Source organism: Cuculus canorus, chromosome 14 (genome assembly GCF_017976375.1).
Source record: "Cuculus canorus isolate bCucCan1 chromosome 14, bCucCan1.pri, whole genome shotgun sequence".
Taxonomy (NCBI): domain Eukaryota; kingdom Metazoa; phylum Chordata; class Aves; order Cuculiformes; family Cuculidae; genus Cuculus; species Cuculus canorus.
Window position 1 is genome coordinate 14,670,050 of NC_071414.1, and position 137,654 is coordinate 14,807,703.

The 137,654-nt window shown below is 54.1% G+C and overlaps 6 protein-coding genes across 12 annotated transcripts in view; 4 read left to right on the top strand and 2 right to left on the bottom strand.

Annotated features, from left to right (window-relative positions):
• Positions 1-7,581: 7,581 nt before the first annotated feature.
• ARSI (arylsulfatase family member I) lies at positions 7,582-13,253 on the top strand. The gene is made up of 2 exons (XM_009561200.2): positions 7,582-8,508; positions 9,635-13,253. Exons 1-2 carry the CDS (start codon positions 8,189-8,191, stop codon positions 11,037-11,039), a joined length of 1,725 nt encoding a protein of 574 aa, XP_009559495.1. The 5' UTR covers positions 7,582-8,188; the 3' UTR covers positions 11,040-13,253.
• Positions 13,254-17,625: 4,372 nt separating this feature from the next.
• On the top strand, positions 17,626-53,354 carry CAMK2A (calcium/calmodulin dependent protein kinase II alpha). 3 transcript variants are annotated; one of them, XM_009561182.2, is made up of 19 exons: positions 17,626-17,884; positions 23,384-23,478; positions 27,808-27,867; positions 31,761-31,815; positions 32,149-32,214; positions 33,668-33,740; positions 34,076-34,178; positions 34,729-34,812; positions 35,413-35,507; positions 35,923-36,045; positions 36,805-36,888; positions 38,207-38,249; positions 40,017-40,057; positions 44,197-44,229; positions 45,317-45,365; positions 46,659-46,734; positions 47,533-47,627; positions 48,003-48,240; positions 48,402-53,354. In XM_009561182.2, exons 1-18 carry the CDS (start codon positions 17,823-17,825, stop codon positions 48,233-48,235), a joined length of 1,470 nt encoding a protein of 489 aa, XP_009559477.1. In that variant the 5' UTR covers positions 17,626-17,822; the 3' UTR covers positions 48,236-48,240; positions 48,402-53,354. The 3 variants fall into 3 exon arrangements, with proteins under 3 accessions (XP_009559477.1, XP_053935388.1, XP_009559484.1); XM_054079413.1 differs by having other exon boundaries at positions 48,003-48,231; XM_009561189.2 differs by lacking the exon at positions 44,197-44,229 and having other exon boundaries at positions 17,628-17,884.
• A 3,168-nt stretch (positions 53,355-56,522) lies between these two features.
• Positions 56,523-70,502, bottom strand: SLC6A7 (solute carrier family 6 member 7). Of its 4 annotated transcripts, XM_009561171.2 has the most exons (14): positions 70,237-70,498; positions 64,383-64,563; positions 63,591-63,722; positions 62,804-63,038; positions 62,163-62,301; positions 61,737-61,871; positions 61,402-61,505; positions 60,695-60,819; positions 60,223-60,335; positions 60,009-60,140; positions 59,548-59,647; positions 59,082-59,182; positions 58,700-58,867; positions 56,523-57,791 (listed from the first exon to the last, which is right to left on the bottom strand). In XM_009561171.2, exons 1-14 carry the CDS (start codon positions 70,267-70,269, stop codon positions 57,582-57,584), a joined length of 1,908 nt encoding a protein of 635 aa, XP_009559466.1. In that variant the 5' UTR covers positions 70,270-70,498; the 3' UTR covers positions 56,523-57,581. The 4 variants fall into 4 exon arrangements, 2 of the variants coding, with proteins under 2 accessions (XP_009559466.1, XP_053935996.1); XM_054080021.1 differs by having other exon boundaries at positions 61,737-62,301; positions 70,237-70,500; XR_008452348.1 differs by lacking the exon at positions 59,082-59,182 and having other exon boundaries at positions 57,654-57,791; positions 61,737-62,301; positions 70,237-70,501.
• Positions 70,503-76,286: 5,784 nt separating this feature from the next.
• On the bottom strand, positions 76,287-89,091 carry CDX1 (caudal type homeobox 1). The gene is made up of 3 exons (XM_009561160.2): positions 88,665-89,091; positions 76,810-76,955; positions 76,287-76,584 (listed from the first exon to the last, which is right to left on the bottom strand). Exons 1-3 carry the CDS (start codon positions 89,089-89,091, stop codon positions 76,378-76,380), a joined length of 780 nt encoding a protein of 259 aa, XP_009559455.1. The 3' UTR covers positions 76,287-76,377.
• An 8,290-nt stretch (positions 89,092-97,381) lies between these two features.
• On the top strand, positions 97,382-129,149 carry PDGFRB (platelet derived growth factor receptor beta). 2 transcript variants are annotated; one of them, XM_054079512.1, is made up of 23 exons: positions 97,382-97,847; positions 110,891-110,968; positions 112,439-112,735; positions 113,183-113,452; positions 113,734-113,861; positions 114,201-114,375; positions 114,961-115,153; positions 115,366-115,481; positions 116,005-116,131; positions 116,278-116,489; positions 117,235-117,329; positions 117,622-117,754; positions 117,839-117,943; positions 118,053-118,163; positions 118,554-118,707; positions 119,515-119,681; positions 119,812-119,930; positions 120,599-120,721; positions 122,124-122,235; positions 122,523-122,622; positions 122,740-122,845; positions 123,359-123,597; positions 124,104-129,149. In XM_054079512.1, exons 2-23 carry the CDS (start codon positions 110,908-110,910, stop codon positions 124,252-124,254), a joined length of 3,294 nt encoding a protein of 1,097 aa, XP_053935487.1. In that variant the 5' UTR covers positions 97,382-97,847; positions 110,891-110,907; the 3' UTR covers positions 124,255-129,149. The 2 variants fall into 2 exon arrangements, with proteins under 2 accessions (XP_053935487.1, XP_053935488.1); XM_054079513.1 differs by lacking the exon at positions 97,382-97,847 and adding an exon at positions 109,716-109,836.
• Positions 129,150-133,295: 4,146 nt separating this feature from the next.
• The window catches only part of CSF1R (colony stimulating factor 1 receptor), a 21,625-nt gene continuing 17,266 nt past the window's right edge, over positions 133,296-137,654 (top strand). The window contains exon 1 of the mRNA XM_054079461.1: positions 133,296-133,505. Within this exon, the coding sequence (XP_053935436.1) occupies positions 133,439-133,505 (67 nt within the window). The 5' untranslated portion in view covers positions 133,296-133,438. The remainder of the gene's footprint in view (positions 133,506-137,654) is intronic.

Sequence of the window (137,654 nt, forward strand, 5' to 3'; positions counted from 1 at the left end):
GTGGACTTGAAATACAGGGACAGTGCTCCAGATCCAGCATCTGCGAAGCACATTTATCTACCACCCTTGCGTGCGACAGGAATTCTGGTGCACGTGCCGTGGCGCAGCTCCAGGTCCCAGCACCAGCTTCAGATTTGCTTCCAGCCCCTTCCAACCCCCTCCCCACATTTTCTCCTGCTGAGTGCCCACGTTTCCTTGCAAGATCCTCCAGCACTGGGCTTGGTGCTTAATGTTTGGGTAACCACCCTTTCTTTGCTCGACCTGGTCGTTTTACTGGTGCCTGACTGGCAGCTGCCTGTGTTGGAGCATATTCAGCTCACTCGGACCCACAGCTCTGGGAGGAGGCTGCTCAATAACCCTCTGCTTTGAAATAAAGGTATTTCCTCCTATCAATCTCACCCTGCAGAGTTGAGCTGCAAACACAATGTCCTGCCCCAAAGAGTCACTCCTTGAGCTTTCTGTTCCACTAAAGTACTCTAGTGTGATCCTCAGTCAATTCAGCTGATGTAAACTGTTTTTCCCTCTGTTCCCCATTTGGAGGAAAGAATCCAAGATCCCAAGTTTAATCCTAGATTTCTCCCCTGGCAGAGCCCATTGCACAGCTTGGGAGGGAAGTTCAGGTAGGCACCACTGATGCAGCAGTACCATCATCCTGGACATCTTCACCCCTGGTTTAGATCCAGAAGTCAGACAGGTCTCTAGGTTTAAACAAGGACCTTCTGGCTTGGGTCATCTCAGGAAGCAATAGCAGCAACAAAGCTGGTGCGTTACAAACCCAAAGCGAGGGGGAATGTGAGTGCTGAGCATTCAAAGCTCCATCCCTTCGTGTCTTGCTTTCCACCCTGATAAAATGTCTGTGGGCACCCTGGGCCTTCGAAGAAACTTCAAAGCAGGCAGCATACCCTCTCCTCTTAGCAGTGAAAGCTGATGAATAATAGAGTGGACCCACCCACTTATGCTTTTATCTGTCATGTTCTATGGAAATTAAGCCTTTCTCTTACAAGAAGGCAATTTGTACTCTTGGCATCCTTGGTGAGAAAGAGCTGTCATCTCTCCTGCTGGATTATTGATACCTTTTGTATTAAGTAAGGCAATGTCCAATTGGGCTCTCTGCCTGTTCTGAACTGCTCCCCCAGACAGCCCTCAACAGAACAGAGACCTTTTGAGGTGGCAGGAGTGGGTGCTGCCAGCACCCATGCCCAGGGCTCAGAGCTGCCCGTGCAGACGGGGTTGGCAGGGCAGAGTGGCGGGCGCCTGGGGTCTGCCTGGCCATGCTACCTGCCCTCTTCCAGCTCCAGCGGCTCAGTTGTGGACAGCCTGGATGCAAAACCCTTTGAAATGCCCCTCCCGAGCTTTCCACCTTCCTCTCCTGCCAGGATGGAAAACAACCCTCGGTGCTGAGGGAGAAGCAGCCCCTCCACACCAGCCCTGCTAAGGGATGCTAAGGAAACACATCCTGGGTAAACAGTTTGCCCTAATGGGTTACAGGTGTGAGCCCGGCTGGCGCGGGCAGGTGTGTTTTCCTTGCACTGAACTGGGGTTCAAAACAAGCAGGGTGCTCGGGCCATCCTGCCCTGCCCTGCGGTGAGTTCTCTGGTGAGAAAGGGCTCCTTGTCTGGGGCAAGCGCCCGAGCCAAACCGGGGAGCGCAGGGCTTCATCCACCTCTTTCTCCATGCCTTGGCTTGGGGCGGTGGGCAGAGCTCAGGGCAGGCATCCTGCCCACCAGCCGTTGCATCTCCTGCCAGCCAAAACCCACCGGCTGCCTTTGAAGAGGTTGCACCTGAAAGGGGAGATGGAAGCTAAGGGCAGGCAGGAGCCAGGAGGCTGCCCAGCCCTGGGGAGCTGGTGGCCAGTCCCCAACTTTGCTGTGGCTTGGGAGAGGAGCTGGCAACCCAGGCGAGGGTTAGGAAGAGGTGGAAGGGCTGGGGCTGCTCCCCTGGACCCAGGAGCAGTCCGGGTCCCTGGGTACCTGCCTGGTGTGGCTGCTGCGAGGAGGAGAGCAGCCTTGCCGGGGGCAGTGATGGTGCTTGTCTCATAGGAACAGCCCTTTCCCATCGAGGGGCTCTACCCAAGGTGTGGGCGTACAGCCTGGTGTGGCTGTGGGATGGAGGGATGTTTGCCAGGTGGGTGCTGGGAAGAATTGCTCTTTCTTTCCCGGGTGAGGCTGGAGGTGATGCCAGCATCTTGCATACTTTGAGGATTGAGAAGTTTCTGTTTATCCCATGATAAATCGTGTCAGGAATGAAAGTGGGGGAGTCCAAAATCAATAGGCTGGTGAAGCCAATGTCAGGGTCACACGGCAGCACTGCCAGAAACCAGCTATGCTAAATGCTTAAATCCTTCCTTCCACTGCCTTGGGACCTTTTCTGCTTCAAAGAGAGCCCTTGGAGGTCAGAGAACCACCAATTTATTTATTTATTTATTTTTTTAAAGCAAAGGTCCGTTCTTCTGGAAGGTGTGGGGGCAGAGCAGTGTCCACCCCAGCAGCTCGTGCTGTGAGAGCCTCATGGGATCAAGCACAAACTCAACCGCCCAGCATACTTTCTAGCTTTCCATCACAGGCTGCTGCACGCAGGCAGGTTCCTCGCCTCCAGCCCATCCTGCCTGTGAAGCCAGACTCAAATTTTTTCCCCTGACATCCTCCCTGAATCCCACGGGGATCCACATCCCAGTGCATCCCTGGTTCACATCAACTGGGAACTCACCAGCCAGACTATCAGCCATCACATGAGCCCCAGAGCTCTGCCGGGAAGCTGCAGCGGGAAGTGCCTCGCTTCCAGGGGAGGCTGGATTTCAGGATTGGAAAGCGGGGGCAGGATGAGGAGGGAGAGCACCCAGGCGATGTGGAAAGCTTGCCATAAGGCATGGGAAGAAAGGAGCAGTGCCAAACTCATGGGCTCCTATCCAGCTCCTCAAAGCAAGCACGCCAGTCGTTAGAGAGAGGACAGGAGAAGGCGGTGAGCTGCAGTTTCCCAGGAGGTGGGGAAAGGCAAGGGGAGGAATATTGTATCAAGGAAAGGGAGCCGATGGACTGAAGTCTCCTGAATGAAGGGGAAGGAAGAAAACAAATGTGAGCAAAAAGGCACAGAAATAATTTCATGGGAGAATTTGCAGCATCATTGAGATGTATGATCAGTGATGAAAACCAGAAGAGAAATTACTTAGCCTAAGAGGCAAACTGACTCATATTTAAGGCTTTTATTTCATATTTTGCTAGTGCTGGGTGACCACGAGAGGAGGAAGGGAAGCAGCAGTGTTTTGATCAGGAACAAATCCTGGCCAAGCCCAACATGTGTTGTTCGAGGCTATGGTTTACATTAGAAAAGGCTCCAATATTGTGCTATGGCTTCTAAGTGCATTTTTATGATGATGATGATTGTTTTCAACTGTGCAAATGGCAGAAAACACAGGCAGCCTATTGAAAAAAAAAAAGGCCATTTGGCTCCAAGAACAATATCCACTAGTGCTGCCGAGCCCTTGTCAGAGGACAGCTGATGCTCTCCCCTCTGCCCTCATAACGTGCTACCCCTGTGGCTTCAGCATCCAACGTCATGGCTACTGCTGCAATGATCCTCATTCCTTCAATGATGATGAGGGTTGCATAAGCAGGAACTGTTGCAGATTTGCTGTTCTCCTCTTCTGGCTTTAGCTTCCAGAGACCAAATTATGGTATTTCTGAAAACCTCCAAGTTCTCCTAAAACAATCTTCAACTCTGTAATCTGGTCAAGGTCTCACCACTTTGGTTGCTGCTAGAAAATTGGCTTCTACCCACAGCATCCGTGCAGCTGAAGTGAGGGAAAGCATGGGCTCATCATGTGGAAAATGAGGTTCTGGAGTGAGGAACTGTGATTTTGGGGGCTGGTTGGGAGGAGGCCGTTCCTGGCGCTGCCTGGCAGAAGTGCTACCTGGAAGCTGTGCACAAGGGAGGGGAGATGGTCCCTGGGGATATTCCGGAAGGATGAGACACCAGGAGAGCAAAGAGCACTTATGGCAGGGAGAAGACCAGGATAGGACAATATCTGACCCCAGGCCAAAAACATGATAGCTGCGACGTCTTAGAGGCTCCCCAAGTCAGTGAAGAGGTGTTCACCTCCAACCTCATCCTCTATCGAGCTCAGGACAGGCAATGCCTCCAGCCTCCAACCTTCCCTGTGGATTGTCTGGGCACACCCTCCTTTCAGCCTTTTTTCCCTGCCTTGTAGACAAAATACCAAGCTCTCTCCATCCCCAGGACTGCTCCCTTCTTTTCCAGACTTGCTTAGACTCTTTCATCGTGCCAATAAAAAAGTAAATGCATCACATATTGGCCAGGGAGAGCGGAAACCCTTAAACATCTAAGAGGCGAGAGCGATGCGCCGTGTTTTCTTGAGGCTGGGCTCGGCTCCCCAATGCCCTGTTAGGTCAAATGTCTTGCTCTGAAGAAGGAGAGAAGGGACTTATTAAAACCCTTTCATATTTCTTATTTTTAAGGTCCTGTTTCGGCAGGCCGGAGGTCGAGGCGTGAGTGGGGCTGCTGAGGGGGAAGGGCACCGAGCCGGCAGTGTGCAAACAGATTGTGCAATATTTGCCTTGCACAGAGCTCCCATTGTAAAGCCTTGGAGTTCTGCTTTCAATAATTCCCCTGCCATAATGCCCCATTGATGGCAAGAGAAAGGCGGTATTGAGGGCTGGTGGGGCTCCGGCCCCGGGAAGGGTTAAAAAATAAAGAAAAGGGATAAAAAAAAAAATAAAAAAAGATTTCAGGCTTAGTTTTAAACTTTGCTGTGTGGCCCTCGTGGCAGATCGCAGGCGCTGAGAAATATGTGGAGCCTGTTTGCATAACCCCGTTTGCAGCGAGCGCTTTCGGAGCCAAAACACAAGTGCGGCTGGAGCTGGGGGGCGGTGGGGAGAAAAAAAGCAGGAAGGACTGTGATTATTTTCATTCTTGCCCCAGGCCACATAAAATTAATAATAAAAAAAAGGAGGTAATATTCAAATATTTGGTTAGAGAAACAGCTGTGCAAACGCGAGGAGCCGTGCCAGCTGCAGGGACATGGAGGGACCTCATCCAGGCAATGGTCAGGGTTTGCTGCCTTGCAGGTCATGCCGCTGGGCTCAAAAATGCATGAAAAACACCAAAAAGGAGCATATTGGACTTCAGCTCATGGCTTTACCCTGGCTGCTGTGTGATTTCTCAGCACAGGGCACTTGGTCCCAGCTGGGAAGAGTCCTCCGATGTGTGGAATTGCTGCACTGGTGATGCTCTGCGTTGGGGTGCAGTGGGTGATGCTCTTGCCCACGGGGTGGTTGCTGGCCCCACAGCCAGCACTCAGCCCACCCAGTGGGGCTCCCCGTCACCTCGGATTCACTCACGGATCAGGCTGGGAGGGGGATCCAGCATCTCTCTGTGACGGTGAGGAGCGGGGCTGTCCTCGCCTGGGCAGATGCAGGACCAAGGCAGGCAGGGTCCGCTGGCTGGCTCAGCATCCACCGCCAGGCTGGCTGCCAGGGGAAACCTCCCTGTTGTGTAACGTGCTGGAGCTCTCTAAGGAAGCTCCTGGCTCTTGAGACATCTTTGAGCAAGGCTGAACGAGTGACTGCCTTGAATTAAAAGCAGTCGGGGGAGGTGGCTGCAGGCCCTGAGTACTTTTTCCATCCCTAGACCTTGTGATGCATTAATCACCCCCAGAGCAGCCTCCCAGGCAGTTGAAATCATCCTGAACCTGAAACTCCAGCTCTGTTCATTTCTTCTTCCTCCTCCTCCGTCCCAGTAGCTCCTGCCTCCCATTCAGATGATTTCAGCAGGACTGGTTTTGAGTCCCGTTTCACCTGGCTTCTCCTGGGACCCAGAGCGGTTTACCCATACCCCTTGCTGCTTTTCACCTTTTTATTGTTTCCTGGAGAACCCAGGCTGTGCATTCCCCTTCCCCAGGAGATGTCCATGTGCTGCTGGACCCAGCCGTCTGTCCCAAACCATCAGAGCAGGATCACTGCCAACAAATTCACTATTTACTCACCCTTTGGCTCTTGGAAAAGCTCCCTGAGCTGAGTTAACCCCACTATTTTCCCCCCAAGACCTGGGGCCAGCTCAGACCCAAAACTGATTTCCCTGAGCCAGTGGCCCTGGTTGGGCACAGAGGTCTCCTCCCCATGCCAGTGTGTGCCCGTGTTCTTGCTGTTGGCTCCTTCCCCTCTTTTCAGCCCTCTGAGCTCTGGCCACCACCAGCAGCTTAAATTCAGGGCAACCCTCCCAGCCTGTTCCTCCTTATCTGAAGGCATGAGGAGGATGTGACCCACTACGTGGCCTCAGAAGAAGCCTCTGTAGCAGCAAATCCACACACCTGGGAAGTGCTCAGCTCTGCTCTTGCTCCTTGGAAATGGAGTCCAGCCCCACTCTTGTAGCTGGGACATCCCTTTTGCTGCCCCTCTCCTGCACTTCTCTGCTCAACCTTCCAGCCCCAACCAAGACGCAGCTCATCAGCCATCTGTGCCACCTTAAACACACTTTCTCTAACACATCTCGGCCCAGACATCTCCAATTTCCTGGCTAATCTGCAATATTCACCCAAAGCGACTATTATTTGTAAAAAGAGCTGTGATTATAACCCCCAGCAATAACTTTGCCTACAATTTGAGGTGTGCAGGGAGCCACAGGTCAGGATGCTCAGGAGGAACTGCAGCCCTGTGTAGCTCAAGGAAGGCACAGAGTGGTCTCCCCAGGCTGAAGGGGTCCATCAAGGACAGTGGAAGAACACACGAGACTCAAGAGTTGAGGGTCCTGAACCACCCCACCCCACTATTCCTCTTCAGCCAGGTCCAGATTTTTCCAAGAGGAGGGAATTGTTCAAAACTAAAGACATCAGGGGAAAAGGGAGAATGTAGATGAGGTTGTTCTCCCAAAATCCCCCCTTTTTGGGATAAGTCCTGCCCTAGGGTAAGTTGAAGGGATAAGAAGCGTGCCAGGCGTGATGGCTTCCTGATGTCTAACAGATGCTGGCCCCACAAAAGGACTCACACAGGAGTGTCTCTCATCTCTCCCAAAAGCTCCACTGCAGCATCAAGGCACGAACCTGGCCACACGTCCCAGTACCTCGAGGTCAGCCCAGTACCCCTACACTGGCAGAGGTCTCTAATTCACACTAAACCTTGCCCCTGCCTGGCTCTTGCCTCTGCCTGGCTGTTGCCTTGGCCACTACGAATGGCTCCTCTCTGCCTCATTTTCCCCAGCTGGAAAATGGGTGCAGCGGCACCCACCCCACTCTCTGGCGCTCTGCATGACCCCAAACTGTTTTATTCAACGCTGAGGGTGTCCCAACAAGATTTTGCAGTTTCTCCTTGCCCAGTATTTATTTAGGTGGTGATTCTGGCAGTATCTTCCCTGCTGGATGCTGTGTGAGCTCCAGCTGAGAGTCCCAACAGGGGTCCTGGTCCACACGTCACACATCTCAGGGCAAGAGGGGAGGGAAGTGTAGACAGCTTGGGGAACGCCACGCTTAGGACCCTGCACGTTCCGGGGCTTCCCGGCTTTTTCCTGGAGCTGTTGAGCTGGGAGGGGCTGAGCCTGCGGCTCCCCATAAACCTGGCGGCTTAGCCCACGTCCCAGGCAGATGTTGGGACTCTCTGCCTTGGAGCAGAGGGTGGGAAAAGGAGAGGACGGCTCTTCTTTGGAGGATGAAGAGCAGAGATCGGCAACTCTGGGCTTGAACTTTAGCACCCTCTTCCGCAGGAGTTTACAGCAAAAGATCATCGTATGAGCGAGCCGTCCAGACAGGCGCACGGCTGGGGTGGAGGAGAAGCCTGCTACTTTCTCCAGTGAGGTTTTTATGGGGTTCTTTGTAAAGAAATAACACCAGCGAGAAAACACCAAGAAGTCAGGGAGCGTTTCAAGTGCTCGGGACACTCAGTGAGCGGCTCTGGAGCTGCTGTTAATCACTGTGAGGAGCCCGTCCTGCCGTGCAGATGTGTTTGATTGGAGCGGCGCGAGGGTTATTTTCTTTTGACTGAAGGCAACCCAGCCCCGGCGGATTAAGCTCTTTGTGTGTGCCTGAGAGTGCCTTCATGGGAGCTGCTCCTGCAAAACAGGCTGCAGGGGTTTTGGGGACCATCCTCTAGGCCAGGGGGCTCTCCAAGAGGAGGGGGAGATTTCCTGATTCGTGGCTCTGAGACAATGCCGGGACAGTAGCTCCCTTTGCGCAGCGTTCTCCAGGATGGCAGTCTATGCCCTCACGGGCTTCTCGCTCGTCAGCCTGCTCAGCTTTGGCTATTTATCTTGGGACTGGATGAAGCCCAGTTTGGTGGCTGACGTGGCCACAGACCCCATGGAGAAATCGCTGCCTCCAGCCTTCACCAGGCCACCCCACATCATCTTCATTCTGACTGACGACCAGGGCTACCACGACGTTGGGTATCATGGCTCAGATATCCACACACCAACGCTGGACAGGCTGGCAGCTGAGGGCGTTAAGCTGGAGAACTACTACATCCAGCCCATCTGCACCCCATCGCGGAGCCAGCTGATTACCGGCAGGTAAGCCAACGCCTGCTCACACCCTGCTCGTGTCCCCCTCTTTCTTAGCTGTATGGGGCTTAACCCCAGCTCTGTGTTGATGCCCTGGAGTATTGGCAGGTGATGGAGACCCTCCAGAGAAGCCTCTCTTGTTGGCTTTCTCTAGAAGGCTCCCTGGGCAAACGGTTCATTTTTCACATGGGATAAATAGCGGCACGTGGCAAGGCCAAAAAAGCAAATGTCATTGAGTAACAGACGTCACTTTGGGAGAGGGTGGTTTCTGGCCAGGCAAGGATCTGTGTCCCCAGGCTGTGCTGCTGTCACACTGGCCCTTGTGGGTTTACTGCTGGGCTGTGTGGTCAAAGGTTCTTTGTCCACTGGATCTAAGAGTCCCTTGGACCGTGCTTTTCCTGCTTCTGCATTCGATGCTGCTCTGGCAAGGCAGACTGGATGCTGGCCCATCGCCTTCTCCCATGGCAGCACAGTCAGGTCTCCCCTTATCCTGATCCCTCCTGCCTCCTGGGACAGATGGGGATGGGGCTTTCCCTGGAGAAGCACAGGGAGGTAAGCATTCACCATAAGAGGCAGATCTCATCAGATCTCCCGCTGAGGAGTGGGCCCTAGGAAGGTGCCTATGGATGTGGTCACCTGCTGCCTGGAGGTGGTGGAGCTCACTGAGGTCCAGGAAGAGACCTCTCTTGTCTCCTGATGGCTCTAGAGAGGTCCCAGGAACCAATGGGATGTGCAAAGCAGGGGAGGATGGGGATGTGTAGGCACCCATGTGGGGTACTGCAAACCCACAGGGATTGCTGTGCAATTCTTGCTTGTGCCACCTGTCCTTGACAAAGCCCAGCCACGTCCTCTTGGCTGGCAGCAGCAGGATGACTGCTGGTGGCATCCTGGGACAGCAGCCCAGTGTGCTTTTGAGATATCTGCTGAACCTTCTCTTTTTATTTGCATCTGCTTTTAGTACTTTGAAATGGATGAGGAGCTCCCTGCCTCTGGCGTGGAGCTTGGTCCATGGGGTTGGGCTGGGTGACATGGAGGTCTGCATGCGTTTGGGTTCTCCAGCACATGAAAGTCCCATCACATCCCTAGCTAGCGCTGCTCCCCATCACCATGGATTCTTCCTGTCTCTTTCTGACAGGTATCAGATCCACACAGGGCTGCAGCACTCTATCATCCGACCTCGGCAGCCCAACTGCCTACCCCTCGACCAGGTCACCCTGCCCCAGAAGCTGCAGGAAGCTGGCTACTCCACACACATGGTGGGCAAGTGGCACCTTGGCTTCTACAAGAAGGAGTGCCTGCCCACCCGTCGAGGCTTTGACACCTTCCTGGGCTCCCTGACGGGCAATGTGGACTACTACACCTATGACAACTGTGATGGGCCAGGTGTCTGTGGCTATGACCTGCACGAAGGAGAGGATGTGGCTTGGGACAAGAGTGGGAAGTACTCCACCTTCCTCTATGCCCAACGTGTCAACAAGATCCTAGCATCCCACAGCCCCAAGGAGCCCATCTTTATCTACGTGGCCTTCCAAGCGGTCCACACACCTCTGCAGTCACCCAAGGAGTACATCTACCGCTACCGCTCCATGGGCAATGTTGCGCGCCGCAAGTACGCTGCCATGGTGACGTGCATGGATGAGGCGGTGAAGAACATCACCTGGGCCCTCAAGAAGTATGGTTATTATGACAACAGCGTGATTGTGTTTTCCACTGACAATGGCGGGCAGACGTTCTCTGGGGGAAGCAACTGGCCACTACGTGGCCGCAAAGGGACATACTGGGAAGGGGGAGTCCGTGGTATTGGTTTTGTCCATAGTCCCCTCATCAAGCACAAGCGGCGGACCAGCTGGGCACTGGTTCACATCACAGACTGGTACCCCACTCTGGTCAGCCTGGCTAGGGGCAACCTGAGCAACGTTCCAGGCTTGGATGGCTACAATGTCTGGCCTGCCATCAGCGAGGGCAAGGAATCGCCACGAACCGAAATCCTGCACAATATTGACCCCCTCTACAACCATGCCAAGTATGGCTCCTTGGAGGATGGCTTTGGCATCTGGAACACAGCTGTGCAAGCCTCCATCCGGGTTGGGGAGTGGAAGCTCCTCACTGGTGACCCAGGGTACAGCGACTGGATTCCCCCTCAGACCCTGACTAACTTCCCAGGGAGCTGGTGGAACTTGGAGCGTCTCACCGATGGCCTGAGGAAGTCCATGTGGCTCTTTAACATCACCGCTGACCCCTACGAGCGCTATGACCTCTCAGACCAGCGCCCAGATGTGGTCAGGGCCCTCCTGATGAGGTTGGTGCACTACAACCGGACGGCTATCCCGGTGCGGTACCCTGCGGAAAACCCTCGGGCTCATCCAGATTTCAATGGTGGTGCCTGGGGACCTTGGGCCAGCGAGGATGACGCAGAGGAGTGGGAAGGTGGTGGGGAGCCCCTGAAGAGTAGAAACAAGAAGAAGAAGAAGTGCAAGATTTGCAAGCTGCGATCCTTCTTCCGCAAGCTGAACACCAGGCTCATGTCCAATCGCATCTGATGGGAGACTTGCCCATTGACCCAGTCTGACCAGGGTGGAGCTCCATGTGGCAGTACAGCAGGGGTGGGAATGAGGCAGAGGGATGGATGGGGAGGAGGTCAGCACCCTCTTGCTTTCTCTTGCTCCAAGGTTCACCCCAAAACTGGCTTGACTGGTGGCCACACAGAGATGGGCAAGAAAGGGCGGTGTGAGCTCAGCTGCACTGCTCAGTGGTGATGTATAAGTCCGCTGAGCTAGGCTGGATGTTGCACAGCCCCTTCCAAAGTGAGTCCTTTTCTCAAGGACTCTGTAGGCAATCACAAGCTTTAAGTGTTGGCCATTGCAATGGCAGGAGGAAGCACTGGACTTGGCATTGCAGAGGGGCTGACCAGCATCAGTGACTCTGTCTGCAGGTTGTCCCTTGTCATTTCTCCATGTATACATGCTCCTGGCTGCCAGGCAGCTGCCTTCTCCGCTCTTGCTCTGGGAACTCAAGAATCTCCCACAAACCCAAGACCATGGAGTTTTCCTGTTATACTTCTTTGTGGAAGGATGGATTCCTCACCATGGATATCAGCCACGAGAATGCCATGGTTGGACTCAGCATTGCTGCTACAAGGACCTCATGTGGGGCCACGACTTCTCCTCTCTACTGGCTTGGGGGCCAGGAGCAGTGCCGATGAGGTGCTATGGCTTACGGAGAAGCGGTTGGATGCAGTCAGAGGACCGATGGCTCTGCACAGCCCCACATTCGGGAAATAGGCTTGCCCCAAGCTCTGGTGGACTTCACATGGGTCAGCCATGCAGCAGATCATTTCATCCACAGTTCTGCCTGGCCAGACCGCCCACGTGCATGGCTGCAGGCACAAATCCTAAGCATCCAACCAGTCAACAGCCTACGGCTGCCCCTTCCCAGTGCTGGGACTGTCCCCATCCCCACATCCTCACTGCTGAACCTGAGGCAGAAGGAAGATCTCAAGAAGGTCTCTGCAGAGGCTGATGCGCTGCTCTGTAGCTGCAGGACTTTGAAGCTATGGAAGGGAGGACTGTGACGGCTCCTGCCTGCCAGCGCCGCAACACTTCCCTCACTGCAGATGAGCACCGCTCTCCCAGCAGTGCACGCGTTAGGGGGGAAACCACGTCCCCACCCTCGTGCCGTGGGGAGCCAGCCCAAGCGATTGCCGGAGCCCAGGCGGCTTGGGAGCTGGGACAGCCAGCAAAGCGCTGTGCCCCCGCGCCTTGGCAGGGTGTGAGTGTGCGTATGTGCGCTCCGAGGAGAGCTGGCGAGGATGAAAGAGGGTAAATAGCTTTAAAAGCACTTTGGATGCATGGTGCACTTCCATTTACACAATGTGTTTTACATTTCTCCCCACAGGTTTCTCTTGGTGCAGCGTGTGTAGGCGAGGGCCCTGCTGTGAATTTTGAAAATAGTTATTTTTGTCTCTGGAAAATGAGGCCTGTTAGGACTTGTCAGCTTTTGGATGAGCAGTGTGGGCTTTCTTTTTTTCCCCCCTCTCTCTCTCCCTTGGAAAATAACATTCATTTAAAACCTGTCATTGAAAGATATGACAATTGGCAGCGTGCACGCTGAATACCTTTCAGTGCGCTTTCAAGCCCTGTGTGTGAGAAAGGGACGGGGGGACGGGAAGAGAATGCAGTGACACGTTTGTATTTTTTTTTTTCTTACTCTTAGCTGGATTATTTGGGGGAATTGGGATTTTCTATAGAAACAAAGAGAAAAAAAAAAAATGAAGCTCACAGCAAGGCAGAATCGAGGAGGCCTCTTGTAGAGATGGGAAGGAGTTTGCAAAGCCAGAGAGTGGCAGTGTGCAAACCCATCCCTGCTGCTCTGTGCATGCCCATCCCCGTGTCATTCCAGCAGCCCCCCATATCCCTCTGGGGGCAGTGGCATCAAGGACAAATTTCAGAGGGGGACTTAGCTCTTCCATCAGCCCCATCTCCATCATCCCCAGCTCCCTTAGCGCATTGTTCCATGGGGACTGGTTCCCATGGCATCACCTCAGTCCAGGTGAGCTCCAGGAGGGTGCTGCACATCCTTGAACTACCTCAACCAGCCAGTGCGGCCCCCCAGGACATGAACTGCCGGAGTGCCCACCGGCAGCGGGGCTGCGGCACTAGCTGCTATTTGGCAAAGCCAACCAGTTGCTGAATATAAAGCAACACTTTGCTGAAGAAGAGGAGGCTGCTGCAGGCTGAGCTGGAGGAAGGTGGAGAGTGATGACTGGGGGGGGGGGGGCACGAGTCACAGTGAAGGGGGACCCAGTGCCGGAGGGAGCAGGAGCACGGGGCTGGCCATGGGGCGGCGACAATGCTCGGGAAGCAGCTTTCATTTCCATATTTATGTAAACGCATCCAAGTTTAGTCTTTCTTTTATTTTTTTTTTTCTTTCAAAAATGGAAATTTCCATGAAAACATGTTCAGTTTTTTTGCCCTTCAGTTTTACTAATATCTCCATGAAAAGGTTCGTCTGGTCTTGGTTCATTCCCAGTTTGGGCTCTGCTGGGCTGATGCTGGGTTTGTGCAGTCAGCCTGGCCGTAGAGTTGGGTCTGTGTTCTTTTTCTATTAAAAAAAATTACATTCTGAATTTGAGTAAAAAGAAATACTTAAAGGAAAGTCTTAGTTCCCCAAAAGAAAGAGGAAAAGTAGGCAAGAACATCTCTGGGTGCTTCGAGAGTGTAGAGCCTCCACCCGAGGACAGCAGTTGTCCTTCACCACGTTTCCGGTCTCCCTGTATCTGAGCATTGGGCTGGGAAGGGGCAGGCAATGGCCACCACATGGGTTGCCCATCCCTGCTCATTAATGATCTCTATGGAGAAAAATGCAGCAATGTGTCAAAATCCCATGTTTTCAGACAGTTCAAGCCCCTTGGGAGTGCCTGTGTGCTGTGGCTGCCAAGGGGTTAACGGAGCTGGTGAGATGCTCAGGCAGCGGAGCTCCCTTCCAGACCTTGATACGGCACACAGGAGATGTGTCTGCACAGACAGGTTGAGATCCTCTCCTTCCCAACTGCTCTCCAAAGAGCCGTGCAAGCCTCAGAGTGCTCCGAACCCCAGGCAGGAACTGGATGCAGGGTGGGACCCTGCGGAGAATTGGGGCGGGGGATGCATGTAGGGCTGTCGGGACTCTGGGCTGAAAGGAGGAGAGAATGAGGTGGGATGGAGGGATATCATCTGCCTCTCCTCCAGCGATGTACGGCTGCCTCCACACTGCTGGCTAGAGGGAGCTGGGATGGGATGAGGGTGGACGGAGTTGGGGTAGGATGGAGATGGGGAGAGAGTAAGGATAAGAATGAGGATGGAGATGAGGATGGGACGGGGATGGGATGGAACGAGATGGGTGGGATAGAAATGGGAAGAGGGTTAGAAAGGCATGGAACAGGACACACAGGATTGGGAGGGGGGTGGTACATGGGAGCCTCTCCAGCTACAGAACCAGCACATGATGACCCCAAGGAGCCACATGGTGCCTGCCACGGGGGGGTCACCACAGTTCATGGCCATGTCCACAGGAGAGTCCCTGCCCATGGACCCTGGTGTCAGGGATAGGGTGGCCTTGGGGACACCATGTCTCAGACAAAAGCAGTTCCATGTGGCTGCAGGACTGAGCGCTGGGGCCTGCAGGGACAGGGCACGTTTGCAAACACAACTCTAAATGTAAATCAGCTCTCCTTACCGTGGTATTTATAATCTTCATCTAAAAATAACCCCAAATTTAGCTTCCCAGAGGACAGCAACTGAGCATCCCCCAGACCCCAGCTTGAGTGTGAAACTGTCCCAGTAATTTTGGGATCTCTGCAATATGTAATCCACAGCCCCACTGGTTCTGCGTGCGAGGCACTGCTGCCGTCTCGCTGGGGCCCAGGCATGCCCCATCCCATGGAGAAGGAGAAGGACCTGCTGCATCCCCACCAGGGACACGCTGGTCCTCCCTGAGCCCCACAGCGCAGCTGCCTCTCCGGTGTATTTAGGGTTTGGCATCAGACAGAAGAGGCCATCCCGAGGCAGCCCTGTGCTGGGATGCAGGAGCTGAGTATCAGCAGGTAGAGCTGGAACAGGTGTAGGGAGAGCAGGAGGTGTTTCTGGAGGGGCAGCTCAGTGATGGAGAGGAGCAGCTTGGGATGGAGGTCTCCATCAGGCACCCAGAGTCCAGCATGGCAGCAGGAGAGCAGCTTGGCTCTCCAAAACCCTGCAGGAACAAATCTTGGGGTGTCTGGGAACAGAGATGTCAGATAAGGAGAGACACCCAGAAGATCCTGAGGCTTCTGGGAGAGGATTGGGATGGCTCCTTTCTCCTGGGAGCTGGTGGGAGAACCCCATCCCGCAGGGGGAAGGTCCCACTCAGAGCTCCTGGGTTGTCCCCAGACACAGAGGAGCTGAGCCACAGAGATTCCCGCTTAGGAAAACATCATCGGCAAAGCAGAGCATTTTCTGCACCCAGAAGCCTGACACTCCCCCACCCTCAGAAAGGGAAAAATGCTGAGAAAAAGGGGAAAAAAACTGAACAGAGAGGAGGTCAGGAAGGAAGATACTTTCCTGCCAGGCAGGCAGAACCTGGGTGGAAGGCAGGGACCCCATGGAAGGCTTTGCCATTGCCCCCTGCACTGAGTGAGCGGTTCAGGGAGTGGGGGTCAGGGGATCAGCAGGAACCCTGGGGGGAAGGAAGCAATGCATCCCTCTTCCCGGCTGCAGGAGCATGCAGAGTCATGCGTGTGTGGGGCTGAGCACACACGCTGGCGTGGGAGTGGGAAGAGGGGGCAGGTCGCATTGTGGCACCCACGAGGCCACATATGTTAACGTGGGCAGGAGTGTCTGTGGGTCTCCAGTGTGGGGGGCTCTTCCTCTTGCCCTGCGGCTCTGAGGGGGCTTCCTGGAGGATGGCAGCAAAAAGCTGGAGGAGGGGAGCACTCCTCAGGCATCCGAACACATGGGCCCCTGCAGCAGCTCCCCACCTCCTGACACAGCCCTGGGATGGCAAATGAAGTCCACTTTCGTGTGGGAGTAAGATGGGGAGGAGATATGTGTGAGCAGGGAGAGGTTTGGGGGACCATAGCATCCCCAGGGCACAGATCATACGCTTGCATAGCCCTCACCTCAAGTGAGGGTGCAGTAGCATGGCCAGAATGGGTCTGAAGGCCACCAGCCCCTGGGGACCCTTGCTCTGTCCCCATGCCCATGGGTGGGAATTGGAACTCTGCACCGCCGTGGGGGCTGCAGGGCCCCCTCCAGCTGGGACACAAGGAAGCGGGATGCTGGATGCTGGCATGCAAGGTGAGGAGGAAGGTGGGTAATGGTGCAATTAATGGAAAAGCCATTAGACCTTTCTCCTCCTCCCCCTCTTCTTCCTCACTCCGCCACTCGCTGTCCTCCTCCACTTCCACCTCCTTTCTTCTCTCCCTCTCTCTGCTCCTCCTTCTTTCTCTCCTCTTGAATATTTCTCCCTATTTTTGTCTGGTTAGAGCCTTTTCTTTTCCTTTTAACCCTTCTATGGCAGCTTGAAAGAGAACTCAATTCATCTCAGCTGCCAAAGTCGATGCCCTCCTGGCCGGTGGTGGGAGCCCCTTTTCCTGGGGTAGTGGGGGCTCCTTCTGCAGCAAAATCATCCAGAAATGGGACAAAAGCTTAAAAGAAAGCTCTGCTGGGGTGTCAGAAGGTGGGAAGGTGCAAGGGGTAGTGTAGATATAGGAGGGGGCGCTGGGAGCCTCGGGGTGCTGCCAGGGTGCCAGCAGCAAGGTGGGCTCAGAGAGAAACTGCTCCCCTATGGTTTTGGATCTCGTTACTCCACTTTTATTGCCTTTTTTTGTGGTTTTTTTTTTAATGTTAAATGCAGCAGAGGGGTGGCAAAAAAAAGAGAAAGCGGGACAGACCTTTCTCCTCCCTGCACTCTGAATTCCCCCCCTTTCTGCCCCAGCTCAGGCACCACAGGGGAGTTTCAGTCCAGGACGCAGCCTTTTTGCTCCCTCTCTTGCTGTGCTTTAGGCCAAACCACTTGACCCACGGCGTGGAAGACCCGGCAGCTCCAGTGCCCGTGGGGAGAGCTGGTGGGCAAAGGGAGGAGCAGGGAGCAGCTCCCTGGCACAGGCAGCCCTCCCTGCAGAGCAATCAGGGTCACCTCCCTCTGGGGAGCCCAGATGATGGCAGCCTGCTTTGGGGACCTGGGGACCTGCCATGGTTTCTCTGGCTTCTCCTGACACACTTCTGCTCCATCTGCTCCCGCCTCAGCGCGTCCCACATCCCGCAGCCCCCCAGGCCACAGAGGGATGCTGCTGCGGGCACCAGCAGGGCCTGTATTTTGAGGGGGGAAGAAGTTGCCGGGGCGACAGCATCCTCCTGCAGCATGGAAACCATGGTTTCCATGGAAACTCTTTTTGCCCCAATTATTCTACCACTACCACGTCCATTAATTTGCCGTTAATATTGGCATTTCAGGCTGCCCCCCACCCTGCAGCAGCCGAGTGACCCCGAGCAGCCCCCTGGGCCCGATCCCCAGCAGGGCCCTGGTCCCCACGGGCAGGCGGCGGGGTTGGGAAGCAGTTGCCCCGGCAACAGAAACAGGGCGTTTCTGGCAGCGGTGGTCGCCATGGGGACGGGGATGCTGACGAAGGCTTGTGAGGCTGAGAAGACAAATTACCCTCATCATTATCTCCGGGCTTGTCAATCAAACATATACCCTTATTTACCTCGGCGAGTAGAGAGCCCTGGGAGCACACGGAGAGGGAGGGAACGAGAGGAGAGCAGCTTGCCCTAAACTCCGCACAGGGGAGGGAGCATTTCCAGCCCCTCGGGATGGCCACCATCACCTGCAATCGCTTCACTGAGGAGTACCAGCTCTTTGAGGAACTGGGCAAGTAAGTTGGAGATGGGGTGGGATGCTCAGAGTGGGGCTGTGCCCCGGCTGGGGAAGAGCCTTAGAGGCACTGGGAACCACCGGAGATGGGGGGGAAAGAGGCAGGCATGGAGAAAGGCACTGGGGAAAGGCTGGAGGGGACTCAGGTTAGGATGGGGGCTGCCGGCTCTCGCCCTGCATGCTCCATCCCCTCCTGAGTTCAGGTGGCTGCTGGTGGGTTCTGGGATGGGGGCTCGGGTCACCCCAGGGGGCTGGAGCTGCCTGGGGAGGGGGGAGTTGCCCCTTTAATGGAAAAGCCGCTCCCGAAAGAGGATGCTGCTGGCTCCCCTGGGAACTTCTCCAGCCGGGAAGAGGGATGGGACAGCCGAGGAGGAAAGCTGAAGCAGAGAGCACCCTTTACGTTTCTTTAAGGAATGTCTCTGTGTGGATTCTCCGCGGTTTGGCTCATCCTGGGGGAGACCCAGCCTGCCTGGCAGCCCCTGGAGAATCCTGGTGGCTCTTGGGCAGAGCCGGGGTGTCTCCCACCCTTGTCCCAGCATGAGCAGGGTGAGACACAGCCATGCCAGACCCGGCTCTCCTGCCGGGGACAGCTTAGCTTGGCGGGTCTGGGTGTCATCGCGTGTGCCTGGATCGGGGTGCACGTACATGAGTGTGAAAACAGAGCCCGTGCACAGCGGGGTGAGCCTGGGGGGCACCGAGCACCCTGGGGTGGAGCAGAGGAGTTCAGGTCCTTCGTGCGAGGCAGAGTCGTGATCGGTGTCTCACAGCGTGTGTGGCTGTAAAACAGGTGCAAAAGCGAGCAGGCGTGTGCCTGTGTTTTGGTTTCTGTGCCTTTTTTTTTATAGAGCTGGTGTGTAAATCTGCTTCAGATGGGCAGCTGTGCCCACCCATGGGTGTCAGCCCTCGCTCCAGCCCCGCATTCGCTGGGCACAGGGCAGGCTGCACCTCAATGTGCACTCACACGCGTGTAGGCGTACGAAACGGGGGCGAGGGAGAAAGGAGAGGACAAAAATGGTGAAATCAAGAGGCTGAAACAGGGAAGGACTTTGTGCCAGGCTGAACACTGCTAATATTCCCCACCCAAGCTGGAGAGATCAGGTTTCCCCTACAAAGTGCAGCTCCTTGGAGGCGAGCAGACCTCCGGTGCCAGGACATGCACATCCATGCCCTCAGCATCAGGGATGCTGCGAGGGGCTGGCAGTGAAAGCGGGTCCGGAGCAGGTCCCTGCAGTGCAGAGAGTCCCAGCTGGTGTTGTGGGTGGGGCGACAGGCACCCACCCGGGAATTTGTGGCAAAGCAGGGCTAGGGACCTGCTTTTTCCAAAGGTTTCTGGCTTTTCTGGGCTCTGAAGCTCTGCGGTGGTGGCAGGGGGTGGGCAGGGGGTGGGTGGAGAGGCAGCAGCTGCTGGGCCTTTGGCTGGGCAGACGTGGCTGCGGGGATGTGGTGGTGAGCTCGCAGGCCAGGCGCAACGGGGGAGGACCAGGAGGGCTCCTGGAGGCATTAGGGGTGCGATGCTTTGCTAGGTGGGTGCCAACACAGCAGACTGAGCACCCAGACACAGAGCTGCCTGCACTGCCTGGCACCACGGTGTAAAACCACCTTGACAGATGCATTTTAACTGCACCCTGGCCAGCCTGGCTCATCCGACCTCCCGGGGTGACGCAGGGGCCATGTGGCTCAGCCAGGGGCTCCGGGCATCATCCCCAACTCAGAGCATCCCACTGCTTTCCCCTTCACCCCATGGGGGCAGGTGTCTCTGCAGCTTGAGGCTTGTTCCTGAGTTTAGAGCTTCACTGGGCTGCTCAAGGCACCATAGAGCTAGTCAGGGATTTTTCACAGGGATGGCTTCTAGTACACTAAATAATCAGCGGTTTCCCATGGGGAAATTTCTGCTTCGTGGGCTTAGAGAGGGAAACCAGGATGAAGCACCACACCTCTGCTCTTCTGCTGCAGCCACTTGTGGTGGAAAACGGCATTCCTCTTCCATGAGATGCTCCCAGTGCCAGGCAGAGTCGGGGCATCCCAGCAGGGGCGAGGCAGGGCAGGGAGTATGGCTCTTCCTAACCCATACCCTGAAGGGGAGCAACATCCTGTGGGGGCTTAGAACACAAAGGCTCTGTCTTGAGTTTGCTGTCACCAACGAACTGGTTTGATCTGTTGGGAACACACAGGGTGTCCCCGAGTGTGGCTAGCAGGAGGGGAGGTGGTGGGTGCCAATCTGCTGTGCTCACCGTTCTCCTTTGCTGTCTCCTTAGCTGTTCCCATCCCGATACCCAGGCAAGCCAAGGAGTTTGAGGTGCTACACACCCAATGACAGCCCTACAATAAGGCTTTGTTGGGGGGCAGAGATGGGGAGGAGAGTCTGCAGAGCCTGCCTTGTGGGGCACCAGGTCTTGGTGCATCCCTGCACCTTCCAGGCATGGAGAGGGTCCCTGTCCTGAGCAGGACACATGGAGCTGGGGAAAACCAGCTCCCACGGCAGCCCCAGCAAAGCCAAGCAAGAGGCGCACTGCTCCAACCCCTCCAGCTGCCCCATCCTTGCAGGAGGGGGTTGGCAAGGGCAGGGGGCAACCAGGGGGCAGTAAGGGAGAGGATCCTGCCCACGGCTCCTCAGAGTAGGACAAACATGAAGTGCAGCTCCATAGCAGCTCCAAATCCGCCCCCGTAGCAGGTTCAGGGAGAGGCTGGAGACAATTACCGTGCTGAGCGCTGCAATCAGCCCCTCCACTCCTGGAGCTGCAGGAGAGGGGTTTTATTAAAAAGGGGGGGGAAAAAATAAATATATATATGGAGGAACAAAAAATCCCCAGCCCACACACTTCTCTCTAGAAAGGAGATAAAACGCCTTGGAGGAGGAGGAGGTGTTGAAGAGAGGGAGGGCTGCAGCAGCGCAGCCCAGTGCTGGCAGGGAAGGTGTGAAAAAGGGAGAAGCAGAGCATCCTGGTGGCAGAGCTGCTGCTCGGGTTGCCAGGGGGAGGCCATGGGGACAAGGCATGGGGTCACGCCTGGCCCAGGGGACCAAGGGACAGGGGCTGTAGGGCTGGGACCCAGAGTGGCAGGGTTTGGAGCTGGAGGGACAGGGCTGGCTGCTTGGCTGCAGGTCCAGCATCACCCTGAAATGCAGCCAAGGCAGGGGAAACGCAGGCATGATCTCTACCCTGGGTGACATATTTGTCCAGTGCTAAAACTAGGACACGCTGTTACCTCTGGGATGAACGCCCCATCTCTGAGCCTGCAGAGAAGAGGGCTCCTAGCTGCCACCAGAGATGGGGTTGGCCCCATCTAAAGAGCCAGCACCTCAGCAGGGAAGGGACCCACACTGCTACCCATGGCCACAGAACAGGGCATTGTCTCCTTCCAAAGGGATTTCTTGCACCAAAATGGGGCTGAACTCCCTGCCTGGCGTCGCCTGCACTGCCCTGTGAGCTCCTGGCGCAGGGTGGGTGCCAGCATTTGCAGGGAAGGAGACCCTGGATGTATATGGATCCAAGGGGGTTATTTCTTCCATGCTGAGAAGGTCCGCGTGGGGCATGGGAGCAGCTTGGCACAGGGAGTTTCACTGCTGTGAAACACTCAGTGGAGTCAAACACCCAGTCGGGGGGGGCTGTTCCTGGCCACTACAGCTGCCCTGAAGGACCCAGCTGGGACTGGGATGGGGCTATGGAGAACATTTTGTATCCCTGGGTGTCCTGTAGTGGCACCCAGCACCTCATGCCCTCACCATCCTCCAGGCTCATAAGAGTCTCGCTTGTGCTTCACGGAGCATGAGTAGGCATTTGGTTTCTGTTAAAAAGACTCCGAGGAGTGAAACCCTGTGCTCTGCCACTGCAGAGCATCCCACCCCCCGCATCCTGCTTCCCATGGCTGTCCCTTCCCTGCCGTCCAGTTTAGTTCAAATAAATGGATAAATGAGCAGCTGTCGGCACTGGGACCAGGAACGGCTGGGTGTACCCAGCCTCCAGGGGCTCCAGGACACTTATGTCCCTCCAACCCCACATTGTGTCCTCCAGAGAAAACCTGTGACTCAGGCAGAAACCCCTCTCTGGGGCAGTGGGCATGGGGACTTCCCTACTGGCTGTACTCACTCTTGCAGGCTTTCCTGGCACTGCAAAAGCAGAATTTAGGAAAAAAAATAGGGAATTCAGGTGGCAGAGAGCACAAAAGACCCCCAACCCCGGGCAGCGCAGCATTCCTGGCGAGATGGGGAGCACAACGCCATGGGGCTGGCAATAGATTCTGTCTCTCCTACTCAGGGCAAGCCGGATACAAAGCGTTTCTCCCCCTCTTTCCTATTAATCCGTACAGGGATTGTTCATAGCTGAGCTCTTCCAGCAGCCAGGATTAAATGGCAGGATGAGGAGGCTGGGAAGCACCAGGATGCTGTTCCCACGGCTCCTGCCCAGCACGTGCCATGAGCGATGCTCGGCGCTGGGCGCGTGGGCTGCTGGCTCCGCCGGGGCTCCAGCCCCATCCCTCCGCACCCTGCCGCTCGCCTGTTCTCCTCAAGATCACATGCAAACCCAAATTGCCCGTCTCCACCCGCCTCCACCGGTAAAATCAATTATCCACCGCCGCTCACTAGCCTGAGGCCTTTTATTCCTCAGCAGGGAGCAGGAGCGGGGCGACAGGGAGCAGGGGGAAGGTGGGGCAGGAGGTGGGATTTCTTTTGATAGTTGTTATTTTAGTGATTGGAGAGTTTGGCAGGAGAAGGAACCTGGTACAAAAGGTTGTGCTCAGCAGGGCTGGAGCGCGTGTATGTGCAATGCCGCAGCTCCCAGCATAGCATCAGCGCTCTGTTGGTGCAATGTGCTGGCAGAGTTCAGGGTACAGGGGCAGAATGGCTTCTTTGGAGCATCCCAAGCACCCTGCGCATTTGTCTGCCAGGCCTCAGGAGACACCTGCACGTTGGCTTACGCGTGTGCAAGCCACAGAATCATCCTTCTTGGCCCCAGTGGTCCTTGCTCACAGGGTCCCTCACCTGTCCCTGCCTATGTGGCAGTCCTGAAGAGGACCTTGCACCCATGGCTGATGCTTGCACCTGCTTCTGCAAAGTGCTGCTATGGTCGCAAGATCTAATGCAAACAACAGCAGTCACCTGGACTTCAGTGGAGTAGCCGAGTGCTTCGTGGCAGCTGCAGCCACCCTGGTGTCCCTCAGAAACCAACAGCCCTGGTGAAGCACTGACCCTTCTCTCCTGGGGGACAGGTAGGGCAGAGCCTGGGAAGGAGGGGAGGAAATGTGAACGATGCTAGGAGTGTCCCAGGGGAGCACAGAAGGATGAATCCTACATCGATTCCCAGTTCTACCTGTGCCTGCCCCCATCATCCCCAAGGGTGCAGGGAAGCCAACTGAAAGTCCTCCGTGTTTTCTCTGGGCTCCTTTCCCAGCCAGCACCAATCCCCATCCCCGTGGCTGCCCCTCAACCTGCAGGCGTGTCAGAGCTGAGCTGTGCCCTTGCCCATGCCAAGTCCTTCACCTCTCCCGTTTCTTGTCTTCCCAGGGGTGCTTTCTCCATCGTTCGGAGATGTGTAAAGGTGTTGGCAGGACAAGAGTATGCGGCCAAGATCATCAACACCAAGAAGTTGTCTGCTCGAGGTAGGTGCTGGGGGCCTTTCTGGGGAGGTGAGAGGCGAGCAGGGTTTGCAGAGCAGGGAATCTGTGTCTGCCGCCTGGCACTGGGATGATGCCTTTGATGTGCAGCAAGCAGGCAGTGTTTGATGTGCGGTGGGGAAAGACACTTATCCTACCCCTCTCCACTGTGGTGCACACTGAGCTCCTTGATGGATGCGGCGAACCCCAAGGAGATGTCTTGGTGGCTGCTCACCGCATCCCATCCGATCACAGGGATGCATCCGAAGCTTGATTGTCAGGGCTGTGGGGAGATTCTGGACCCCAGCCTGCCCAGGGAGGTGTAGGACCCTGTTTCTCTCCTTGGGGCCCCACCACCACCCTACACACCATGTTACCGCACGGCATTGCAGCAAGCCAAGCTGCTGTTGGCCTCGAGTGCTGGGTAGCACAGTTGTTTTGGGAGCATCACCTCGCCAGCAGGGTTACTGCTGTCCCTCACATTCCCACTTTCAGGGGCTGTGGGTTTCCTTACTCAGAGCAGTGAAATTGGAAGATCCTTTGGATGAGGGACTGTTTATTTCTGCCTGGATATTGACCCTCACCCCTCACTGCCATCTAATTAACCGCACTGGTGGAGCACGCTGGCTGCTTTGCTGCTGGAAGAGATACTGGTGGGTCTGTCCTGGCTGCTCCTCGGGACAAGGCTGAGCTGAGCTGGCACAGGAAAGCTTCAGCCAGCCCTTGCCCTGAGGCAGGGACTCTTCTGCCCCCAGGCATCTAGCAGAGGAGCTGTAATGAGGAGGAGATGGGACAGCAGCTGCCAGCTGAACAGCTCCAGCTCCTCCTGGCCTGGTGCATTGTGGAGTGCAGGATGGGTGCCAGGAGTGAGCGCCCTGCCGCAAGGGTTTAATTAATTCTCTCCCTTGGTTTCTCTCCCTGACGCCACTGCTTACCTCCGAAGGCAAAAATGAAACACAGAAAACAGTGGCAAACTCCGTTCTGACCTCAAATTAAACCAGTGCTTTGCAATCTCCCTCCCTCGGTGCTACCAAAGTGGCACAGCACCGATGCTGAGCCCCTCCGTGTGGCGCCCAACACCAGCTCCTGCCCCTTCTCAAAGATGCCAACTCTTCCCTTCCTCTAAGGCTGAAGGCTCCCACTCGGGGGCAGCTGCCTGGGCTCCGGGCAGCGTGTGTGGCATTGGCCGTGGCGTTCAGCTCCTGCCCGCACACCCTAGCTGGCAGCAGGGTGGGCAGTAAACGCCTCCCAGTTTGAGCTGCCTTCCCTCTCTTCCCTTCCCTGCTTGCCTGCTCAACAATTTGCCCCCCTCCATCCTCTTCTGGGGTTTGTGCTGCCCTTGCAGCAGCTCTGCGTCCGTCTGTCCCCCTGAAGGACCTCACCAGGGTTATCTTCCCTGCTTTGCTGGATGAAATGCTGCTTTTGCTAATTTGAAACCCCTGTTTCAGCAGTGCTAGCACGTGGGATGGCAATTCCCCAGGCTGGGAGCAATCCCCAAAGGAACACATCCCCCCAGGGCTGTGTCACCGGCTGTGTCACATGGAAAAGGCAGGAGGGAAGGTGTGCAGGGAGGAGAGGGATCAGGGGGAAGGTGAGTGCACCTGCGAAATATCCCCATGGCCTCTTCAGATGTTCTCCTGGCTGCCAATGCAGGGAGCCGGCAGGAGAAAAACTGGAGGTTTTAGAAGGAGAAATGGATTTTGGGTCCAGGCAGCAGCTGGATTTGTTGAGCAGGACAGAGGCTGCTGTGGTGGCTCAATGCCCCCAGTAGCACTTCATCGCGTGGTGGACGTGCCACGCCGCAAGGGCAGGAGGATGCTCTGACCTACAGCAGCTGCTCCACAAGCTCAGCAGGTTCTCTCTGCCTGAGGGACACCTCCCTGTCCCCCTGTCCCTCTGTTCCACAGCTCTGGCACAGCCATCCCATCCACGTGCAAAGTCCCTGCAAGCTGTGAGGTTTGCACAGCCAAGGGGTTCTTTACCAGCGTGTGTCTCTGTGCAGGGATTGCACCCACACAATGCTCGGACAAAATCACAGACGGGGTGACCCAGCCCTGAGCACTGCCTCCGCGCCCAGCCTGTTCTTGCTGTGCCCTGATGGCAGAGAAGCTCTGCCAGAGCAGGACCCAGGCAGCCGTGGAAAGAGCAAAGTCCCCAGATGACATGCTGCCTTCCCTCCCTGGGTGATGGTTAGCTCATTTCAGCTCTCCACCTTGCATTTTGCACCGAGCCTGTGGCACCGAGAGATGCGATAACTGCGCTCCCCCAGGACCTTCCTACCAGGTGCTCGCACTCTGGGGCGTGCTGAAGGGATGAGCCGGGAATACCCAGGGCTGCATTCCTGGGCGCTGCAGCCTTGCAGGAATGGCAGCCTCCTACGCACCCACATGCCGTCATCCTTCAATGGATGTGCTGGTGTTCTCCCTGCCAGAGCATCGCTGCTGGAGACTGCTCAGGCGTCCCTCGGCAGAGGTCCCAACACCCATAGGGATAAGCACCTTTCCCAGCCGTTCCTGGGTACCACTTGGTCCCCACTGCTGTCCCCTTCCCTTTCAGATGGACCCCATCTCTGCCTCTCTTTAAACTCCCTGATCCATTTTCCATTTCACCTGGTTTTCACCTGTCTCCCACCCTCTCCTCGTGGTTTATTGAATCCCATCAAGCTGTCTGGGCTGGGCTTTGCCTTCGCAAACGTTTGGATGAAATAGATTGCAAGGGTACAGAGAGCAGAACAGCGGCTGAGGGGCTGCAGGGCATTGGTGGGGAAGGGATGGGGCAGCCTTCTGCCCCTGCCAGCAGCTCACACTCACCCCTGTGCAGCCGAAAGCTCGGCTCACAGCAGCATGCAGGCACGTGGAGCAGAGTCAGGGCTCACTCCATACTTTGGGTCACATTTGCCTCCCTTTCCCATGATCTCTGGCTTCTGGTAAGCAAGCAAATGAGTTTTACGAGACACCAGAAATGCTGGGCTTCCCCACGGGCTATTTGGCACCAGTCTCCATGCTGCAGATGGGGAAACTGAGGCACAGCAGTGATCAGTGACTCACCTAAGATACCTGTCAGGCAGGAGTAGAAAAGGGGGCAGAAGGCAGTTTCCTCATTCCCCAGAGAATGTTTGCCCCCTGGTCATGCTATCCCTCCATCTTCTCCCTGTCCTCCACCCTACAATGGATTTTGGTTGAGAAAAGCAACGGCATAAACCACGACCTCTCCCTGTCACCCCATCCCACCCTGGGGCGGTTGGATGTTGTGGGGAGCTGAATGAGGCCACCGAGGCCGTCCCTGCCTTTGGCTTGTGGACCCCAGCACAGGCTGCAAAACATACCCCAAGCCCTGGTGGCACTTGCCTGTGCCAAGCCCCGCTGTCGCTGGATGGGGGACGCTGAGCCCTGGGGAGGCTCCAGTCCCCACAGGGAAGGGGCTGTGTCACCTTCATGTCTCAACAGTTGGAGACACCCAGGTTTGGTTTGATGCAGAGCGAGACTCCAGGGTGTGAACCTGCAAGGTAACAGCAATAGCGCTGAGAGACAAGAAGCCCTAATTATGTCCTCACTTCTCCCGGCTGCTGGGTTCCTGCTAGTACAAAATGCCTCCAAACAAGGCACCTCCGCGCAGAGTGGCTGGGTCAGGTATAAGGAGGGAGAAAAGTGCAGAGGCAGGGAAAACCAAACAAAATTATTTGAACATTCATTCTGGGCTGCCCCAGGGAGGAGGCTTTTTTGGCTCAGCTCAGCTTCCTTTGCCCAGAGCTCTGTTGTCTCACATCCCAGAGCCTGGTGAAAGCTGGGGAGGAGGAACGTGTGCTGCCTTTATGGAGACAGGCACCAGAGTGAAGGACATTTTCAGAGCCAGGGGTTTGCAATTTAGGAGAGCAAAGACCTCATGTGAAATGGCTGTGGATGGTGAGCAGGAGCGAAGCAGATAGGGTGCCCTGTTTCATCTCGACATCTCTCCCTGGTTGGCTCTATTTTCAATTGTTCAAATTGTATGGTGTGGGGCCAGAAATGTCCTTGCTTATTGCATTTGGGAGATGACTGGGGTTGTTTAACAAAGAGAAAGAAGAGAGGAGGATGACAGATCACCCAAAGCCCAGGACAGCCCACGGCATCAGTGCCTGGAGGCTGCATCTATGCTGAGATACTGTCCATCAAGCCCTGATGCGGAACATGTCCTCAAATCCTTTAGCAAAAAAATAAAGGATGGGTTTGCTCCTTGCCAGCTGCTCTGTACCCCCAGGTTCCCGTCCTGGCAGCTCCTCAGAGAGAGCATGGCAGGAGCTGAAAGTGGTTTCTTCCCTTTCCCCAGACCCTAATTTAGGGCCATTGCCTCTTTCAGATCACCAGAAGCTGGAACGAGAAGCCCGGATCTGCCGACTCCTGAAGCACCCCAACATCGGTAAGCATGTCCCGCTCCCCCTCTACATGCCACGCAAGGAGCCGAGGAAGGCTTCCTGTGCTCCATGCCCAGCTCTGCTGCCCACCTGCCCTCCCATGCCCACAGTGGGGCTGGAATGTCCCCATCAATGATTCAGCCTTGTCTTCAGCAGAATGGGCTGTTTGTCCTTCCCTCACGCTCCAGCCACCGCCCCAGAGATGGAGGCTTTCAGGGGCTTGGTGGCAGCCTGCGCTGCTGATCCCCAGAGCTGTCCCCCCTCTTCCTCACGGACACACTCCACATGGGGTCACAGGAAGAAAGGCTTTCACTGGGAACGAGGGGATTGAAGTAGGTCCTAACTTGGCCATAGCTCCCTCAGGGAGCAGCAGGGCCCCAGTAGGCTGCAAGCGACTATTTTTACTCCTCTTGCGCCCTTCGGGTGCTGTATTCCTCTGCACGCTCCAAAAAGCGGTTGCAGCTCCGAGCAGCAGCAGCAGCACAGGGCGTGTAGGAGGAGCGATGGCGGGGGGGAAGCGAAGACTTTCCCACCGACCGTCCATCTGAAAGTAGCCTCCTTCGGAAAAGCTGTTTCAGGAAAACTCCTGAGCCCCTGCAAAAGACAAAAATAGGCCAGAAGGAGAGAGAGAGAGAGAGGAGGGGAAAAAAAACTGCAGTAAAAAAAAAAAAATCCCCAGCCTCAATCATCAAGAGTGATGTTGATGCAGGCTGTTGGTCCCTGGGGATGGTCTGGCAGCCGGAGCGCAGTGCCCAGTGCTGTGGCTCGGTGGATGAACCTTCTCTCCCCTCCACAGCACCCTGGGATGTGCTGGTCCTGGTGGGATCTCACAGCTTTTGGGAAATCATTTGGGGTTAGGACAGGAGCTCTGCAGCTCTCGCCTCCCACAGCTGTGAGCTGGGAGGTTTTCCCTTTGGCTGAGCTTCTCCCTGACCCCCTCACTGCACCCAGCAGCCTGGATCCATCCTTTCCCAGTAGCTGCTGCAGCAGGTTGAGGGAGCCAGACCAGGGGCCACTGGGACCAGCCACGGCGGCTCACACCCCATGAATATTTCAGCTCAGAAAACGCTTGTCAGCTTCCATCTGTCTCAGGCACATGGCAGTGTGGCAGGTCTCTGCAATGCCAGGGCACTGGACCCCACAGATTCCAGCCATCATCCTGCCCCTGCTCCTCCAGGACCAATGCCCAGCCCAGGAGCTGCCCTGCCGGGCTCCCAGCGGGGAATCCAGCCTTCCCGGTCAGAGCAGCAGCCGAGGCCCTTCCTCTGCACCAAATGACACGTGCAGATTGCTGAGATCTGAAGGAAATGGGCTGCAAAGTGCCTGAATAGCGAGAAATGCTGAAAGCGGAGGAACCCACCCCAGGAAGACTTGCAGGATGATAGCTGGGGCCATGCAGCTGGACTCACAGCCTGGCCCTAGCTTTCCCTGCTCCTGTCTTCCTCCTTTCGCTCTTCATCACCTATCTGTGGGGTCTCTGGGAACAGAAACACCTTCTCCTGTGGTTCAACCCCCTTGTGCCGTCTCCCCCATCCCTGCACCACACCTGGTTGTTTGGTCATCACCTGCAGTGAGAGATGGCTTCAAGCAACTCTGATGCACAGGGCTGGAAGGGGTTAATGGCATGAGATCCTAACCAGCCCAATCTTGCTGCTATTTATACCCAGGAGGCACTTCTCCACCCCACAATCTCACCCCCCCCACACTGCTCCTGCTGCCTGGAAACTTGGGCTCACAGTTTCCCTTGCATGAAGTACAAGCTGGCTAATTACCCACCCAGGAGCTGGAACGAGCTGTGCTGCTGCAGACCGAGAGGAAGAGAAGCCTCCACCGCCAGGGGCTTAGGGAAGGCAAGGCAAGGCAGAAAACCCCTCTTCATCCCTCCCTGGGAGAAGAACCGAGCCACTGAGGGGCTTTGCTGGCTCCTCACTCGTTCCCTGCAGTGGGGTGGGGGTCCCTCTGTTTCCTGTGGGAATGCTGTGCTGCAGCCGTCAGCTTGGAGAAACGAGCCTGTGCTTTCCACCGTGGTTGTAGGAGAGCCTTGCATAGAAAACCACGCTTGGGTAGCTGAGGGCAGATCTGGGTCTCCGGGGACTCCACAGCGCATCCTCAACACTGGGCAGTGTCTCAGGGAGAGCTGCTGTTTCCCAGAGTTGCATATCCTTGCAGGACAGTCTGCCTTTATCAGAGAAACTTTGGTTACACCTCGCCCTGGAGTTTTTAACTCCAGGTACCTGTTGTCTTCTGACCCCCAGTCCTGAAGCTCTGTCCCACTCCTGTCTTTGCTCTTGGCACTGAGCTGGAGTGGTTTGGCCGTTGTGGCTCTTCCAGACAATGGCCAGTAACAGATACTTGCAGGACCCGGCTATATTTAGAGCAGCTGCTCCTTATACCTTCTGGGCTCCTGGCAGCCACAGGCATTGGGATTTCCCCAAGCAGAGGACGTATCCGGACCATCTGCTTATAGTTACGCTGGCCCTATCCACACCAAACTCACCTAATCCCACTTTGAACGCTCTGGCTTCTGCAGGACCCCAGGCACAACACCTCCAGTCCCTCTCGGGAGAGATGAAACAGAAGGAAAAATGTTTCTTCCAGCAGAGGAAGGCAGGGAAGCTGGGATTATGTGTCAGAGAAAAACATGGAGCAGATCTGGTGCCAGAGTGCAAGGGATATTGATGGAGACTAGCAGTGCAGAAGGATATCCAGGGAATAAGATGGGAAAATTGTGTGAATAGGCAAGACCAGGAGAGAGACCCAGAGGAAAGATGCCATGCCTTGCTTTTAGCATCAGCTGGATTTGCCCACTGAGCTTGAAGGGAGGAGCAGGACCAGCAAAGTAGCATTTGCTTGTCTGGGAGATAAGAGCGATGCAGCATAGCGTCTGCAGCTGATGTTGGGGCTTGTTATCTGCCCCCGGCTTAGGCTGGAGTCTGGAGGATGTTTCCATACAGGGCTCAGCTGATTTAGCTGCAGTAAAATGGGCTGGAAGGAAAAATTCCAATGAAATCAATCACCTGAATGTTTCCTTTTCCTCTCTGGTCTCCAAAGATCTCAAAGGTGTTGAAAGTTATATGGGGCTGAAACCAGGTGAGCAGAGAGAAAGGGTTAAATACAACCTCAAAGAAACCAGGACAAAAAGTGTTGTGGGGGCCAGAGGATGCTGGACCACTCTTTCTTTATACGCCCTACCTCTTTCTGTGCCTTTCCCCTCCCTGCACATCCTCGTGCTAAGCTGCGAGCAAGGCTCTGAGCCTGAATAACCAGAACCCAGCTGCAGGGTGGCAGGTTTGCACCCAGCTGTACCAGGCGAGACCTGCCCAAGGGGAGAGGGTGCATGATCAGCAGGATGAGACGCCAGCCCTGCCGGAGGAGATGGGGAGAGCACTTCCTCTGAAGGAAACTCATCCCGCAGTGATTCCTGGATATCCCTGAGCTTAGACTTCCCAAGGAGAAACAGAAGGTCATGAGCAGAAAATAAATAAGAGCCCTGCTGGTGCCAAGGCTGGCAGCCCAGCGCCCTGGCTGAGCTCTCCTGCGCCCGGGCACCTCTGCTGATGGGGCAGAGGGCTGGGCTGGGAGCACCCGTGGCCGCAGTCTGTCCAGCACCCAAGATAGCCCAGCAGCTGCCCGGGACCTCGGCCAGACACCAGCCCCGGGCAGTCCCTGATTTGGATGTGACCTTTGAGCCTTGCACCACTGCCCAAGGCTGGGGCCACGGCTGGGGTTTCCCCCCTGAGGGACCCCCAACCCAGGCAGCAGCAGTAGCAAGAGGAAGAGAAATAGCCCTGCTCTGCCCTTCCCCAGCTCCTGCTTGTGCCCAAAGGGGAGCAAAGGTGTTTCAAGGGATTGGGGTGGAAGCCAAACATACCCATTAACCCTTCTGTCTCTGCCGCAGTGAGGCTCCACGACAGCATCTCTGAAGAAGGCCACCACTACCTGATATTTGACCTGTGAGTAATGGTGAAATGAGTCTCTTAATCCACCGCCAGCTGCATGCTTCCACCCCACAGCAACGTGCCCTGTACCCTCACAGGTCCCCATCATGAGCTTTACCCCATTCTCTGCTTCACCCAAGACTTTCTTGAGCAGGGTTTTAACTGGGCTTGGGTCCCCCAGGCTGGGCAAAGGGTAGGTCCCTGTCCTGCCCCCTCCTGCTGTTTGCCCCTGTACATCAGAGAGGCATTTCAGGGGGTTGCCAGGGCTGAGCATGCTGCCAATCATCCCAGCTCCCTTGTGCACTGCACTGAGATGGCCAAGTGTGACCACCCCCTCTTTTCTTGCAGGGTCACCGGTGGGGAGCTTTTTGAGGACATTGTGGCCAGGGAGTACTACAGCGAGGCGGATGCCAGGTAAGCACAGACACATGCTGGGCCACAGAGGGGATGCAGTTGTCCCCTTCTCCCGCGAGCTGCTCCCTCCCAAGATCCTACGCATCTGGCTTTCTGCAGCATAAGCTCCTTCCATGCTGGGAGGTGTTTTACAGCTCCACAGCATGAACTCATAAACTAGATGCGTAGTGTGAAAAACCCCAAACCATAGCTTTCTTTAACTCACTCGGCTCCTGTGCCAAGAAGTGTGTGTGTTCGCAGAGGGCTGCTCCTCCCTCGAACTGAGCATTCCTTACAGCGTTCTCCTTCCCCATCTTCTGACCTCCCTGTAAAGAAGCAAGGCATCGAGGGTCCCTGTGCTGGGGCCATCGGGGCTGGCAGGGGGGAAGCCCAGCCTCAGGCTGCTGTCCCAGCCTGGAGTGTGATACTGCAGACACCACACAGTCCCCTTGCAGCTGCCTTACAGTCATTTCAAGCGTTACTCTAGCTTTAACCACTTCAAAGCACTAAGAAGGAATAGTCAAGACAGTCTGGGTGGGAGGATGTGCTGGAGCTCTGCTCCCTCCCATGCTCCCGCTGGCACTTTCCAGGTACCCTGCTGCAGAGGCAGGGGGCTGGGGGGCCATTTCACCCACCTCTTTGGTCCTTGAAGCCTTCCAGGGGATGGCAATAGCCTCATTTTCTTTGAGGGGACACGATTTGATGCTCTCCAGTCTCCAGATATCACTGCACCTCTTGGCGTTGACCCCAGGACAAGCATAGCCAGTACAAATGTCCACGGGGGTGGTAAATTCTATGTTCCCTCTGTCTGCATGGAAACACCCCTTATTTCTAGGCAGAAGGTAATCTCATTTAATGGACTGCCTGGACTGAATCCACTTACAACCCGTTCTCTTATTAGTGTCATACAAATAAAATAATATACATGTAAATAAAGACCTTCTGCCTTGCACACAACCGTTTTGGAGCAGAAGCAATCATTGCCTCAGTCTTTTTCCCTTCCTTTCTCCTGCATGCAGCAGAGCTGGAGTTTAATGAGATAGATATAAAGTGAACAAACACAGCAAGAGCCACCCGCTGTAGAGGAGGCCAGGAAAATGGGGCTGAAGAGCACATCTGCTCTGCCTGGCTTTGGAGACCAACTCTGGGCTGGCATTGTGACTCCACCACTGATCTCCAGCTCCTCACTGGTGTTGCTTCTCAAGGGACCCTATGGGTTCTGCCATAGTCCCCACACTCCTTCTCGCAAGGGCTGGGTGTCCAGCAGCTCTGGTTGGGTCTTACTGGCTTACAATAGCTCTTCACGGATGTGTGGCTTCAGGTGGATAGGGATGCTGAGCTGTGCTGCAAGGCTGCTGGTGGGAAGCATGATGAGGAGAAAAATGGTGGGGTGAAATGCAACCAAGTAGAAGTGTCTTAAGGAAACTGCCTTGGTGGACACTTACTTCCATGAGCTTTCTCCTCCCTCCCACAGCCACTGCATCCAGCAGATCCTGGAGGCCGTCCTGCACTGCCACCAGATGGGGGTGGTCCACCGGGACCTGAAGGTAGGCACTGCAAGGGAGAGATCTGGAGGAGATGGGGACCCTACCTGATGCAAAACCCTGTGGAGCAATGCCCCGTGCCCTCTAGGGCAGCTGAAACAGTGGGCAGGAATGCCATGTAGGAGGTCGTGGGAAGCCACAGAACAAAGATCAGCTCCAGAGTGATTACAGACTCCTTGTAGTCCGTAATCCTCTAAGGAGGTGTGTAGCAGGACAGAGCAATTGCGGAGCACATCCAGAGCCCTGATCTTCCTGCATGCTGTGCTGCGGAGCCTCCCTGCAATAGCAGAGCCCCTAGAGTGCTTTGGCTCCTATCTAAGCCCCATCTCCTCCTGCAGCCTGAGAACCTGCTGCTGGCGTCCAAGCTGAAGGGGGCCGCTGTCAAGCTGGCAGACTTTGGCCTTGCCATCGAGGTGGAGGGGGACCAGCAAGCATGGTTTGGTGAGTAGGACTGGACTGAGGTGGGGCACCCTTCGGTCATCATTGGCATGTTTGGCTAGTGGGGACTCCAGGAGGGACACACATCCCCAGGAACTGAACCTTGGGTCATGGGAGCACCTCAGCAGCATGAGCCTGGGAGGCACAGTGGCTGAGGAAGTGTTCAATGGCTCCAGCTGTGCCATGGGAGAAAGTTTGGTGTCGATCCAAGACACAGTCAAACACCTCTGCAGGGACTCGGTGAGTCACTGAGATGCCATGGTGAGCTGGACAAGCCAGTGGCAGAAGCAGACCTGGGGGAGGAAAGCCACTTCCAGGTGCTGAAGGTGCACATCAGAGCACTCCAGCCTGCTGCATCCCCCTGGGGCTGGGCTGCTGCTGGCTGTTGGTGTTTGCTCTGCTCTCAGCAGACATTGTGGTTTGTGGAGGGAGGGTGCTTGTCCCACCAGCTCAGCATGTGCCAGGGCTCTTGCAGCAGCTGACCGGGCACCTGCTGAGCTATGTGGAGATAGGGGCTGCCTGGTGGCGGTGAGTGATGGGCTGTCTGTCCCAGGTTTCGCTGGCACCCCAGGATATCTCTCCCCTGAGGTGCTCCGGAAGGACCCCTATGGCAAAGCCGTGGACCTGTGGGCTTGCGGTAAGTCAGGCTGGGGCTGAAATGCCAGGAACAGCCTGGGCTGCGTGGGATGAGGCAGGCTGTTGATCCAGCATGTCTTAAGTCACAGTGACTAGAAAACTTCTTGGAGAGGTCAGGGCAGGGGATTTACCTGGGAGGTGGTGTGTTACTCTGGGCTGTCCCCAATGTAGCATCCTCCTTCCCAGCCCAGTGGCACTCTCCTTGGAAGGATCAACCCTCTTGTTGAACACCCAAAGGCCCCAAGCGTGGGAAATGCCAGCTCTTTTGCCCTGCAGTGGCAGTGGATTCAGGCAATGCCTCCACACAGCTGCAGCCGCAGGAGAGACTTCTTCCACCTGTGATGGGGAGGAGGCGTCACCCAGCCCTGATGGGACACCTGGCTTGAGGCTATGCATGGTGGCTGCCAGAGCCACAGTATTTCCCCAGCTGCTGAGAATGTCAGTGTGGAGCTGGGCCCAAGAGCAAGCCTTTCGCTCTTCAATCAGGGAGCAAATTCTTCTGTTTCCCTAATTTCTCTATGTCTCTGCTTGAGCTGGGCTGGTCCCATTCCTCCAGCAATAAATTCTCTCCCACTGATCCTATGTCTCCTCTTCTGGGCAGGTGTCATCCTCTACATCCTGCTGGTCGGGTACCCACCCTTTTGGGATGAAGACCAGCACCGACTCTACCAGCAGATCAAGGCTGGTGCTTATGATGTGAGTGGGTTTATCTTGTTGTTCTCTTTCACTATCTCCCCTCCTCCTGCTGTCCCCACATTGCACTCTGCTGCTCCAGAAGAGCAACCAGCACAAATTCAGTCAGACATGAGCAAATTTCTTTGCTCTGGCCACAGAGGGTTGGCCAAGCTGCTGTGCCCAGGTGCACACACTGAAACGTTTCAGGTCTGCTTTGCAGGACAGATGGTTCTCGTCCTGGGCCTTCCACCTTTCTCCCTCCATCCCTGCTCTCCACTTTCCCAGCCAGCAGCTCTTTCCCGTTGCAGCTGTCTCTCCGACCTGTCCCATGGGCAGGAGCAAAGCGTTGCAGGAGAACCAACCCACGTACAAAAGGGCCTTCTGCTTCTTCCATTGCTCCCTGCCATGTCTCACCCTGGACCCTTTGCTTTGGCAGTTCCCCTCACCTGAGTGGGACACAGTCACTCCCGAAGCGAAAGATCTCATCAACAAGATGTTGACCATAAATCCATCCAAACGTATCACAGCAGCAGAGGCTCTGAAGCACCCCTGGATATCGGTGAGTTTGGTAGCAGTCAGTGGTTGGAGTCAAAGGTCTAGAGAAGTTGGGGTTTGCAATGGGGGAACATCTCAGTGGGGAACACAACAAACATGCTGTCCAGCCTTTTTTTTTTTTCCATGATTCCCTCGCGTGGTTCCTCACAGTGCTGTCAGAGCAGCCTTTCCCTCAAGGCTTTACAGCAGAGAAAAACCCAGAATCTGAATGCAAACAGTGTGTCCCAGGGGGGGACATGGTGACGGGAGGGACATGCATGTTCCCAGCCCTGGAGGGGACAAGTGTGTCACACTGCGCTGGGGGGGCTTTTCCTTGGAGTGGATGGGAGCGGTCGTGTGTTTATCCATCCATCCCAGCAACAAACCCCTCCTGCCCCTCACTGCACTCCACTGCTCTGGTTGCCAGTTCTCACTCTGAATCCGCTCCTAAAAGCAGGAAGAGTCCATGGGCTTAACCCTGGGACCATATTTGCAAACCCTGAGCACGCTGCTAAACATGTCCAGTCATTTGAGGGGTTAACTCAGGGGGCAGCCAGCTCTCCCTGCAACACCCCCTCCCCAACCAGAGCAGATCCTGCTGACTCCAGAGCTGTGATCTCCCGCTGCCTATTAAAGTTTCATCTGCTGCTGCTGCTGCTGCAGGCAGCTCTGGCCCCAGCCTTGGCCTCGAGAGACCACACACGTGTGCGTGCGTGTGAGAGCAGGGTTGGGGGAGCCCCTTCCCCCTCAGCACCTGCTCTGAGCTGAGTCTGTCTCCTCCCAGCACCGTGCCACCGTGGCGTCATGCATGCACAGGCAGGAGACAGTGGACTGTCTGAAGAAGTTCAATGCCCGGAGGAAGTTGAAGGTAAAACTTGCATTCCCTAAGCTGCAAAATGCACGATAAAGTCAATTCGAGGTTTGTTCTCCAAGTGGAAAAGAGCAGGGTGCTGTCTCTGGGTGAGGGGCATGGGGGTGATGGGCATTTGGGGTTCCCCATTGTGAAGAAGGGGAAAAAAGACCAAATGGGGTGGTGGTTGCATCTGCCTGGGGTTCCCAACTGCTTAGAAGAAAGCCAAGGTGGAAGAAAGCACCGAGTCACACAGCTGCCCCAACCACTGGGTGTGAGGACTTTCCCACTATAAAGAAAGCTCCTCTTTGGGGCAGGATATGGATCTGAGAGGCATAGTGAGAACCCTTTGCCTGATGACCAAGCCACGTTGCAGCCAAGGAACAAAATCATCCCTAGACAAGCAAAAAGATCTGGCTCATCCACACCAGTGGCCCCCCAGGCTTTCCCTGCTCGGATGCTACCACGTGCCGCAGCCTGTACCCCCTGTGAAATCACCATCTCCCCAGGCCAGCTGGAGCACCTCTCTGCAGTGCCCATCTCCTGGGAAATGGGCTCTGGAAATCACAATGCCTCTTCCAGAGCCGGAGACACAGCTTGGGATGGTGCTGATCTGTACCACAGTCAGAGCCATCAGTGCTCCAGGCCAGCACGCGATGTGGCACCGAGTGGTACAGCTGCAGGCTTCTAACAAGATTATCAAGAAAAAAAACCCTGGCTATAAACTATTATTACTTTTCAGCTAGACAAGTAATCAAATTAGTTCAGGCATGCACTTTAAAATAGTAATCCATTACTGTAAGCAATTAGTAAAGTAATCTCATTATACGCTGAGCAACTAGTTAGTAGAGTCAGCTGGAAAAGGGGAGACAGTTTTATGAATGTTGTTTTGCAATGGTGATCTTTGCGTGGCTCCCATGAAAAATCCCTGCCCTGCTGCTCTTAGCTGGCACGGCTTTAATTGCAATTAAATCCGGTTCCGGTCCTGGTGGCTCCCCTTGCCGCCAGCTGCTGGCTCTGGGTCAGAGGAGTCAGGATACATCTAGGGCAGGGCAGAAAGACACATAAATGTGCCCAAGGATATTTAATATCCCTTTAATTGGCAGTTTCAGAGAATGCAACCCAATGCCCTGACGCTGGGGATATGGAGTCGGGCACCGAGGGTTGCTTTGATGGCAGAAGGAGGATATCAGCCTGTGGGCCAGTTTCCTTCCAATGAGGTGGCCAGGGGACAGGCGCTGAGCAGGGCTTTCCTCCCCCAGGGCTGGGGGAAGTGGGAGAGTGTGGGGGGCTGGGGCCCAGCACACTCTTTCCTTCTGCCTTCTGTGTCTTTCAGGGAGCCATCCTCACCACCATGCTGGCTACCAGGAACTTCTCCGGTAGGTGCTGTCTCTGGGGCTCATCTCCTTGTCTTACAGGGTGCCCAGGGCACACACGTAGAGTATCTGGAGAGTTCGGGTGTTGCAGCAGCGCTGAGGTTGCAACCTGGTGCCTCTGGAGATGCGTGGCATGGGCGGGTGGTCTCCAGGCCAGGTCTCCTGGCACCTCCATGGTGGCTGCTGGCTTGGGATGCGAAAGAAAAGATGTCTGGCTGAGGCACAGCAATCCCTGGAGTTTTGGGGGGGGTTGTACGCACCCTGTGCTGGCATGGGTGTGCAGGGGCAGCCAAGCTCAAGGCAGCTGGTTTTGTGTCCTCCTGGACATGTTGGTGGCTTGGGGAGAGCATCCTCTGCACTGGAAAAGTATCAGAAAAGCCCCTAGGTGCCACCGTGGGCTGTCTCTTCAGGCAGCAGGGTGCTGATCCTGCAGGACCTCCCACTCTCCTCCTGCCTCCCTATATCCCAAGGTCTGCATGGAGACACAGAAGCAGGCACAGAAGCCCACTCAATGCATGGAAAGAGGTCTTGGTGCAACCACAAAGCCCTCTGCCCCAGTGCCCTTGCCGAAAGCTGTCCCCTGTGGGGACACCCTGCTGCCTCCGGACAAGCCGCGCAGCTGGGATTTCCCAGGCTGGGATCAGCAGGTCCCGGCGATCCCCAGGCACGGAACCAAAAGGGAGCTGGGTGACAGCAGAGCTCATGCACTCGCTGTCACATCCAGCGCTTCCCAGTGCTGAGAGTGGCCTTGGCGGAGGTGCTGCAGTGGTGGCACAAGCTAGCCAAGCCAGGCACACCGGCTGAGCGGGCTGGTGGAACCTGTTTGGTGTTTTGGGGTGCTTCGCCAAGGCGTCCCAGGAGTCGGGTGTAGCAGACAGACAGGGAGGAGATGGGGGCTGCTGGCCCAGCCGGGTGCTGGGGGAGAGAGCCACGGCCAGGACTGGTATCTGCATTTGTCGAGGGGAGATTGTGCTGACACATTTAGCACTTGTGGGCAGAGTGCGGCAGCTGGAGAAGTCCAACAGCTGGGGGGATCCGGTCGCGCCGGGAGAGGTGGTGGACATGGGGCATCAAAGGGCAGGAAATTCAAAAGCATCTCTCGTAGCGCTGCTCATCCCACGCACAGCCCAGGGGATCACTGATCCCCTTGTCCTGGAGCATGGCAGGGCTGGCAGGCAATGGGATCCCGTGTGGGGCTGAACTGCACTGATCCCACCCTGCTCTGGGGATGCAGGCGGCGCAATGTGGGTTGTGCAGCCCGGGGGGCTGGGGCAGTGCTGGCAGCAGGAGGTGGGCACCAGGGATGGCGTCTGCTTTTCATCATTGTCAAAATGGGGGCTGCAGCTGTCGGGCCGACGGGCCGGCAGCACATGATCCCGGCAGCATGGGGCTAAAATTAGAGGGCGGCAGGCGGGTAGCCCATTCCACCACGCTGCACAGCAATCGGTCACCAGCACTGTGCGGCCGGAGCCCGCCTGCCACCGGACAGTCCCGCCGGCCACCTCTGAGCCACCCCAAGGACTCGTCGTGACGTTAGGAGACGGGTCATGCCCCTGGCTGAGAGCCACCAGGGTCAGGCGGGACAGTGCTGGCAAGGTTGCCCCTGAGCTCCCAGGGACTGCTCCGCGGATCACTGGAGAGAGGACAAAACCCAGCGGCTGGTCCCGTGGGGTCCTGCTGCTCTGCCACCCGGCACCATGCTGCTGATCCTCGGCCTCCTGGTCTTGGTGCCCTGCCTCGCTCTCCTAACCTCCTTCCTCCTCTCTCCAGGAGGCAAAAGCGGTGGCAACAAGAAGAATGACGGCGTGAAGGTAAGCCCGCTCCCCGCTGCCCTCTCCTGCCTGCCCCTCTGCCATCCGGGCGGCGGCGGGGGTCTCTGTGCTGGCAGCCCCCACGACACCCTGCGCTTTGAAGGGCAGCTGTTGGCCCGGCTGTCCCGGTGTGTCCTCATGCCACCCGCTCAGCTCCTGCCACGACAGGCAGTGCACGGGGGGCTTGGCAGAGTGGTGAGCAAGGGGAAAAGGCTGGCACTGGAGGAGTACGCGGGGGCAATCCACTGCTATTTCATTGCCTGCAAAATGCACTGCCCCTTGCTGCCCCCAAGGATGGGGAGAGGCAGAGGCTGGATGAGGACAGGGAACGTGGAGAGGCAGCTTTGCAGCCCAGAGCCACAGCGTCAGCCTGGGAGCAGCCGCCGAGTGAGATAGGCAGCTGCATCCCCTGCTCGCCCTAGCACGCATCCCACTGCGGCTGTTGGGGCTTGGCTCACCCCCCAGCTCCCGTCCCATCCTGTTCCCAAGGGCTGGTGTGTTGCTGGGTGAAACATGGTAGCACTCTCTTGGTAGCACTGCTGGCCCCCTGTGCCCAGTGCAGACAGAGCAGAGGAATTTGGTGATGCTTGACAGAGCAAATGGCTTGGTGTTGCTCTAAAAACAAGACTGTGCTTGCTGGACCTTGTTTCTTGGGCTGTAAAGACCTCAGGTCTGCTCCTTTGAGATGGGGCCACAGCTCTTCTTCAGGTCAAGGTGGCTCCTGGAAGCAAAATTGCGCTGCTGAGCTGCTTCTTCGGATGATACAGAGATGTGGTGATTAGTGAGCTCTGTCAAATTCCTCCTGCAGGAAGGGGTGGTCCATGTAGGGATCTTTCTCTCTGTACCTGTTACCTTCATGAATAAAAGTGATCACTTAGCAGGGGAGAGCTGGTGTGATCACATCCCCCATTGCAAAACAGGGGTGCAAGGTGTCAGGCAGAGCTTTGGGAGGCCTTCCTCCAGCCCTTTCATATAGACCCAGCTGTTGGGCTGTGAGGGGTGCAGGGTTTTCGAAGAGCAGAACCTTCAGCTGGCTTCTTCTCTCCTTAGTCCAAATGGTCAGAGAAGCCAGAGGTCTAGGGATGGCTTGTCTTTTTCCCACTCCTTCTAGACCCAGCGGCTGGGATAAGACATGCCTGCAAGGCTTGAGACTGTGCATGACCCTCCAAACCTGGGCTCAGGTCCACAACAGATCATTCTGGCCATGCAGCGTTGCTCTGCAACATGAAGCTGATGGCCTGCATTGCTATGAGAGGACACTGCTTTGGGCCATGGTGTCAGGATATCATGTGGCTTCCAGGACAGGATTGCTGGGTTTGGACAACAGTGCTGGCACAGAGGGGCTAAGTCCCATGGGAGTCACGGCAATCCATCTGCCAGCCACTGTTGGCCTGTCTTCTGCTCCTCTGAGGTCCTGGCTGCTTCTAGGAGTCACCTGAGAAGTGACACCACAGGATAAGCTGACTTGGTACAAGTTGCTGGAGAACAGGTGAGAACAATCAGGAGATGCATTTTTAAACTGGAAAATAAGAGACTGGTGGATGAAGAGGCTTCACAGGCATGGTCCTGAATCTATTTTTCTGGCAGAAAAGGGACAGCCTTAAATTTCTTCTCTAGCACTGCTGGGATGGTGTGTAGAAGACCATTTGCCAGTCCAAGATGCTAAAGATGCTCCCTCCTGGTCTCCAAAGTAGCTTTGAGGATAGATGTTATCCCGAGAAGAGGGGCACTTGTGGTCATAGCAAAATAGCTAGTTTGGATAAACAACCTTCTGGCCCCTCGCTGAAATTCAGCAAGGAGGGTCTGGTTTTAGAGCGGAATCGGAGAGGCTGGTTTGTATCCCAGGTCCTCAGCCCTTTGCAGGTGAGCAGGAAGCAATGAGTGAGGCTGCATCCTGAGTGCAGTTTACCAGCTGACGCTTGGCTCAAGAGGATGTACAAGCTCCGGAGAAGGAGTTTGTTTTCTTATTACTCCTTTTCCAACAAGCGGAGGGGAGACAGCCTGGCTCAATGGCCAGGAAGGTAGAGGAAGGGAAGACAAAGTAGAGGCAAGCTCATTCCCAAGAGATTGCTTGTGCTGGCCACCTTCAATGTTACCATTCCCACCTTGCATTCCCATGCTCAGCCTCAGGGGACTCACAACGTAACCCACTTGTGGGGGCACAGGGAAGCTGGTTGCTCTGGGTGAAGTTTTATTGGCCCACCATGGGCAGCTGGCAGATATCAGGGCATCACTGGGACGTGTGCATTTCTTCCCATTGTGCTAGAAAAGCGAGGCAGGATGATCCTGCCTGGTCAGAACCAGACTCTAAGTCAGGCCACATGGTACGGTTCATTGTCAGAAGACATGTGTCCCCATTTCGAGAAACTTGCTGTGCTTGCTGCTGGAAACTTGTCCCCAGGAGCAGCCACCCCTGCTGTTCTTGCCCAGAGCTATGCAGGTGGGCAGTAGGTGCTGGTGCTGCGCTCCAGCCTGTCTGTACAGCCCTCCAGCACTTTGACAATGCTAGCCCAGGCCCCGAAGGCACGAAACTCACCCTCCCGAGGACTTTCCTCCCCTACTAAAAGCATTCACGGGACCAAAAATCCCCTTCAAGCGCTCTTCTGGGTCTGTCAGAGGTCTTCAGGTCCCAGCAGTAAAGATACCTTAATGATACCTTCACTGCCCTGTGTAGTGTCACATCTTGTCATATTGTAAACTAATGAAATCACTGCCCCATGTTGCATCCTGTCCCGTCCTAAATTAATGAGCTCACTGCCCCGTGTTGCATCCTGTTACTGTATGTCCAGACTTGATGCGGTCACTGCTTTGTGTTGCATTCTGTTGCGTCTAAAATTTCTGCAGTTTACTGCCCCGTTTCATGTCCTTGGGTGGCAGAAGCTGTCAGCCCTTTTCTGCAGACAGCCCAGCTCCGGTGGCTCTGTTTCTCATGAAGTTCCTTCTGAAATACCACAGCTCACTCTGCCCTTTAGGACATCTGTTTAGTGAAGAAGGGACGAGGATTAACATAGGACCTGGCGAGGAAGGGGAGAGCTGCACTGGCAGAGGGGGAAATGCAGTGACGGTGCTGGTGGGAGCCAGTTAGGACATGAAAGGAGCAATGAGGGGAATGGATATCAGCAATTTCTACACTGCAACCCACCCGTGCACCCTAATGGGTCGCTCTTCCAAGAGTTTTGCATATTGTGTGCTGCTTTTGCCTGTGCAGTGCAGGTAGAGCTGGTGCCGCATTAAAGATGCTGGTAAAAGACTTGTTATAGGCACTGTAGCTTCTGATTCCTGCACGCTGATGTTTCCTGTTGCCTGCTGTGATTCATCCCCTGGGAGCTGGAGATGAAGAAAGAGCACGAGGCCAGCGTGTACATGCCCCTGTCTCCTGGCTAAATCCGAAATGGAGACAAGAAGCAGAGCACGGAATTAGTTTGGGATTGCAAGCAGAGACGTGGCTATGAGGTCATCCAGCCCAGAAGCCTTCAAGCCTAGTGGTAGTTGTGAAGGATGAAGATAAATATGTGCATGTGTCAAGTGTTCTCTTAGGGGGAGACTTCCCACATGGTGCGCCTGCCTTGCAGGGTTCAGTAGCAATAGCCATGCTGGCTTTAAACCAGTCAGCTCAGTACTGGTCCAGGTCCAAAGCTAATTGAGTGCCTCCACACTAGTCAGCAGCTTGGGCAGATGCACCCAGAACAGCTCCAGAGTCTGTAAATGTCAGTATGGCATTCACACCGGCCACAGGGCTTTGCAGATGGTGGAGCTGCCTTAGCTTGTCAGCATCCCACTCCTGTTCCTGTGAGCTTGCTGGCCTGGTCACAAGGCCACCAGAGTAGTCATTGACTCCCAAAGGACTCCCTTTTGGACTATGCAGGTCCTTAGGCTGAACAACACCAGAGATTTTGGCAGGTCAGGAGAGAAAGGTGCCAGCAGGAGTGTGGGGAGGGAGCTGGCATGGCACTAGCAGCACTGCAGCAAGTGGCACATCCCTACAGGAGCACCAGGTTGTCCCCTGCCCCGTGCCTTCCATTTGCCCCTCCATGAGGACCATGAAGGGTGGCTCAGGAGCTGCTGCCTCTCACGTGCTGCTCTCTGCCTTTCTCACTCTGTGTCTCTTCCTGTTCCATCTCTTCTCCTTGTTTTTCCAGAAAAGAAAGTCCAGTTCCAGCGTTCAGTTAATGGTGAGTGTCCTTCGTCTTCCTCAATGCCGATATTGCTGGGCCTCTCCACATGTTCCAGCTTCCCCCATTTTTGGAAGTTATCTCGGGGTAGGGAAGAAGGGACACCGGGGTTGGAGGGAACATCCTCAAAGCCGTATCACCCACAAACCCCATTAACAGGGTTGGTGCAGGCACTTGCTGGCCACCAGCTGGTGGGAAGCCAGCCCTTGTTCTTGCTGATGGGTTCTCATGCCGTTTCTCCCAGTTCTCCTGACTCAGGTCTGCAGGCTGCATCGGTCCAAGGAGCCTTGGAGAAACACCTTCCATGCCTCTGCGGGGACTGTATGGTCATGGGACACCTTGCCAACCTACATCGGGGTATTATGGGTAATACATAAGCAAGGCTCTGCTGGGAAGAGCTAGCAGAGCCATTGCTCTAGCTCCGCTAGCAGAGTCTCCTTGATGGGACTCCTGGAGAGAGACAGGGTGTCAGTACCCCCTTCCCCACAAATCTGTGTAGTGCTCAGCTGTTTCTGGAAAGAGCTGTGTCTCAGCCTTCGGTGGTCCATGTGGGTCTTGGAAGCACTCTGTTTTATTGTACATTTCTCTCCCTACTCTGCGGTCAGTGTGGTCTCTCTCACTCCTGCACAGTCCCCTCTTTCTCATCCCAGCTCCTCTTCGCTGTTAATTTGTACATCTCTCTCTTTATCGTACAGTCAACATGGTGTCTTCCACCCCTGCACAGCCCCTCTCCCTGCCCCTCTGGCAATGCTTCTAGGAACCCACCAACCTGCCCTGGACCTGCCCCCGTCTCTGTCCCCACAGGCATCGGTAGGAAAGGCAGCACCGTTCCTATGAGACCCTCCACAGCCCAGCTCTTGTGCCCTTGGCTACAAGAAGTGGAGGTCAGGGAGGGCTCTGCCAGTGCTGCCCCTGAGCTTTGGTTGAGGACAGGTTGGACCTGCTGGTGTTTTACTTGGTTTCTGTCCATTGGCACAGTCGAAGCTGTGGGTTCGGACTCGGGGGGCTGTCAAACACACGAGCTCCATCTGGTGTGGGGAGAAGACGCCTCTCACCATCCCATCTCTCCTTTCTGTTCTTTGCTCAGGAATCGTCGGAAAGCACCAACACCACCATCGAGGACGAAGACACCAAAGGTACCGGCAGGGAGCACATGAGGATGTGGGGTGGCTGTTTCAGAGGGGTGCACCAGGGTTGTTAGTCCAGCCATCCTCAATGAGATATTAGCTATGACAAAACCCACCACTGGCAAGCTGTCTCGGGGCTGTTCAGGAATGGCTTTCACTCCTAAGGGGTGAAATGCCAACAGGGACATGGCCAGTCCAGGTGGTTTCACTGCTGGGTTGCCACCACAAGTGGTTGGGACACTTCTAGCGGGGACATGGGGCTCCCAAAAGCAGGGATGTTCCCTGAAGGCAGGCATGGAAAGAACAGAAAACTGTAGGGACAGCAGCCCAGCCACCCGCTCCTCTGAAATAAATGACCCTTTGAGTAAAGCCTCCAGGGGAAATCCCTGCCTCCCGCTTGCCAGAGCCAGCTTTCTAAGAATAACCCAGGGAATAATTTATTGGTGATAATTTGTAAAGTCTTTCAAAGAAGTGATCTGAGCACAAAGCAAGATGGACTTTGGCCTGACGTGAAAGTTAATGGGACATTTGTCCTGCTGGGGAGCGGCTCCCTGAGTGTGGATGCAGAGGGAAGCGCTTCTCGGGAAAGCGATTGAGGTCCCTGTAGTCCTTTCTCCGTGACTCTCTGGAACACGCTCCCTCTCCTTTCGTTAGCCACAGTACAAAGGAAAATTAAGTCAGGCATGACACTGATTTGCATTTGATGAGGAGCCTCATCAATAAGCCTAGGGTTACTTCTGGCAGCTCCTGCACAACCCTGGGAGCTTGACCTGCTTTTGCCACCCAGCCGCATCTCGGTGGAGCTGGCAGTGCCCAGGGTCCCTGGCAGCAGCTGCATGGTGCCATGCCCTTCGTGGGGTCCCTCCTTGTGTCTCTCGAGGTGGACGGTCACATCACCCACCTGTCCTCCCCTCAAGATGAGACCCTCTCCTCCCATCTCAGAGGGAAGAGAGAGCATCCTTTGTTCAGCTTGCTCTGAGTTCATGGAGTAGAAAGTCCTGGCTGTGCCACCTTTTTGGGCTGAGGGCAGCTACCACTTGGTGATTAACCCTTCTGCTCTTTAGGAAAATGCAGGGCTTTTCAGTTTTGCCCCAACTTTGGAAGACTTTCCTCTCCGGGAATGAAGAGCCGTTCTCTACCTCTCTATCTCCCAAGCCCCCCTTTTCCCCTGGATGGTTTCTAATGGCCCCAAATGTCCCACCATCTGTTTCTAATGAGAAAAAGATCCCTCACTGATACTGCAATGCCAGCACTTTTAGTTTGTTTTCTCCTTTTATTTCCTTTTTCTCTTTAAACCAACAGTACGGAAGCAAGAAATCATTAAAGTCACAGAGCAGCTGATCGAAGCAATAAGCAATGGAGACTTTGAGTCCTACACGTGAGTGTGCCCAGCAGATGTTTGGGTTGGGGCTGGGGCTCAGCCTCCCAGAGCCGGTTCTCTCACTGTGACAACACAGCCCGGGAGGTTTTACTGCTGCCCAGGGCAGGGTGACCTGGTTGATGTGGTGGTGGGGTGTGGAGACCACCTAAGTGAAACAGGGGACATAATTTTCCAAACTTGGTGTTTCTCCCACCCTAATCTGATCATATCTCTCTGCTCTCATTATCATGAATGAGCCCATTTTCTGGTTTGCAGAAAGATTAATAACTGTAAACGTGATTTATGGTGGAAGAAGGAACATTGCATCTGTGGTATCCGTTATATCCAGACTGCCACAGGCTGCTTGGAAGTGTAACTGCTTTCTACTCACTGAGCTGATGCTCCTCACAGTACGTTTCTTCTGTGTCCAAGGCCTATTTAATTAGTGATTTCTGAGCAAGTGCAGGTCTTCATCCCTGCCTCAGAGAATTGCAGCAGGGATATTTTGATACAGAGCAGAGAATATGAGTTTTTCCCTGCTGTTTTCCTTTATTACAAAGAAGATGACAGTGTTTTGGGAGGTTTAGTTGGAAATGGTGGATAGTCAAAGGGCTGGAGGTGAAGTGGGGGTGGGCTTTATGCAGAGAGCAGGGAAGAGGTTAGACTTCTGCTTAAATTATTCACTGATGTGGAGGCATCTTGGTCTCAGGCTGAGGGAGTGTTACCCTAAGCACGAGCCATTTGGGTTTTGCAGGCTCTCAAGTCAGAAGCAGTGAGGTAACCTCTTATTTTTCTCTCCCTTTCCTGCCTCCCCAGGAAGATGTGTGACCCTGGGATGACTGCTTTTGAGCCCGAGGCTCTGGGCAACCTTGTGGAAGGCCTGGATTTCCACCGATTCTACTTTGAAAACCGTAAGCAGCCCCCTTGCCTCCCAAGGGACCCTTCCCACCTCCCATGGGCTCAGCTGTGTACTGATCTCCATCAGCTTGCTGGAGAGAGGCGAGTAAGGGTGGCTTTGGGAGCATCTCTGGCTGATCTGGAAGATCTCAGTGGGAGATGAATCAAGTCTGTTAGGCCAGCTAGGGCTGATCTGTATGCAGAGGAGTTGTGTGGTTAGCTGTTTTCTAATGGACCCATCCTGAACACACCCGTGTAGCATTTACTCAGCCCCTCAAAGTAGAGAGCTTAACGCAAGCATCTTCCCTTCCCACGCTGCTGCCTCCTGGGCAAGATCCACCCAAACTCCTGCCCCTGCCCAAAGCTGTCTGTACTCATCCCCTTTCCAGTGTGGTCCCGGAACAGCAAGCCCGTGCACACGACAATCCTGAACCCCCACATCCACCTGATGGGAGACGAGTCTGCCTGCATTGCCTACATCCGCATCACACAGTATGTGGACGCAGGAGGAATCCCCCGCACTGCCCAGTCCGAGGAAACCCGTATCTGGCACCGTCGGGATGGCAAATGGCAAATCGTCCACTTCCACAGATCCGGCGCACCCTCTGTCCTACCGCAGTAAGCCCTGTGAGGCTCCGGGGATGGGGCAAGGGGGGGAATGGAAGGGATGGTGTGGGCTTCTTGTGGCACTGAGGCTGCAGAGCAGGTGGGATCTGATGGGGAGAGGGATGCTCTGTCGAAGGGTTGATTGAAGCAACCTCCCTCTCTGCCTGGTTTGTGTTTTGCAGCTGAAGCGTGGTCCTGCCCATGTGGGGTTTGTCACTGACTGACTATCAAGGGGAGACCTCCTCCAACATCTTTACCTATGGGACTTTGGCTGTTGACTCTGCTGCTTGGTTCGTGCTGGAATAACCCCCCGCTTCTCACCGCACACACGCAACAGCTCTGCTGGCGCCACGCAAGCATCCCATTGAACCCTCCCACTTCACTGAGGCCGTGGCACTGGGTCCCCTTCCTCTGCATGAACCACAAAAAGAGAAACCATAAACCTAAACCCAAGCATCTGTCCAGCGAGATGATGTGTGCCAGGGTAAAGGCCTTCATCCCCATTTGCATGGAGTTACTGCGACCCTCCACTGCCTGGCACGTCTCCTGAATTGGGCTTGGACTCATCATCCACCTCCATCTCAACCTCTGCTGGGAGGCCCCTGAGGAAGAGGAAGCAAGGGGGCAGTTTTGAGCCACTCTGTGCCACAACCTCCCTGTGCACCGGTGGAGTTTGCTTTGCTGCTATTGAGGTCCCCATGTGCCACCGTGGCTCCCACTTGCTCCTGAGTCAAGCTCTCCTGCATCCCAGCAGCCTTGGCCAGGGAACCGCAGTTTAAACCCTTTGCAAAGTCCAGCTTCTTTGTGCCCCTGGACGAGGAGGGCAGTGTGCAGATGGGTGAGTAAAGGCAATCTTTATTTTCCCTTCCCAGGAGCGCAGGCTGGCTCTTTCTCAGAAGGGTGAATAGGTTTACGCCCTGGCTCCAAGTGGCTGTCATGCCAAGAGGGATGCTCTCCCTCTTTCCTCCCTTCTCCCCTCGGAGTAGGGACCAGTGAAGCTGGGAGAAGAGAGGAGTAGAAAGGCGGCTGCTTCCTGGCACCACATTGGCAGGGCTGGGAGCTGGGGCTCTCTCAGCCGTGCTGTGGTGGTAGAATCACTCCCACACCCTCCTCCTCACCCACTATCCAGCCTGGATCTCTTATCCCAGTACCCAGCCCCGCTGAGCACCCAGTCCTGCTCTTCGCATGCAGCACCCAGCACTCCTCCATGGCCGACTCCCAGGCTGGGACAGGGGCAGCTGAGCTGGCCACCAATTTGGGGCGCAAACCTCCATCGCCCATACAACTCCTTCCAGCGATGACGAGGAATGCAAGCTTTATGAAGTGTAATAACAAAACTCTGCAGAATCTGATCGTGCTTCGAAGAAAACAAACAAGCCTTTAGCTGTCTTCTACTTTGAGCGCATGCCTTTTTATAGGGAAAAGAAAACAACCTACCGTGTATTTCGTAACTTGATTTTGAGTATTTGCTGAAATGGATCTTTATGTAATAACTAGAAACATTCAACTGTTTAGGGAAAGGGGGAAATCTTGGGCGTTGCTGTTTTTCTGTTGCGTTTACATTTGGAGAGGGGTTGTGCTGCCACGATGCCCCTGCCAGAGCGGCATGGCTGCTGGCCCCACCTCGTCCTGCGGCACTGGGTGGGTGAAGACACCCACTTGCCCAGAGCACCCACCTCTAGGGGCACCCCTCTCCCCAGGGCACCTTCCTGCACCCCACGGGTCTTCCTCCAGGGCAAACCCCAGCAGTGGCTCTTGGGGAGCCACTGGGACATGGCTTTCAGGACAGAAGATGTGGCTGGGAAGGAGAATTTTGGTCTCACCTCTTTGTTGTCAGGAAGAGGTCTGAGGATGGGTGTTTTCCCGGCAGTTCTTCCGTTTCTTGTTCTCTTTTTTCCTACTGGAACCTCTGCTCGTTGATGTGAGACTCCTGCAGCGCTGCTGCCCTGGGGGACTTTCTAGCTGCACTCTCTTCATCTGCATGGCGTTTAACTTTCTAGATGGTGCGTGTGTTGAAAAACAAAGAAATGAACAAAAAAACCTTGTTTTGGTCATAAAAAAGAGGAAAAAAAAAAGAAAAAAAAAAGGAAATGTTTTCTCCATGTAAATTCTGAGCGTGTATTTTGCCTTTTCTGTGGTTTTGAATGCTTTTCTCACTGTCGAGGCAGGGATGGCTGCCATGCAAAATGCAGCCGCATCCTTGCAGACTGCAAAAATATTTTCCCACTGGATCGAGGGGTAGAAATCCAAACCATTGGGGCATGAACAGGCCCCGAGAGGTGTTCCGGTGTGTCCTGCTGTGCCAGCAGTGCAATGGTTGCTGGAAATGTGTGTAGGAGATGCCTTTTTGGGGCAAATCACAGGTTCTCCACAGGTGTAAATGGGCATCCCTCTGCCCTCGGTGGACCTGTGCTGTTTGACTGTGGAGCTGCATTGGCCCACAAGAGATGGTCCCCAAAGCAGGGAAATCCATGCAGGGAGAGGATTAGCTTTTAAAATAGAGTCTGGCTGTTTTTACAGATCTGTTTTTCTTCCTGTAGTCATGTAGTGCTGAAGTGTTTTTTATTTTTTAAAGGAAGGGCTCAGCTCTTTCACAGTTCTCTCTCTCCCTCTCCAGAGCTGTGTCTGAAATGCCTCATCCACCTCCTGATGCTCAGGCTCTCTGGGCGTCAGGAGTATTTCTGGGGATCAGTATGAGATGGATGATGAAGGAGGAGGTCAGAGCATGGCTCTGCATGGGGGCTTAAGGCAGAAATGCTATCAGCCTGGTTCTGGAGCTGCTGATAGCGTGGACCTGAGGTGGGCTGTGAGGGTGAAGCTGCTCCAGCAGCTGTTAGTGGAGGAAGGTCTGGGACAGAGGGTGCACAGAGGTTTTCTGAGGATGATGGATGAGATGCTGGAGTAGGAACAATTTCCTTTCATGGAGAGCACACTTTGGGCAATCGCTGCTAGGAAGGAACATCTTGGTTTCCAGGGAGGCTTTGAGTTGTCTTCTCGGAGGTGGTTTGTCCTTGAGGCTTCCCTATAGCCATCTCCCCAAGGACAGGTTCCTCTGGAGGCAGCTGGATATCCTTGCACCACTTAAAATACTCCTGATCCTTTCCAAGGGAAGCAGAGTCTGGGGTTTCAACTCCTTTCTAGTCTTCCTGTCAATCTGAAGCCCGACCAAGGAAGACCCGACTTCCTGACCTGCCCACGCCGGCAGCATTAAGCACCTGCACTTTAGGGGTCTGTTCTGCCTGGTTCCTCTTCCCCAACTTTCCCTCCTTTTCCAGAGCATCTCTGAGCAAGCACTGATACGTCAGCACCCTTTCTTTCAGTAGACGTGGTGGACAGCTTCTATATCTGTCTTCCTTCACATTTCCTGATTTCTCCTAAACTTGCAGTAAAACTAAACAAATAATCAGCTGCCACCACCTTTCTTGTTCTCACACAACCAGGGATGCTCGCATTAAGTCTGTACTTTTAAGCTGTTGGCACAGTCCCTGGTATGTGCTCACTGGCATCACCCCAATAATTCCACCATGGTTCAAGTGATGACAAGGTCCAGAGCATGTTCCAATAAGCAATATGGACAAGGTCACCTTGTTGGGATGGAGTTTACCACCACAGATTTCCTGTCCTCATTGGCTTCAAGGCTGGAGATCAGGGTGTGGCACATTTCACTTTCTGATACAGACAGAACCTGGCTCATCTGGTCACTTCGCCATCTGGGTCAAACCAATCTCAGCAGTTCCCCAACCTGATCATCTCTTTCACCTTTCTCAGACCACAGGGGATATCTGAGCGGAAGCACTTGCTGTGGTGGTTTTGGGCTCCCAGCTCCACAGGTGGGCTTGGGATTCACATGTTTTCCATTCTTGGCTGCCAGGGTCCAGCTGCAACATCATCATTTCTCAGGTCTTGCTGATGCATCCACTCTGGAAGAAGAGGGCACTCCTGTGCCTCTGCTTTTTGCGGAGGAGCAGGCATTCTGCTCCTTACCCCAAACAGGCACAGCCAGGAGAGCTGTCTTTCTCCCACTACCTGGAGTAAATGCCCCTTCTGCCAGGCACTGAACCCCCACCTGACCCCAAACCTGCCTCCCCTCCCTTTGCCCTCCACAAGTTGATGTCCCCATGGAGCCCCAGAGGTTGGAGCAGGCAGAAGCACCCATCTGCTCCTGCTTTGAGCTCATGGTCTGCTCTGCAGCCATGGCAGGATTGCTGGAGAGGACCAGCAAACAGCAGTGCTGTGCTTAAGAGGGCAGCCACATAGCCCCAAGGACCAAGAGGTTTCTGTCAGCAAAAGATCCCATAACCATCTCCTCTGATCATCCCAGGAACTGCGTTAACCCTTCTTCTCCACCGCAGGGCACATTTCATGGCATACACCACTCTCTTGATGCAACAACCATCCTCCTCCTAGCACGGTAGGGACCTTGCCATTACCCATTTCCAAAGGTGCAGGTTACAGCCCATCCGTACCAGACAAGGAAACCTAGATGTGAACAGGCTGTGGGAATGTCAGAGGAGGGGCTGGTGTCCCTCTGTCCCCTGAAGATGTCCCACCGGCTCCCTTCCCTTTGGCTGAATGTCCTTCCCACGTGCAGATTGACAAGGAGTGGAAGAGGGGGTGGTGGAGGGGTTTGTATTGAGCGGCTCTTTCCTTCTTTGGGTTGTTGTCCCTTTTTTCTAACTGTTGCACAACTTTAGGGCTTTTGTAACATTTTATGGACAAGCAGGGAAAATAACAGTGGTTTAAGAAAAAAATGAAATATCTCTCTCTCTCTTATATATTATATATATAAAAATATATACTTACAGGAAATCTCTATGGAAATATTTATTTAAGATGATTGCAAAAAATATATTATAATTAAGAGTATACCAAGCTTTGTCACGTAACAAAACAATCAGGCCCCGGGGAGGGGTAACTGCCTGTCCCCTCGTGTCTGTCAGTCCGTACGGTTGCAGCTGAAGCCTTTCTCTGATCTTTTTGTACATGCACTCGAACTGTCGAGCAGTGTGACCGTGTTGGATTCAGCGGGAGCTTGATGTGGGGGGGAGGGATTGATTTTGTTTCCTTTTCCTTTGTTTCTTCGGAACCTGTGGCTGTGAACAGAATGATCACTGCTCAAATCGGATGCTCTGTTTGGGGAGGGTGGCAGGGAGGGGTGGGGGGTGCGGGAGGGAGGGCGAGTGTCTGTTTTATTCTTGGTGTTCAAGTGCAATAAATAGCTACCAACTTCTGAGCATGGAAACGGGTGATTCTCCGTCACTGTAGTGACTCAGACTGTCTGCCACCGCCTTGTCCCTCCGTCACCGCACTCCTGTCCTCGAAAGCATCAAGGCTGGGATAGAGTCTGCGGGATGCTGGTACCCTGGGCACTGCCTGCTCCTCTCTGTGGCATCACTGGGGTTGTGGGAGAGCTCGGGGCTTGATTTCATCCCCCAATTTGCCTCACCCCAACCTGGTCCTCTCCCCAGGAAGAGCGATCTGGGTCTGTAGGTGTCTGGGAGACCCCATGAGCTGCCTGGGCCTGGCTGGGGGTGGGGGCCAAGCTGTCACCCTTGCTCAAACAAGAGTTTCTGGGAGCTGGTGCTGCAGTGTGTGGGACACAGGAAGCCTCAGTCAAGCCCAGGGTGGGTTGGAGAGGCTCTTGGGGGCACCTGCTGGGCTTTGCCCATGTAGACAGGCTGGTACCCGGGGGGGACCAAGGTGCCACAGTCCCAGCTGTGGTCCCTCTGCTTGCCAGGTGTGCCCAAGTTGGGGCGCTGCCCTCCCCCCTACCATACTGTGCTCAGTTTGGGGCCTCTCACTACAAGAAGGACACTGAGGTGCTGGAGAGTGTCCAGAGAAGGGGAGTGAGGCTGGGAAAGGAGCTGGAGAACAAGGGTTATGGGGAGCGGCTGAGGGAATTGGGGATGTTTAGCCTGGAGAAAAGGAGGCTGAGGGGAGACCTTACCACTGTCTACAACTGCGCACAAGAAGATTGTAGCAGGGTGGGTGCTGGTCTGTTCTCTCAAGTGACAGGTCCTCAAGTTGCAACAGGGCTCCAGGGCAGGTTCAGATTCGACAGGCTGGGGGTGCTCACCCTGGAGAAAAGAAGGCTCCAGAGAGACCTTAGAGCAGCTTCCAGTGCCTGAAGGGGGCTACAAAAAAACTGGGGAGAGGTGTTTTACAAGAGCATGGTGATAGAACAAGGGGGAACGGCTTTAAATTGGAAGAGGGAAGATTTAGGCTAGACATTAGGAAGAACTTCTTCACAATGAGGGCGGTGAGGCCCTGTCACAGGCTGCTCAGGGGAGTGGTGGCATCTCCATCCCTGGAGGTGTTTAAAAGACGGGTAGATGAGGTGCTCGGGGGGTCCGGTGGCGGCCGAGGTCCCGCTGCGCGGGGTGAGGAAGTCTGTGGCTGCCCGTGTCCCCAGCAGGGGGCAGCACCACCCCGCGGCCCCCGCGGCCCCAGCGGCCGAGGTCCTGCTGGGAGCCTGGGGGAGGGCCCGGGGCATCCCCGGGGGGCGGTGGAGGGGACGGAGTGTGGGCACATTGCGTTGCACCGCAGGCCAGAGAGTCATAGAATGTCCTGGAGCTGGAAGGGACCCACAGAGATTCTCGAGTCACAGGACAGGACAACCCAATGCTCACATCGCGTGTCTGACGGCGTCGTCCAAGCCCTTCGGGAATACTGTCAGGCTTGGAGCTGTGACTGCTTCCCTGGGAGCTGTTCCAGTGCTCCACCACCCTCTGGGAGAAGAATCTTTCCCTAATCATAGAATCACTAGGTTGGAAAAGACCTCTTGGATCACCGAGTCCAACTATCCCTGTCTGCCACTTAACCACGTCCCTGAGCACCTCGTCTACCTGTCTTTTAAATCCCTCCAGGATGGTGACTCCAGCCCCTCCCTGGGCAGCCTCTGCCAGGGCCTGATAACCCTTTCTGTGAAAAAAATTTTTCATGTCCATCCTAGCCCTCCCCTGGCACATCTTCCTAATGATCTGAGGCCACACTTAGGGATATGGATACACCACTGTTCCTGAGAGCAGGGTGTGCTGCCATGAGCAAGTCCCACATCTGCCTGTGCGCAGGGACATGTCCTCTGGCTGTGCCACTGCCCTGGTGCCCTTGGCCCTCAGTTTCCCCTCTGACAGTTTTGATCCCCACCACATCCTCAGCATAGTCTCTGCTCAGGCCTTCCCACCGCTCTGCAACACAACAGTGACTGATAGCTGCTGTCAACTGAGAGATCAGAGGATCCCGGGATTTCAGGAGTGATTGAAGGAATGCGGCAGGACCTCACACAGGTAGGAAACACGCAGAGACTGGAGCAGCTTGCTCAGCCCAAGGCACCTCCATCTTTGTCCTGGGAGGGTGTCAGGCTCTCCTTGTTGCTCCAGCACATTGTGGCTGGCAGTGACATCGTAAAATGCTCGAGCCTGTCACCTGCTCCATCACACTCTGCAGACCCACGTGTGTGCCTCACCAGGACCAACCCAGCCTGGGGTCTCCACACAGCACCCACTGTGATGGCTGGGCAACACCATGACCTCCCGAGGCCTCCTGCTCAGTAAATAGTGTCAAGGTTAGAGCGAGGGATTCATTGGGGCCATAAATGTTTATGGCAGGCCCTCCCCGCTCCCCAGCCGCCACGGCCTGAACTTTCCATCAGCGACACTTTTATGGCTGGTCTCTAATGATTAACCTGGGGGACAGCCATGGAAGGTGCTTTGCAGCACGGTCGTGCTGCCAGAGCCCCACGCACCCAGGGAAGCTAGGGCTGGGGTCCCCCCATCGTCACAGCCATGGTGGCATATGGCAAGGAGGACATGGAAAACTATTGGTGGTCCTGCAGGGAAAAGGAAGGGCAGAGCAAGATGGGAAGCATCCCTGGGCATGGGGAGGTGGATGGGCAGGAAGAGGAGGTGTCGAAGCAGCCCTACGCTCTCAGAGAGGCAGGGAGGAATTAAATCTCCCCCACCACAGGGAAGGGCTGTTAAGGAAAACCCTTAACATTGTGCCAGGATTCACCCTGGAGGTCCAGCCTGCAGCACTGGACTCAGGGCCACATGCATAATCCTGAAAGAAACCCTAATTTTTCCATTTATGCTGGGTTTTTGGCTTTTATCCAACCAAAGCAGAGAATTGCAGGACAAAGCCCAGGGGGATGCTGTTGCCCCCTCATCCCTGGAAGCCCCATGGATGTGTCCTTCTTGTGTGTTATGTGAGCTCCTTTCATGCGGGGGGACGCAGTGCTTGCATGCTGAGGATCCCCCCAAAAAACACAGGCAAAGCTTGTGTCACACACTGCTTTTTAATGGCAAGCAACGGACATGGGGGAAGGCACACACAACACCAGGGTGATGGGGATTGGCAGTGTCAGGTCTGAATAGCCCCATCCAGGAGCTCCCCAGCACCACCCAGCAGTGTTGGCAGGAGTTGACGTTGCTGGGGCACGAGCCCGGTTCCGAGCTACCCCAAAATCACACATAGGCCCTGAAACCCAGTCCTTTGACTTTCCCTGGGAAAAACAGTGCCCAGGGCTGCAAACAGCCCTTGGGTTCCCCTGGAGGGACAGACACGCTTCCTCCTTTGGCACCAGCTCCATCTGAGACCTGTCCCTGACCTTCTGTACACATGCGGAATGTATGCTCCTGCACCCAGTCTTTTCCATTCCTCTGCCTTGCCTCAGCTCCTTCCCTTCCTTCTACTCACCCCAGCGCTACCAGGCACCAGGGGCCCCTGACCCACTGAGGTTCCTGGGGGACCTACAGGCTTGGAAAGGCTCAAGCTGGTTTGTTTACAAAACATTTTTTCCCCTTCCTATTGTTTTTAACAGCTAATTTATGAGGTCAGTTTTCTTTGGCAGGACACTGATTTTTGCTGGTTTTGCTGGAGTACCTCCGTGTAAGCAACGCACATCAGCACATGCTGTCCTCAGACCTTTCTCACATGTGTTTGTGGGTTATTGGAGTTAAATACACACAAGCAGAGAACAAACCAACTCAGAGGACCTTCTCCTCCCGCCTGTCTCCTGCAGCCCCAGCATCCCTGCAGCCTGAGCATCCCTACATGGGGAAGGCAGGGCTGGGGCTGAGGGTGGGAGTGAGGCAGCTCAGACATTTGCACCAGACACTATCACATGAACACACAGACTGTCACACAGCTTGCCAGCGCTGAACAGAAACAACCTGGGGGCACCGGGATGGGCAGCAGCTCTTTCCTGGTGGGGCTGGGGCAGTGGTGAGGAGGGCAGTGGAGCTGGCAGCTTCTGACTGCTCCCTGAATGCCCTCCTTCCCCAAGCCATCCTGAAGTGCTGCAGTGCAACCTGTCCAAATTGAGGGCTGAGCCCCGTCTCCAGCCTGCAGGGTGCTGGGTTCCCTCACATCATGGACTCCTCCTCTTCCTCTATCTCTCGGTCCACCTCGATGGCCGTATTCTCAAAGCTGGTGATGCCCCCGTATTTCCGCATGTGGACCATCAGCGGCTTGGGGGACTGGCTGCCAGCCAGGCTCGCCACGTACATGCCAGTCCTGTTTTCCTCCAGCGATGGGCCCCAGTCCATGGTGGGTCGGCTGGCCTGCCGGACTCGCTGCAAAGAGAAAGGTGGAGGGAGCACAGCCACCCTGCACTGGCCACCACTCCAATCCCCAGTCTGCACCCACGTCTGGCATCTCACCCACCCATCCTGGGAACAATGTGCTCTGCCAACCCCAGGGGACTGGAAGAGCCTCAATGAGGATGGAGTGAGGCTAAAAGGCTATCCTGAAGCTTTTTGGAAAGGCAGCTCTGTACAAAGGCTCCGCTGTGGCCTGGGGACATAGTATGGTCTATGGGTGCTGGTGGGGCTTGCAGGAGCTAGCGGTGACTGCACGGCTACGGCTCTGTGGTGTTAGAGATACCCGGGCAAGGGGTTCAGCTCAGCCAAGGTGATTCCTGGCTGCGCCAAGCCAGACAGTGTCCAGCCTGTTTGCTGCCTGCTGAGGGCAGCGAGCTCTTCTGCCTCTGCTTTTAACAGCCTGGGGAGAGCAGCAGAGCACAGCTGGGACTGGGAAGGCTCAGAGCAGCCAGCAGCTCTGTGACGTGCTCGTGGGCAACGCCTTTCAGCAGCGGGATCCTGCCCATGCACAGGCTGGCAGCTGCCTTCCTTGCTCTGCCATTGCTCCTGCAAAAGGGGTGCAAAGTCCCACACATCCATGCCCGCCCTGCGCTAGGGGTAACGTGCTTCCCAGAGAGAAAAGCATGGCAGGCTCGGTTTGGAGGGGGGATGCCCGCGGGAAAGCACCATGACTCAGTGCTTGCCTGGCATCATGGGCTGGAAATGCCCTGGGATGTGCTGTCTCTCACATGCCATGGGCAGCAAGGAGGGGATGGAGACACACACCTCCAGGAGAGAGGATGCAGAAATCTGGGAGGATACAGGTTCAGCAGGGGCTTCATGGTCACCCCCACACATTTCTGGAGTGTTCTTCAGCAATGCCAGGCCCCAAGACCTCCTACCTCCCACAGCGTCCCTTCTTCTTGGAGCACAGCCACCACCATGCCCAGGGGAATCATCAGGCAGGAAAGGACTCCCATGAGGATGCCCAAGACCTCGGCCCAGGTGGGGAAGCGGTAGCTGCCATACTCAGAAGGCTGATACTTGACAATGTTGTAAACCAGCAGAGCCTACAGGATGGGAAGAAAACAAAGTCAGTCCAGAGCCCTCTGAAGGTCCTATTATGCTCAAAAAAAAAAAGGCCTGGAGACCTTGAGCAGGATCAGAATGGTCCCCGTGACAGAAGACACCATCAGAGCAACTTGTCACCAGGGGGGATCATCCAGAGATGCTGGCAGCACTGCAGCTCTCCAGCACTATCCAGTACCTCAAATGAGCAATTACCATCATTGTTGCTGGTGACAGGACCATCCAACAGGCTCTGAAGTAGGGCCCTGGTTTGAAGCCCAGCATCATGTGGATATCTCGGCAGAACCTCTTCATGCCTGGAGGAGGTAGAGGGACTCAGAAGCCATGACCCCTCCTCCAGAGCCAGGTACCTGTACTAGGTTGCCTTGCACCAACCAAAAGTGGTGCTCTGAATACTCTACAGCAAATAAGTGTCTCCCCTCCCAACCAGGATATGTAGGAAGGGGGCTGAGCTGGTGCTGTCTGAGGGACGAGGGTCAGCACCCCATGTATTTCTGTAGAGGTGAATCCAGTGATGGCCAAGAAGAAACACGAGTTTGGAGCAGAGGTTTTTCATGCTCCATTGTGAAGCTGCTGGCTTCCCTGCTGCTCCCTCTAAAGCTTTGCCCTCATATAGACAGCCCACTCCTCCTTGTACCCCTGTGGGCACAGACACCCTTACCATAGACACGTGTCACCACGAGGCACGTAGTGATCACCACCACCATGAGACCAAAGCCAGCACTGTAGTCATCCAGGAGGACAAGCCAGTACATCCCACCCTGTGGAGGCAAAAGACAGTGGCCAGCATCCCTGGAGCCGGCATCCCAATAAACCCCCACCCATGTCCTCCCACTTCTGAGGACACGTCTCTCTGGTCCCTTTCAAGGGCACCGAGGAAGAGAGCAGCCGGGCAACCACAGGAGATATCACCACCCTTCTGGGACTGGTACAGGGACAGGAATAATGCTGTATAACTCCCCTTGGACCGCACATCCCCAGGAAGCCCAAACTCATCAATTGCCTCTCTTCTACCTTGTTAGCTGACATGAATACGTGTGTCACAGCTTCTGTCCCTACCTGAAGCTCTGCATAAAATAAGGTCCTAGCTGGTCCCCATGATTCAGCCAGCACCATACTTACCTCTGTTGTGAGGATGAGACCCATCAGAAAGAGGGCAATGCAGATGACAGCTGAGAAAGAAGCTTTTTTAGGCCGCAGGTAGTAGGGAAATTCATCTGTCACTGCCGTAACAATAGTCTCCATAAAGGCAAACTGCACACAACAGAGAAGAAGGTCCCCTAAGCCCCCCGGGCTGCCTAGGCACCACAGCAGCCTTGGTGGGCTCCATCCTTACCTGGCTGTCCAGGCCCAAGGTTAACAGCATGAAGAAGAACAGGAAAGACCAGAATGGAGAAAGAGGAAGCATTGTCATGGCCTGGGGGTACACCACAAAAGCCAGGCCAGGACCTAGGGGAGGCAAAGGACAGCAGGGTGAAAGGGGAGCGACGGCATTGGGCACAAGGGCTGAGGGAGAGGAGAGGGAATCCTAGCAGAGCCGTACTGCGGACCTGCTAGGTCTCTTGCAAGATGGGCAGGAGGGATCCCACAGCAGAGGGTGGAGAGGTGCAGGAGAACAATCCTGCTCCTTTCTCTGGCCTCTGTTAGATGTTACTTGATGCTGCTCAAAGTTTGCATGGCAGGAACTGGTCTCCCCTCCTCCCTCCCTGTACATGACACGCTGACACCCTGGATGTCATCCTGGAAGGGATGGTTCTCAGTGAACCCAGGCAGAGAGTGAAGGAGAAGGGCTCTTTGTATGGCCTCACCTGCTTTTGCCACCTGGTTAACTGGGACCCCAAGCTCCTGGGACATGTATCCCAAAACGGAGAAGATGGCAAACCCTGCCAGGATGCTGGTGATGGCATTGCCCAGAGTCACTATGAAGGTGTCCCTACAGCGAAGAAAGAAGATGCTCTGAACATGCCCACTCCTTCCCACCCCACCCCACTGCACAGTGGAGTGGCATTGCCCTAGGTGCCACAGTAAGGAGATCCAGTATGATTCTCCTCCAGGGCCTCCCTTTCCAGGGTCAAAAGCAGTGTATATCTAATGACACGGGTCATTTCGTGGGGTTCCTCCCAAGCTGGCTTTCCCTAGTGGAGGTGATCCACGCAAAAGTCCAACACTGAGATTCTCCTTTCTGCTAGTGACCTGCAATGGATGCTGAGTGAAGGACAAACACGCAAAATTAGTCTCAAACACCCTCAACCTTCAGCACCTGCAGCCCAAAACTTCTAGGCCAGGCACTGTGCCTTGATGCTTAGAAGAATCTTCTTCCACAAATCCCTCTGTCCCTCTCAAGTCTGTGAGATCTGCCAGGTATCTGTAAGGTACTTGGGCAAGGAGGAGCACTGAGCAATCGTGTGCTGCACCTCACGCTACTGCTGCCTTTGAACCCCTTTGAACCCACCAGCTAAGATATTCACAGCTCCCCTCACCCCATGATTTTTCTGAGACAGCAGCTGAGTCCCACCTGTAGATATTCTGATGGAAGGTGTTGTATGAGGCGAAGGTGAGGAGGCCCCCGAAGCCTACCCCAAGGGAGTAGAATATCTGCAGGGCTGCCTCAATCCATACCTGTGAGAAGGAAGCAGGTCTGAGGAGAATAGTGTAGACAAGGTGTGGAGCAAAGACAGGCTGCTGAAAGGCAAGTAGTTGTGGTCTGGGAGCAACCAAGAGAGAGGACTTTGGGTCAAGGGGTGGCCAGAAAAGGCAACCAAGTAAGGGAACTGCCTCTGTTGCATGCTGGAGGTGGCAGAAGAAGGTTCAGTTTTGTGTCTTGAACAAACTGCACAAAATCCTGCTCACCTTGGAAGACAACAAGTGATCAAACTGGGGTGTGAGGTAAAAACGGATCCCCTTCCAGGCCCCCTCCAGCGTCACACCACGAATAAGCAGCATCACCAAGATGAGGTATGGGAAAGTGGCGGTGAAGTACACTACCTGCAGGAGAGCAGAAACAGCTGGGAGAGCTGAGGGTGAGAGCATGGCTGTCCCCCATAGTCCAGGACGGGACACTGCATCGCTTGGCATCACCCTGCGAAGCTGCGGTCCTGGAGATGCAGCAGGGCCACTGGTGTTAGCCCTGCTGGCATCTGGGTGTGAAGCCATCCCTGAAGTGGCCTGCGTCCTGCTGATGTTCTTCATGGGTCTCACTCTCCCAGATGCACACACAAGTGCAGGCTCTAGTGGGCATCGCTGTAGGTCTCGCAAAAGAGACCATCCAGCCCTTACCTTGCCAGAGGATTTGACTCCCTTTAGGATGCACAGATAGACAATTGTCCAAGAAAGGAGTAGGCACAGACACAGGTTCCAGCGGATCCTCCCAGGATCTCCAATCCCAGAGCTCCCTTGGATGTGCAGGACATATCGGCTAGGGTGAAAGAAGAACTGCAAGTGAGCAGCTACACGCCCCCCTCCCCAATCTTCCAGATACCCTCAGTGAACACAGCAAGGCCCTCTCCTGCCATAAATAGTTTAGTCAAAAATCCCAGCAATGAGAGAGCAACAATGAACTGGCAGTTGTTTGCCCGGGGAAGGGGGCAATTGGTGCAATTTCTACACCATACTTTAAAAAGCCCAGAGAGCAAATCTCCAGCCAGTCCAGGCATGGGATGCATTCAGTCTAACATATCTCCGGGTCAGCAAAGGAGTGCTAGATCATGGACACCTCCCACATCTCAGGGACATGATCTCAATGCTCAACTGAATTATCTCCCACAGCTGGCCAAGAGAGCTCATCACTGTACCCACCATGCGTGTCCACCATGCCATGAGATGTGCAGCACAGACCTTCAACCTTCATCCCATTCCCATGCTCTTCTTGGCTGGATGCCAACCATATCCCCATGGCCAGGTCAGGCTGAGCTCTTTACCTCCAGTACTCCTCGCTAGGGCTGACAGTGTTGGTGATGTTGACGGGGAGGGTGGTGTTCCCCGCCTTGATGACGTGGTGGTCCAGGCACAGGTCGGTGTTCCACCAGTTGCCGCAGTGCTGCCAGGGCAAGTCGCTTGTGAGGGATGCAAAGAGGTAGAAGAGAACATAAGCAATGATCATATTGTAGTAAATGGCCACCAGGGAAACGATGAGGATCGTGCCCATGCCAACGCCTGGAGGAAGGAGAGGGTAAAGAAGAAGTGAGCCATCTCTCTGAGTGTAGCACATCCAAAACCAGGGTCAGATCTTAGCAGCTAAACATTTAAACAGGTGGAGGTTCACCTGGCAAGTGGAGCCCCTAACTGCCATTGTACCCTCTGGACATGCCTTCTCTGAACTGATGATCTATTGCATCATACAGATGGTTTTACTCCAGCTTAATGTTAAGAGCAAAAGTATTTGATGTGACCTTTTTTTTTTTCTTTGAACATTTTATTCTTGCCTTTGACAGTCATTGCCTAGCTTTGATGCTATATTTTGTACACTAGCAGGCTTAATGATTTTCACACAACATCCAGAGCCTCTGAAGACTGATAGGTCTCAGACATATCTTGCATCTACAAAAACAGCTAACACAGAAGCCCAGACTGCTCCACCTTTCCCCAGGATTTAACCTTTGATTCTAACAAGAGTTTTAAGGGTCATGGGATGATGATGGTGATCCGTGTCCTGGTCAAGCAGCTCTTCCGGAGCCCCCACAGAGACTCTGAACTTCACTCACGCACCTTTAAAGAGAGGGCTTATCTTCCAAACAGCAAGTGGCCCCAGGCTGGAGAACTGGCCAAGTGACAGCTCCATGAAGAAGATGGGGATCCCGCAGATGGCCAGCATGATGAAGTAAGGAACCAGGAAAGCTCCTGCAAGAAGCAAGGAAAACACTGTGAAATAACACAGACCAAACACCTCAAGCCCATCTATGACAGGGAATAAAGTTCATTCAATATCTGTGGCCCTGAGGGATCTACGCAAACATTTACAAGGCAGCAAGGGGCAACAGCTCACCATTGGCACAGGAGAAATGGGCTGGGGTTCATCCTATGCCGTGCTTCCCCCTCCTCCCCCACCCCAACTCTCTTTCTCCTTGGATCTTTCGCAAACACCCTGAAATTCTCCAGTCATTATTGCATGTGACAAGCAGTTACTCTAGGAGCAGTTGAACAAACTGGGCTCTTGCAGTGCAAAAGGCTTGCTCCCCTCCTTCTACACCTGGGAAGCATTTGCTGGTCCTGCTGAGTCCTGGAGGATATCAGACCAAGAAGCTATTGAAAACCAGGGGGGATGCTCAGGTAGTATTCAGTCCAGCATGCAGGTGGGGATGTCTGCAAGGCCATGAGTGCGGAGATGGGCTGGTGAGTCCTATCCACACATGGGTACAGGTTGTTGATGTCCTACAGCAGGAATGTGGGGCAACAAACACTATGTCTGTGCTCTGAGAAGGGGAATCTCTCATGGAAACATCTCACCAGCCCAGCTCAAGGAAGGGGATGATATGGTCACTCCATAGAATGACTAAGTACCTCCTCCATTGGTGTAAGCCCTGTAGGGGAACCTCCAGACGTTTCCGAGGCCCACACAGTATCCAATGCAGGAGAGGAGGAAATCCAGCCGCCCCGTCCAGTTCCCTCTGTCTTCTGGGCACTCAGAACCCAGGTCCCCTTCCTGGCTGCTGGGGCTCACCAGGAGCTCTGGTGTCATCGGCTGAGCGAGAGAGCAGGGGATGGAAGAGAGCAGAAAGAAGAGGAGGAATGAATAAAAGCAGAGAGTAAGAAAAAGAGAGAGGGAAGGAGAGCTGAGAAGAACTTGGGTGTGAATTTGTGACCCCCAAAACATTTGTTCCTTGGGGACACCTTGTCCCAGCATTTCTCCAAGCACCACACAAGCCAACATCTTGCTAAGCAAGGAAAGAAGATAAACGTGATCCCACATGACCAGAACTCCTCTGGGAACTGCACAATGGCCCAGGTTCACCCTGGGAGACCAGGACCCATCTTGCAACCCCAGTTTTCCAAGAAATCCTTTAACGGGGCCGTGACAAACTTTCCCGATCTCCTACAGAGCATGGGCGTGAGGACAGCATGATGTCCCCAGCTCCTGCTATGCCAAGCAGTCGGCTACCATTAAATGCTCTGTGTGTTTTTCACACTTTTCAAACCGTCAAAAGCCTACACTGTGGAGATTTAGTGATGCGTTCCCAGTTGTCGCTGCTGAGCAAACTCCTTCCAGGTTTCCTAATCTGCCCTGGATCAGTGAGGCAGAGGCAGCTATTAGGCTGGACAGAGATTAACTCGTTCCCATCCTCCTCAGCTCAGCAAGATGTGAGACTCCTGCAACACATTTGAGTTGGGGTGATGCACCAAGAGGGCTCCTTGGTGTTTGTGAGTCTGTACATCAGGTCCTCAACAAAACGTTTGGTCTACCTCAGCCTCCTGAATCTGGGAGAGCATCCCCACCAGCTTCCATCCCACTGGCAGTCACCAAAGCTGAAAGGCTCAGCCTACAGCTGGTGGATGAGATTCCATCACAGACATCACCTCAGCAAGACCAGACAGCAAAAAAGGGTGGGATCACTGTCCTTCCCCTGTGCCACTGTGTGTTGCTGTGCCTTTGCCTGGGAGTTTATTTGGTTCAGCTGGTACTAAGGCACAGAGACAGAAGGGTGCTGGGGACCCTGCCAACTGGGCACCAGGAGCCCATTTAAGAGCCTTCCCTTCTTGCTGGACTATTGAAAGACAAAAGCATCAATTTCCATGTCCCTGAGTGCATGAAATCATAGGGAATGAGTCCATAAGATATGGCTGAGGGAAAGAGACTTGGATTTGGGGGGATCAGCCACAAAGGGTTGTAGGTCCTCCTGCCCCAGAGTGCTCATATGCTCAGAGCCTGCTGCAGACCTCCACATCCCCAGGAGATCGGAACAAGTTTACAAGCAGAGCTCAGTGGTGTCCTGCTGCAGCCCCTGGGGAAGGTGGCAGCCCTCTACTCTCCTCCCGGTCTTGTCTCTGGCCAGACCTTAAGATGCTCCTGCTAACGGTTCCCATGGAGACGAGGAGCTGTGTTGCTGATGGCGTTGGCTGCAGGCTCCCACTCTTCACAGGGTGCACCCCACTTCTCCAGCTGCCAGCACCACACACAGATTGCTTGCAGCCCAAGCACGGAATGCAGATGTAAACCTGTCCTCACCTGGTCTCCAGACCTCATGAGGAACAGATGAGCTGGGACAAACTCTTCCCAAAGGCAACCTCAATTGCACAGCTTCAGCAAAGGCATTACACTAAAACCTACCGTTAAAAGCCCATCCTCACTGGATCACAGGCAAAGGCCAGAAGAAAAGCTTCAGAAACACAGGTTGAGAAGTCAAAATGTGACCGAAATATGATACTGTTGCTCTAAAACCGTTGCTACCTGGCAGCCCTCCTGCAGCCATTTAGCACAGCTCTCCGGCTTAGCAACTTCTCCAAACCACGGCCATGCCTGCTAATTAACCCAGCGCACACAGTGGGTACAGCCTGTGTTTGCAGGTGATGGACAGACTGCTCTGCAATATCCCTCCCAAACGTGTCAGCAGCTAAAACCTGTATTCACAGAAGTCCCTGCCAAGTGGGTACAGGAGCTATGAGACCATCACAGTTTGGTCTTCCCACCAAAAAAAATACTTCACACACCCTTACACTGCCTGGGAAAGCTCTTACTTTCCAGGTTTGCATCACAGAAAAACAGCAAGCAGGGATGCTGGGAGATCATTAAATCTTCTCACCTAATTCCTCCACCTCTGCCTGAATCCTAAACAGCTGCAGGAGGGTACAGGTGGAGCTGCATGACCCGATTAAATGCAGGTGCTATCCATCAGAAATCGAATGAAAATCAACAAAATAGCAACAAAAAAAAAGAAAGGGACTAACAGGGTTTTTCCCAGGCTGTACATGGCCTGGTCCCTGTCTCAGTCTAATTTTTCAGAAGTCAGGGGATGTGGTTTGTCATCTGTGTCTCAATAATGACTCCCCCCAGTCCTTAATATCTTTAGCAGGAGCTGTGCAGTTCATAAATTTAGGACCCCAGGGCAGAAAGCAGAGACTGCTCAGGAGTCAGACAGACCCAAGCACAGGGACACTGCAGTCCCCAGACAGGCTGGGGACGCATTGGCCAGGGGTGCTGCTGAGAAACACACACGGAGGCTGCTCCATGACTGTGATGCACAAAAATGCCCCAAATCACAGCCTTTCCATAGAACTCACAGAAAACCTGGCCTATTTGCTGCACTTGAATTGTAAAATACAGTATTTAAGGATTCCAGTCCATCTTTGTCTCAAATAGCAGTCAGACACATAGCTCTCTTCTTTAGGACGCTGGAAATCTTGCACAACTGCTTGATTCCAGCATTTTTTTAGGATGAATGCTCCCTTTCAGCCTTTGTCATAACAGGAATTTTCTTTCTCGGCAGCAGCTGAAGTGCTCTAGTGCTACGATATCGCTCTATTGCTTTCCCTCAACTGCCATCTTTCAAACCGGGCTCCTCTCTCACCCTTATAAACACACAGGCCTAAGAGCTCCCTTAGCAACAACGTCTGCTTTGAACACAGCATCACTTTCCATTATTCACCAGAAGGTGATCCCAAAGAAGTCAGCAAAGCAAAGGTCACTGAGAAGAAAAAGCGCTTTAGTCTCTGTCAGATAAAAGCCGGTTTCCATAAGGAAATTGCCCTGTGCTAATTATTTTCTGTAAACCAGTTTACTTAAACCAGATCAAAACCCATCCGTATCCATGAAAAGCCAGCCAGATTAAAGTCAAAATGTGACTTTTTTATCATATTTTGTCCCCATTCAAAGTGGCTTTGTGGAGTTATTTTGTTAGTGTTCTATGCGTGGATTTTAACTGGGAGAAATGCCACCCAGCACCAGATTTCTCCCCTGCGGATCCGAGCTGTATGCGAGCACAGTGTGTCTGTAAAGTGTGAGTCACTTCAGATTAGTTTGAATTGCTTGTTAGTCTCTTCGAGAAAAAAAAGAAAAACAACCTAAAAATTAATTCAGATGTAATATCACTTAGCAAGTGAAGTAAATAAGGCATCTCTACAGTGTGGAAGAGCCCTGAGAAGGGCTGAGCAAAACCTGCTTTCCCCCAGCGCAGGCCAGGAGAGGGAGCAAGTGATGCTGGAGGCAGCACAAGGGGTTTGGGGCTGGAGATGGCTGAGGCTGAAGCAAACTCATCACAGAGATGTCCAGAGCGCAAAGAGCTCGCAGAGTTGCAAATGCTTATAGCCTTTCATCAGAAAACCCTGGGGAAGGAGCGAGGAAGGTGTGGGGCAGTTTGTGGCAGGCAGAGGAGGGCAGCGGCTCAGGCAGGAGGATACTGCTGAGCAGCCTGGTTGGTACAGGAAGAGGTAGCCCAAATCCTGGCTCCCATCATTGTCCTCTATGAGCTTTCCGGTTTCTATCAAATAATCCCCCCCAAAGGAAATGAATAAAAACCATCCGCTCAGCTCTTTTGGAAACATTCTTATGCAAAATCCAACCTGAAATCCTCGGACCCTCAGAAAGATCTTCTCTATTAAAGAGGAATTTCCATATGTCTAAAATGTCTGGTGGGAGGGATTAAAACTGCTGCCTCACTGATGGGAAGGGGATCACTATGAGAGCAAGGGGACGCTGTTGGGGTCCCGGGGTGGGTGCTGCAGGCTGGGTTGTGCAAACTCCTCCTTTGCCACTGGGGAAGGTTGATGCCTGCATTACACCTGGTGGTCCTAAAGCGCCAGGTGGGTGTGAGCGCCAGGTTCTCCGTCTGGATCTCAGCAAGAGTATTTTTTGGGTGATGGAAGGCAGTAGGGTCCTGAGTAGCACTGGGAATGGGGAAAATAACTCTTTAGACATCTGCTTTCCATTCTAGCTGATCACTGCGGGACTAAATGAATTCCCAAATAAATGTTAAACAGCATCACCAGCAGCGGAGAAATCCAAGTATCTCAGAAAGCCCTTGGAAGGACAAAGAGAATTTTTAATGGAATTTGCAATCACAAAGTCATGTGGAAAAGCAATTTGTAGGAAATAAGGTGGGAGGAGGAAGAGTCAGACTATGCCTTGGAACAACAGCAGAGAAAGGCAGGCAGCCCCAAGGCTGCCAGGGCCATCAGGTAGCTGCTGGCTTTCACCGGGCCACTGATGGCTTTTTTACATCATGTCCCAATATCCTAGAACTTCCTGTCAAGGATGAAACTCTGCTGGGTTTTCGTTCATCTGAAGGTTGGAGTCACTCTGCCTTGGGCTTAGGGGGTGCGGTTTGGCAGAGGGCAAAGCCCCAGGAGCTCACGGCCTGGCATACTCTGGGAAGGGCTGACCCACCACCAGCAACAACATATAGAATCATAGAATAGTTTGGGTTGGAAGGGACCTTAAAGATCATCTAGTTCCAACTCCCCTGCCATGGGCAGGGACACCTCCCACTGGATCAGTCTGCCCAAGGCCCATCCAACCTGGCCTTGAACCCCTCCAGGGATGGGGCAGCCACAACTTCCCTGGGCAACTTCCCTTCCAGTGCCTCACCACTCTCATGGTGAAGAAATTCATCCTCATGTCTAGTCTAAATCTGCCCCTCTTCCGGAGGCACTTGTGGCTGCCAGCCTCTGCCACCCTGCACCACCATGTATCCACGTGGGACCTGCAGAAGGGGCATGATGCCCAACACAGTGGGAGACCCAAAGAGCCTGGTAAGAGCAAAGTGGCCGTGGAGGGGAGCCTAGGATAGGAAAGCCTTAAAATTGGGTTTTAGAAAGGTTTCCTGCAGGATATAAAAATGTTTCCAGCTCTACCAAATGCCAAAGGGCACCAGGGGAGTTGAGGGTCCTGCACTACCCAGACCTCTTTATATCCCATGGAGGAGAAGGTGATCGCAGCTGCAGGTGAGAAACTCACTGCCCAGCTCCCTTGTGCTCATCCCAGCGATGGGGGAACCCTCACCACCCCCTGAGACCAGGCAGTGCCTGGGGCTGTGGGGAGCAGCGTCCCCAGGGAATCACGCTGTGGGAAGCCAGCTCTGCCCCTGGGTGCCCACCCACAGCCACCCAGACAGACACAATATGAATCATTGCCGGCAGCACCTGCTCTCAGCGGAGGGGTGGGAGAGAGAAGGCAGCTCTGCCCGCAGCATTGGGCCTCTGTGCTCCGCTAATTGCAGCGAGGCAGGAGCAGTCATTATGAAAAGCCCCCCACCCGTCTCCCCACCACCCCACCTCGACCCCATGCGCACACGCTATGCCCGTTTGCAAGGGAAAAGTCTGCACGTGGAGTCTCCCCAGGCAGGGATCGGGGGGTGATGGGCACCCCTTGCCCCCGGTGCCCAGCTCCCAGCCCTGAGGGGCAACCCCACGTTCTGGCTCTCACCTCCCGAAGATGTTGCTGCCGAATCTTCTTCATCCCAGAATCCTGTTGCTATGCTCTCCCCGCTCTGACACTTTTTCCTCTCGCTTTCTCCGGCAATAGGGAGGGAGAAGGGGGAGCGGGAGAAGCGATAACAGGCAAGGAGGGGGGACACCTCCCTGCCAACCGGGCTGGTGAGGTGGAGGAAGGAAGGGGGACACGGGGGTAGAAGGACTGGAGGAAAGGTTTGCCTGGAGTTGTGCGTGCTGAGATGAGAGGGAGGAGGGGATGGCTCTGGGCAGGCTGGAGAAGGGCTGTCTGTCAAACGCACCCCTACCAGGGCGGGTTGGGGGGGTCCAGGACCTCAGCCCCCGACCAGGACAGTGAGGAGGAGCAGCTGCTGCCTTACACATGCCACAAATGCATGAGGTCTCTAGGGATGGAGCTGAATCTGCAGGCAACCTGCCACTGGGATTCCATGTGCCCCGAGCAGAGGTGGCAGCAGTGCAAGTGCAGATGCCAGAAGCTCCCAGCTTCTGTCTGGCTCTGAGATGATTTTCCTATGGTAGGATATGGCTGGAGGTGTGACTTCTCCTCGTGCTGCTTGAGCACAATCCCCAGCCCAGGGCAGGGGGATGCTCAACAGCCATCAGTCCCTCTGGGTAGGATGAGAACATCCCACTATGCTGGGGGAAAAAACAATCCCACGGTGAGCAGCTGAGTCCAGCATATTGTGAGCCCAGTGCCAGAGCACAGGTCACATCTCCAGGGTTCAGATGTCCTTGTAGAGTCAGCAGTGAGATCCTACAGCCCCAAAGCCCACCAGGCTTTTCCCTGTCACACTCGGTCAAATCCTCAGTGAGGTGGACGAGCGCTCATTTGTGGCTTCTTCTCTCACTTTCATGCTAGGAAATGTCCCCTGCAGAGTTCCAGAGGGGGCAACCCCACATGCCCCAGGGCAGTGTGGTACCAGGAGAGCAGCTTTCTGCCTCAGACTCCACAGTACTACCTCCTTCCCTTGATAATATCCTTTAATGCTCCCCTTTCTCCCTAGTCTGTGCCTAGTCCATTGGCGGGGGTGTGTCACTTTTCCTTGCAAATGCCCTGTGGTATTCCAGCCTGCCCCAGACCTGTCCCCAGCTGCTTTGCTCAGGTTTAAGGCTGAGCTGGCAGCACTGGAGATGTGGAGGACAATGACAGGACTGGGACTGAGAGGACTCAGCCTGCCCAATATCAGAGGAAATCTCCCTGATACCCAATGGCAGTCATGCTCCTCCAGCCCTCCAAGCGCTTTGGAAAGTTTTCCCCAAAAGGAAATGGATCTCAAGCATAAAGACAGATTTCTGCAGAATTCAGTGTGATGAAGTGGCTCAGCATTTGTACGCTGGCTCTTTCAGAGCTAACATTTACCTGGATTTCCCAGTGGGAAAGAAGGAAGAAGCAAACTATATAATCCAACAAACATCTTTTTCACACAACCACAGCTTCCTCAAAAGAAGAAATAGTCCTTGGGAATTCACCCATCCAGGTTTTACCTGCCTTGGTCTTACCCATTGCTTCTTCCTCTGATGAGATGGTGGGGAACGTTGCGCCCAGAACCAGCAAGGCTGGTGGCCGGGGGCCACATCAGGCACTGTCCAAGCCTCACCCTCCCTGGTCAGGGAAGGGATGCCTTGTTTGCTTTTCATGCCTGTGTGACTTGAGTCACCCCTTTGGCTTTTTCTCTTGGGTTCCATCTAAAGAGAAATGTCCCATGGCGAAATGTCCCATGGCCACCACTGTGGCATCGGAGTGGAGAGGCTGTTGCCACCTTGTTACAGCTGCCCCAGCCCCATGTCACCAGCATGGACTGAGTCCTCCACAAAGCACCCAGCCTTCCCTGGGTGAATTTCAAGCCCCCAGCCTTCCCTGGGTGAATTTCAAGCCCCCATCTTCTCATCTCCAGGGCAGTATTTACCAGCAGAGACATCCATGGCTGATGCTACCCTGAAATCTCCATGTTGGTACCACTGCCAGTGGAATGCTCTGTGTCTGGAGCTCTTTTTTTTTGGTTTGGCTGGTGCTGCTTGGGTAGAACCATCAATTTTCCATCACCTGGTACCACCCAGGAATAAACGTCCCACCCTGGGCATCTGAGGTGCTCCAGCATCTCATTGCGGAGCTGGCTCTGGAGATGAAAAGAGACCCACTCCATGGAACAGCACCCAACAAAGGCAGTAGAAGCATGAGGGGGTGTCCCCATGAGGAGCAATACAGTCTAGGGATCCCAGAAAACTCAGAAGGGCTCAGGTGCAGGAGAGCAGTGTTGCACAGCTGTCCCTGTGCCCTGATCCCCAAGGGTTTGGCACTAGAGAGAAAACACAGGGCTTGCAAGCATTTGCCATCAAGTTTTGCCTTCCCCCACCCCACCTCCAAGGCACCCTTGGGACATCAAGTCCCATGGGCACAACAGAGTGGTGGGGCTGCAGGAAAGCAAACATGCATCTCTCCATCCCGATGCAGCACGCGGCAGGCGTTTGCACTGCCCGTGTTGCCTGTCGCCAGTGGGAAAAGAGAGGGCAGCACATAGCCCCGGGGAAACACCCTTTCCCACCCTGCTCAGGCAGCCCACTCACATCCCGGTGACAGCCACCCGGGAAGATGCGAGAAGGTGGCAGCAAGATGGGACCATGCCCAGATCTGCTCTACGATCCACAAGGAAGGCAACAACGGCAGCGACGCTCCGGTTAGTCACTGCTGGGAAGCGTGCCACGCCGGAGGCTGGCGTTTCGGCCACCTGCTGTGTGTGCCCTTATTTTGATGATGATTTCAAGATTTCTCTGAGGAGGGGTGCAGCCAGGCAGCAGGAGCTGGTGGGAAGTGCAGAAGAAGGAACAGGAAGAAACTGTGGGGGCTTGTTGTGGATAGTCCCCAGGGTCCCGTGACCAGGTCCCCCGTGACTCAGGGGCCAGGCTGTCCCCATCAGCACAAATCTACATGTGAGGTCATGCGACTCGGGAAGCAGCTGCTGCAGGTGCTAAAACTGGGTGTCTGTCACCTGCTGGGGGTGCAACCATCAAGGTGACACATCCAGGAGGTTTGGATCAAAGGTCTCAAAGCTGGTGGGGTCACGTGCTCCAACAGCCCCTTTCCTGGCACAGGGAGGACCCTGCAGGGCTCGCTGCTCCCTGCCCAAACGGTGACTGGAGAGAGGCAAGGGAGGACATGGGAGGGACACGGCAGATGCATTTCGTCACCCAGCCGAGGGAGGGATGTGTGTGTTGGGGGAAGGGGTGGCTGGGTGTGTGGGCACATTTATTGCCTCTTCCTGCCTGTGCTGGCTCCCTGTGCACACACGGGCGGCAGGGACCCAAGGGCACAGCCCATGGCTCGCTGGACTTTTACCCTGCTGTGCAAACAGGCAGGCACCAGATTAGGGTATCAGTTGGAATTTCATCCTGTCAACGGCACCCGCAGCCTCTCCAGGAGGGTGGTGGAACATCTTCCCTCCAGCCTGGCCCCTCACCCAGCCATTGCCACTCCAACACTGCAAGTGAGTTTGGGAGGTGCACATTTCTTTTCCCCACCCCTGGGCACTCTTCCCCTTCAAGCTTCCCCCTCGACTAAGACCTTGCAGGTAATGGTGATGGCTAGGGCTGGGTTGCCACCATCCCATCTCCTGCAGGGCAGGATCCCACCAGCCATTGCCTATGTAGTAACGACAAAATTGGATGCCAAAGGCAGAGGAGGCGTGGGGAGGGAGGAGGATGCGGTGGAGGACCCGGCCCCTAGAGTGGGAACCACGCTGGAGCCTCCATGCAGAAGTGGACCCCGGTTGCCCCAGTACAATGCAGCTCTTCGGGCAGCTCCTGGGCCTTTTTCAATACGGCACTGGCTGCATTTCCTTTGCCTCTCCCAGCCTGTTTTAGCTCCTAGCACCTCACATCCCCTGGCAGAGGGCAGGGAGGCAGTGGTCCCATGCCACGGGCAGCCCAGGCATGGTGCTAGTGAGTGTGGGGTCACCAGGGTGCGGCAGTAGGGGCAGCCGCTATTGCATGATCAGGAATAAACCCTTTGCTCTGTCCCTCTCTTTGCAATGCCACCTCATCCTGTCCCTGTTCCTCCATCTCCTCCACCCATGAGGACTTTATCCTGTGTCCCTCCATAGCCACCTGCCCTGCCCGGGCACCTCATCTCGTGTGTCCTTGCCTCTTTCCAGGAAACACTTGGCACATTTGGGGGCTGCAGGAGCTGTCTGGGGCAGGGATTTGAGCCTGGCCTCTTGCTCAGTGTCCTGTAGGACTGTGGGGACACAGCCAGGATGGAGAGAGGAGAGTGTCAGGCAGTGATGCCAGCTGTCCCAGGCACTATCTCACATCCTCGTTCTCTGTTTGCTCTTCTTGGACAAGGAGGATATTCAGCCCGTCAACAGCCATAAAACAAGATTAGAGGCCAGGAGGCGCCAATGGGATGTGGCCACGTCTGTGGGCAGCTGGCCTTGTTCTTTGGCCTCTGCCAGCCCAAGCCCAACCTCACCCTTTCCCCAGCTGCCCCCAGGGATGTGCGTTTGCAGCCGTTGGGTCACCTGGCACAGCCAGACCTCTTGGTGGCAAAGGCCATCCACCCCCAGCAGTGGCCCTGCAGGATGGGCGCACTGCATGCTCCAGAGGTCAGGCTGCTGCCTCAAGTCATCCACCTGCACTGGTTTGGTGGGCTGGGCAGGACCCTTTGCTTCCAACGTCAGCTGTGCTTGGGGGCATCAGCACCAGTATTACCCCAGAGCCTCATCCCTCCTCTGCTGCAGCACCACAAACTGGGAGGAGAGGGCAATAAACTGGTGGTGCATGGGATTCCTTCTCACTTTTATTTTCACTGATCCTAAAAAATAAAAACAAACCCCAATTCTGCCTTATTTACACAAAAACTGAGCCAAAGTCCCAAGCCAATGCAAACATTCATCCCCGCCAGGGGACCACAGATGGCAGCGGTGGCCAAAGGAGGTGGCAGTGGCGCTATGGGAAGGAGACCCAAATCCTGTGAGAGCTGGAGCAGGGCAGCAGGCACAGTGCAGCAGGCACAGTGGGATGACAGGGACACAGCCCCAGCATGCCTCGGCACCTTGGGTTTGGGGCCAGGAGGGGCTGGAAGTGGTGTGAAGCTGGTGGCAAACAGGGCAGCTGAGGGATACAATGCACAGTGTAGTGCCCCCTTGGAGCAGCACCACAAAGCTCTCACAACATCGGCATTTCTGGATGTCTTGGGGCTGGTTCTTGCATCCCTTCCTGATGGCAAAACTTGTTCTCTCCTCTTCCCCATTGGACACAGTCTCAAGGCTCAGCACAGTGGTCCAGCTCCAGTGCACCCATGTCCATCTCTCTCTTCTCCTCTCCATGTGCTCCAGGTAGAGGATGGCTGCATTGCCACCTTGCCATGACACAGTTTGAGGCACTGGGGCTGCTGGACACACCACTGTGTGGCTCCTTGTGGCTGCAGGGGAAGCTGGAGGTGCAGAACGGGCACTATTGAGCGTGTGTGGGGATGTGTGCAGAGGACTCTCCCCAAGGATGTGCTCTGGCTCACCACCATCGCTGTGGTTTGAAGAAGTCCACCCCCACGGCTGAGGGTCCAGCCCGGCTCCTGCCATCCAACTCGCTCTGCCTTTGGCACTCCCCTTCCCAGTGCGGTAGTTCCAGGAGACCAGCTCAGCAGAAATTTGTTTTGCCTTGAGTCCAGCAGGTCTTTTCTCTACTTCAGTCTTGTTCACACTGCCCCAAAAGCACCAGTCAGCTACATCTCCAGGAGGATCATGAAGGAAGCGTCCTACCGGATCTGCCTGAAGGACCATAGGAGAGCACTTCTCCATCACCACCCCACAGAATCACAGAATGGTAGGGGTTGGAAGGGACCTCTGGAGATCATCTTCCTCTTCCTTCTGCTGACATTAGGACCTTGCTTTGGGCTACAAATACCCAATATTACCTAACCTATGTGTTTTATGTAGGAAAGAGCCCACCAGCCCCTTGGGAAGGTCCTGATACCACCTTGCTCAGCCTTGCTTGCTGCCCCATTGGTTCAGCCAGGACCATTGTATCTACAGAAAGGGGCTGTCACTCTTCAGAGCACGTGAACCGGCTGGGCTCTGCTGCATAGTGCTTATCTCTTGGTGTCTGTAGCTGGTGAAGGGTGTTAAGGCATGAATTCCTCCTTGATTGTCAATGGAGATGAGGAAACAAGGTTTGGGGCACTGCTGCTGCACAGGCCTCCGATGGGTCCTGGTGTGCCGACAGCCGGCGGAGTTGGCGTGGTGGTGCTGGTGGGTTGGCTTTGCTGCTGCATTTTCTTTTTGTTCACCTTCCTCTCCTTTGCCCTCCGGTTTTGAAACCAGATTTTCACCTGCAGAAAGACAAAGATGGCAATGCAGAGACAGGGATGGATGCAGCCAAGGATGACAACCCTCAGAGTCCCGCAGGGCAGGGAAGCCATCCTAGGGTTTGGAAGAGAAGGGAGATCCACAGAGCAAGGTAGGACCACTGCTGTCAGCTTATGCTGCAGCCCTTTCTCCCCCCAACCCTATCTCCACCCAGAGCGTGGGCTTTCCCAGGACACCGCAGCACTGACCTGCCGTTCAGTGAGCCCGAGGGCAGCGGCCAACTCAGCCTTGCGGCGGATGGTGATGTAGCGGCTGTAGTGAAACTCCTTCTCCAGCTCCAGGCGCTGGTGGTCTGTGTACACCACTCGGTACTTGTCTTTTGTCCTGGTCTTGCCTAGCAGAAAGAGCAGAGGTGAACTGAGAGAGGACTGAAGGGAGGGGTAGAAGCATCACCAAGGACATGGAGGAGCTGCACAGCCACCTGTGAAGAGCTCAGGCAATGCCCTGAGAGTCAGAGGAAAAGAGAGTAGTGAGGGTCCTACTGGATTTAATGCCCATCCTGGGTAGCACCAGGGTGATTCTCCACATCAGAAAGCACCTGGGTGTTAGGGAAATCACTTGGTGAAAAGAGCAGGAGGGATTCATGGGGGTACTGAGAAGATGGACAATAAATTCCACGTCATGAAATATTGTCCTTGAAAGAGGCAGAAACGCAAGCCCTGCAGTGGGCTGAGGATAACCTGCCTGTGAAAATACAGCCTGGTAGGGCTGAGGGAAGCCCAGCTCTTTGCCAGGAAACCCAAATCCAAGATACCATCATTGGAAGGCACTCAAATCGGGACAGGTGAAAGAGGAAACCAGGGATGACAGTACTTCTCTGCCACTGTGGAAGTTATTTTCCTCCTCCCAATACCACATTCAGATGGAGGGCAGCAACTTATTTGCTTCATGCAGTCTTTAAAGATGCCCTGAAGAAAGGCCACATGGTTCCCAAATACTCCCAGGGACTGGATCCATGGGCCAGATGCGTTTCACCGAAGCCAACCCATATCTCACCTTAGGGCCCCCCAGACGGCAGCAGAGCTTGGGGCCATAAAGCACCACATCTCTGTGCACGAGGCAGCACCTGTCACTTTCTAGAAGGAGAATACAGAAAAGAGTAGCCCAGCCACCTTCTCTGTTGGCTCCTTCATTCAATCACACACACGGAGGGCAACCTGCAGAGCAAGAGGCAACAGCTTGAACTCTGCCTGGGCTGGGGCTCCAGAGGGTGTGGGTGGCACTTCAAGGAAGGGTGCCCATGCCCAGCACTTTGCTGACAAGTCCCTGGTGCTTTCCTCTGCAGAAGAGTCCACGGGCGGGGAATAAATACAGCTGAGAATATTTGCTTCTCCACCCAAATTAACAAAATCCTGTTCCAGGGCATCAGGAGAGATAGAGCCATGCTTTCAGCTGAGCAGCCACTCTCTTTCTGACTGGGAACCTGGCCATTTGTTTGCCTGGCAGACACATTTATCTATCCTCTTCTGAATTTCTGCTGCTGAGAGCAGTTCCGCCACGGGAAGGTGCAGGACCAAGCCCAGAGCTGCTCCACAGGTTTCCCTGGGGCTTCCCTAGGTGTTCCAGTGTGGATAAGATACAGCCCATCACTGCTGTAGAAGTGCAGGGAGGGTTTTCTAGTGACATAGCGACCTCCATAGCCTCCTTTGCAGCCTCTTTCCTTCCCCAGGAAATGGGTTCTTTGTTTGGCTGTCTTCCTCTTTATCCTTTCCCCATAATGGCACATTCATCAGTTTGAACCAAATCTGATGGACATCTAGACATGTCAGCAATACTACTAAATTCTGACCTGGGAGCAAATAGAATACCTGACCTGGAATAGAAACGAAATCTCCCGGCACCAGAGCTGGGCTTTTGCCACTAACTCATATTATGAGTTAGTGATGAACTCATCATATTATGAGGGATGTGATGAACTCAGTCATCGCTTTAGAAAGCAGGGACCCCAGCTCATCCTGGGACTGTTTGGAAGGGAACACCTAATCCCTCCTCACCACTGTCAAGAACAAACCTGCCTTTGGCCACACAGGGTGACTCTGCAGGCAAAAGCAGGTAAAAAAGGTAATTCGATTGAGCAAGATGTGTATGGAGATATCTACAGACATGCAGCTGAAATGCAGCCATCTAGTTTCTGAACGGTGTATGGCAGCGTTGCTGGGTGTTGGTCTCCTCTTTGGCACAGAGGCCCGGGGCAGCTCTCTGTGTGCCAACGCTCCATGGCCAACTCTCTGTAGGATGCCTTTACAGGGCTGGCTCTCCACAGGGACAAATCTACACAAGGAGTCCCAAACCTAAACCCTAACCCTAATCTTCCCTGAGTAGAATTGTCCCCATTGAGGGATGGCCATCTGGGAGTGTTCCGCCAAGGAGTATTGGCCATGGAGATTTGTCCCTTCCATCAGCACACTGTGAGACTGGAGCAATGCCAAAGGCACCTGCCCCACGTGGGACCCCATGTTCTCTTCTCTCACAGGACCCCTGCCCTTCCCAGGGGGTCGCTCCTGTCTCTCACTGCCCTGCAGGGGAAAGGTTTGTTGGTGTGAGCTGAGGTGTCATCCAGCCTAGGAGGGATCTTCGCTGGACTGGCAAGCACAGCGATTCCCGGGGAGTTACAGAACTAACCAGAAGCACCAGCGGAGATTTATGTGGGATTTAGCGGCTCCATGAGAAGCCGGGCTCCTTCTGTCTCTTCTCCAGCCTCAGGGATTCCTACAAGTCTTTTTCTTTCTCATATAAATTCATATAAATTTATCTTTTTTTTTTTTTTAATTTGAAAGCAAAAACCTTTCTGAAGAGATAATGACTTTAAAATTATCTTATTTGCAAGGCTGCTATTTGAATACCACTGCTTGGAGAAAAAACAGCTGGAAAGCAAAGAAACTGACAGATAAAGCAAAAAAAAATTAATTAAAGGATAAGGAAATAAGGTGGTTTCTGAGTACCACAAATGCCATGAAATTCAGCAGGAATTATTATTTCCTGCTGCAGCTGTAAACAGATCCATCACAGCTTGTTCTTTGTTATTCCTTCTTCACCCTTCATTGTTGATGAAGTCTCTGCTTTGCCTCAAGTCTGGCAGACACCGTCCGTGTCAGCAGTCACCGTGTGAGCTGGGCATCAGTCTCTCTCTCTGCCCAATATCAGGGAGCAAAAACTCAAAGCAGAAGGCTCGCAACCAAGCCAGAGATAGAAAGTTATTCATCTCAACTAATTGCTGGTTTCAGTGATGTTTGCTGAATTCGGGAACGTATTGTGGGTGATTCATGAGGAAAAGAAAAGGACTCGAAAGACATACTATTGACAATGAATAATTCAACTACCTTGAATATGAATGCTGGGTTACACTTAATTCTCTCCTGGAGACTTTTTATGGCTCTGTGAAAGGAAAAAGGAAATTTGGAACGAGTCAGCCTGGCTCCTTATGGGGAGCCCTCGTACCTCTGGGGAGAGCCTGGTGCCCCTGTGGGGAGCACAGCCAAGCAGAGGGATGCAGCTACCTCTGCAATTCCAGGGGAGCCCATCGAAGGTGGACTGGGCTGTCCCACAGCCGGGATAGCCCAGAGCTGCTGCACTGGTAGGGAGCGTGGATGGGGTGCACAGAATGCAAAAGGGGTGCTGGTGATGCCTCCTAGCACTGCTGCTAGCCCCTTCCAGCCCTGCCATGCATTTGAAGTCCCTTCTGCTTGTCCCCAAAAGACCAGGCAAAGGAATTGCTTGGGCAGCCAAATGGAGCCGTTCACGGGGCCAGTGGGAATGGTTTTGGCTTTGGTATCAAGGCAGGACCAGTGGCTGCGTGGGGAGAGGGTATCATTACCACTGTTAATGTATAACCCTAATAGCACTCACCTGAGCCATGATTAGATAAGGGAATAGCTTTAATGTGCTGTGCAAACCCCAAAGGACGCGCTCCTGAGTGTGCATGCACACGCACTCGCACATACATGGGGGGACGGGGTCCTGACCCCCAACCCTGAACCATTCCTCACAGCAGCCCTGCCCCTGGGATGAGCAAATCAAATCAGCTCCCTGGGCCCACATTTCCAGGCTCTGCACCCTCACAGCCACAGCAGATGCTGCCAGTGAGGTGGTAATTCACCCCCTCCAGCCCTGGTGTGCCAGGAAAGGATGGCTTTCAATAAGCAACAGTCCCTCAACACCCTAACAGACAGGCAACACAGTGTGTTCTGAGGCTGTTGTGGAGCTGCTCTATGAAGAGCTGGGAAGAGGCTGGTTCAAAACGGCAAGAAAAGAGACTGCGTGGAGGCAACGGCACCTTGGGAGGAGGTGAAAAGTAGTGAAGAAGCAAGAGCTTGTGTACGTTTTCTGAAGCTTGTCTTTTCTCTAGTCTCATAGAGCAAAGCACCCAGCCCAGTGTAGCCAGCGTAGCTAAGAGGGGGTCGGGTGAGCTCTGAACAGGGGATCCCCATCCACAGGACACAGCCCTCCCAGACACAGCAGCAAGAAGCAACACTGCTGCCAGCAGCAAGAAGCATAGACCTGCACAGTTTTCTAAAGGTCTCCATTTCACAGGTCAGAGCAGCTCAAAATTGCAGCATCTGCAAACCCTGGCTCCGTGGGAAGCTGCTTCGCAGCCATCAGGGCTCTGATCAGGGCAGCTGGGGTACAGCAGCCCGATCTACTCACTGGAGCCACTGAGATGAGAGCCCTCTGTGGAGCTGGCTGTCGCGCCCCACTGCAGAGGTCCCTGAGGCCCCGGGACACAGGTGTGTTGCACGGTGCTTTGCTCTGGAGGTGCTGGCATGACGGATGGAGGTGTTGCTGCCAGCCCACTGGCCCTGCGGTTGCCCAGCAGCTCTGCACGCCCCACTGCGTGGCAGCTCCTCGCATGAAAAGTGTGGGCAATGTGCTCCCAGAGCTGCCTTACATGGTCTCACCTTCCTGGTGATGCTCTGGTCATGCCCTGTCTCCATCTGCAAAGCCTTACCTGCCAATCTGTCTGTACTGGGTGCCTGGTTCCACGCTATCTGATGGCACCACAACATTTTAATGCTGAATAACATCAGGTGTGAAAGTCCCATCACCAGTGAGCACCAACAAAAGAACTCATCCACATTGAAGTCAAAGTGCAGCAAAATGGGGTGCAAGGCTGTTCCCCACAGGGAAGGTGCTTTCTCTCAATGTTAAATCTGCTTCATTCTGAATGAGCCGCACCTATTTGCAATGAGGATAAAAACCTTCCATCACAGAAGAACTCGTGCTCCATCAGAATTTGCCATTCCTCCCCAGGGTAAACATTAAGGAAAACTTGCCCCCACCCCTGGCATAGCTTTAGCAATGCTATAGATGGAGAAATTAAGGCCAGAAGAAGCTCCAAGCCAGAGTGGAGTCTCAGAGTTGGAGCAATGGGCTTTGGCGGCTGGTGGGACTCCCCAGGCAGGTTAACCCCCCACCCTTCCTGCAGCTCCATGGGGGGAAACACTCCTCCACTGTAAAGAGGGGGGCAGAGCGATGCCCCATGACAGAGACCCCAGGCCCAGGGGGGGGCTGGGGTCAGCTCTTAATGCTCAGAAGCCTCCAGGCTGGCTGGAGTTACCAGCATCTGGCAGCCAGATGTGCTCCAGCTGCCGCTGAACGGAGGGGTTGATGCTCCCTCTGCCGAGCAGAGGCAGCGCTGGTGCTGGTGCTCGGGACAGAGAGCCCAGCACATTTCACTGTGCCTGAACCTACTGGAAACCGGAATTTCAAAGCCTGCTCTGACAGCAGCAGGGACTGAGCCCCCCCAGCATCCTCTCTCCTCCCTCCCCACCTCATACTCATTTGCTCTCCTTCCTCCTCCAGCTCCAACGCCCACGCTCCTCTGTGACCAGGAATGGGGGATAAACCCGAGCTCTCCACCCTCCCTGTGTGCTGGGAACCATCAGGTCAGGATTTTCACAAGACTTCCCATGCATGCTTCAATATCATCAGCTTTTTTTTCGCCTCCGCTGCGGGAAGCAGAGGGGTGATGGATGGGAAGACCAACGCGAGGCAAAGGAGCAGAGCCATGTGGCTTGGTTTATCACCGCCAGTGAGAAGAGAGCCCCTCTGGAGGGCAATCCCTCACAAGATCCCTGTCTGAGATCATTCATCTGCTAACGGGTGCTGGATTTAGACAACCGCTTGGTGTCAAAAACTGGATGAGAGGAACAACCCCACCTTGTACGTATTTAATGTCTCTGCGCTCTGGAGGGAGCGGGCGCTGGATGAGTCCTCACACGATGGACCCTGTCAAGGTTTCCCCAGCTCTGCTCTGCATTGAAGAAATGGGCATTTCAGAGCTGCTGGGCTGAAGGCAGGACTCATGTGTGCCCCTGGGCACCCCTCTGAGGAGTCCAGCGACCCTCCTGCCCCCAGGGTAGCTCCTTGCATGGTTGTTCACCTGACACTGACCCAGCCTGGAGATTTTTTGCTGGTGCTAAGGACTTCAGAGCAAACAGCAATGCTCCCATGGTCACCCTACTGGCAATAAAACCAGATTCGGTTTGATACATTATGCACTGGAAATGTTTTACTTACAAAACTATGCTGTTTGTCCTGATGACTTTCTAGTCTCCAGCGCACAAAGGACGGAGTTCTTTGCTTCTGAAAAAGCTCCAAGCTATAAGTGAGTGTGTGTGGCTGGGGGTTGCTTGCCTGGGGGTTATGAGACTGGCAGTAGCCTGGCTGCCGGAAAAGGAACACATGGGAAGAGCTGGATCAGGAGAGCAAAGATGTGCACAGCAGCATAGCCCTGGCTGGGGTGTGTACAACCAGCAGAGTGCAGGGCCAGCTCTATACCCACGTGTGTGGGGCAAAGGCACCCCTTTCCCAGGAGGTGCAAACCCCTCAGAGATGAGGAGCAGACTGGCAGAGTTTTCAGCAAGCTGTCAGCTCTCCATCACAGCCCTGTGTTCTTGGACGTGGAGCAACACGACAGGAGATGCTTCAACCCCATGGGCAGCAGCCTGAGGCAAGCGTCTCCCAGTCCTGTAGTGACTCAACCCTTTATTTTGGCAACTGGCAGATTCCTTCAGTTGCTCGCATGGTTTTATGATCACCGAGCCAAGCGCCGCCAGCCAGGCTCCTGTGCTGGGTCAAAGACCGCACCAGTGCAGGAGGGCAAGGAGTGCCAGGGCGCCGCGTGGACTCGCCAGTCCATATGGGCTGGAAACAGCCTGTTTCAGAGCATCACCTTCATGCCAACCTCGCGGTACTGAGCCTGGATCCAGCTTGTCTGGATCTGCTGCCTGGCTGGATTTGGCCTGGCTATGGCAGGAGGAGGACAGCCAGGCAGAGGTGGTGTTGGTTGGGCACTGGGACCCCTCTCCCTCTTCACAAGTCCATAGGGCTCAGCCCATCCTTACTGTGGAGCAGCACAGGGAAGGATCCGGCCCCTTATCCGGGTGATCACAAAGCTAACAGTACTGGAGTGAGCGTCCTTGAGAGGTCACCTGTAGGAAACATCTGCCATTGGCCAGGGGTTTAAAATGTCCTGCTGCTAATCCCGGGGTATTAGCCAGCCAAGCCCATCACGTAGTTATGGCCAGCGCTCCAGGGAAGTCCTTTTTGTTCAAGAAAAGTAAATTCTAGGAAAGTTTGAAAGGTCTGTACCTTGGCCAGCAGGCTAAGTGGTCAACAAATCCCAGCAGGGGCCAGGAGCGGGTTGTGGGTTAATAATTCAAAAGGAGAAGTCCAATGGGGCCCAATGTGTGCACACACTGAGTGACTCCGGGGAGTAAAGGGTTTCACAGGGAGCAACCATGTCCTAAAGACGGGTTCTCCAAGGAGGGACTGTCTGGGGAAATGCACCATATTCTAGCCACCACCATCACTCCACAATCTACCATGCATGGGATGTGGTTGAGTCACTATCCCTGGAGGGATTTAAAAGACAGGTAGATGAGGTGCTCAGGTTTAGTAGTGGGCAGGTATGGCTGGACTTGATGATCTCAACGGTCTTTTCCAAACAAATGGTTCTGTGTTTCTATGAACCCTGCCTGTCCATAGAAAACACTTCTCTATCTTCTTAACAGGTTTTTTACTCTTTCCTCCAGATTTCATGGGCGTCACTAGGACTGAGCAAATAGAGCTGGAAAACGGAGGTGGATATAATGAACACTGAGATGGAAAACTGCACACCCAGCGAATCACCGCTTGCCCATGCTTGGAGCATCACCCCCAAAACTGCTGAGGCACCACAGGCACCAACACCACACAAAGCCCTGAGCATATTTCCCTCCTGGAGGGATGCCCCGATGGCACTTTCACTTGCAATATTTAACACTGCGACCCTGGCTCAATTAGTGACCTAAAAGACAGACCTGAGGCAGTACCTGAGGATTTGCATAACTAACGAGTAGAGGGTGAATTTCAAAGTTCAACCAGCCACCGTTTCCAGCTGCCTTCCTCATCTTTTTATAGAGCGGGGGTGTAATTCACAGGGAAGTTTGCAAATAATTGTGAATAAGGAGGAAGCATGAGGCTCTGACACGCTGCTCGTGAAGATTTTATGAGCAGAAAAAGAGGTGACATAGGAGACAGAAATCAGGCCTGGGGACATCTTCCAGCTTGATTCCCTTTAAGTCCCAATTTCCAGCAACCAGCCCTCGGGCATCACAGTCCCTTCTGCTGTGGGGTTATCTTGGCTCAGCTGCATAAAGCACGCATGTATTTAGCAACAGGTATATAAAATCATCCCCCTGTAAAGCCTGACTCTGCAGTGAGTCACTAGGAGATCTCTCATTGATTTTTCTCAGGCTCTGGAGCGCATTTGCAGAAGCCCCCATCACACTCTTATTCCCTGTGTAACATTTTAGCTCACCACCGCGCAGCTCTTACCAAAAAGCTTTCGAACTGCTGCCAAGAGCTGTTTATACAAGGCAAGGCAGAGAGGGAACCTTAATTTACAACCCTCTGAAGTATTATGATTTATAGCATTCGCAATGAAACTGTTGATATTTATAGCAGAAAAGTCCGCGCATTCGTTTCCTATTCCCACTGCCGTGAGATGGGTAGTTAATCAATCCAGACTGATTAAAGTCCAGTTAATTGATTTCAATAAAACCATTCATCTAAGAATTTCACTCTTATCTATGTCAAACTCATTTCTGCCCTGCTTTCTTTCAAATTTAATGGAGAAAGGTTCTTCTGTTTTATTTAAAGGGCAGCCTTGGAAAAAACAGGCTGCAACCCAGCGGCTCTCGGCACACGGTTCCACGGCGGCCAAATCCTGCAGCCGCTTGGTACCATCAGTGCTGGGCTTGGACTCGGCAGAGACACAAGGACAGGTCTTTAATCTACAAGTACTTTGAAAAGGGACTTTGAGGGTCATCCAAGCTGGGGAAGCACCCACAAGAAAGGGGCTTTCACCCCAGCGCCCATCCTGCATCGCTGGGGCTGGGCTGGGGCAGCTCCTCCTCTATGTGCAAGGGGAACAAGGCTGATTTATTTGTCCCTTTGTCTGTATTTAATCTAAGAGATACAAACTAAGCAACTAATGATCTTTTTTTCCAGAATTCAATCAACTCAATTGTCATCTAACGCAATCAGAGGTGCTTTCAAGCCTCTGTTTTATCTTAGCCCCACTGCTGGGTGTAAAACCGTGCCCTTGATCCTGAGGAGAGTTATGCCGATGTCTTTCTCCCCTCATTAATTTTCCATCCCACTTCTCTCCACAGAAGAAACAGAGACGTTTGGACTTATAAAACCTGCAGAAATGTTGATGTCCCAGCTGCCTGGGGAGGCTGCGGGATGACACCTAGTTCAAGCCCAGAGCAGAGGGAAGGCCCTGGCACAGCTGTAGTCTCCATCATTGGATACAGCACGAGGCATTTTTCTGAAATAAGTATATTCAGTACTAAAAATGCATCCAGCCTTCCACTCTCCTCTTCCTTCCAGCCCAGGGCTGGGTTTTTTCAATTTATTGGGATGCTCTGACTGCAACTGGTCCCAGTGGGACAGCCCCATCCCCGCCACAGAGATCTGATGAACACAAGGAGCTATTCTCCATGCTGGAAGACCCTATGCCCCTCTGCATGTGGTTCTTGCATGATGGTCTCTACACGAGGCTTGGCCAGACCCACACAGGGACAGTGGGGAGCCAGAAACAAGTCTCTTACACCACAGGAGGTTTAGACTGGATATTAGAAAAAAATTCTTTACTGAAAGAGTGGTCAAGCACTGGCTGCCCAGGGACGTGGTTGAGCCACCATCCCCGGAGGGTTTCAAAAGACGTGTAGACGTGGCACTTTGTGACATGGTTAAGTTGGCACGGTGGTGTTGGGCTGACGATTGGACTAGATGAGCTTAGAAGTCTTTTCCAGCCTTAATGATTCTATGATTCAATGATTCTAATATTGGAGACACTTTGCAAACAGAGAGCCCTGGGCCTGATGCTGGGGATATGGGGTGGCAGTAACCAAAACCAAACGCATACTGAGAGATGCCCGGAGTCAATTCTGTAGTGAGTGTGGCCCCAAGCATGGTCTGCAGAGGTCATGGCCAGGGTGGGAGAGGGGTGATGGGTCTGGGCAAGCCCAGCGGGCAGAGTGCCGTGGTGTGGGCAGCACAGGACAGCTGGGTTGGCAGGGACAATCCCAGCCTTGGGGGAGAAAGATGAAAGGGGGAGGGCAGGGCAGGACAAAGGGCCCCGCACCTCACCTCACCACCAAAGGAGCCGGCCACCATCTCCATCACAAAGCAAACTCCTTGTCAATTTGGGCTGGCCCCCAGGGGGGATCTGTGCACCGCCTTTGAAGTGGGCAGGGGGCTGGGGTCGCCCAGACACTTCCCTCCAGTCTCCCAGGTCAGGAGTTCAGTGGGGACAAGACCCCGGGGACAGGGGGACAGGACCCTGGGGACAGCACAACCACTCAGCGCCCAGGCCAGAGGTAGGCACAGGAGCTGGGGCACCTGCTCAGACGGTGCACGGCACCCACACGCTGTGCGCACACACACATGAGGTGCTGCACCCAGAGCACTCACATGCCCCCTCCACGTGGCATCGTCCCCAAATGCACCGCACTTTGGACACACACCATGTGTGCACGCACACTGCACCTTGTACGCGCAGCACGCACACGCTGCACCTTGCACACATGCATATGGGCACTTACACCTCATGCATGCACACACACTGCACCTTGCACACACGCATGCGGGCACATACACATCGTGCATGCACACACACTGCACCTTGCACACATGCATGCGGGCACATACACGTCGTGCATGCATATAGACTGCACCTTGCACACACGCTGCACCTTGCACACATGCTGCACACACGCTGCACCTTGCACTGCGCTCAGCTCTTTGCATGCAGCCCTTTGCATGCACACACTGAGTACGCAGCGTCCCCCGTACTCACTCACTGGCACTGTCTGTGTAGCAAAGCACACATTCTGCTCAGGGGACATTGCACATGCACACAGGGCCTGTAGCACCTCATGTCCATTGCACACACCTTGCATACATACGCACAGCACATGCAGCACCTTCCCTCCATGTATATGCGTACGGTACCTTCCCTGCACACGCAGACACACACACTCCACAAGCACGTGGCATACGGTGTCTTGCACGCACGTACACCCCCCCATCCACGGGCTCTCACACACAGCTGTACATCAGCTCACGGCTCCAATCCCACGTGCCCACCCTTGCACACACAGGACATCCAGTCCAGCAGCCCCTCAGGGCTGGCAGAACCTCGGGATCCCAAGGGGCTCTGGCTCTGCCTGTCCTACGCAGCAGCAGCAGGCATGGGCAGGGGTGCAGGGGCAGAGACTGGCTGAGCAAAAGGACTTCCCAGCCATATAACTCCAGCTGCTGGCAATGCCAATTCCCTCTCTGCTCATCCCTGGCCCCTTCCACCTCGGCCAGGGCATCCCCTTGCTCTTTGGGGACCTGACACCATACCGAGGACAGGCCAAGAGTGCTGTCCCTCATGGCAATTCCATTGCCAGGAGAGTCAAGGAGCAGAATCCGGCCCTGTAGGACTTCAAGCCCAGGGTTCCTCTGCATGGACGAAGGCACAGGGATGCAGAGCTAGAAATTTCCTTACCGTTATTGCTGGTGCTGGGAATGCTGCGTCTCATCCACTCGTATGGGGTGCGTCTCTGGGCATTAGGGGAGAGCTGGGGGACCGAGCTGCTGATGGGCGGAGGCAGGAGTCCGGACCCCGGGGGTTGCATGGGGTTAAAATCTGGGGGGCTGAATCCAAACTGCCCTGGGCTGGCAGTGGAAGGCACCACGGTGGTCCCGTAGGAATGCCAGTCCTCCTTGGCAGGGGTGTAGGGAGAACCCCAGGCGGCCGCAGGCTGCCCGTGGTGTGGGTCGTTGTTAATTCCCGGCACATGGTGATAGCTGGCGAAGTCCGAGTACTGGGGTGGCCCCGACACGTAATTCTGTGGGTTGAGGTTGAGCCCGGGATGCCGGACAGGGCTGGGATACATGTTGGTGTCCTTATCCAAAAGATAGCCTACATACATCTTCCCTGGACGTCTCTGCGCACATGCTGTGCCGCTGTGCCACCGGCTGCGGCCGGGGTTGGTTTGGTGGGGAGGCGGCCGCCCCTCCTTCGCTGCTGCTCACCTGGGCGCCTTGGGGAGCTGTGTCCTGGGCCAGGCACCTCCCTGCCCACAGGCTTTTATTGGGCCCAACCTCTCGCAGCATTTGCATTGAAAGGCAGGCTTGCATTTCAAAGTGCAGGAACCCCCGACCGGAGAGGGGGCGAATTCAAACCTCCCACCCCGGCTGTAGGGGGGCCAAAGGCAGTGGGTGACTCCAGACCCCGCATCCTCTCCACTGTCACCACCCTACAGCTGTCCTCGTGCCACCAGCTGTGGTCTCTTTGTAGCAGCTGGCTTTGGGGACACTAGGATGTCAATAAGGATGCCCCAAGGGAGCTCATCCCAACTTTGCAGTCTTCCATACCCCAGCAGCAGGGTGGTTTGGGCTGAGCCCTCGTGTTAAAGCCCAGCTTTTTTGCAGGCAGGGACAAGCTGGGCTGGGCTGCCATTAGCCCTGTCCCCACGCTGGGGGATGCCAGACCCTCAGTCTGGGGTGGTTCTTTCCCACACCCCATGCCAGCATCCACCTGAGTCAGAAAGGGGAGGCTGGTGGGGAGGGAAGGCTCTGGGTCCCCCTGCACTTACCTGGGGTAAACCCACCCATCCAAACACAATAGCAAAACCTCAACCTGGCTCCGCAGAGCAGGACACAGACAGAGCCAGCTGTGTGCGGGGGGAATGCCCTCACCCAGGACCAACGGGAAGTCCCTGGGCTCAGATATGGCTCCAAAGGACTCACAACCCTGTGACAAGAGGAGTGTCTCCCCGGTTTTCTCTCTTAAAGAAGCAAAAAGATCCCTGTACGTTTTCTGATAGGGAAAACCAAGCAGAAACAGGACCCTCGTGAAGCCGTGTCTGCCTGCACGGCAGGAGGTGGCCACTGGCCAAAACTGCTCTGCAGCAGACATCACCCACTCAGCATCCATCAGGACAGTGATACCTCCACTCTTGGAGGTGCCAAGGAACAGCTCCGTGCCATCCAGACTAAACTCGCACCCCGTCCTCAGCAGCTGAGAGCCTCCTCCCTGCCAATGCCCCACTCCCCACCAGTGTCACACTCACTGGCCACCACTGCATCGTACAGTCATTATTTGATCGCTGGCTTTTCCTCCTCAAAGTGAATTACAGCCCCACAGAGGCTCCAGGAGGGTGTGCTGTCACCTCCCCAAAGCCACCTCTGCCCTTTTCTCCTCACCAGCTCCTTCCCATGCTGGAAATATAAGCAGGACAAGGGCTGGTCCGTCCTCACCCTCTTGGGACAGAAACAGCCTGGAATTTGACAACAACAAACAGAAAAAAATAGGGGGGGGGGGGGCAGGGAAAGCAGGGAAAAAAGGAGATTTAGAATAAAATTGAGAGGAGGGAATAAAACAAGAGATTTCCAGAGCTTTTTCCTGATATGAACATAGGAACTGTCTCCAGTGTGGGGTTAAAAGGAAAATAGTAACAAAAGCAGGGAAGCCTCTCTGACTTGAGGAGCTCCGTGCATTTGATGCATGACTGTTTCTTGCTTTCCTGCCCTGCAGCCAGTGCAGGTGTCCCCGGTGATAGCCAGTGGCAGGAGACAGCACCTGGCTGCTGGTGCTCCCCTGGGCTGATCCAGCTCCCATGCCAGCCATTCCTGAGCTGGCATACTGAGCTCTCCCATGTTCGTGGAAGGACTGGCATGTGCCTGAGCCCCTGCAGCACCGCTGTCACCTGTTTGCTCACGGTGGGCTTTGTGAGAGCTTGCTGTACCCTCCTCGCAGCCCGGTGCAGCCAGACCAGGCTGCTGCCATTCCCAGGCTGCAATGCCACGCTGGAGTCGTAACAGGGCAGCGCTCCCAACTCCGGAGCCACAGACCTGTATTGGCTCTGAGTCAGTCATGGATGCCTCAACCCATCGCTCCAGCCCCAATTCTGCCCGAAGCTGGGTGAAAACATTACACTGTTGGAGGCCTTCATGCCATATCCACTCCCTGCAAGGAGAGGGAGCTGGGGTGAGATCCAACAGGGATTGTATGAGGTGAAGGATCTGGCTTGCAAGATGGGAGCAGAGTAAAACCCCAGCAATGGGAAATCACCTCCTGAGCTGGCATTGCCCAGGCTCTGCCTCTCAAAACCTGGCATAGCCAGAGGTACCAAGAGAGGTGAGCAATCTGCGACAGCCTTCTCTCTGCTCCCTGTGCCCTGCAGTGTCCCCTGCCCCTTGCCCAGCCCTGTCCCAGCTCCCTCCCTTGTGACAAAGGTGACCATTCCACCTAGGGATGACCCCAGCTCATACCACAGCACGGACTGATTGGTGTGTAGTATAACCCCAGCTATCCTGTTTTTTTCCCAAGGTCTCAGAACAGTCATGGCTTTGTTTAAACAAGAGAGCCAAGGCCTTCTTCCTCCTCCTCCTCCTCCTGCCAGCAAAGAGATGCTGGCTCAGGGATCAGGAAAAAACGAAAAAAACACCCTCCCTGAGTGGATGGTAGGAGTTCCAGAAGAATGCAGGTGGCTGCTGGGTCCCACCCCAGGGGTGGCTGTGTCTCAGGGAGGGGGGGATGCTGGGGTTGTCCCAGCTGCTGGTTGGTTCCAGCAGGCACTGACAGCCAGCCCAGGTCCCCCTTTCCCTTTCTCCAGCTGCTGGAACCATGGCCAAGGGCTCAGGCAGCTACTGGGGACTGAGGAGTCCAAGGGTTCAGGAGCAGCAATCCACACCTGCGTCCTCCCTGCGGCAGGTGAAGGGCTCAGCGACGCCCAACATCACCAGGTGCCTGCTGACAGCCGTGCCGCGAGCTCTGCCAGGCACAGGGCAGAGGGGGCAGAGGAAGACAATTGGGCCATAAAGAACCACTGACAATGAGTTCCCTCTTTTCCTTTTCTCTGGCCTGTTTATTGTTGGTGGGATTATGTTTGGCAAAGTTTATTTTGGGGAATAGCCAGGTGAGGAGCCTTCCATGTGCCTGAAGGGTCCTGCTGGGAACCCTCCGTTCCCTAGGATGTCACCCACACTGGGCTCCCATGGGTGAGTGGGCTAGGGGCTGCCGGAGACCTCAAAGGTCCCCAGCTGGATGAGAGGAGGTGGCAGTACCTTCTCCATCCACTCCAGAGATCATCAGCACCAAATCTGCCTGGGGATTTCCTTCTAGTCCTCTGGAGATGAGATTTCTGGTGGAAACCAGGCGGATGCAGTGGAAAGCGAGAGCAGTTAGGGTTCCCCAGCCTCTCCCTGAGGCTTGGTGCTGCTATCCGTGATCGAGTGATGCCATCTCCTGGAAGCAGGAGGGCTGGAGAAGCGAAGGCTGAGAGGTCTCCAGGACCAGGCTATCACCAATGGAACAGGCTTGCAGAGCAGATCCCCTTCCTGCCACCTCCTCCTCCCATGGAGAAGGCACTCACTTCAGGAAACCAAGCCCTTCCCTGTCCCCCAGGTTGCTCTGAACCTCCACCACAGTTTCAGCAGGACAGTGAGATGGCTGCAGAGGGTTGAGTAGGTGCCTCCCCTCGCTCTGCTTTCACTTCAGAGCCTTCTGCCCACCACCTCGCCGGCAGCCCCATGGGCCCATGGCCTCCCCACTCCCCTACACCCTGCTGCTCCCAAAGGCAAACCTGTGGCCTCAGACCTTCACAACCCAGAGCTGTGTGGCCCAGTGCACACCCCAGCTCAGCCAGCATCTTCTTCCCATTCCCCAGCTTCTCCTGCCACTATCCTGCAGCAGGAGGAAGAGGAGAGCAGAGCACATCTCCTGTGCGTCATTCCTGCCGTGCACCTTTGGAGCAGCATCCCAGAGAGAGAGGGATGGATGGGACAAGAACATCTGCCCCACCAAAAGCCCCAAGAGCATCTCCTCCTTTCTGACAATGGGGACATCAGTGCAACCGTCTTGCAGAGGGCAACCCCCTGCTCCAGTTCTATCAACCACTCTGCAGACTCCCTTTTGGCTTTTCCCAACCGTATATTTTTCCTGAACTGTGTCACTCCTGGCACTTGTGTTCCCATGCTACCGAGGGCTCTGCAGAGCTGGTTCTGAGAGAGACAGGGGCTGCACTTGGGTAGCCCAAATTGCTGTGCAGCCAGCACTGCTGTATAGCCCCACTCTCCGCTCCCCAGGGCTCAGTGTCGCTCTTCGGGATTGGGATCAGCTTTGCTGGCAAAAGGCAAATGCCACACATCTTGGGAGCAGCCTCAAGAGGGCACCGGGGACAGGGACACACAGGGTGCCTGCTCCCATCTGGTTGGTGGTGCGATTGCCCCTGCACTGGCACAGCGGTGGGTACTCGCCGTGCAGCGATGGGCACTGAGCACCGCTCTCCCACCCAGCCTGCAATGGGAGACAGGGTCCTGAAAGCGGCCAGGGTCCAGCGTGGGGCATCGTAACCATGCTTTGCCCCTTCACCGCATTTCAGGCATAAGAAGCATAAGAGGGTTAACAATTCCCACATTAAGTGGCTGCAGATGTGTGGGAAAGTCTGGGGCGACCGGACGGCATCGTTATTAGTATTCACCCAGGAGCACGCCACTGCCTCCCGGGGCTCTGCCGAGCACATTTAATACCGAGGCTCGTTGTGGGGGTTAGGAAGAGTGCGTGGGATGAGGGCGGAATGGCCCTAAGGTGGGGAAAGGCAGGGGGCTAGCATCCCCCACCACTGGCTAGTGCCTCCTCCAAGTGCCCGAACCCCAGGAAGTAAGGGATGGGCCAGCATCTGTAGGCACACAGCATCGTATGGCATATGACTCGACGCTGCCTCCTGATGCCACCGTGGCCCTGTGATGCCCCTGACTGGAATTCACGGTGCTGCAGGATGCTCCCCATCCTAGGAGGCTCCTCGGTGTGTTGTGCTTGGCTGTACGGTCACTCTTGGATGGAGACCAGCACATTCCGCCTCCCCTTCCCCCCTGGGCACTGCTGTCACCGATCACCCTGGCAAAGAAAAACAATGTACAGGGCAGTGGTTCTTCCAGAGGACAGGGCACAGCTCTGGAAGGGGTAGGATGAAGCCTCTGTTCAGCTTTCCCCAGGGCCCAAAGAGTTGGATCCAGTAGTGCTGGCAGCTGCCGGGCTGGATGGGTTGCCCAGATGTGGTGCTGTGCTCCCTGGCACCCGCAGCTCCCCTCTTGTGGTCTGCGGCTTGACACCACATCAGAGCAAAGCTGAAATTCCTGGGCTGACTTGGAATTGATAGAGGTGCAGAGGAACCAAAGCCATTGCCAAATCTGGCCCTTGATAAACCTTCAGAGAAATGGGAAATGCCAACATTTGCTTCTTCTTTCCTACCTGCCTCTCCTTTCCTACCTGTCTCTCACCTGCTGGTACACAATACTTATTGCTGGCCTTAGCACGGCCATTCCCACCATCCCGTTGGATCACCTGGCTCTTGGTGCCTCTTCTCCACACTGGATGCAGGATATGGGCTTTTCCCTATGGGCCCAGATCTGCCTGGGATGGCACAGGAAGCTGAAAGGCTATTTTTTCCAGGTGATGACTGAATGGCACAAATGCCCTGGAGCGTCCTTGTCTCCGTGGCTGCTGTCACCACCAGAAAGGCTGCACTACATGACCCTAAGTGCCCGCTAGCACCTGGTGATGCTTATTGGGGCTAGAAATCTCAGCTGAGAGTGGCTCTGGCAGCCCACACCGCAGCTGTCCCAGTCCTGGGGGAATCACTAAGTCCTGCAAGTGCCACAAATGGGGGGTGCAGGCACTAAAAATAGAGGTGAGCAATGAAGAGGGGATGAGGCAGAGGTAGCTGAGCTGCTCCCCTCCGCCCACGCACTCGCACAAGCGAGTCCCTCCGGCTTCAGTGCTTCCTCTGAGCTGGCCTTTCCCAGGAACTGCTGTAACCCTGATGTGCTGTTCCTAAACAAAGTGCACAGCCCTGGATGCTCCTTGGGGACATACAGCACAGACCGCTGTGTGCTTGTCGAGATGCTGTAGCATCTCCAGGGCTCTCCCAGAGTCCCAAAGTATAGAACCCTGGCCTTTGCAGACATTTTCTGCAAGAGGGGTTTGTTTGCCCAGGTTGTTCCTGCTCTCAGCCGAGGACTGGGTATCAATGTCATCTGTTTGGAGTGAGGAGGCAGGGGGGAATATATCCCTGCTCGGGATGAGGATGTTCTGCCCTCCATGACAGATTTTCCACCCCTGCTCACCCCAGGATGCGTGGCCATGGGCTCCCAGTTGATCCCCAACTCCGAGCCTGCTTGTGTGGTTGGACATACAGCATGGACATGGGCATCCAAGGGCAGCATGCTGGCTGTAATGGGCCTTGGGAAAGCACTGGCACCCAGGAACCTGTCCGTGGATCAATGAGCCCAGCAGGATTGCACCAGTGAGGTTCTCCCTCTCCTGCTGTATTGGGAGCAGTGATGCTGTCCTGGAGTGGGGGGTGGGGGATACTGCCGGGAAATGGTTCTGCTAAGCTATTCCCAGCAGCTCGCGTCCCCACACAGGGACCTTTCAGACACATTTATATCCCTTGGGAAGTGTTGGGAAGACCCATGTGCACAGCACATCCCTTCTGTTGCCTGTCCGCCATATGAGCTGCTCTCATGCTCGCCAGCTTCTCTTCTGCACAATGGACCATCTCGGCTCTGGGGAAGCCACCGGGGCCCCCCAGCATGTGGCCACCACCACATCTGGAATCAGGGATCCTAGCCAGCCCGGCACAGAGGAGCATTGGGCTCTCCCCCAGCTATCACAGCCCAATGGAAGAGCCTCTCCAGCTCCTGGGGGGCTGCCTCCCCGGCACCCTTCCTTTCTCCAGCCTCTCCAGCTCAGTCAGACCTGCATCTCCTCTGTGGCTGTACCTGCCCACTGCCAGACCCTGCCACGCACACAACTCTAGTGCAAAGTGCCAGCTCTGCACCTGCAGAGAACCAGGATTGCCATAGCCCATCTCTCCTTACCCCCCATAACTTCCACTGCACAGAACGAAGACCTTTCCCTCTGGGTTTTCATTGGTGCAAAGAAAACACCAAGATAAAGGTGATAAGCAGCAATCTCCTGGGCTTATCCAGGCAGCGAATCATTATCCATGTCCATTGTGCAGGTGTTCGTTAGTGAGGTGATGAGTCTGCCTTGCAAACAAGCCAGGAACACAGATTTCAGCGGTGTCATCTTTATAGGAAGGGCTTTTTCATTCTTGGAAAATTAAAAAAGAAAGACAGAAAAGTATCTTGCCAGGGCAGTCTCCTTTTTCAGAATAGCCAGTGGGTTTTTGCAGTTTTTCTTGTTTGAATCAGACAAAAGCACGTCTTCAAGATGGAAAGGTTGGCAAGAACCGATGGGTCAAAAGGGAGTTTTGATCCAAAGAGCTTCCACACCTTGCTGAAGTGCGGAAACTAACTGCAAAAAAAATCCCCTTGTGGACAAACAATAACGTTTTGCCTATTGAGAGTTTCTCAGAAACTTTATTTGAACTCATCGAGGTATGACAAGGATTTAGAGCAGGTCCATGAACTGGATTCCACCCCGCAGGGCAGAGGGGTGCAGGACATCTGAGATGATGGAAAAGAGAGCTCCCGCCACCTCTCCCAGCTTCATGACCCTCAGCAGCCCGAACAGCCCCGAGTCCCCAGCTAAACCCACCCTCTGACGCAGCATCCCAGTTGCACAAGAGCTTTTATTCCCCTTTGCAAAAAGAAAAGGTCCGGGAGGGTGCGTTGGCGGTCCCCGAGCTGCCACAGGTCAGCGGGGCAGGAGGCGCAGTGTTGGCTCGGCATTGCCCAGGGAGGCGTCCGGGGGGAATACGCGGAGTCAGCTCAGTACAGGCCCTCTTTAATAAAAACATGAGTCAGCTGCTGGCGTGGGCAGTGGATTTTCTAAACATCCCCTCATATCCTGAGAAAGAGAAAAAAAAAAAAAAAGAAAAAGAAAGAAAACGGGAAGGGGGGCTTGAGGGGAAAAAGAAAAAAAGGAAAGAAAAAGAAAACAGGGAAAAAGGCCAGAATTGAAAGCAGACACAGGGAGAGAGCAGCTCCTTCCCTCTGGTTTAAGGAGGCGAGAGCTGGGTTGATCCAGATCCCTTTTGTTTCCCGTTAGCAGGGCCCTCACTGCTCCCCTTCAGCAGCAGCCTGCAGTGAAACCCTCCTCTCCTTGCAGCCTCTTTGGCTTCTCCTTCTCTTTTTGATTCTTTTTTCCCCCATCACACTCATCTACCGGGCTTTAATCTGAAGTTTTGCTCTGCAGAGGGTCCCCACAGAGGGTGGAGGGAGGAAGTCGGAGGGACTCCGCTCCTCATTGGCGAGGCAGCCTCCCCCCTTCTCCTCCTCCTGAGGTCTCTTTTATTTATACACGCGCACACACACGCGTGCACATCCCTCAGCCCGGGGCTTTGCTCCAAGCTGGGGCTTGAGGTGGCCAGACCCCCTCCCAGGTGGACTGGGGGCTGCCCAGAGCACTGCTGGGATGCAGTAGAGGAGCAGAGCGAGGGCTTGGCTGCAGCCCAGCCCTGGCACAGCCTTGCCTCTCCTTTTGATTCGATTTGATTTTTTTTTTTTCCCCTCCTCCCCTGCACTTCATTTCTTCCCTACCCTTTCTTTCTCCTTTAAGTGGAAAAGCTTTGCCAGCTGGGGAAGGCTGGGAGGGCAGGGACAGCCTCAGCAGGCAGCAGATAAAGAGTGCAGAGGAGGAAAGGAAGGAATTTCGGGGCAGCCAGCACTTGTGGGACGTACGGCTCAGGCACTCGCCGGTGGGACCCTGCCCAAGGTAAGCCCTTGCGCTGCCCATCTGGGTATCGGCTCACTCTCCCGCTCTGCTTCAGCCCTCTGGCCAGGAAACCTCGCACTGGAGGTGGTGGACATCCCAGTGCTCCTCAGGTGCCATTGAGGATTTGGTTGAAGGGTCATTTTCCCCTCAACCTGCTGCAGAACAATCCCATGCTCTCTAGAAAGGGGCACATTTGATGCAGACAGCCAGAGCCTGTGGCAAAGACGAGGCTCTGCCTGTTGGAGGGCATGTGTCGGGCTGGCTCGGGGGGGAGATACTAGGTAGATGCCCCAGTTGGCAGCCAGCTCTAGGCATGGTCTGATACGAGGACTGAAGTCACTCCTTGACATTGATGCCACTCAGGTTCAGGAGTGCTGTGGACCCAGTGGCAGTCGCCAAACCCAACCAATGCCCCTGGGTCCAGGAAACACTCCTGAGTCAGTCAGTGCATCAAGAGGGGTTGGTGTTTTGGAGAAGCATCAGGTCACAGCAACCCATCTGTAGCAGGCAAAGGGCTTTTTTGTCTCCTTAAAACTGGCTGTCCCTTCCTCCAGCTCATCAGCATGGAAGGTCCTCATTGAAGGTGCAAGAAGAAGCACCGCAGCTGCCTCATTATCAGCCCTGAGCTTATGTTCTGCATCCCCACACAGGGCTGAGGGTTCAGGGTGCCCCTTGTCTCAATGGGGAGCACAGTCTGAACACGAGCACAGCGAACTGTAGTGCTGCAGTTAGGGACAAGTTAGCCATAGCTGGCTGTCCATCAGGGAGAAGTTAGCTGTAGCTGGTTGTCCAAAGATCTGGGCATTTCTAGTAGGGTCCTGCAGGGCTCTGGCCTGGGCTTGGTCCTCCAAAATCTCTACATCTGTCTGGGTAAGAGATAACTGCACATACCAAACTCTTGGCTGGCACCAAGCTGGGTGGGCAGCTGGTATGTGGGCAGATCGGAGCACAGGAGGATCCCATGGGCTCCAGGAAGAGTCTGGTGTTGACTGGGCAACAGCAAGATGCGAAGCATACTGCGATTAGGAAGGAAATAGTACGTGGCTGTGCAGGATCTTGGGAGCCAACAGGGCAGGCAGATTGTAAAGTGGGAAAGGATCTCAGGGGGCTACAATGGACACAAACCAAATCGCGGTGTGGTGCGGGTACACCCACAGCTCTTCCTGTGGGGTGTGCTGGAGACAGACTGAGAACACGGGGTGGAGGGAGTAGGTCCTCCCCAGACAGCACTTCAGCAGAGATGAATGTGGAGTGGAAAGAATTGAGGCGAGCATGGGAGATAGTCAGAAGCCCAGAAGGGGTTGCAGAGGACTGGGAGATGTGTTGTTTGGGTTAGCTGGTCACTGAGTGTTGGGAAGAGGTAGCACACAGTCTTCATGCCAGTCTTCATGCACAGGAAACGTCACTCCAAAGAGAGAAAAAAAAAAAAAAAGCTTTTAGGGGAAACATCTGTAAGTTTAAGCCTTCAGCCCTGCAGGTTTCAAAGGACGTGTTGGACAAACATCTGGCTGGGGAGATGTGGGCACTCCAGCAGGGCAATGATGCCCATGATCTCTTTCAGACTCATTTTTGATGGGTCTGTGACAGAATTCCTAACGTTGTCAGAACAACACTCTTAGGCAGAGGAAAGCACTGAGATCTTCTCCAAGACTAGGGCAAGATGAAATTGTCTTGGTGAGCAGCAGAGGCTGAGGTCAGGAAATGGTTTCTAGCTGTGAGAGCGATGCTGTGCAAGAAGAGACCGTGGTGGCCGGCCATGGCATCACCCAAATGATGGACAGGTGTGACTGGTGCTGCCGAAGGGTCCAGGCAAGGACTTCTGCACCCAGCCCCACGTTGGGCCAGGTGGTCCCCAAGGTTCCTCTGGCCCCTGTGACTTATGCCATGCTAAAGTGGAAGGGGACCACGATTGTGTTCATAGGGTCGGGCCGTGGCCAATTGTGTTCCTGGGATGCAGCAGCAAAGGGCAGGGAGCAGAGGAGCTGCATGGTGGCCGAATCCCAGGGGAGCGTAGCAGTCTGTGCTAGCAGTGAGGGCTGCCTTTGGCCCAGAGCTGGAGGGAGCTGCGCGGGCTGGGGGCTGGCTGAGCACAACCTATCGCTGTGAGGGAGGATCCGGGCCAAACACTTCGTAGGGTTTGTTTGTTTGTACTTTAACCAAGGGAAAGAAATCCCCTGGAGAGGAGCTGCGAGGGGAGGGTATAGACTGGGTATTGTTTCCTGAGAGGCTGGAGTGGCTCCAGGAGGCTCCTTCCGCTCCACCAGGCAAATTGGACGTAACAAGGCTTGTTTTAGGGGTGGCTGTTTCCCCTCCTTCTCTCCCTGGTTGCCTAATTAGGCTCCCCAAGGCAAGCGCACCTCTGCCCTGCTCCGCTCCTGCTGGAATGCCTCTTCCTGGAAGTGCAGTGCTTTTCTGGCACCATGGGGGACATGGAACAGATCTGGCCAGGACAGGGACACATGTCAGGGGTGTGCAAAGGGGTACCAGGATGGGTCATCTGCTCAGCAAGGTGGTCCCACAGGTCCATCACCCTCCCAGGCTGGTAGCAGATGTACAGTGATGCTCTGCTCCTGGATTTTCCTCATCCCTGGGTGCACACTTGGAACACAGGTTGGGTCATGTCCTGATCTGCTTGTACCTTTCTTCTACAACCGCCAACCTGCAGGGCCAGAGGAGCATGGTGTGGAGGGCCCGTGCAGGGAGCAGGGATCTCCCAAAAGCTCCCACAGAAAGGTTGCTGCCAGGAAAACCAGTTTGGTGTAGTGCAAATGGTGTATGTCCTGCATCCAGGGGAGGACTTGTCCTCCTCGAGCCATGTCTGCTGGGGCACCTCCTCTGTCCAGGTGCCTGCTGGCACCCATCCTACCCTCAGCACTGGGCTCAGCGAGGGCTGTTATGCAATGGGACTTGCAGAAGGTTTTGAGGTGCAGGAACAGGATCAGGAAAGGATTGGAGGGTGTGGGAATATAACCAGGGCACTGCACTGGTTGTGAGACCCCGTGCTGCAAACCAAGAGACAGATGGAGTAGGAGGTACCTTAGGGGAAGTCCAGAAGGGGACTTTTCAGCACATCCCCATGGGCATCACCAGGGCTGCTCGGGCACAAGGCTCCCAAAGCAGGCAGGAGATGGGCGAGCAGTGAAGCTTGCCCCTCGGTGCGAGGCCCCATTCTGCTGGTCCTCCTGCCTTCCCACTTCTGGCCCGTCTACCACGCTCAAGAGTCTGTGACTGAAATCTTAATGCTACTGAGACACAGCAATTGGCACCAATTAAATTGCTACATTCATGTTTGAATTGCTTTAACTGGCGAGACACACTGTCTTATTTATACAAAAAATATGTTTGCTTGTGGGTTTGTCTGAACCGGGGCCAGCAGAAAATACCCCATTTCGAGCCCCGCTCTCTGAGAGCGCATTCTCCACTCGCAAACTGGAAGTCACCTCGGTTTCAGCCTTCGCTGAGCAAATGGTTGCAGAACAGAAACCCCGCTTTCTCGGGGCTGAGCGCTGCCAGCATCGTGAGAAGGGTCCCCTCCTCTCACCCCACAGGCAGCTGCCAAGTTTCCCTCTCCGGCCTGGGAGCTGGTTGGGAGAATATGGTCTCATTCAAGGAGGCAAATTCCTGGTGCAGGGAGCAGGACTCGGTGTCCATTTTAAAGCTGCACTGAGGCGAGGGCAGGGGATGCTGACAGTGCCAAGTCCTGCCTCGGCTTCTCCTCTGGAGGATCTGTGGGGCTTGAGGGGCAGGGGCTCTTTGCAGAGCATGACTGCAGAAGGAAGCTGTTTTCTGCTCCGTGACTGAGCGAAGAGGCAACCCTGGAGGTTTTAAAGGACCCCACGCGCAGGCTGGCAAGCATGGCTCATGCTTCCTGGCTAGAGCACATAGGAAGAGGTTATCCAAGAGGAAAGCATCCCTTGCACAGGGGTGTTGGCTTCCTGCACCCCCTGCTCCAGGCCCTGCTGTCAGAAGGAGAGGAGGTGAGGGCCAGACCTTCATTGTGGGCAATCGCCTGGTGGGGGTCTGACGCAAGCTTGCCAGCAGGGAGAAAGGGGTGCATGGGGTGAGGGTGGCTGTTCTCAGCCCTGCAGTTCATCTGGCACTGGGTGCCACCACCCTCGTCCTCCTGTCCCACAGGTGGGCTTACAGAGGACAGGGCAGGATCAGCCCCTGGCTCCAAGAGGGGCACAAGCAGCTGCATTTTGCTGCCTCTCAGAAGAGGCAGAGCCAAATCGCACACAGCCCTCCTCTGAAAACAGCCTCTGCCCTTCGCATCCCAGCACTGCCTGGCCCTGTCCTCTCCCACCCTGGCCACAGTGCCAGGTTTCTCTCCTGGTCCCACAGATGGGAAAATGATGTCCTGACCACAGAGCTGGTGAGCACCTAATCCCAGCCACGAGAGCCTAAAGCCCCAGAACAAAGCAATTAAGCTCGGATCCCTTGCAGGCAGCTGAGAAGAACCAATGCATCCACACAGATTATCTCCTCCTCCCCAGCACATGTGTGTCTCGAGGTAATTTTCAGAGGATCAGGTTGCCTATCCTTTGCCGGGACGTGGAGCTGGAGACCCCACAACACTGACTGGTCCCACATCTTTGCAAAACCCCTGCATCCTGCTAGGGTAAAGAGGAGAGGAAGATAGGTCTATTCCTCCTCCTGCCTCCATCATCCTCCTTTTGCAGCTGATGATTAGTGGTTAATTAGAACCATCTGGGACCTTTGGCTCCAGCCCTGACCCCACCATAGCAGCCACCCTGGAAGATAGACCATGAGAGGGTAATGAAGATGCCGATGTATTAGGGACTGTTTTCCCTCTTGCACATACCTTAGCAGAATTCTTCCCTTGAATCTCTGTGGGAAGGCACTCACAGGTCTCTGGCAGCCGTGGCACGACAGCCAGGAAAGTCCTGGAGGTCCCAGGGTGTGGGAAGAGTAGCCAGCGTGTTGCCCGACCCTTGCTGCTATGTCTCCTCCTCTCCACTCCACCGGTGGTGGGGAAAAGCATCAAGCAAGCAGATGGGCTCCGCTCGGAGAGGTAAGCCCCATCCAGCTCCACATGCTCGGGAGCTGGAGTCCCGAGATATTCCAGTTTGAGGGTGGAAGGGCCAGAGAGTTCTTTGAGCCATTGCAACCAGCCAGCCCTGAAGCTTTGCGTTTGGAACTGCCTTTTCCTGGGGCCAGTGATGAAGAGATGCAGGGAGCTGCATGGGTACTGGCTATGGTCTGGGTGTACAGCAGCTGTATTCATAACTGCCATCACTCCTGTGCTCATGAAGCGATGTGGTGTGTTCTCCCTGAAGAGTCTTTGCTGTCAAGGGGGTAATAGAGAAGCTGAGGGACATCATGGAAAGTCCCAGAGGATCTCTGCTGCATCCTTTAGAGCATCCTGCAGGACAAGGGCACTGGGAAATGGTAAAAGACTCCCAAGGGGCACATTTGTGCCCCCTTGGGGGTCGTCACACTGAAGGGTGAGCTCCAAAGCTGAGCAGATGTTCTCTGTGCCTTGTGTAAACATCCTTCTCTGGGGGCCACGAAAGTTGGAGACCAGGGTCTGGGGTCCTGGGCAGGGGGTCTGGTCATGTCAACACTGCTTTCTGCAGCAGAGGAAGGCAGGAGAGCTGTCCTCATGCCAACCAACCCTCAGCAGCACCATGGGCCATCCCTATCCCCACCATAGGCCATCCCCAGCATCTCCACGTCCTTGGCACCCGCTGGCTGCCCTAGAGAGATCAAAGGGCATGGAATTTGGCCGGAGTGAGGCATGGGGTATGCAGCAAGAGACAGCCAGACCCTGCAGCCACCTTGCCCGGCATGTGGCAGCCGTTCCTCCTAACACCCCTATCCCTCCTTCCCCAGCCCCAAGTGAGCCCTGGTCCTCGCCCAGGGTTTTCCCACAACCCGGGCCAAGCTCGCAGGCTCTGGGGAGCAGCCCTGCCACCCCCGGGACCCGGCCTTTCCTCCAAGAGCGGAAGCGGGGGAGCATGCGCAGCCTCGAGGGCCTTGAATACCAACACTCGGGGCTGGGGGATTATTTATAATGCTGGCATCTCTCCAAACAGATGTTTCGTTTTATTTTGAACTTGCACTAAATAGGTCACTCTTTTCTTCCATCTCCCATGGGCTTAGAACAGAGCGGGAAAGTGGGAGGAATTAGGAGTGAGAGAGCAGGGCTCGCCGTGGTCCCACGTCCCCTAGTGCCAGGCCCTCGCAGCGATGCGTTGCAGACAGCCCACGGCTGGATGTTTGCTGGGAGCGTGGATGTTGCAGCGTGTTGATGTGCTTGGAGAGGGACGATGGCTGCAGCCAAAACGGGGCTGCGTGCAGCTCGCCTTCCCACCCCATTCCTCACATGGCTGACCCCAGGGCTGCTGAATCATGCCGCTGGGGCTCAGCGTGGACTCATCATCCTCCCTAGCATCCTCCCTCTCTTGCTTTGGAGTCACAGTCCTCATCTTCGACTTTCTGGCAGATGCTCTCAAAGCCCGTGATAGCCTGTGGCTGGCCCAGAGAAGGCTGGCTGTGCCAGTTTGTGTCCTGTCATCTGCTGTGGGATCAGCATCACTACACCCACACAATCACTTTCTGCAGGGGCCACCAAAGCTGGAGACCAGGGTCTGGGGTCCTGGGCAGGGGATCTGGACACGTCAGCCCTGCTTTCTGCAGCAGAGGCAGCCAGGAGGCCTGTCCTCGTGTGTGGGCATAGAATCATAGAATGGTTTGAGTTAGTAAGGACCTTAAAGATCATCTAGTTCCAACCCCCATGCCGTTGGCAGGGACATCTCCCACTGGATGATGGTGCCCCAGGCCTCATCCAACCTGGCCTTGAACACTTCCAGGGATGGGGCAGCCACAGCATCCCTGGGCAACCTGTGCCAGTGCCTCACCGCTCTCACGGTGAAGAAATTCCTCCTTGTGTCTAGTCTAAATCTTCCCATCTCCAATTTCAAGCCATTCCCCCTCGTCCTATCACTACATGCCTTTATAAAAATTACCTACGCAGCTTTCTTGTGGGTGTAGTGGCTCCGAGTTTGCACTGCTCCAGGGGTGGCACCTACCCCTGCTTTAACCATCTCCTAGAGAGCTTGATCCACACCAGCGATCGGTCACTGTGGTTTTTAATCACCTATTCACAGACCAAGGAGCTCTGGCAAAACCGCTGAAAGGCCTCAGGCATTTGCGACGCTGCCTTTGAGTGCTTGCAAAATCTCACCTCTGTGTGATTAAAAACTCAAACCCAATCATGTTGCAAAAGGGCATCCGGGACTCTCAGCATCCCTTGGTCTCACCAGTGCCTGGGGAAATCCTCAGGACCCCCTTGGTGCTGCAGGCAGCAGGGCAAGGAAGGTTTCGTCCCCAGGCATTCATCCCTTGGACAGGGATGGCCTGTGGGACCCTAGGGACTCCCCAGCCCCTCTGCTCCTCAGCCTGGTTTCAGATTTCCTACCTCTGTGTTTTATCAGCAGCTGTTTATGGGCCTTGGGAGGACAGGCTCGGCATGTGTGTGCCCTGCCTAATTCTAGCCATGTGCTGGGAAAAAGAAAAAGGGTTCTGTGATGATAATCTGGCCTGTGAGTAAACGCGGTGTCATGGGAGCTGAGGGACCCCAGAGGAGAGATGTTGCAACTCCGGATGGTTCCAGCCAAGGAAAAAAAAAAAACATGCTCAGTTTTATTTAGATTAAAGGGTGGGAAAGAAGCAGTCGCAGAGGCTAGGGGGAGGGTGGCAGAGGAAAACAGGACAAGCCAAGGAGTTTTGCTGCTGAACAAGCAGGGCTTGAGTTTCAGGAATCGCCAACCTTTGTTTGGGGAGGTCCTTGCCTTCAAAAGCAGGGGACAGTTCCACCCCAACCAGGAGAAGCCCTCACTCCCTGGCCAAGAGGGGCATTGAACATGGGATGCATATCGGGCTTCTTTTATTGCATACGGGCACTCATGATCTCACTTAATGACTCAGATACGCTCAGACAAAGAAGAAATAAAGTGTATTTTACTTCCCGCTAATCTGCACCAGATGTCCCTCGCCTGCTTGGCAGGACAGTGGGGCCGGCAAGCATTGTGGGAGTGCCTGGAAGCACAGCCCGGCAAGAAAAGGGGCTAGAAATAGAAAGCCAAAGGAAGAGAAAGGACAGGCAGCTATGTGAGAGGCCTGGCTTCACTCCTCTGCTCCTTCCTCTGCCATGGTTGTGCTGACGCCAGCCAAGATGCCTTCAGAGCCTGCACTTCTGGCCAGCACCTCTGCCCAGCATCACCAGAGCAGGGAGGCTTGGGCGAGGGGGGAGCAGCTTGGGGGCAACCCAGGGCAATAGGTGCATGAGTTGCCCCTGGAAATGCCAATGGGATTTGCTGAAAAGGGGCTGTGCACCCCCATTTCCAGCAGACAGCACATCTGCTTGCTGGTAATTGATGATCTGTAGGTGACTACCAGGGCAACGGCAGCTGCTCTCCCTCTCCCTGGCTGTTGAGCCATCCTCTTCCCAGTGCAGCTTCACAGGATGGTTCCCAGCTCCCACAGCTTTCAGGGTGCTTTTAAGACCCCCATAACGGTTATTCACAGGTCATTAATGGTTGTGGAGGAGAGGTGAGAAGTACACTCAGGGTCAGGAAGGTCTCCTAGGTGTGGATGCCTATCCATGTAGCTCTCTCATGGTTTAAGACGTTTGCCGGGCTCGAAATGGCCCTGCTCCACATGATCTGTGCTTGGTGATGGGCAGTGCCATGCGATGCTCGTGCTAGCAGTGGCCTCCATGCGTGCTGAGATGTTTTAGATCCTCTAGCTGAAGAGCACTGCACCATGCAGATGCTGAGAGCACGTAGGGAGAGAAGAGAGCTCGGAGGTGTGGTAGAGCACGCCAAGCAAAGTCAAAGGAAATTCTTTCCTCATTACCCAAGAATAGTCAAGACTGAGTCCACACAACATATTTTGGGCACTAGCAAGAGCATCTTTGGCTTGCTGACATCCTTAAACAAGAGATAGGTCTGGAGTCTGGGAACAGTAATAAATCAATAAGATTCTTGAGCTCTTAGCAAGACACTGTGAGGTGAGAGGAGTGGCAGAGATAGATTAAGAAATGGTCCTCCCTAAATAAATGTGGGCCTATCCTTAGAAAAGGCTGGATACAGCTCTCCCTCGTATCCAAAACCCTGGGCATAGCCCTGGTCCTGCTGCAGCTCATCAGCCACAGAGGCATCAGCCCCCGGCCACTGCTCGTGGCAGCAAGCAAGGGAGTAGGAAAGGAGGCAGAGGAGAAAGCTCAGCTGTCGTCAGATTTGGGATGCAGGAGAAACGGGAGCAGGCTGCTCTGGAAAAGCTGTGGAATCATGAGGTGGGGAATCATGAGACTTGAATCCTGGTCCTGGCACAGCCATGGTCTTTCTGTGTGGCCTTGTCCAGGGCATCTGATTTCTTTGCTCTGGCCCTCTCAGCTATGTCCTGTCTGGAAGCGCACAGCTCTGCGGGCTGTCAGATATTAGGGTGTGCTCTGCACAGCACCGCTGCTGCTTAGGGACCCCGGTGGGCCCTTGGAGGTCCCATTGTCCCATGCGACATGCTGCAAAAGCATGAGGCTCAAACAGGGATGCTGAAACAGACTTTCAGCGGGCGCTCTGCCAGCCCCTACGGTGTCTGGCTATGGGACGCTTTCCTTTCAGCAGTGGGCTGGGAAACCGGACAGCCCCGCAGCTGGGGCACTCAACAGCCCTGGAGCTGGGACAGCTCTCCTTGTCTCGCCTGCAAATGCTCCACACCACTCTTGGCATCCGGAGGAGGAGCAGCCGCTGGGAGCATTCCTGCGGCCGCGCGTGCAGCGCACTGGCCAAGCTGATGTGATTACAGGGAAGAGATAAGGATAGACAATGTGGCTGTGTCAGTGGACAGGGACAGTCGCTTGTGTCTGTCTTGTTTGGACTCAAAACCCTTCCAGACACTCTCGATCCCTCAGTGCCCAGCTGCCAGCCGTGCTGAGCAGCAGGGCAGAGGCGAGCAGAGATGCAAAGTGCAGGCTGGCAGGGAGCCGTCCTCCCCTGCTGTGCTCAGCAGAGCTCCTGCATGACTCCAGGGACCCCAGCCCTCCCCCCAGGAAGATGCAGCCACCCCACAGGCATGTGGGGCTGAACACGGGGCTGAGCATCGCCCAGCCAGCCTGGCCTCCCAGTCGGCCAGCTGACCTCCCAGCTTTTCTCCCAGCCAAATTCCTATTTTAGAATAATAAACAGTGCAGCTCCAGAGAAAATCTCGCTGCCCCTGCAAGCCAGGGACAGTTTGCCCTTGCGCCACAGAGCTGGAGAGAGACAGAGGGAAGGGCTGTACCCCCACTGGTGGGGAGGAGAGGATGGTGAAATGTATGAAGCAAGGTTGGAGAGCTAGGACTTCATTTCAGAAGCCGCAAGGTGTGAGGCTGCTGCAGAGCTGCAGGGCTGAGTGAAAGGCTCTGAAGATGGCACTGCAGAAGGACTTCCGTGGCCTCCAGGCATGTGCCACGATGGGTGGAGGCCAGTGGTGTCATGCTCAGGTCTTGGACCTTGGGAAGGATGTAGGAGCCTGAGGGGTCCAAGGCACCCTGCTAATCCATAGGGCTGGAAGGAGACAATCCAAGGGAGCTGAGCATTGTGAGGTGTCTGTGTTTGACTCCCTGGGTGGAATAACACCCGCATGCCTGCTTTTGGATCACTGAGTGGGGCTGCACCTACCTCAGCTCCTCCTTGTCTGGCACTCAAGGAGTGCATCTTATTGCTCTGGCTGAGAACAAAAGCTGAGATTGAGGATGGAAACAACAAGCCTCTCAAGCCTGGCAGTGAGCTGAGTGCATTTGCATCCCTTGTGAAATGCCTGTGTGTCCCCAAATGTACAAGCCCACATGTTGCTGTGACAAGGACCGAAGGATTTGTCCTGCTAGGCAGGCTCGCGTGTATCCTGCAGGACTGGGAGAGCTCAGCATCTCCAAGGATGCCTCCCGCCCTGGCCAGAGCAGAAAAACAAGGGAGACATCACCACTCCGTAAGATGTTGCCACCCTCACACTCTGCTTGGGAAGCATCTCCAAGAGAAATGCCTTTCTGCAAAAGCAGCAGCTTTATTAAAGCCAGCTGTAAACACAGTGGAGGTGGCCAGAGACAGCAGGCGGAGGCTGCAGGGCTCTTGCTGCTCACTGAAGCAACACCCGTGCTAGCCCAGCACCAACATGCAGCCGCATCTGGCTCTGGCAGAGCAGTCATTTTCCCTTCTGATCCTGCAGTGATCACTGGTGGAGTGAGAAACTTGTTTGTGTGGGCAAAGGAAGTCAAGATCTCACCACGACTAAGCAACAGCCGTGAAGCTAGACTTTCAGCTAAAAGCTGGGCATCACTTTGGGAAGACCTCAGCTGCTGACAGGCACATGAGGGGCTGGGGGAAACTGCCTGGCTTGTGCATGCAGGGAAGGGTGAAAGGAGAGGATCTCAGTTTTCCTTACAACCTTGGACATTGAATAATGGATGAATCACACACCTCTGTGAAGGAGAATTGGGAAACAAAGTGAATTGTTCTCATAGCTGTGCCTTGAGGGGCAGTGAGATTAGGTTGTCCATCCTCCTCATCTCTCCTACAGGCTGGTGCTTTCTGAGAGTAGATGCAGCAAGGTTACATTCATTTACAGCCTGAATTTCACCTCAGCCCTTTCATCCTGCCCACCCCCAGCTCTTCCCTGTAACTGCTCTCATCCCCTTTGGCAAATGAATAAGAGAGACGGAGTCGCGGAGGGGTTTTCTGGAGAGGAGAGAGGGAAGCTGCTGAATAAGCTGGGGACCTGGAAGAATTTGCTGGTAGATCAGACTTTTGTTGAGCCAAAGCAAGAGAATAATAAAAACATCTGACAAGCGCACGTCATTTAAAAACCATTTCCTCCTTAACATCAAGCAGACCAAGAGGCCACTCCAGGGCCAAGAGGCAGCAGAGCTGCTCAGGGAGAATGCATGCCTGGGGTCAGCAAGTCTAAGTTGCTGCTAGTCATCCTCGTGCTGGTAAGCAGCTCTTCTTCTCCTCAGGTTCCACCTTGGGAGTAGGTTCAAAGCACTTCTTGCACAGGGAGAGGGGAGGAGGAGGATCAGCAGCAGGGCAGGAGCTCAATGCTGGGTTGCACCGTGGCTGAGCCGTGTTCAGCTCCGAGCAGGAACATCCCCAAGTTCTGGAGTATTGAGCTCATTCCCCCTGACCCCCAGTTTAGTCCAAGCATAGAGGAAACCCTTCCCCTTACTCTTCCCATTGTTAGATTCTTTGTTTTGTTTTTTTTTTCAGAAATACTCATCCCTCTTTTATCTCTGTAGGCACGATGGGGGGGTGGGGTGGGGAGTGTTGGGTTTATCTGTCACCCCACTGCATGGGGGACAGACCCCACTGCTCTTAGGGAGCTCTGGCTTTGTCTCTTCTGCGCTCCCGGTTTGCACCAGGGAGGGCCATAAAAGCTCTGTGGACAAGATTTCTTAAGAAATGTGGATACAAGGGATTTTAACTAAAAAAGCCTTCTTAAATAGTCCCTCAAAACATGTATTTTTAAAAGCTAAATACAAGAAATTCAAGGGTTTTTTGTGGAGTTTCTTTGTGTTTGTTTTATTTCATTGGAAGGAGCAGAAAATGGGGGGTGGTGGGGGTTGGCGGGGGATCTGTTTTCTAGCAAGTTTGTCTCACTGGGACCGAGGGATGCAAAAACTAAGGAGAAAAAAGGCAAGCGGGAGAGCAGAGGGAGGGAGCAAGGCAGGGCTCTGCAGCCGGGGGAGTGGCATTTGGAGCAGAGATGAGCAAGAGTTGACACAACTGCTGGAGCCTCCAGCAAAATCCCTATTTACCAGCGGGTGGTGCCTTAGAAACGGCTCCCCCCTCCTGCAGATGCAGAGTGAGGGCGAACCAAGTGCCCTGCCAGGAGAGAAAGGCTGAAGACTAGAAAGAAATGGGTGGTTTCTAAGGTGGAGAAGGGAGCCCCAGGCTCAGGTGAGGGCTTGGGGACCCCCCTGCCCCACGCGGCTGAGAGACCCCACCTTTGCTGGCAGTGCTGCTCTCATCCCGCTTTGCTCTTGGCAGGGTTTGGCCACCAAGCCATGGAGCCCACCACGCTGTGCTCCTCTATGAAGACATCCCTCTGGCTCCTCATCCTTACAGGTGAGTGCTGTGGATGGGGAGGTGTGTGCAGGATTGGGCCCTGCAGGAGGATGATGCTCTGGGATACTCACCCCAGGGCAAGGGAGAAGAAAAGAGCAATGCCATGGGGAGGTACCACTGTACTCCAGGAACTTCTGTCCCTCCCAGTGCCACGATGGGTTCATGGGCTCACGCCAACCCAGTCATGTGGTGGGGTGGGTGTTAAGTCCTCACCTGTTGCATGTTGATGCGCAGCTGGGTGGGAGGAGGAGACTTTTGCAGAGGGAGCACTGCCAGGTGCGCTCAGTCCTGAGCACACCCCCACATTAGATGGACATTATGGAGATCTCCACATCAGGAAGGATTCAGTCAGATCCCTTATATACAAGAACACCCCACGGCAAGGCAGCAGGGCAGCTGGCTGCATCTGGGCAATTCACAGCACTGCTGTGAGCCCCTGGGGGCTGTCCCAGCTGCCCTGCCCACCCATGGGGACACCAGGGGTGAGTACATGTCCCAGCCCCACTGGGATGTCTGGGCAAAGCGAAGCAAGAAAGCTGGGAGAGACACAGGGAGCCATTCAGGAAGACCTTGCCTGCTCTATTGCTTCCAAAGGATTTCCTGTAAGGTTTTGCTTTCATTCTTCTTTCACTTTCTCGTAAAATGATGTTGATGATGTTGTTTCAGCCTAGTCTGTGTCCTGCCTGACACTGCCCCTGTGGAGAGGCAGCCAGTAGAGCAGGGAATTGCCTAGACTCCTCCTCTCCTCCTTGACCGCCAAGTGCATGGCATTTCCAAGCCTTTGAAGGTGCATTTGAGACCCACCTCTCTTTACAGAGACAGGCTCATTTGGGGTCAGCAGTACTATACCTACTGTCAGCTCCCCAGGCCATCTAGACCAGCTCACAGGACACATAAAAGCCAAGAATGTGGGCAAACACATGGAGAAGACCCAGGTCACCCCCATTTCCAGCTCTGTCCTCCCCCAGGATACACCTTGGGCTGGTGCAACAGCATCACTGCCTCCCAGCACAGCTCTGCTCAACCCCTCAGTTTCAATGGCTGCCCCAAATCCCCCCCGAACCAGCCTTCTGCTCCTCACCACCCGATGACACTAGGCAGAACTGGGTGGCACTAGGGGTGCAGTGAACTTGCAGAAAGGTTAGATGGGGACACACATAGTTAAAGCATAAAACGGGAGGTTCTTCACCCAGTGTTGCCACAAAAAACATGGGCATTTCCTCTCCAGTAAGGGTTTCAGGAGGTACGGGGAATGGTGACCCACCAAGATCTAGGTTGACAGGACATTGCAGAGGAGAGCATGTGGTTGTCAGTGGTGGCTATGCCAAGGAGGACAAATCCAGGAAGGTTCTTTTTCAGTGTAAAGGCTGACACGGCAAACCAAATAAACTGGCATGAGGTTGTGCTCCAGCATGTTTCTCCTTGGATTTCAGAGGAGACCAATTTGATCTCATCTCCTTCCTTTCCCAGGTCTGCTGGAGGTAACGTCTGGGGGCAGTGGGCTGCACATCGAACCCAGAGATGCTGAGCTTGTCCTCAGTCTCCACAGCACCTTCTCCCTCCTGTGCTACGGGGATGGCGCACTGGTCTGGGAACGGGATGGTCAGCCCCTTGCTGCCTCTCTGGAGCTCAGGGATGGTGTCTTTGTCAGCAATCTCACCCTCAGGAACGTGACAGGCCGTCACACTGGGGAGTACACGTGCACCTACAGCTTTGACCAGGCTCCTGAGCCAGCGGAGAGGAAAGCACTGTACATATACGTTCCAGGTAAGGGGCAACACGTCCTTGTCCATCTGCATTTCCGCAGGGTTTAGCAACCAGGAGAATGAGAGCTTTGAATTATCATTCTATCCCCAAGCACCTGGCCTCCCAAAATACTTACTCCCGTTGCAGGAGAGCCCTCATAGCAGGTCATCTGGTGGTGGCATGTCTCTGGTATGCCAGGGCATGGTAGAGGCCCATGTGGGATGTGTTAGCACAAGATGGGGGGTGGGAATAGTACTAAGTGGCAGCATCTGTGTCTCTCTTATCCTCCCAAGAGAGGTTTGCCAAGCCCATGACATGGCAGCTCTGGTTTACTATGGGGATTAAAGGAAGAAGGATCCCTCACTCTGGAGTCAGAGCCCTGTGCTGGAGCAGTCCTGTAGGAGCACAGCACAGCCTTGGTTCAGCTTCAAGCAGCTTTCTGTAACCAGTGTTTCCTCTCTCCCACAGATCCCTCCCTAGTCTTCCTCCCCACAATCACCTCCGAAGAGCTCTTCATCTTCATCACGGGCTATACAGAGGCTGTCATCCCATGCCGTGTGACCAACCCACAGATGCAGGTGACCCTCTATGAGAAAAAGGTGGAGAACCCCATTCCAGCTGCTTATGACCCACAACAAGGATTCAAAGGCTTCTTTGAGGATAAGACCTATTTCTGCCGGGCAATTGTGGATGACCAGGAGGTGGATTCAGACACCTTCTATGTCTATAGGATCCAAGGTGAGTTGCCATTGTCTCAGCATACCTGTGCACGTGCTGTAGCTGTTCTTTCCACCCAATGGCAGGGGACAGCAAAGATCTCCCCCTGTCTCCTTAGCGATGCCCCTGATCAATCTGGAGCCTGGATTTAGTTCTGCCTCCAATAGGAAATGGGTTCTGCCAAAGTGTCAGCTCCATCCCTCAGGGAAGAGACTTTCTGGTTTATCACCCAGCATAAATGAACTAGGTGCACATTCATCCCTTCCTTCATCATTCATTCCTTTCTTTCACCTCTCCCACAGTCTCATCTGTGAACGTCTCCATCAGCGCAGTGCAGACCGTAGTGCGTCAGGGAGAAAATGTTACCCTGATGTGCACCGTGAGCGGCAATGAGCTTGTCAACTTCAACTGGGATTATCCTCGCAAGCAAGTGAGTGCTCCAGCTCCACAGGCTTGGGGCAGCAGCTCTAGCCTTCGCTTAGATGTCCCATGGCAATCACTCATCAATACCCTAGGTGAAGCTTCATAGGAAGCTTCAACCTATGACAGAAGATCTGTGATGCTGCTGCCACATGGCAAGGCTTGATGGGGAGATCCTTGGATTACGGCTGTCTCAGTGGCCTCTGATCTGCGCATCTTCCCTGTCCCTGTGGTAGCCAGATCAGGGTCCTCTACCTCCTCCTCCCACTCTGTGTGCCTGCCTTTGTAGCTCCAATGGCAGAACACGCTATTGACTTCTCAGACCGTATCTCCTGTCTCCGTTGTGCAGGCAGGGAAGGCTGTGGAGCCAGTGACCGACTTCCTGCCTGGATCCACCCATGAGATCCGCTCCATCCTCATCATTCAGAATGCGGAGCTGGAAGACAGTGGGACCTATGTCTGCAACGTCTCTGAAGGCTACCATGAGAAAACAGACAGAAAAGACATCACAGTCCATGTGATAGGTACGTTGCTGCCCACACGCCCAAAGCCAGCAAACTCTGTGGGCGTCCAGCCAGGATGCTCCAAAGCAGCACCCTCTTCTCTCTGCCCCGGCTTCAGCTCTCTCCCTTCCTCACCTCTGCTCTAAGTGACCATGGCAGAAACCCAACCCTCACCCCATGTCACCCCTGCCCATTTCTTGGCTTCAAAACATCCCGAATCTCCCACTGTGGCTCTTGTGACCCTTTAAAACACTTGAGTTTATGGGTAAGAGCTCTTTTGCACTGTGCAGTGCCAAGGTGACGTGAGGTCCTATTGTGACCTTCCCTCTGCGTCTGTCCTTTCTTCACACAATTTAAGGGAGCCTGCCTCATCTCCACAAGATAAAAGCTTTTTTCACACATGCTGCCTGCCCATGAGCTCCACCACTTCCATGTGGCTCTGCATCCACCATCCCCTTCGACACAAGCCTGAAGCCTTGAGGGATGGTTCTGCCCCACCACTTCTGGGTGTTCAGAGTGTTTTGTTCCAGATCCATGTTTGTCCAAAGGGCTGGAGATGGGGTTGTTTCTCTCTCTGAATCCCCTATCCCTCCTGCCCTGTCTCAGAGCGTGGCTTTGTGCGCTTCCACACCGACCTGCCCAGCACGGTGTACGCTGAGGTCCACAAGAGCCACACCATCCAGGTGGAGATGGAGGCCTACCCGCAACCCAGCATCGTGTGGCTGAAAAACAACAAGACTTTGACCATGGAGAGCAGCAGTGAGTTCACCATCACCAACAGGAATCTGTCAGAAACCAGGTAAGGGCCCATAGTTCCATATCGGGATGCAGGGAGGGGATAATTCACAAAGAAACTTCCAAATTGCTGCTTGGGCATGGTTGGTGGTTGAATCCCTTCTCTTGAGTGGGTTTCACACATGCCAGAGATGGGTAGGAACTGGTTGCCTCTGAGCATTGTCAGTCCCCAAGTACCTTCCCATACCCATCACTCTGGGACTGTGTCTCCTCCAGGTATCAGACAGCTCTGGTGCTGGTGCGGGTTAAGCAAGAAGAAGGAGGTTTTTACACCATCCGGGCTTCCAATGAGGATGATGAGCAGGAGCTGTCCTTCCATCTGCAGATAAATGGTAAGGATAGGGACACAGCTGTGGGGCTGAGGAGTGTGAGGGCAGTCTCAGGGGGTGGCTCCATCTTTTGCTTCAGGATCCTCAAGCTGAAGACCTTACTCCTCTGACTACAGCTCCGGAATGGTTTTAGATAAAGGAAGAGCATTCAAGCAAGAAACATGTTCATTTGAAATATCTCACAGTTGGTTTCAGAGCAAGGGGTACAGGGAGGCAGTGCAGACACCAGCAGCTTAGTCTTTATGCCCTGGCCCAAGGTAGCAGTTGCAGCTCTGATGTCCAGGACTTTGCCCTATGCTGTCCTGTGCTCTCCAAGCAAGCCAGATGGGGGCAGGCCCCCTCCATAACCCCCTCAGACCTTTCTGGTTTCACTGTTAACTTTCAAAAATAAAACACGATTGATGTGATGAGTCCTCCCTCACTGTCTCCTCACCTCCAGGCCATGTTAGGAGTACAGTAGAATCACGTTCCCCTTGCATCCTGCAGTCAGAAAGGATTAATTCCCATAACGGTTTCTTGGTTTCAGTGCCAGCCAAAGTGGTGGATCTCAAGGAGAACAGCAGTGCCAGCAGTGGGGAGCAGACCGTGACGTGCTCTGCTGAAGGCATGCCCCAACCTGAGATCAGCTGGTCTACTTGCAGCAACATCAAATGGTAAGTTGAGTGATGGAGCCCTTGGGAATGGCTCTTTAGTAGAATAATAGACTATTATTTTATTCTATTGTGCTGGCCCACACACCCATGGTGGTGGTGTGTGGTCCCAACTGCCTCTCAGGTGCCTTTACCCTCCCCCGGATCAGGTGCAGCACCAAAGGGCAGCCCACCCGGCTGCTGGGGAATGAGTCCGCAGAGATCGGTCTGCAAACCAATGCCACGTACCACGCTGAGCTGCAGGTGTACCGTGTGAACAGCACCCTGCAGCTGCACAGGGTGGATGAGCCCCTGCTCCTGAGATGCACTGTGCAAAACTTTCTGGGCACCAGCTCCCAGGACATCACTTTGGTCCCACACGGTGAGCAGTGAGGGAAATATTTGAGCCTGTGGTGGGAGGATAAGCTTTTCTCCATGTGTCTGCAGCCTGGAGGTGCTGGAAGCCAGGACTGTCCTCTGATGACTGCAGTCTTTGGAGGCAGAAAAACTGTATTTCTGCCCAAAATGAAGCCTCCTTTGGGTTAAGCAGGAAAGGCTGCTCTAAGAAGACTATGAAGCCCTTATGTCCACTGCCCACAAACTTGCCCCTTCCACAACTGTGAGGGTCATCCCTCCTGGGAGGCAAGATGAGAGTGCCAGAGCAGGTCCCCAGTGTCTTGTTATTAGCCCGAGGGTCACTAGATGGTGCCACGGGCTCAAACATCTGTGCCCTGAACATCCCAAATGTGAGGAAGGATGGTGTAAGCCCAGGCCTGGGGCTGCCAGCTCTCCCCCAAACAAACCAGCCCTGGAGCTCCCTACACCCTCCCAGAGCACCAAGCCTTTCAACAGGCTATAACGACCCATCAGCCTGTTATCCCTGGGGTGCTGTGCCTGCAAGTGATGGGCAGATCTGCCCAGGAGGAAAGGATAGAGACTCTCTCCAGCCAGAGAGCTCTAGGTCATGTCTGGTGGGGAAAGCATGTAGTAGGATGGGGACAGTGGCCAGAGGAGGGAAGAGGAAAGGGTGCAAGGACCCTTCTGCGCTGCTGTCCCGTCCTTTCCCCGGGATACTCAGGCCATGCAGATGTGGAGGATTCTGACTTCTGTCCCTGTTATTGTTGTAGCCTTGCCGTTCAAGGTGGTCATCATCTCTGTCATCCTGGCCTTGCTGGTCCTCACCGTCATCTCCTTGATCATCCTGATCGTTCTGTGGCAGAAGGTAAAAGAGGAGAGTGTTCCCAGGCTGCCGCAGTGGTACGCCCGTGTTAGGGTGGCTGGGAAGAGCAAAGCCATGGGCTCCTGCTGGCATGGGCTTGACAACATCGCACCTTAGCCAGGGACCATGGGCTCCAATCAATCTCTGCATGCCTCTGGCATCTGTACGCTAGATAGGGAATGAGGCAATGGCTGCAGAGACCAAAGACTCTGACAAAGCTCCATCCACATGCCCCAGTGCCCTCTCTGACTCTCAGCCTCTCAGATTTCCCTTTTCCCTTTGCTCCTCTTTCCAGAAACCTCGTTATGAGATCCGCTGGAAGGTGATTGAGTCAGTCAGCTCTGATGGGCACGAGTACATCTATGTGGATCCCATGCAGCTCCCTTATGACTCCAGCTGGGAGGTGCCCAGGGACAAGCTGGTGTTAGGTAAAGGCTCTGCAGGTCACACTGATGGACTCGGCTCTCCTCAGGGTCCATCACCGACTTTGTCTCCTCACTGTTTCTTTGCAGGACGCACTCTTGGCTCTGGTGCCTTCGGACGTGTGGTGGAGGCAACAGCCCATGGCCTGAGCCATTCACATTCCACCATGAAGGTGGCAGTCAAAATGCTCAAGTGTGAGTTGCCCCCACACCCTCCCTTTTCCCCATCCAAAAGCCACAAGGACAAACATTATCCATGCACATCTCTTCTTGCACTGCCGTTGACACTGATTCTCCCCAACAGCCACTGCCCGGAGCAGTGAGAAGCAAGCCCTTATGTCTGAGCTGAAGATCATGAGCCACCTAGGACCCCACCTGAACATCGTCAACTTGCTGGGCGCCTGCACCAAAGGAGGTACTGAACCCTGGGCGCTTTGTCTCTTCTCCTTTCTGCCCTGGGCTGAGGAGAACTGTCCTCAGAGAGAGTAATTCCTGTTTTCCGGCTCAAAATGATTCAGCCTTCCCTAGGAAAACCTTGTGGAGCTCTGAAAACCTTTCTTTCCAACCTGAAACCGAGGAGGGCATCTGTCTGTTAACCCCCACCTCCCTCCGCAAACACAAATTTCAAATTCCAGAAATGCTCATTACCAGAAAGATGTCTTTTTCCCCTGGCTCTGCCTAGGCATCCTGCAATCTGGTAGTGGGGGCATCCTGCAATCTCGTAGTGGCCTGTGGGATGAAATTCACTGCCCAGGGGAGAGAGCGGGGCAGAGGCAGGATTGATGTGGGTGTTGTCTCGCATTAGGGCCCATCTATATTATCACCGAGTATTGCCGCTATGGGGACCTGGTGGACTACCTGCACCGCAACAAGCACACCTTCCTGCAGTCCTACGGAGAGAAGGCACGGCGAGAGGCAGAGTTGTACGGGAACACACCTAAGGAAGACCATGTGCAGAGGTACCTGGAAAGCAGCACTCTCCTCCTTCTTGGTGCCTACCCCATCCTGGCCCCATCAACGAGGAGGGCTGGCACTGTCATGAAAAGATACCCACACTTCCTCCAGACCAGTAAAACAAACACAGGACCAGTGCTATGAGACACAGCTGGCTGCTCTGCTACTTTGTGAGATCAATCCATGTGCCAACCAGCCACCTCCAAACCGCTTCTGGCAGACAGGGACTTAGCAGAGGCAATCTGTGTGTCCTGGAGGCTGAGTTTGCTAGCACACACTCTGGCTGCTCCATGCCAGCTGGGAATATTCGCTGGCATCAATAAATTTACTGCCATAGCCGTAGGTAAGCATTGAGTACAGAGACAAAGGGTTTACCGACACGTCTTTACCCTTGGGGACCTCAGGTCTGCATTTTCAGGGTAGGTCACTTGCTACAGTGCATAAGGCAGAAGTGCTAGAAGGAGTGCAGTTGCGCAAGAGGTTCTACAAGGAAAGGGAACTGGTCCTTCGTCCAGTTGCCAGCTGTAAGAGATGCAGGCACATCGGAGCAGAGAAACAGTCCCATGGGAAGTTAGAAAGCAGCATTTCCTCCTAGTATGCCAAAACAATAGTAAAATCGAGCAATGTTAGGACATCAGCACAGCTGCCCCCTGCTTTTTTCTGCTCGAAGGCAGCTGAGATCCTCTTAACCACTAAGCGCAGCCTCCCAAGCCTGTGAGGACATGCCTCACAGCTCTGGCCATGCAGCAGGTTTCCCTTGCCCAGCACCAGCACTCAAGATGCTACTTCAGCCTCTTTTCTTCCCTCCACAGTCACCTCTCCTTGTCTGTCGAGAGCGATGGGGGCTACATGGACATGAGCAAGGATGACTCCCTGGATTATGTGCCCATGTCTGACATGAAGGGTGAAGTCAAGTATGCTGACATTGAGTCCTCTAACTATGGCACCCCCTATGAGCTGGACAGCTATTCCCCATCAGGTAAGAGCTCAGCCACAGGAGAGGTGCTTTTACACTGGGAGCTCCCGGCTCTGTCCCATTGTCCCTCCACTGGCAGGCAGCCCATGAGGGTGCTGTGTAACACCAACATCCATCTCTGCTTGCCCTCCAGCTCCTGAAAGAACGGACCGGGTGACACTGATAAATGAGTCTCCACTCCTCAGCTACATGGACTTGGTGGGCTTCAGCTTCCAAGTGGCCAATGGGATGGAGTTCCTGGCTTCCAAAAACGTATGTATGCTGGCTGGTTAATGGTGCCTGTGGTGATGGAGGCCAACAATGCTCTGTCGTGTCTTGCAGTCAGCTTCTGCTCACTGTCCCTCTATCCATGCCAACCTCCTCAGGGGAGAAGTGGCCGTGCAATTGAAAGAGCAGCTTACCACCTCTCTTTGGAGACACAGCCCTGGGGATCAGCATGATTGTATTTGCACGTGATAGCTAACCCTGGCTTAGATCAAGCTTCAGACCTCAAATTCCTGGACTCTGAGCTCCTCCCAAGCCACGTGCAGCACAGCTGTGGGGTTGTATCATCCTTATTTGCTAGGATCACCAAATAATGACAGACTTCCTGTGCTAAAGCACAGGGCACTCTGCATGGATTGTCCAAACAGAGATGGAAACATCTCCTCATTGCCAGCCCATTAACGCCCCTGCTTGGTCAGATTCTGGCAATCCCCTCTCTAGTGGATTGTTCAAGTTGCCCTTGCCAGATTTGTGTGCCTGTTGCTGTTACTCTGCTAGTGGCTTTGAGCTATGGCTGTCCCTAGAGGTGAAGGACATGCCTCAAGTGAGGTGAAGTGGCTCCTGCAGCCCCAGAAATGTGCTGGTCCTGGTGCTGGGCTGCTTTCTTGGGCTGTCTGGGGGCATCTCGCAGCGACAGTGCCCTGCCTTCCCCACAGTGTGTGCATCGTGACCTGGCTGCTAGGAACGTCCTCATCTGTGAGGGGAAGCTGGTGAAGATCTGCGACTTTGGCCTGGCAAGGGACATCATGAGGGATTCCAACTATATCTCCAAAGGCAGTGTGAGTACCAAGAGCTGTGCAAATGCTTTCTTCCTGGGGTTCTAGGCCTGGCAGCCCCTACATACTCCCCTCATCAGTTGCCAGTCTGTCGTTGTGCCCAGTGGTGGTCACAGGGCAGGACTTCCTGGAGATGGTGTCAACAGCCAACCATCCTGCACCCGATGTGCCCTGCATGCTGTGGCGTAGCAGAATCACATGCCCATATCTCTAGGCTCTTACTGAAGACCCTGAGCAGGAACAGTGAAACTGAGGATTGTCCCCTGTGCACCACTAGCAGCAGCGCTGCATCCCTTCCCTGCATGGCACGAGTCTGGTCCTGAGCTGCAGGCAGGAGGAATGCAAGGTTAGGCAGCTTGACGGTGCTGCAGTGAGTCACGGGCCACTCTTGGCAAGAGGTTCACAGACTTTTGCTCTAACCACTAGATCACTGGTAAGAGGAAGTGTTTTCCTGAGAGCGGCTACTTTCCAGAAAGATGTCTCCAATCTTTCGAGGCAGGAGGGGGTGAGGCTGTAATTGAGCTTCCCCTAGAACCTCCCCTGTGACTTCAACAGCATGTCCACTGCAGCCCTGGAGCATTCAGGAACAAGCAATCTCAAGCAAAGCAGGTCATGTAATTTCCAGACAGAGAAACTGAGGCTGAGGGAGTGGAGAGTGGAGCCAGGCCCCTCAACCCCAATCTTCCACTCTATGAACCAGTTCACTTCTCTCCTGCTTTCTCCCGTTTGCACAGGATGACAGACAGGCACTCGGGGTCTGGGCAGGGGAGAGCCTTCTGCAGAGGGGCTGAGGTTTTCGAGTCCAGCCTTGGCATAGCTGCTTTTCCTTGCAAAATGAGAAATGAAACTGGGTTCCTTTGCAATCCTTCCTGAAGATTATTTTGATATTCATTGTACAAGTCAATCCCAGGAACAGAACAGCCAGTGCTGCATACAAGCTGGTCAAGTGAGGCTTCTTTTCATGTATCACTTTGAGTGAGAACAGGAAAAAAGCTGAATGTGTCCTTCAGCTCTTTTCTGGTCATTTCATAGCTGTCTCCAGCCTGGTCTCAGGTTTACAAAATCCAGATAGGCCTGGACTCCCTCCAGAAGTGCAATGGTCATATTGTGCAAGTCAGTGGGCTCCTTGAAAATGGGGGAACAGAGAATGCACACCATGCTGTCTCATGTGGCAGACGGCAACAGAAATGGATATAGCAAACCCCATCTTTCTTCCTGCCTGCTGGGCTCATCCTGCACAAGGAAAGAGGAAACTGGTGCCTCCAAGAAGTGGCTGACAGCAGATGTCAGCAGATGTGTCGAGCAGTTCTGAAGGAGGTGTATATCAGCTGTCACAGCTCTCACCTGTTGAAACAAGTGCTGTAGATGCAGCTGACTCTCTTCTTGTTACTTTTTTTCCTCTTAGACCTTCTTGCCCCTTAAGTGGATGGCTCCAGAGAGCATCTTCAACAACCTCTATACCACCCTGAGCGATGTGTGGTCCTTTGGGATCCTCCTCTGGGAGATATTCACTCTAGGTAAGTGCCCTGGAGATCATGGTGGTATCTGTAGGTCTGGTAGTGTGTTAGCAGGATCCCTTCCCACAGACGGTAGAAATCCATTTCTAATCTTCAAATCCCAACCTTTCCAGTCAGAGCAGCACTTCATTCTCTGTCTCTTTCTTTCCTATGCTGACGTTGCCATTTGGGAGTGAAATAAAACAGGAAAGGTAAAGCAAAAAGAAATTGTTAGTGTGAAATGCATGTTAGCATGGAGATGGCAGATAATCCACCGCCCTGATTTCCTGCTCTCCCTTTACACGCAGGGGGGACTCCATACCCTGAACTGCCTATGAATGAACAGTTCTACAATGCCATCAAACGAGGCTACCGGATGTCCAAACCCACCCATGCCTCTGATGAAATGTAAGTGCTGCCCATACACACCTGCCCTGGACCTGCCCTTCACAAACTACTGAAGCATTGCTGCCTGTTTTCCCCACCCACGAACTCATCAGAGTGCTCTCTCTTCCATCTTGTTAGTTACGATATCATGCAGAAATGCTGGGAGGAGAAGTTTGAGATCAGACCATCCTTCTCACAGCTGGTGGTGCTTATGGGAAACCTCTTGGTGGACTGCTACAGAAAGGTATGTTCAAAAGACCCTGTGCTGGAGGGACAGAGGAGCTTGGAGGTTCAGTTCTCTGTGGAGGACGCTGCCTTGGTTGGGGCTCTTGATAAGGGTGTTGAGAACACAGTTTAGTGGTGCTGTGTCAGAGCATTTTTTACTGTGATTAAGGCTACAGTAGTTTGAACAGCCAGTGAAGGTGGTTTGGGCATCCTGGAGACATTGATGAGACAACTGGCATCACCAGACCAGCAGCTGGTATCTCAGCAACTGCAGAAATCAGAACTGGCAGAAGATCAAAGCCTTGTCTCTAACTGTTTGGTAGTTTGGAGCTGCGGAGTTGTGTCCCTGATTTCTCCCTGAAGAAATGTTCATGTCCTGTCCTTGGTGGAGACAGTGTAGCTGAACCCTGCTAGAAGATGCCAGCCCCTCTAGAAAAAGTTTAGCAGACAGGGAAAGCAGATACAACACAGATGCATTTTCTCCACTCACAAGACCTTCCCGTTTCTTTGGTCACCTGCCCGGTGAGAGCAGAGGTACCAGCAGGTGGATGAAGAGTTCATGAAGAGTGACCACCCTGCTGTTGTCCGCACAAGACCCACAATCCCTGGGCTGAACAACGCCAGGCTCACTCCCAGCTCCCCCACTGGCAGCATCCTCTACACAGCTGTGCATCAGAATGGGGGCGAGAACGATTATATCATCCCTCTTCCCGACCCCAAACCCGACACAATCTGCGATCTCCCTCAGGAGGCCTCCATCAGCCGGGCCAGGTAAAAGCATCACTTCTAAATATTGTCCCTTCTCCCGACTATCTGAAAATGAGGGCCCCAAGAGGAAATGGGGATGCTCTGCTATGGGGCAGACCAGGGCTGGGCTTACCAGGAGAGAAGGAGTACAGTGTCATCCTCATATGAGGTGCTGTGACCTTGCTTGACCCTGTGGGGATGAAGATGAGCCAGAGGATTTGGAATGTGAGCTAAGGTGTAGGGAGTCATGTCATGTCCCTGTAATTCAGCTGGTGCAGCTGGAGACAAGAGAGGCCTCTTACAAGGAGTAGGACACATTGGTGTTTGACATCTGCACAGTACAGTTCGCTGTTTGGTGTGTTTGAGGGCTGAATAGACCCAAGTGGTGGTGTCTATCCCCCTGCTTAAAGTTAGTCAGATAGACTGGGGTTGCCAGGAGATTGATGCATTTCTCAGCCATTGGGAACCCTCTATCACCAGGAGACTTGGGACAAGGCACTCATTTCTCTCTCCTCCTTGCTTCCCTTTAGCTCTATACTGAACGAGGCCAACACATCGTCTACAATATCCTGTGACAGCCCTCTGGGCCTCCGGCAGGATGAGGAGCAGGAATCCGACTCCCAGCCAGGCTGCCAGGAGCAGACCACAGGGCACCAAGAGGTGGAGGAGAGTTTCCTGTAGTCAGAGCTGGGCTGGCTCTGCGTCTCCCCATGGTGAGACCAGCTGAGGGGCTGACCCACACATCACAGAGAGCCATGCTTTGCACTTGTACTTTGGGATATCCCCACCTGTCCCAGAATTCCTCCTTCCTTCCCATCTCCCAGTCCTGGGTGTGGAATTAAAGACTCTTCCCCATTGTCATTCCCTTCCCCCTTAAGAAGAGGTGGATCAGTGCCAGCAACCATCCAGATCACGGCCATATCCTCCTCAGTGATCAAACCACTGCAGGATGGAGACATCTCACAGACCAACATCTTCATTTAAAGTGGAAGACGTGGGTTGGATCTCCACAAGAGACGTCACTTTCTGCATTGCTAAGATGATACTCCAGCCTTTTCCCCCTCCATGGCAACGAGTTTCATCTCCTCTGCACCAGCACTTCTCTGATGGTCTCAGTACCAGCCACACCACAAAATCCTACCCGGACATATGATTTGCTCGGAGCCCACTGCTGGGGCAAAGAGAACCTGCAACACCAACTTTCAGCTGCTGGAGATCAAGAGTACATTGGGCAAATCCTTCTCCAAGCACAGCCAAGTCCTGGAGAGACCAACCAGCATCTCGGAGATAGTGAATCACTGTTTTCGTTTCTTGATAGCTCTTCGACGGTGGACAGAGCATCACAAGCACTACAGGTACCCGTGGCTCTGGGGCACAGCTCTACATGCCTCGAAAGGGGCTGTCAAACCCCAAACCCTTTTGTGTCCAGCAAGGCACCAGGAGCCCCAGAGACGTGCCAGGACCTCAAAATGCTCTCACAATGACTCTGTTGTAGTAGCAAAGAGGGCAATCCAATGTTGTTTGTGTTGTCTGTGTGGACTCTAAGGTAATTATTCTCCATTGAAGATTTAAAGGGAACAAATACATTAATCCACTAGCCAGGGCCAGTATAAGGAAACAATATGGATATTCATCAATTCACTGCCACTAAGCCCAGCTCATCTGCTGGGAAATCATATAACCCTGTCAGCTGCAAAATCTTTGTGCCTTATCTTTGGGAAGGAAGGGCTCCATATGTATAGACTGTTCACCCAAACACCCTTTCCCAGGGTGGGAGGTCTCACCGGTCTCTCCTGAGTCGTAGAAAGACTATGGGGAGTGATAAGGATGCCAAAACACCAACCCAGGGACATCTCAAGAGAGAAGGATGGAGAGAGGCTGGGAAGATCTTTGGTCATAGCCAAACTGTATCTCAAACCCTGCCGCTTTCTAGGGGCCAGGCTCAGCCGCTTCCACCCTGCCAAGGCTGTGGGTGAAGTGTTTGGGGAACCAAGCAGAGCAAGAAGAATTGGGGAGGATTCCTCTCTCTTGGAAGGTGTTTTGAAGAATAAAAGGGCAGAGACCTTCCTCCTGCTTCTCACCTCCTTCCATGCTTCTCACAGGCAGGCCTGGGATGTGTTGTGTTCTCAGGTGCCGCTTGAGGAGACTCAAAGCAGGAGGAATGCCAGGCTGTGAAATCAGTGGTGAACCCCACCTCTGCAGAGATGAAAGACTCCAAAAACTACAGCTCTGACACCTTAGAAACTAGCAGGTTTTTTGTCTGAAAGGAGAGGTTTTGCCTTGCACAGAGCTCTGCTCGCTGCATGCCCCCAACTCCCGTTAACCCCTTCATTGCCCTACTCATGCACATCTCTGTGCATCCCTGCTGAACCCACTCAGGCAGGCTTATAAATTCAGAAACTCAATCAGCATCTCGCTGGGCTTCTGCCATCTCAGAGCCACTGAGAATTATTTTATTCTAAATATGAAACTTCTGCCAAAAATCCCAGAAAAACAGCTTCTGTTAAGTTGTCTATCATTGCAATGCTGCCATTTGTGCAGCTAAAAGAGGAGTAAATGTTTTGTGGGCTGTTGTCCTTGGTAAAATGTGAACATAAAAAACAGCATTTCTATTGGCAGCTGGTGGAGTATATTTTCAGCCTGTGTGGTCAGATTCCCCACCATCCATAGGAAACACACTGTGAATGACAACTGTTTTTCCATGCTCTGTTCCTCCAGCTTGTAATGAAGGAGCCATCTTCTGTGGCCGTGGTTCATGAAATGATTCTAACTATGGAGAAGCAGTAACTCATGGGATCCTTGGGATCCGACCACTTTATGCTTTCTAACATGTAAGGTGCTTGGTAAGATCTGTGTCACTGCAACTTGAGCCCATAGGATGACACATTTGATCATCCTAATAGCCCCTGGCTGCACCAGCTCCCTTTTGAACTTGTCCTTCTCTATTGAAGGTGACCAGAAGTAGCCAGTACTCCAGGTGAGGTCAAACCTACACCTCGCATAGGGCATTAATAGTTCTGGTCTGTACTGGGTCTGACTTGCCTGGTGTAGTGGATAACATTGGCCTTTTCCCAGCCACAACATACTGGTAGATTGAAGTCAGCCTCTCACCAACCTAAGCACTTACATCTTTCTACTCTTCCAGTGTTTCTAACTAAGATACTCCCTGCTGTTCCAGACATTGGGTTGTCAGCATATTTTGTTAATGAACTGTTATTTTTGGGCTGGGCTGACTAGTAAAAATATTAAATACTTCTAGCATCAAAAGCAACCCTAGAGAGCTACTTTTCCTACCTCTGTCCAGCCCGAAGTTCTCCCCATCAATTAACCCCTTCTCACCCTCCCTTTGCCCATTCACTTACTTCACAAATCCTGTATTAAACTCCATCTTCTACAGATCAGTTACTAATAACATAACTGATTTCCCACTAACAAATGGGAAAACATGAAAGAGGATCTGAAAGTCCTGAAAAAGGAGATACATTTCTTCTCCTTGCTGGGAGAATTCAGCTATCCTCTCCCATTAGCTGGGCATTAGCTACGCTTGGATACCTATTGCATTTTATCCCGTTTGTAGATTCATTACAATTATTCTTTGCATGAAAACCTGTTCTGGTTGCTGTTGAAGTGCTAATCCGACCTCCCTCTTCCTTCTTAGAGTTGGTACTGCAGACTGTTTGAAAAATGGTACTGTTCTCTGCTCCAGAGAGATACAACCAAATATTTGCCTCTGGCCCTGTGATTGCAAGGGCCAGGTCTTGCACTTCGTGGTACTTTCCTGTCCTTACTCATCTCTTCCCATCACCATTTAGCAAGGACGTGCAGTCCCGCTGCAGCGAGCAGATCTCAGCCAGGGGCAGGCTGGCAGCTGGGCAAAGCCAACAGGTTTTGTTAAGCATCCCTGCAGCTCTCCTCAAAGAGAGGTCTTTGCAGGGCTGAGGTTTACACCAGCCCCCCAGACAAGTTCTCTCCTCCTGGGCAGCCAGATCCAGCCCCCCTGCTCCCTCTCTCTCTCTGCTGCCGACATTCCAGTTCCTGTGCAACCTGGTGGGTGAGGGTCAGCAGAAATGGTCATCTGTTCTGTGTCCATTGGTTTTGCAGCCATTGTTTCTCTAGTGAGATTCTGAAGGAAACTGGTCCCGCTGGGTTTTTAGTTTCGATGATCAGTATGTTTGTTTGGATGTGTTTTCACCTTTAGAGTTGGACCCAAACTGAGCGACCCCAAAAGAGACACAAGCCGCAGCTCGGGCCCATCTCTAGTGCAATATCTTTTATTTGTAGATTGTATTTTACTCTACAGCTCTTACATCATTATGAGCACCAGTATATGCATAATCCTACTGCCAGCCACTATTTCGTACATACCTAAGTGTATCCCAGAAACTAATGTAACACTCCAGTGTCTCTTTCCACATTTAAGATGCTTCTCAGACTGACATGTGCACAGATTTTAATCCTTTTGTCCTTCTCGGTTTGAGCGTGTTATTGTTTTTTGAAGCGAGAGTGTCACGTGTAGTGTTTGTTTGTGTCGTGTTAAGAAATCTAGAGCACAGCGTACTTTACTTGTAACTAAATTGTCTCTGTTTACCTGCCAAGGGGACTGCAGCAGAGTCCCATGGGGACGGGAGGCAGAAGTACAGTGTGGATGTGCAGCCAGAAGTGAGAAATGGCTCTTCCCCTTCTTCCCAGTCAGGGTTCTGGGATGGGGGAAGAGACAGCACCATAAATACACACAAATACAGGGTGTTGGGTGCTGGGTTCGTGTTTGGCTGTGGGGAAGCTGAGCCTGTGTAAAGCTGATATCTGGAGAAGGGGATTTCACAGGTGTCTCCTTTTAAGGGCTTTTTCTAGAACGTGATGCTCTGAGGTGCTAAGGAGGCAAACTCCATGCTCCAATGCACGGGTGCAAGGAAGGGCTCTGGCCAGGCTCAGTGCTTTGCTCACATCCCAGGATCGGTGTGGCTGGTTCACAGTGCAAACCACAGGCTGTTCCATATGGACAGGAGGGCAGCGGGCTGCCAAGCCAGCCCCAAGGAGCCCAGGTGCAGCACGGCTGCGCTCTCACTTGGAGAACATGAAGGTCACCCTTTGGCAGCCCTTTGGCAGCCTCTGCTCTGGGTTGCTGCACGAGCAGAGAGCAGCGAGGGCGGCTGCAGGTCCTCCCTGGGTGTTGGGCAGCTCTCGTGCTGGGAGGCCTGCAGCATCCCACTGTTCCTGTCCTTTCCTCCTTCATGGATTGCACCATAACGGCAAAGTGTGCCCAGAGCGTGCCCTCTGCCCTCTCCCCTGCCACTCTGCTGGCTTGCTGGCATCACTCTGTTACTCTGCAGCACTTCTGAACAGAAGCAGCACCTGCCTCTACCCCGTCTTTCAGAAACCATCCCGAGGGCAAAGGAAAAACAGAGTTCGGACTAAGGTACCAAAGAGTTAACATTTTCCTAGGTTTACAGGTGTATTTGTAGGATTTGTACTATATCACATCTATAGCCATGAGATATTATTTTTATGCTGTAAACTTTTACGAATACATTTTTAAAGAAAGAGTTTAAAAATAAAGGTGGTTTTCTTTTTGCAAAGTTCCAGCTCTTCCTTTGTTTGTCTGGTTTTGGTTGCTTCCACCTTCTCACACTCAGATAGGGCTGAGAATAAAGCTTAACCGTGTCGTGGGTGAAGGCTAAGCGTGTTAATACTCTGTGCATGACCCCAATGCTCAGCAAAAGCCAAGCTTGGAGCCAAGCAGAGGGAAGCACAGTAAAGGCCTCAGCTGATCCCAGGGATATGGTAAGAAAAAGGGACTGTGAACAGGACAGGATCTGCCCCGTGCCTCTAGTAACTGGCCACCTTGCGGGTCTTGGTGCACTGGGAGGGGTTGGGTAGAGGGAAGGATACCAGGAACTGATCCCATGTGTATTCCCAGTGCCAGAGGTTTGGGCCAGTAGACCCCAACCAGGGCTTGATGTGCTCTTTGGCATCATTGCGTCTGTGTCAGAGCAGAGTAGGGATGCGGGATCTGCCAGACTGACAGTGCTGGGCTGAAGGAGGTGGGGAACACCACAGTGCTCTTGATTTTTCCATGTAGTTTAAATAGCTCAGAGCGGTGGCAGAGGCTGGGGGTGGCAATGGGACAGGGCACCAGCAGGAGCCATGCTGTGTTGCACAGGGCAACCCGTATCTGGCTCTTCTCTGAGCTGGGTTCTCCTCCCCTCCCTCTGGGATGAGGAATTCACTGGTACCCTTTAAAGGCACAGCTCCACAGCACCGGCTGCCCACCCTGCCCTTCCCTCTGGTCCGCGTGTGCCCCTGCTTTCCTCCTGCTCCTCTCCCCTTCTCCCAGTCACCTCTCCAGAAGCACTGGGGTCCCCCAGCCCCATGACACACAGACTTCTCCTGAGTCCAGCCCAAAGTATTCTTCTCTTGCTGGCTCCAATGAACTTGCTTCTCTCACAAATGACCCAGGGCTGCTGAGCGGAGCTGTTTGCAGCCATCTCTGAGCCACAAGCTTGGAATGCCTGGGGTGACTGTGAAAAGGGGATTTTGAACTGAGTTTTCAAACATATCGACGTTGACTGTGTTTTCAGGCTGCACGATGCAGCCCTCGTGCAAGTCCCCACTGGCACCAGTTGTGCCTCCTTCAGCTCCCGGAAACCCTTCATGTACTCAAAAGCCTAAGGCACCAGCTGCAGCAGGAGATGGGTCCAAGTCCCAGCAAGGCTCCCCACCTCCAGCATGACCCGTCCTGGGCTTCTGTCTTTTCTCCATTTGCCAGAGAGGAGGTTTGCAAGTTCCCTGACCAGCTCAGGCTGATTTTTCCCCAGATATGCTTTGAGTCACCTGGCACAGCTCAGCTGCAGCAGGCAGACAGGGCATTTTTCTCCAGGAGCTGAATCAGCAGGGGAAAAAAAATCACCTCATCTCCAGAGAGGCTGCAGCTAAAGCTTGGGGGGAAGCAGGGAGGGGGGACTGGAAGACATCAGCCCTGAACCTAGCTGGCTCCCACTGCCACTGCCTGCCTGGCAGGTTTTTTCATGCCGGGATGCACTAAGGAGGGGTCATGGGGCTGGGAATGAGTAGGCACACATGGGGACTACCAGCCTCCCAGCAGGACATTTTCTGCACCTTGAAACAGGTCTTCTCCCCGGTGATGAGACAGGGATTATGTGGAGCTCAGGCAAGCAGAGATACTCAGGCTGTGGATACAATCCCTGGCCTGCTGCAACCAGGGTTTTTAGCTCCTTGGTACCAATAGCTCACTCGACGTGGGTGTTTCACGTGTCCCCAGACTGCTGCAGGGCAGCACAGGCAGGCGTGACACCATCACCAGCTGCACTCAGTGCAGGGATCCCACCAGCGTGGGACACAAGCCTGAGCTCCCTGTGCTCCCCACCAGGGCTCATGACAGCCTCCACTCTCCCCGCCTCAGCCATCCCATGGCCAGAAAGGAACTGAACAAGTCTTGTGCCATCTCGCAGCGTGCCTTCCTGGCCATCAGGGCCTCCACAGACACCCCTGGGCTTCATCTGACTCAATTAAGGCTGCAGCTCCTCTGAACACATCTCTGCCCATTGCTCACACCTACTTGGACACGCGAGAGCCAGTAGCATTCCTGTGACTGAGCTGCTCTTTGCAACCACAATATTTGGGGTTCAGACAGGAGATGGCCATCAGTGAGGGAGGAACCCCAGCAGAGAGTTTGTCCCACTGAGCATCCCCGGGTTTGCCCAGCCCCGCTCGGGGATCCACGTGTATGGGCTGTGACTTCTCACCTGTGGACCACTGCCATCGAGATGCTCTGCAAGTGGCCCCTTCAAAGAAAAGGGAGGCTGAGAGATTGTTTCCCTTCTCTGCATTAAACCTGCCTGGTTTAGTACTTGTTCATGCTGGTGAGTCAGTTTTCTCTGAGCTGGCAATAGTTCTGGAAAAAAAACCCAACCAAACAACCGAACTTAAAAAGAAGAAGGAGGGAAACAAACATCCTTTAAAAAGCCCCTTTGGCCCCAAAGGAGGAAAGAATAATCAGGCAGACATCTCCTGCAGCCCAGCCGCTCGACAGACCCACCAGCGCTGGGCAGGAGCCCTCCAAAACACCACACTGCCTCTGTTTTATGTTCTTCTTCCTCACACCCTGCCAGGAAAAACTGCTGAGAGGAAATCTTCTCTGGCCAAAAGCTGCCTTTCCTTCTCTCTGGACTCCCTCATGCTCTCCAGACATTCTTCAGGCCAAAACCAAGAGCTGTCTCCATGTTCCCATGACTCTTAGTCATCTCCAGCAATCAGCCATGCTCTCATCTCTTGGCCTCAAGACCTTGTCTTGCTGGTACCTCTCTAATTGCCCCTTTGGAGAAGTCCCTTCCCCTCCAGTTTGTTGAGGCACGAGGGGCACTCTTTGGCCTGGCATCTTTGCATTGCAAGTGCAGATTCAACAGCCACCTCTGTGCAGACACTTTAGAAAAGCCTCATCTCTTTCTGCTCACATTGTGCAGCCAGTGTCCCTGTCACCTCCCCATCGATGGGGCTGCAGCTGGGTGCAGCTAAGGCAGAGCCCTCCAGCTCACCCCAGGCAGGATCTTCCTCCCTAGAGCTTCCCAGCACTGTCAGCTGGGGCTGTAACTTCCTACCCCAGAGCTGCTCTGAACTGTCATCAACTTCTGCTGCAGCGTGTGGTTATCCAGAGACAGAGCAGAGAGCAAGGGGCACCTGAGTCTGACTTAATCTGCTAACATTTTCCTGAGTTGAGTGTCCCTGGAACAGCTGTTTTGCTTCAAGCCTGCCCTCATCCCAGTTTTGGAAGAGATGTGGTTGAGGAGAGGGTTAACAAAGTGCCTAATTACTGCTCCCAGGTGCCTGCCAGGTTGTCAATTAGAAAACAGCTTCAAATAGCCTCCCCACTAGCAGTGGAGTTTGGGTCCTAAAGGCTTCTTGGGTTGTGAAGTCATTACTTGAACCTGATGGTGATGGTGATGGTGTTACCATGAGCCCCAGGCTTGGAGGTACTGGGGGAGGAGGACAGCTGGGATCACCTGTGTCCCACAGCCCAGATCGGGGGAAGTGTCTGAGGGCTGGACCCCGACTCGTGTCCCTGCTGGGGAAGGCAGTGAGGGTAAGTCTGCCAGCAGGCTGGGCTTGACCCTGCCTCTGCGTGGTGCTGGAGGGGAGCTTGGGGTGATCCTGTGTGGCCATAGGGACCCCTCTTTGTATCAGGGATTGTGGTCTTGGTTAAAACAAAATAATTTTTCATCTTTGCAGGCATTTTCCCACCTGGGAGTTGTCCCAGGCTGAATCACCTTTGTGGGCCAGCTGGGGGGCAGTTGACCACCTTCCTGTGTGTGCCTCAAGACCCAAAGCCACTAAGATCCTCTGGGCATGAGGTAAACTTTGTCCTACTGGCTTCAAATGGAGTCTCCTGACAATGAGACAGGTCCCAGACAGGCTCTTTATGTCCCCAAAGAAGAGGAAGGAGCGTAGAAGTCCCTGGGGTCTTGGGTGGCAGTAGGTAGAGCACATTGGGATTGTCCTGAACCCTGGCATGGTGCAGTGCCCCCCGACAGCTCTGAGGAGAGATCTGGGGCTGAACCCCCCTCTGGGGCAGGAGGGCAGCTCCAATAGCAGAGGGGCTCTGCAGTTGAGGTGTATGCTTGGCCCACCTCCACCAGAGGGTTTTGGCATCCTGACGTCTCAAAGCATTGCTTTCTTTTTTCTTTCCCCCACCCCTCTCATTTCAAAAACAAACAAAGGGAATTTCTTAACTTGTGGTCAACACAGAAAGGAGAACCTCCTGCTGAGGGAGCGCTGGGGACGGTGCCTGTGAGGAGCGCTGCCCGCTGCTCAAGAGGATCCTTCAGTTGGGTCCCTGCTTCACACTGGAGGCATGGTGGTCCCTGGGGACATGGGTCCTGCTCTCCTGCTGCTGTTCACCGCAACTGGCATCTGGCACGGTAGGTCCACCAGCCCCCCAAGCCCTGCAGCGTCTCCATGTCACATGGGCACAGCTTGGGGATATGGCAAGGTTTTCTTAGGTGTCTGGTGTGAGTCCTCCATCCCTCTGCAGGTGAGGAGGGGTGACAGTCCTGGTAGGGCTGGGAACTGGGCAATGCTGAAGTTGGACTAACAGGTGCTTGGCTCCCTGTGGTGCAACACGAAGCCACGCTCTCAGTTGCATCTACAAAAAGCTCACCGTGAGCTGGGACGGTCCCTGCTTTTGGAGGCCGCCGCATGAAGCGGCCACTGCTGCTGCGGGCAGGATCAAGGAGCCTTGGCGTGGGTATGGAGCAGGCAAGAGAACACGTCTACTCCATGGCACAGCAGGGAAGAGACACCAGCTTGGCTTTTAGAGCAGACTTGGCTGCCACAGCTCCTTGAAGACCATCCAGAAGTGGCTGTAGTTATACAAGTAGGACAGCATTGGAAAGAGGGTGTGTTCCTTGTCTGTGTAAGCTCTAGAGCCCAGCTGTGCTGAGATCTTGTTCTTGGCTGCCTGCAGCCCCACCAGGGTGAGGCAAAGGGGTATGGAGAGGTGTAGAAAGAGCCTCGGCAGTGGGGAGATTGGGAAAGGGAAACTTCCCACTGTTTGGGTCTGGGCAGGGGTTAGGAGGAAGGAGATGTTCAGCAGAAAGTGTGTCCTTTGGGAAGCAGTCTCTGAAACAATGTTTAATCCAAATGGGGAAAGAGTCGGAGAAGCTTGACGTGCAGGTGTAAGAGTTGGGCAAGTCAGCTGCACCCGTACCTTCTGATGCACCTCACACCCGGGTGGAGGTGTCAGAGAGCTGCTGTTTTCTGGTGGTGCTGGCATACACCACAGGGCTGGACAGCCAGGATGTGATGGAAACACAGCTCGGGCAGCCAAGGAGGGAAAGGTGAATATACTGAGTAGGCTGAGGGGAGACCCTGTTGCTCTCTACAACTACCTGAAAGGAGGTTGTGGAGAGGAGGGAGCTGGGCTCTTCTCCCAGGTGACAGGGGACAGGACAAGGGGGAATGGCCTCAAGCTGCGCCAGGGGAGGTTCAGGCTGGACATCAGGAAAAAAATTTTCATGGAAAGGGTCATTGGGCACTGGCAGAGGCTGCCCAGGGAGGTGGTTGAGTCACCTTCCCTGGAGGTGTTTAAGGGATGGGTGGATGAGGTGCTGAGGGGCATGGTTTCAGGATTGTTAGGAATGGTTGGATCCTATGATCCAGTGGGTCCTTTCCAACCTGGTGATTCTATGATTCTATGCCTGGCTTTTGAGGCTGCAGAGATTGCAGCGAGGTGATAAACCCTTAACCTCAAGAGTCACTAAGCCTGTTTTGAGGTTTGCAATGAAACAAGCAGAAACCAGTGTTACTAACAGTACATTTTAAGCACTGGCAGCCTCTTGCATCTTGTGTGACACTTTTCTTCATTTTCCTCTTGAGCTTGCTTGGGAACACACTGAGACTTGGGTGCGAAGTCCCTTCTGGGTGGGAGCAATCCTTTGGGAAAGCATTCAGCATGAAGCAGGGAGGCAGCTCATCCCTCCTGAGCCACAACACTGCTCCTATTTTCAGCCCAGGAAATTTGAATGCCTCTCATTGTCGCATTACGTGATGTTTCACTTAAAGTCACATCTATAACATACTGAAAAGGCTTTTTCCAGATCTACTGTGCTGGGAACTGGGTTGAGAAGGGTGCACAGGGGGTTATTTCTTGTGTTTAAGGTAATAGGGATTGGGCAACTGTGATATAGATTTGTGAGAGATCATAAGGATATCTGTCAGGATCTCTCCAAAGGTTCCTTGAGGCACTGGTCACTGCAGGTCACCAGCTGTGACATTATCAGGCCCTGTCTGCTGTATCAAGGTGTTAAATGCATATTTGTCCGAGTACCATCACTGTTGGCCACCGGCAGCATGCCAAGGTTGTCTAAAGCCATAGACTCAGACTGGAGCCAGAGCCTGGCTTCCGCCTCCTACCTCTTAGATTACAAGTGCATCTTCTCAGGGTACCCGAGGCTGATAGGTATAACCATTATGTTCTGGGCTCTTGCTGGGGGAGTTCCAGGGGCTCAAATCCCAGCTTCAGGTCAAGCAGAAGAGAGATTTGAAACCTGATATGTGTTCTTGGCTGTTTTGAGAGGTCTGCCTGGGGTTTATTTTGTTTTCTTGTGGATGTATCTAAACCTTTGCAGTAGAAACGCCAAGCAGAGATGTGATGAGCAACATTTATCCCCATCCCTTGCCCGCCAGATACAGTAGGTGACTCTGGGGAAGGTATCCTCAGAAACCAAGCTTTGTCCTTACCATCACTGAGTGGGAAGCAAGAGGAGCTCAAGTCTCGTATGGGTCCCTCCTAGGGCCAGACCTTAGCCTAGATGCCTCGTAGAGCCAAGTCAAGGTCCTGACGGCTGGCTTCTGTGTAAGGCTCTTGAGCCTCTTTGTCTAACCCATCTTCACTTCTCCTTCCTCACCATTTTCAAACCCTCAGCAGAGGAAAAGAGTGTTTTGGCTGGCATGGGAGAGGCAGGGACAGAGCCTGCAGCTGTAAGTAGAGGTCATGGTTACACAACCCAAGTGTGGTAAAACCTTTGGCCAGCAGTTACTGGTAATGCTGCGGAAGCTGCTGAAGAGCAGCAGAGAGACATCCCTGGGCTTCGTGCAAGATTGCATACTGGTCAGCAGGGAGAAAGCCTCCTCCAGCAGCCCTGCTTCCCCATTCTGGAAAAGGACCCACTGGTCTGATTCATCCCCCAGCCCACACAGACGAGTGTATGTTTGGGTGGCCTTCACCTAGTGTTGCCCTGTGTTGTCTCTGCCCTGTCTATGGCCACTCCAGTTGTGTGGTGGTTGTGCCACTGACAGGAGTCTCTGGTGACCTGAAAACTGTTGGCTTCTTCACTGTTATGAGCAGCACCTATCCTGAGCTTTTTTTTTTGGCCATAACATCTCAGTAGCAATTGGAGGTTGATAACAACATGGACAGAGAGTGGCATGACTTTTGTTTTTCTTGTCCTCCTGCTGTGGCCAAACCAAGGACCAATTACAAGATGATCTTCCCCTGAACCAGTTTGAACACAGCTCCGAGTCAAAGAGTTTGGCTCCCGCATTAAAAGGTGCTGAAGCCATGGATGTGGAGGCATAGCTAAAGTGGAGAGTAGGTGAGGAAAAAGCATCCAGTGACAGAGCTAAAACAACAGAAATGTGTCAAGTCTCACTAGAAAAGAAAACTTAGCAAAAAGGGAGGAATATTTTACCTAAGATATGTGAATGATGTGGCTGTGTAAAGGATTCTGGGTATATTTTTCTCCACTCTGGGAGTAAATGAGGCTTTTCCTGTTTCTACAGAAAGATAAAAATGTCACATGCACACATAAAAAAAAAAAGTCAGGGAGATAAAATGTGAAATATTCCATGCGCCAAAGCTTCCTGACCTCTTTTTTCCTCCAGGTCTGATGGTTAGGGAGGTCTTGGTTGGATTTCCCCTGGGCAACTGCATCACTGTCACACACCAGCAATGTTCTCCAGGTCCTTAGGTTTCCTATTCTCAGTCCTTTGCATGGCCAAGATTACTTAAATGATGTTTCTTTGAGTCCTGGTGGATGGGCTTTGGTGTCACAGCCCTGAGCACAGCCGGTACACAGGACACACGTGTACCTCACACAGTCTTTCTCACCAAGCGAGGGCTGTGGATGGGGTTGGATGAGGGTGCTGTGTGCTTCTGTTGGCTGCTACAGAAATGGTGCCCCAGCCAGTCCTGGAGGACAGATGTTCTTTAAGAACTGTGACTGTACCTGTTGGCAACCTTCTCTCCTCTCTGTAACAGCTTTGAACAGTGAAAAGCCGTAATATCTGGCTGCTGCTCCCCTTTTCCCTGAAGGATATGCGAGTTAGCTGGGCTAATGGTGCAATTATAGAGTGTCTTGCTCTTTCCCATTTTCTGATAACTGGGGCTTTTATGTTCATTTGGATGAGAAATCATTCAGCTAAAGAGCTCCTGTTTGTCCAGAACACTCTGCTGGAGTTTGAGGCATCACAATACCAAACTCAGCCTTCGCTTCTGCTGCCATTGCCCCAGTGAATTCCTCTACAAAGAGCAATGAACCGATAAATTGGGCAACTACCTTTCTACTTAG

What these genes read in the sequence shown, in the direction of transcription:
- ARSI (XM_009561200.2), top strand. Translation starts at nt 8,189, where the DNA reads ATGGCAGTCTATGCCCTCACGGGCTTCTCGCTCGTCAGCCTGCTCAGC. An exon ending in AGCCAGCTGATTACCGGCAG is followed by an intron (nt 8,509 to 9,634) that starts GTAAGCCAACGC and finishes TCTTTCTGACAG; the next exon opens with GTATCAGATCCACACAGGGC.
- CAMK2A (XM_009561182.2), top strand. Translation starts at nt 17,823, where the DNA reads ATGGCCACCATCACCTGCAATCGCTTCACTGAGGAGTACCAGCTCTTT. An exon ending in CTCTTTGAGGAACTGGGCAA is followed by an intron (nt 17,885 to 23,383) that starts GTAAGTTGGAGA and finishes TTGTCTTCCCAG; the next exon opens with GGGTGCTTTCTCCATCGTTC. An exon ending in CCGATTCTACTTTGAAAACC is followed by an intron (nt 47,628 to 48,002) that starts GTAAGCAGCCCC and finishes TCCCCTTTCCAG; the next exon opens with TGTGGTCCCGGAACAGCAAG.
- SLC6A7 (XM_054080021.1), bottom strand. Translation starts at nt 70,269, where the DNA reads ATGAAGAAGATTCGGCAGCAACATCTTCGGGAG. An exon ending in GGCAGCAACATCTTCGGGAG is followed by an intron (nt 64,564 to 70,236) that starts GTGAGAGCCAGA and finishes TCTCTCGCTCAG; the next exon opens with CCGATGACACCAGAGCTCCT. An exon ending in TAACCAGGTGGCAAAAGCAG is followed by an intron (nt 60,336 to 60,694) that starts GTGAGGCCATAC and finishes TGCCTCCCCTAG; the next exon opens with GTCCTGGCCTGGCTTTTGTG.
- CDX1 (XM_009561160.2), bottom strand. Translation starts at nt 89,091, where the DNA reads ATGTATGTAGGCTATCTTTTGGATAAGGACACCAACATGTATCCCAGC. An exon ending in TCCCAGCACCAGCAATAACG is followed by an intron (nt 76,956 to 88,664) that starts GTAAGGAAATTT and finishes TCTTTCTGCTAG; the next exon opens with GCAAGACCAGGACAAAAGAC. An exon ending in TCGGGCTCACTGAACGGCAG is followed by an intron (nt 76,585 to 76,809) that starts GTCAGTGCTGCG and finishes GTCTTTCTGCAG; the next exon opens with GTGAAAATCTGGTTTCAAAA.
- PDGFRB (XM_054079512.1), top strand. Translation starts at nt 110,908, where the DNA reads ATGGAGCCCACCACGCTGTGCTCCTCTATGAAGACATCCCTCTGGCTC. An exon ending in CATCACTTTGGTCCCACACG is followed by an intron (nt 116,490 to 117,234) that starts GTGAGCAGTGAG and finishes TTATTGTTGTAG; the next exon opens with CCTTGCCGTTCAAGGTGGTC. An exon ending in TGGTGGACTGCTACAGAAAG is followed by an intron (nt 122,846 to 123,358) that starts GTATGTTCAAAA and finishes CGGTGAGAGCAG; the next exon opens with AGGTACCAGCAGGTGGATGA.